General features: G+C 52.8%; 7 protein-coding genes and 2 long non-coding RNA genes across 22 annotated transcripts; 4 read left to right on the forward strand and 5 right to left on the reverse strand.

Moving 5' to 3' along the window:
• The first annotated feature begins 6,932 nt into the window (after window positions 1–6,932).
• LOC310744318 (lysozyme C-3-like) lies at window positions 6,933–13,611 on the forward strand. Its single transcript, XM_083575429.1, has 4 exons — window positions 6,933–7,120; window positions 7,433–7,594; window positions 11,910–11,988; window positions 13,275–13,611. The coding sequence occupies exons 1-4, from the start codon at window positions 6,985–6,987 to the stop codon at window positions 13,339–13,341; spliced, it is 444 nt and encodes a 147-aa protein (XP_083431555.1). The 5' UTR covers window positions 6,933–6,984; the 3' UTR covers window positions 13,342–13,611.
• Window positions 13,612–24,857: 11,246 nt separating this feature from the next.
• Window positions 24,858–25,825, reverse strand: LOC310745195 (FANCD2 opposite strand protein-like). Its single transcript, XM_083577304.1, has one exon. It carries the CDS (start codon window positions 25,746–25,748, stop codon window positions 25,227–25,229), a length of 522 nt encoding a protein of 173 aa, XP_083433430.1. The 5' UTR covers window positions 25,749–25,825; the 3' UTR covers window positions 24,858–25,226.
• A 1,658-nt stretch (window positions 25,826–27,483) lies between these two features.
• Window positions 27,484–29,530, forward strand: MRPL17 (mitochondrial ribosomal protein L17). Its single transcript, XM_083577470.1, has 3 exons — window positions 27,484–27,716; window positions 28,408–28,476; window positions 28,562–29,530. The coding sequence occupies exons 1-3, from the start codon at window positions 27,546–27,548 to the stop codon at window positions 28,844–28,846; spliced, it is 525 nt and encodes a 174-aa protein (XP_083433596.1). The 5' UTR covers window positions 27,484–27,545; the 3' UTR covers window positions 28,847–29,530.
• A 280-nt stretch (window positions 29,531–29,810) lies between these two features.
• Window positions 29,811–42,006, reverse strand: ARHGEF39 (Rho guanine nucleotide exchange factor 39). Of its 4 annotated transcripts, none has more exons than XM_083577466.1 (11): window positions 41,940–41,999; window positions 40,628–40,719; window positions 40,185–40,333; window positions 36,405–36,499; window positions 34,469–34,589; window positions 34,071–34,189; window positions 33,804–33,874; window positions 33,511–33,639; window positions 31,645–31,874; window positions 31,110–31,198; window positions 29,811–31,013 (listed from the first exon to the last, which is right to left on the reverse strand). In XM_083577466.1, exons 3-11 carry the CDS (start codon window positions 40,320–40,322, stop codon window positions 30,980–30,982), a joined length of 1,026 nt encoding a protein of 341 aa, XP_083433592.1. In that variant the 5' UTR covers window positions 40,323–40,333; window positions 40,628–40,719; window positions 41,940–41,999; the 3' UTR covers window positions 29,811–30,979. The 4 variants fall into 4 exon arrangements, with proteins under 4 accessions (XP_083433592.1, XP_083433593.1, XP_083433594.1 ...); XM_083577467.1 differs by lacking the exon at window positions 41,940–41,999 and adding an exon at window positions 41,114–41,649; XM_083577468.1 differs by lacking the exon at window positions 40,628–40,719 and having other exon boundaries at window positions 41,940–42,006.
• Window positions 42,007–49,536: 7,530 nt separating this feature from the next.
• Window positions 49,537–76,163, forward strand: CA9 (carbonic anhydrase 9). 2 transcript variants are annotated; one of them, XM_083575426.1, is made up of 14 exons: window positions 49,537–49,713; window positions 55,313–55,354; window positions 56,125–56,295; window positions 67,354–67,499; window positions 68,759–68,851; window positions 69,028–69,094; window positions 69,562–69,719; window positions 70,004–70,145; window positions 72,517–72,597; window positions 72,855–72,920; window positions 73,767–73,790; window positions 73,947–73,982; window positions 74,296–74,389; window positions 74,761–76,163. In XM_083575426.1, the coding sequence occupies exons 1-14, from the start codon at window positions 49,593–49,595 to the stop codon at window positions 74,828–74,830; spliced, it is 1,311 nt and encodes a 436-aa protein (XP_083431552.1). In that variant the 5' UTR covers window positions 49,537–49,592; the 3' UTR covers window positions 74,831–76,163. The 2 variants fall into 2 exon arrangements, with proteins under 2 accessions (XP_083431552.1, XP_083431553.1); XM_083575427.1 differs by lacking the exon at window positions 73,767–73,790 and having other exon boundaries at window positions 49,542–49,713.
• Window positions 53,071–57,636, reverse strand: LOC310744319. 3 transcript variants are annotated; one of them, XR_014539520.1, is made up of 3 exons: window positions 57,350–57,636; window positions 55,224–55,321; window positions 53,071–53,196 (listed from the first exon to the last, which is right to left on the reverse strand). It is a non-coding gene; the product is annotated as an uncharacterized lncRNA (long non-coding RNA). The 3 variants fall into 3 exon arrangements; XR_014539521.1 differs by having other exon boundaries at window positions 56,309–57,636; XR_014539522.1 differs by lacking the exon at window positions 57,350–57,636 and adding an exon at window positions 55,567–56,128.
• A 2,883-nt stretch (window positions 76,164–79,046) lies between the features above and the next one.
• On the reverse strand, window positions 79,047–85,917 carry LOC310744317 (gamma-secretase subunit Aph-1b-like). The gene is made up of 7 exons (XM_083575428.1): window positions 85,673–85,917; window positions 85,128–85,298; window positions 83,398–83,471; window positions 82,914–83,036; window positions 82,705–82,832; window positions 79,763–79,886; window positions 79,047–79,596 (listed from the first exon to the last, which is right to left on the reverse strand). Exons 1-7 carry the CDS (start codon window positions 85,783–85,785, stop codon window positions 79,559–79,561), a joined length of 771 nt encoding a protein of 256 aa, XP_083431554.1. The 5' UTR covers window positions 85,786–85,917; the 3' UTR covers window positions 79,047–79,558.
• A 344-nt stretch (window positions 85,918–86,261) lies between these two features.
• On the forward strand, window positions 86,262–88,276 carry LOC310744514. The gene is made up of 2 exons (XR_014539590.1): window positions 86,262–86,446; window positions 87,953–88,276. It is a non-coding gene; the product is annotated as an uncharacterized lncRNA (long non-coding RNA).
• A 1,450-nt stretch (window positions 88,277–89,726) lies between these two features.
• On the reverse strand, window positions 89,727–118,580 carry TPM2 (tropomyosin 2). Of its 8 annotated transcripts, none has more exons than XM_083575893.1 (9): window positions 117,765–118,557; window positions 117,248–117,373; window positions 97,733–97,866; window positions 96,603–96,720; window positions 96,437–96,507; window positions 95,622–95,697; window positions 93,479–93,541; window positions 92,168–92,237; window positions 89,727–89,989 (listed from the first exon to the last, which is right to left on the reverse strand). In XM_083575893.1, the coding sequence occupies exons 1-9, from the start codon at window positions 117,876–117,878 to the stop codon at window positions 89,907–89,909; spliced, it is 855 nt and encodes a 284-aa protein (XP_083432019.1). In that variant the 5' UTR covers window positions 117,879–118,557; the 3' UTR covers window positions 89,727–89,906. The 8 variants fall into 8 exon arrangements, with proteins under 8 accessions (XP_083432019.1, XP_083432017.1, XP_083432023.1 ...); XM_083575891.1 differs by lacking the exon at window positions 95,622–95,697 and adding an exon at window positions 93,673–93,748 and having other exon boundaries at window positions 117,765–118,039; XM_083575890.1 differs by lacking the exons at window positions 89,727–89,989; window positions 95,622–95,697 and adding exons at window positions 91,373–91,882; window positions 93,673–93,748 and having other exon boundaries at window positions 117,765–118,580.
• Between the last annotated feature and the right edge of the window lie 7,833 nt (window positions 118,581–126,413).

The following is a 126,413-nucleotide window of genomic DNA, read 5'->3' on the forward strand; positions in this document are numbered from 1 at the left end:
AGGCGTGTTTCGCCAGTTCCAATTGCCTTCGGAGTTGCTCGTGGACCTCCTGTAACTCTGCTGCTAAGTGCTCTGCTCCCCTTGGCTCCCCCTCCCCCTTCGTCTCCAAACCCAGGAAAGTTCTGGGATGCCGCCCATTATTGGCGAAGAACGGTGTCACTCCTGTAGACCCGTGCTTCGTGTTGTTGTAGGCAAACTCGGCCAGCAGTAGGTAGTCCACCCAGGTCGAGGGTTGTTGATTGGCGTAGCATCGCAGGTACTGCTGCATGATGGCGTTGACCCTCTCCGCTTTTCCGTTGGTCTGCGGGTGTCGTGCTGACGCTAAGTTGATCTTGACGTTCAGAATGCCCAGAAGCTTCTGCCAGAAGATGGAGACGAATTGGTGACCCCGGTCGGACAGGATGGACCGCGGCAAGCCGTGAGCTTTGAACACGTGGTCTATGAACAGCTTGGCGGTCTGTTCCGCTGTGGCCACCTTCGCGCAAGGAATAAAGTGCGCCATCTTGGTGAACATGTCTACGACCACGAATACCGCTGTTTTGCCTCGCGAACTGGGCAGATCTGTGACGAAGTCCAGGGCCACTCTCTCCCACGGTTCGAGCGGCGTCTGTAGGGGTTCTAGCAGACCCGCCGGCTTCCTGTGTAATGGCTTGGCCCTTTGGCAGGTGTCACACCTGGAGACGTAATCCGCGACTTCTCCCCTCACCTTGGGCCACCAAAAGTCTCTGGTTACTAATTCCGCTGTCTTGTCCTTGCCGAAGTGCCCAGCGCTGGGCGCGTCGTGTAACTGCTGCAGGACTTTCGCGCGGAGTTCGTCTCCGGGTATGTAGAGAGCCCCTTTGCGGATGAGCAGTCCGTCTCGTATCTGGAACTCTTCGTCCTTCGCTGTGCCTCTTCGCACCTCCTCCATCTTGGATTGTGCGAACGAATCTGTCTGCAGCGCTCGACGCACCGCGTCCAGGTCCACGGCAGCTGAAGCGCACGCCCACGCTTTCGGTGCGAAAATGTGCTTGGCCGCCACCGGTGCCGCTTCCTCGAGATACTGCGGCTTCCTGGATAGTGCGTCCGCCATGACGTTGTTGTCTCCCGGGATGTATTCTATCCGGAAATCGAAATCCGCAAAGAACTCCGCCCAGCGGATGTGTTTCTGGTTCAGGAACCACGCCGTGTGCCAGTACTCCAGGTTCTTATGGTCCGTGCGGACTTGCACTGTGTGTCTGGCTCCGACGAGGAAGTGCCGCCACGCCTTGAAAGCTGCATGAATGGCCAGCAACGCCCTGTCCCAGATGGTGTAGTTCTGTTCCGCCTTGCTGAGTTTCCTGGAGTAGAATGCGCACGGCCTCCATTCCCCTTGCGGATCTTGCTGCAACAGGACGGCCCCCACCGCTCTGTCCGAGGCGTCCGTCTCAACCCTCATTGGTCTGCTGGGGTTTACATGTAGCAGCTGTTCTTCGGACGCGAAGAGACGCTTGAGTCTCCGAAAGGACTGCTCCGCCTGGTCCGTCCAGGTGAACTTCTTCTTCTTGGAGCTGAGGGTGTCCGTGATGGCCGCCGTCTCCTTCGCGAACCCTTTGATGAACTTGCGATAAAAGTTGGCGAAGCCGACGAACTTCTGGACCTCCTTCCGATTGCGCGGGCTCTTCCAGTCCAACACCGCGCGGACCTTGGTGCTGTCCATGGCGAGTCCCTTGTCGGACAGCTTGTAGCCCAGGAAATCCACCTCCGTCATGTCGAACTGGCACTTCTCTAGTTTGGCGTAAAGTCTGTGCTCCCGTAGCCTCTGCAGGACCTCCTTGACGTCCCCCTCGTGAGCCTCCTGCGATTCCGAGAAGATAAGGATGTCGTCTAGGAAGCAGACGCACTTCTTGTAGAGGAGTCCCGCTAACACGTGATGCATGAAAGCTTGGAAGGTATGGGAGCCATTTTGCAGACCAAAAGGCATTACGCGATATTCATAGGTGCCTAAAGGTGTAAACATGGCTGTCTTCCACTCATCGCCCTCCCGCATGCGTATAAGGTTGTACGCCCCTCGTAGATCCAACTTGGTGAAGAGTCGTCCCTTCCTCACCGTCGCGAGCAGGTCATCGATCTTGGGCATGGGGAATGCTGTGGGCTTTGTCCTGGAATTTATGATCCTATAATCAACTACGAGTCTCCGTTGGGGCGTGTCCTTCTTCTTCACGAAAAACACGGGACTGCCCCCCACTGCTTTGGATTCTTGGATGAATCCCCGCTTCAAGTTGTGATCTATGAACTCCCTGAGTTCTTGCAGTTCGTCCTCAGACATGGAATACAGTTTTCCAGTCGGCAGCGTCGCCCCCGGCAGGAGGTCAATCTTGCAGTCGTAAGGCCTGTGGGGAGGCAGCTTATCCGCTTCCCTCTCGCAGAAGACCTCCAAAAACTCCTTGTACTTGTTGGGTACAGCTTGCACCATGCCTAGGTGTAACTGCGGTTCATCCTCTTGCCCCTCGTCCTCCTGGCTGGTCCGGATGCAGTGTTCTGCGCAGTAGGAGGAGCAGAATGTCAATTGCCGCTGGTACCATGCTAATGCCGGGCTGTGCCTATCCAGCCAACTCATGCCCAACACTATGGGCGTGTCCGACAGGTGGGTGACGTTGAAGCTGATGACTTCGCGGTGGTTTCCAATTTGCATCACCATAGGCGGTGTTTGCTGTACCACCTCCCCTCCCAGTATCTTCCTGCCGTCGACTGTGACAACGTTTAGGGGCATGGTGGCTGGCAGGAGTGCTATGCGATGTTGCTTGATGAAGTCCACTCCTACAAAGTCTGCGTTGCTCCCAGAGTCAATGGTAATTGGTACTTCCAGGGTGAGCCCATTGGGCAGCTGGAGCGATGCGGTGAGTTGCACCACTGGTTTGGGTGGGAGGGGGTCCGTGGGCTGTAAAATCTCTGGGGACTGCTTCACTGACTCGCCTGGTTGGGCCCCAGTGGTTCCCCTTCCAACCAGGCTTCTTCGTTTAACTGCAGCTGTTCTGGCTGCTGACCTGTTCCCTTTACTGTTGCTGAGGCTGCAGTGTGCTTCTGGAGCCTCTGGGGACACTCTTTGGCCATGTGCTGTGCACTGTCGCAGATGTAACACTTCCTGGTCCCTCTAGGAGCCTTCGCCTTGACTGCTCCTGATGTTTGGGCTCTGAAGGCAGTCTGAGCCCTAGCACCCCCTATCTCCATCGGCTCTTCTCCCCTCCCCAGTGGAGGCGTGGATAGCGCCCGCCCTGTCTCTCTGGGTAAGGAGGGGGTTGTCCTGGCTGGTGTGTTTGCCCTACGTCCTTCCTCCCTGCTCCAAGGGCGTTCTTCCAGGCGCACTCCAATCGCCAGCGCTCTCTGGGCAACTTCTTGGGTACTTTGTGGTCGTTCCCCTCTTGCCAGCTCATCTTTCACGGCCCCATTTAGCCCCTCCCAGAACAGGTCCCTGACGGCAATGGAGTCCTTCTCCCACCCGAGCACGTTCAATAAAGCAAAAAAGCGTGAGTGATATTGCCTCACCGTGGCTTTCCCTTGCTGCAGCCCATGCATTTCCCTCCGCGCCACATCCACATCTACCGTTGATTTAAAACAAGCGTCCATAGCTTTGATAAATGCATCGGAATCTCGGAGGGCGGGGTCATTTTCGCGCCACAAATTCCGCAGCCACGCTTTAGCTTCCCCATGCAGATGAGTAATTATGAATCCCACTTTCTCTTCCTCATCTCTAAAGTCTTTCCGAAGCAAATTGAGCGCGTAAACTATGTCGGCTCTGAAGTTAGGGTACTGCTGCAGGTTCCCGTCGAAGTGGGCTACTATGCTGCCCCCCCTCTTCCCGAGGCCAACTCCCTCCGGCTTGGATCCTGGCAGCCCCTCTTTGCCCAAACGTTCCCACCTGGCTTGTAGATCCCGGCAGAGCGCTGCTGCTTCATCTTCCCTTTTTCTGGATGCCTCTACTTCTGCATACAGCCTAGTGACTGCGCTTTGTAGTTCTTTCACCTGGTCCTCTGTAGTAGTCATCTTTGTCAATCTTCGTGAGCTCGCAAAACACCAAGTCTTGCCCCTCGCTGCACCAACTCACGCTGCAAGGTTTAATTCTGATTGAGACGGATCATACTGTCAGAGCTGCCCAAGGTCCCAGCTCACAAAGGACCAACGCTGCTTCGTTGTTAAGTACAAAAGTCTTTATTGAAGTTCAGTTTCACTTCCAGAGCCGCAGCGCGCAGCTCTACGTCTCAACTGTCAGACCGCTGATGATCCGTCTGAATCTCCTCCCCCTGTACACCAGTTTAAGACCCTCGCCTTGCTCCACCTTTTCCGCTGCTCTTTCCTCCTCTGGGTCCGCCTGCCCGCCGGGGTCTCGCCCTTTCTAGCCTCTTCTCCCGCTGATTCCCCTGAGCCTTCTCCCTCCCTCCGGCGGGCTTTAGGAGCTGGTTCCCCATCCGGGTCTCCTGCTGTCCCCCGCGCCTGCACATTTGAACTTGGCGTGTGCGCCCAGCCAGCAGCTTTCCTCCTGACCGTTTCACTGCTGCTGTCACTGCTTCCCCCTTCGGGGGGGCTAGCTACAACTGACCTCCCCTCCATTCCCCCACTCTCCGATGGAGGCGTGGTCAGCCCTGACTCACCTCCTCTCCCTGCTGGAGGAGACGCTGGCCCTGACACATGTGACTCTTCCCCCCCACTACGCTCTGGTGGGGAAACTGGTCCCGATCCCCCACTGCTGCTTTGGGGTTCCCCTCTGGCTCCTTGTTTCTGGTGCGTCCCCCCTGGGACCCCCCTTGCTCTGACCATCGGCGCCCCCTTCTGGGAATCTTCTGATTCGCTGGAGAAGCTCATGGAATCTCTCGGGCCACTGTCATACTCCCCTACGCTTCCCTCAGATTCTTCCCCTTCGCTCTCCAATTCCTCTCTCCCCAGTGCTCCTGCTCCTGATTCCCTGACAGCAAGATTAGGAATTATAACTGTATTTGGAGATTTGCCCTCAGCTGGACTCGAGGGACGATTCCAACAGATTCCACACGAAAAACGCTTATGTCCCTGCGGAGATGGCCGTACCGAATTGATGGCGCATGCCCTTCTGGCTTGCACTCTTTATAAAGACTTGAGGAATCAGATTATCACCCCTCTTTTATTGTCCATTCTGGGTCGCCCAGCCACTGCCACAGTGTCCTTTCTCTTGGCAGATCAAGATGAATAGGTGACAGCAAAGGTTGCAAGGTTTTTAGCTGGGGCAATCAGAATAAAATCCACTAATGGAGGATTGATTAAAAATCCTAAAATATATTTTATATAACTGACTTTTTATTTCTATTCTTTGTATATCGTATTGTTGTCTTATTGCTATGGCCAATGGCTCACTCAAATAAAGATTCACGCATTCATTCAGCACAATGCCTGTGCAATAGTGTCCAATAACCAGCATGGACGGGCTGATGAATTGCTGATTATTATCATAACCATGCTGTTCTCTGGGAGGTACAGCCTGTGTAGATACAGAACTTGTCCGTACTTTCGCCTGACTTGGGCCTACAAAGTACAGGTCCGGAAGTTATTCTACTTGTCCTCAGCGGCAGAGGAAGCCACTCGGGCACCTGGGGTGGGGTGCGGCAAGGGCGGGGTGAGCCCCCCATAGGGGCAGGGCACACCACGGGGCCTCTGGAGTCTGCCTGCCTCCCCCCACTCAGCCACCCTTAAGTTGGGGGGGAGGCAGCGCGGCGCCTCTGCGTGCTCAAGCCAGCGCGTCTCTCCCAGGAGAGATGCGTGGCTTGGGTGCACTGCAGGCCCAGCGGTGAGTGCCGCCCAGCATTTTGTCACCCCCCTCTGTGGTGACACCCGGGGCGGCCTGCACCCACTGCACCCTGTGATGGAAAAGATTGTTTTTGCTGGGGCTGGTTGTGTCCCCAAGTATTTTCTTTTTCTTTTCCCCATGCCAGAAAAGGGTTAATGTACGGCAGCCTCTGACTGTCTGAGGTTCCAGAGGGGAGTTGAAAAGGAAAGGATTTGGAGAGGCAGCTAGTGAGCTTTGGAGGGAGTGTTGGGAGGAGGTTTTGGAGTAGGTTGGGATTTAGGTTGGGAGGATAGGTAGGAAGACAGGGAGTAAGAGTTGGTTCTGGGTAGAAACATTGACTCTGAGGAAAAGATCACAAACTAGAGAAAGGAGTCTCTGAGCTTAGTGTGAAGGAGAGTGTGTGGTGTCCTATAAGAGTAATTAGGCCAGGAATTAACTGGGAGGCTGAAGCTGAGACAGGAGAAGTAGAAACTGTAAAGAGACAGTCTACTTAGGTCTCATTCCAGTCAGGAGGGGAGAGATTATTCTAGTAAGAGAAGATTCCCAAACCAGTGAAACCTTGGGTCTATTACTTGGAGTACCTCAGGACTAGGGTTGTCTAAGAGGTGTGTAACTGACAGAAAGTACCAAAGAACCAAAGTATTAAGTGTGAAACAACCGAGAAAACCTTGAAGTGAAATAACATTGTAAACTGAAATATCCTAAGTTTTATCCACTTGTGTCATAAACTTCCCTGTTAAATAAAATTGTTATTGTTTATTTGATCAAATCCTGCCTGAGGATGCTAGGTGGGCAGGAGCTGCTAGGTGGGCAGGAGCTGGGACCGAACAACGGTTGCGGGGATTCGAACCACCATACGATCGGCCAGTCCTAGGCACTGCGGCTTTACCCACAGCGCCACCCGCATCCCATTATTTAATATTACACAGATGCTAAATCTTTAAGCACATACATGCTGCCTGCTTTAATCTTTTCCGTTGAAAATGTTAAGTGAATGTTGAAATATTTCCTAAGTTGCACACTGTTATCATATATCAAACCAGAATTGCACCATGTGTCTGTTTTTTTGCAGGGGGCGGGGTTCCTATCAATACTTATTCCCCTCCCCCTGTCAGTGTTCTGCTCACCATCTGGACTCCGCCCAAAACATTGGTCTACAAAAGCCACTGGGGATCCCAGGGAATCCAAGCATCACTCTCCAGGGAGCCGCAGAGATGAAGGTTCTGGCCCTCACCCTCTTCTGCCTCCTCCTTGCAGGGAATGAAGCCAAAGTGTATAACAGATGTGAACTGGCTGCGCGACTGAAATGGGCTGGGATGGATGGATATCGTGGCGTCAGCCTGGCCAACTGTGAGTTTACTCTTCCTTTCCCTTCATCTTTGCTATTTCTGGTGTTTTGGGGCAAAGCTGAAATGGGGACTTCTTTTCAGGAAAAGGTTCACACACCCTGCTGCCCATCAAAATGTCCCAACTTTCATTCATAGTTTGTGCAAATTTCTATTTAAGACCATGGGGGGGGGGGGAGGAGACGTTACAGGCAGCTTCCATAGTGAACACTGAAAGAATGTTTTTAAATTATTCTATTTCTAAACTTTGACAAAAAAGATTGCACACAGAGCGTATACCCAAATTGTACTCCTTTTCTTGTTCACTTTGTTCCAGGGCTCTGTGCCGCTTATCATGAAAGCAGATTTAACACAAGAGCGGTGGGGCCACCAAACTCCGACAGCAGCCGTGACTATGGAATCTTTCAGATAAACAGCCGCTGGTGGTGCGACAATGGACATCGCCCAACAGCCAATGGGTGTAGAAGCTCCTGCAATGGTAAGCAACTTGATACTGCAGGGATTGCTAGCTTTGTTGTTGTTTAGTCGTTTAGTCGTGTCTGACTCTTCGAGACCCCATGGACCAGAGCACGCCAGGCACCCCTGTCTTCCACTGCCTCCCGCAGTTTGGTCAAACTCATGCTGGTAGCTTCGAGAACACTGTCCCACCATCTTGTCCTCCATCGTCCCCTTCTCCTTGTGCCCTCCATCTTTCCCAACATCAGGGTCTTTTCCAGGGAGACTTCTCTTCTCATGAGGTGGCCAAAGTATTGGAGCCTCAGCTTCACGATCTGTCCTTCCAGTGAGCACTCAGGGCTGATTTCCTTAAGAAAGGATCGGTTTGATCTTCTTGCAGTCCATGGGACTCTCAAGAGTCTCCTCCAGCACCATAATTCAAAGGCATCAATTCTTCGGCTATCAGCCTTCTTGATGGTCCAGCTTTCACTTCCATACAACACTACTGGAAAAGCCATAGCTTTTACTATACGGACCTTTGTTGGCAAGGTGATGTCTCTACTTTTTAAGATGCTGTCTAGGTTTGTCATTGCTTTCATCCCAAGAAGCAGGCGTCTTTTAATTTCGTGGCTGCTGTCACCATCTGCAGTGATCATGGACCCAAAAAAGTAAAATCTCTCACTGCCTCCATTTCTTCCCCTTCTATTTGCCAGGAGGTGATGGAACCAGTGGCCATGATCTTTGTTTTTTTGATGTTGAGCTTCAGACCATATTTTGCACTCTCCTCTTTCACCCTCAGTAAAAGGTTCTTTAATTCCTCCTCACTTTCTGCCATCAAGGTTGTGTCATCTGCATATTTGAGGTTGTTTATATTTCTTCCGGCAATCTTAATTCCGGCTAGGGATTCATCCAGCCCAGCCTTTCGCATGATGAATTCTGCATATAAGTTAAATAAGCAGGGAGACAATATACAGTCTTGTCGTACTCCTTTCCCAATTTTGAACCAATCCGTTGTTCCATATCCAGTTCTAACTGTAGCTTCTTGTCCCACATAGAGATTTCTCAGGAGACAGATGAGGTGATCAGGCACTCCCATTTCTTTAAGAACTTGCCATAGTTTGCTGTGGTCGAAACAGTCAAAGGCTTTTGCATAGTCAATGAAGCAGAAGTAGATGTCTTTCTGGAACTCTCTAGCTTTCTCCATAATCCAGCGCATGTTTGCAATTTGGTCTCTGGTTCCTCTGCCTCTTCTAAATCCAGCTAAATCCAGTTCTCGGTCCACATACTGCTTGAGCCTACCTTGTAGAATTTTAAGCATAACCTTGCTAGCGTGTGAAATGATTGCAATTGTGCGGTAGTTGGAGCATTCTTTGGCACTGCCCTTCTTTGGGATTGGGATGTAGACTGATCTTCTCCAATCCTCTGGCCACTGCTGAGTTTTCCAAACTTGCTGGCATATTGACTGTACCACCTTAACAGCATCATCTTTTAAAATTTTAAATAGTTCAGCTGGAATACCATCACTTCCACTGGTCTTGTTATTTGCAGTGCTTTCTAAGGCCCATTTGACTTCACTCTCCAGGATGTCTGGCTCAAGGTCAGCAACCACACTACCTGGGGTTTACGAGCCATCCATATCTTTCTGGTATAATTCCTCTGTGTATTCTTGCCACCTCTTCTTGATGTCTTCTGCTTCTGTTAGGTCCTTACCACTTTTGTCCTTTATTATGGTAATCTTTGTACGAAATGTTCCTTTCATATCTCCAATTTTCTTGAACAGATCTCTGGTTTTTCCCATTCTGTTGTTTTCCTCTATTTCTTTGCATTGCTCGTTTAAGAAGGCCTTCTTGTCTCTCCTTGCTATTTTTTGGAAATCTGCATTCAATTTCCTGTATCTTTCACTATCTCCCTCACATTTTGCTTGCCTTCTCTCCCCCGCTATTTGTAAGGCCTCGTTGGACAGCCACTTTGCTTTCTTGCATTTCCTTTTCATTGGGATGGTTTTCATTGCTGCCTCCTGTATAATGTTGCGAGCCTCCATCCATAGTTCTTCAGGCACTCTGTCCAGCAAATCTAAATCCTTAAACCTGTTCCTCACTTCCACTGTGTATTCATAAGGGATTTGGTTTAGATTGTATCTTACTGGCCCAGTGGTTTTTCCTACTTTCTTCAGTTTAAGCTTGAATTTTGCTATAAGAAGCTGATGATCGGAGCCACAGTCAGCTCCAGGTCTTGTTTTTGCTGACTGTATAGAGCTTCTCCACCTTTGGCTGCAGAGAATATAATCAATCTGATTTCGATGCTGCCCATCTGGTGATGTCCATGTGTAGAGTCGTCTCTTGTGTTGTTGGAAAAGCGTGTTTGTGATGACCAGCTTGTTCTCTTGACAGAACTCTATTAGCCTTTGCCCTGCTTCGTTTTGATCTCCAAGGCCAAACTTGCCCGTTGTTCCTTTTATTTCTTGATTCCCTACTAGCTTACACTTCTTTAATTCAGTTCACATTTGAAGGTGAATCTACCTAATTTGCACTTTCTGAAATAATACACGGACAAACACACTGCACATTCTCCGAAACTCACACTTCTAATCTTGCAGTGCACTTCTCAAGCCAACTGCATTGGGCACAGTATGCCTATAAATAGATATATTTACAAAAATTGCATACAAAAGTACATTAGATTACAAAAAATTGCATACAAAGCTGTCATTCAGGAGAATTTCACACTAAAAAACTGCTGAATTTACATGAAGACTTTTTAAAAAAAGAAATCCCCAACCTCCCTGCCTCCACCCCCAGGTGTATCTGTCCAGTTCTCAGGACTGTCCTTAGTCAGTGGTCCCCAATGTTTTTGGTATGGTGACCCACCAATCCAAATTTGCAAGACATGGTGACTACAGATTTATTGTCAAATGAATTTTGGACTTCCAGAAATGCTGGTACTAATATCTTAATAAACTTAAAAATGTGTCTCCCACACTTCTCTCTTCCTGTGCCCCCTTCTTTGTTGAATTTGTGATGAACTTTTAATGAAACAGTTAATAATAAAAATTGGAACTACATAATGAAATTCAAAATGTTTCACATAGTATAGGTTCCATTTATTTGTTAGAGTTAAAGCCATTGGGGTGAGCATAGGGAAAATTGCAGAGAGTACAGTACAGTCATTGCTGCTTCCCTCCCTGCAAACTTCATGTTTATCATGGAAAGCCAGCTGTGCCCTGTTTGTCCTGACTGTGTCACTTAATATTGTTTTTACACGCAAACATACACACTGGTACTGCTGTTGTCCAATAACACCAAGGGAGCACTCCTTGTACCAGGAAAATCTATACAAGGTAGCCGCACGACACTATTGCATACACACAGAGCACACACATGCCCTCACATATACAGACCACAGGCATACATGCAAGTTTTGTGTCTCTCGCACAGATACTGCACAGATATACAATCACTCAGATATGCCTCTCTCTCTCTGCTCAGGTGCTTGTCTTCCTCTCTCTCTCATGAACCACATGTGCATGTGTGCATCCCTCACCAGCAGCGTAGTGTGGGTTGCTGCCCCCCCTCCCTTGGTGGACTGGGCAGTTGGGGCGGGCACCAGGGGTGGCATGCAGAGCCCCCACAGAGGGTGGATGGAGCCCGCTTCCAACAGGCTCTTCGACTGCTGACTCCATCCACCTGCCCACCAGACCAACCTGCCTGCCGATGTGCCTCAGCTGCCAGGGATCAGTGCCTGTTATGGGGATACCTGATTGCACTTCCTCAAAAATGTGTGCCAGGGCGATGGGCCCCCTGGCTCCCCCTGGCTCCTACACCTCAGCCCCTCACACACACACAGACACACACTGTTCTCCCTCTTTACTCAAATACATATCTTCCCTTCTGAGCACACATACATGTAACCCCTTTTCGCACTTGCACGAAACAACACTTGCAGGCCGTGACCCACAGACTGGGAAACATGGCCCTAGGCCATGACATCTCACTAGGCCATGCTCTGCTCCACTGCCTCTGCTCTATATCCTCCTGCTTTTACTGGGTTGCAATGTGTCCTGGAATTGTGACCTTGCTTGTCTGGATGGAGGATGAGATGGCCATTTTTAAAGAACTGATTTCTTTCTCTGGCTAGAATGCAGCTGACTAGAAGGGATCCCCCGCTTGGTGCTATAATGATTGAATGCCAGCTTAAGGGGAAAATGCTTTAAGTGTTCCCCAAAAGTTGGATGGATCTCTAGGGAAAGGTTTTCCACAGTTCAGAGGCAGCCCCTGCAACCTTGGGGGTGTTTGTATTCTGGGGTTTGCATTTTAGGAATCCCCAGTAACCTCCTTTGCTTTCTGACAAATCTTTGCCAGCGTTCTTAAATGATGACATCACAAATGATATTAACTGTGTCAAGAGGATTGTCCGTGACCCTCAAGGGATGAACGCCTGGTAAGTGCTAATATCTCAGTGCTTGGAACATTCAATACCTGCCAAGTTTTCAGTTCACATAACTGTGAAGAGGAAGGTGGTTTCACTTGACTGTTGTATAGCTGGCAGCTGAAGATCCTTCCCCAATAGGCACTGACAAGGGCTAAAGATGCTTCCTTAAATGTACAGCCAGTAGTGCCCTTACTGCTCTGGGACCCTGCTGCCCTTCTCCACTTCCCCTGAGTAACTGGCAGCATCACACGGTGCTGGGAAGCCAGGAAAAGACCGCAGCCCCACCCGCATCACAAAGCCAGCCACCACTGTGTGCAGCAAACACTTGGTAGCTGTCTTGGTGGGGATTTAAGGAAATGATTTGGCAACTGAGCCAATGTGGAGTAGTGGTAAGAGAGGACCTGGGAGCCCAGAGATCAAATCCTGACTCGGCCAGGAAGTTCACAGGTTGACACTGAGTCAGTCACTGTCTCACAACCCAGCCTACAGTGTTTTTCTAAGGGGAAGAACCATGGATGCCACCTTGAGCTCCTTGGAGAAAAGGGGGGTATAAATGTAGTAATAAATAAATTGGAATGCAGGAAAGGAGGAGACAGTCTGAGTTCTGTCATGGGCTGGAGCCAAGTCCTGGGGCAGATGGTTCACTTCCCAAGTTTGCTTGGAGGTCTTTCGCAGAAGGCTATCAATGCTTAGCAGCCACAATGACTCTGTTCCACCTCCTTTGTTAGGCAGAATGTGCCTCTGAATGTGCTTTTCACTCACTGCATCATCACCTTGTTGTGGTGTGTGGGCTTGCACGTTCCTATGACCCTTGGGAGCGAGGCAATCGGGAGTCTCGTACTCCCAGCAGGGTCCCCCAAGGCGGTAAGGTCAAAGGGGAGGAGCTAGACAAAGAATGATCCAAGAAGTCCTCAGTGGCAGGACCGTGAAATCTGGAAGCCCCTAGTCATGAACCAGCACATGGGAGGTGGATACAGATTCAGTTGCTCAGACTCAAGGAATGAGGCAGTTGAGCAGCTCGACAGCTGTATCCATGACTGAGCAGTAAAGTTCCATGGGATGGGATGGGAAGCAAAATTTTGCTAGAAGGGCATCATGGGCTGTTAGTAGGTAGACTTCCTGTTGACCACCAAAACTGATCATCAGCAGAGAATGACCCTGCAGCTGACACAAATGCCTCACTTGGAAATGTTGTGGAGCTTTGAAAGAAGATCCACCTCACTTGTAGTTAGTTATACAAGCAACAGTCATGTGGCTTCCCTTGCTTCATTTATTGCTCTTATTCTGACTTTTAGGGTTGCTTGGAGGAATAATTGCAAAGGAAAAGATCTCTCTGGGTGGACAAAAGGTTGCAGACTCTGAGTTCCATGGTCCTGAATGAATTCCAGCATTTCTCTTGAGATCCCCTTTGATGAAACATCTACCTACTGCCATATAATCAAAATCCAGCTGCTTCTTTCTGGGCTAGCATTTGCATGTTGTGCCCCACCCCATGGTGGAGGGAAATGGCCCTCTCTCTATATGAGGGAAAGTGATTATTATTTTTAAGTGTGTCTGGGGTGGTGAGTCATCTTGCTTTGGATTGAGAGCTTCTCTGCTTGAAAATCTTCAATAAACTGAACATAAACAAAACTCTTTTCTTGCTTGATTGGTAAATAGAAATAACAGAATTAGGTTAAGCATCATCGTCTCATCATAATTTGCAGGGAGGTGCAGAGGCGTATCTAGGTCCCTTGCACCCCGGCAAGGAGCTGTATGGGCACACACACACCAGAAAAATCACTTCTCGCACATGTGATCTTGCTGCGACAGCAGCAATGCACTGCCACACACATACACATCATAATCTCCCGCAGGCTACCTTCATGCTTCCTTGCCATCTCTCCCACCACTCAGCTTCCAGCTCTTGTCTAAACTCATTACCTTATACAGATAACTAGTGACAGATTTCTGGGGTGACTTACAAATGCCAGATAGATTGGAAAATGGGCCCCAAGTTTGCAGTCAATTTAAAATAGGAACACACCCTATAATATTCCCATTACTTCCTAACTGACTTTCTCCTGCTTATAACTTCTGGTACATCCTATTATTATGAAGTTTTCCAGGCATTCTATAAACCCTCCAAAGGACCAGAATTGCCTTGATTTGGACTGGGTCTGCAGTGCTGAGGAAGAGCCCTTTCTCCCTACATCAGGTGCAACTGCCTTCCTGAAGCTGTCAGCTGAGGGGGAAACTCAAACGTCAAGATAGCTATATCAAGCAACACACGTCTCTCCTCTTAAGTTGAGGGGTACTGGTGGGTTTAAGCAGGGTTGGGCAATGGGGATCAGGGGCATGATGGATGAGAGAGAGGGAATGACACATCAGACATGAAACCTAAAACAGGATGTAAGTAGGAGCCCAGGGCCCTTCTGGTCCCATGTCTTTGTGCTTGAGCTTTAAAAATGGGGAAGTTCTAGCTTTGCAAACGGTTTTTGGAAATATTCCTTATTTCCCCAATTGCTCAACTGAATCAAATCTTGTTCTCGTGGTATGGATTTGTTTAGCAATGCTATCAGTTCCCCATTGCTGGTGGCCAGAAAATATACAGAACATTTCTTCTCTTTTTTTTTTGGCCAGAGCTTAAGGGAACTTCCAGTAAAACACTTTAAAAACAACAACACAGTATTGCCCCTTAGCTGGACAGAGAGCATGGAGAGAGAGAGAATCTCTATAGACCACAGCAAGTACCCTTCCCTGAACCCCAAGTCTGCCCTGATGCTGCACCAAGTACCCAGGTGGGCACAGTTGAGCAAGACCAACTCCACCCTGCTCATCCACCCAGGTCTCAGTGACACAGGCCAGATCAACATCCTCATCTATAATCAGATCATGGGTGAGGGAGATCTTATGTATTTCCTGTTTTAATATTATGATTTTATCCTGTGAAGCGCCCCGAGACCTGCTGGTATAGGGTGGTATACCTTGTATTATTATTATTTAAATCTTATTCTGAGCTGCCCTGGCATTCAACAATAGTCACAGACCTGAGGGCTGGCTGATAGGACCAGCACAATTCCCCAGGTTGGAGGAGGGGCTGGCACTTGTGCCCCTTACCTGGCCTGCCCCGCTCCATACCTCTCCCTACCCTAAACCACTGCGATTGAGGGGCCCTGCTCCTCTCCTCTTCAATTGCGTTCTATGTTGTATTTCTCCCAATATACATACATTTGTATGCAACTGTAACTTATGTAATGCATTTTTCTATATTGTTCTCATTAATATGTAGATTTCCCCCTAAAATACATACTCTTTGGCTGGAGAACTGCATTGCAAGATTAGGGATTATAACTGTATTTGGAGGTTTTGAAACTGTATTTTGAAAGATAACTGTCTTTGGGATTGCATAATATTTCAGGAAGTGCAAATAAGTGAAGTGCATAATATTTCAGGAAGTGCAAATAAGTGAATATTTCAGGAAGTGAAACAAACTGAAGTTCACCCCCTGTTCCTTGCCAACAACTGTGTGTTGCTGGAGAAACAAATAAAAACTGTTACCTGTGCCTCTCTGTTGAATAGTTCTGAAGAATTGCTTCCTCTTCGCCCCCAAATCAAGTTCTTGAACTTAGATGGGAAAGCATAATCAACACAATGGCTTCTTCTGCTCCTCTTTCTACAAGCTTCAGTCAAGGATGGAAGGGGAGGCAGTGGCATAGCGTGGGTTGTCAGCACCCGGGGCAAGGCAAGTAATTTGTGCCCCCTAACCCATGGATTTGCGCCCCCTAGCCCTAACCCCCAGATGTTGCGCCCGGTGCGGCCGGCCCCCCCTGCACCCCCCACGCTACGCCACTGAGGGAAGGCAGTGCATCTTGAACATTCTCCCCCCTCCAGCCCCCCCCACTCAACATTCCCAGACACACTCTTTAGCCCTCCATGATTCTAATAATAATAATAATAATAATATCTTTATTGTCATTGCCCCCTCTCGGGGACAACGAAATTACTTGGCTGCTCCATAAAAACACTAATTAAACAATACAGTATAGTACAGCAAGGAAGATTAGATGACTTTCAAAGTCCAGGCTTCCCATTCAGGGTCAAGATCGCTCTGGAGAAGAAGCTGTTCTTAAGACGGCTCGTTCTTGTCTTCATCGTCCTGTATCTCCGTCCCGACGGCAGGAGCTCGAAGAGACAGTGACCAGGATGCGATGGATCTTTTACTATGTCCAGTGCCTTCCTATGGCACCTTGTAGCATAGATCTGCTCTAAGGTGGAGAGTGGGCAGCCAACAATGCTCTCTGCTGCCTTAACAACTCTGCACAACCTCATCCTGTCCTGGGTAGTACAGCTTCCGTACCACACACATAAGCCATAAGTGAGCACGCTCTCAATGGCACAGTGATAGAAGGCAAGCAGCAGTTTCTGTGGAAGATGGTTTTTCCTTAAAATTCTCAAAAAGTACAGTCTCTGCTGCGCCTTCTTCACAAGCCCCCTTGTGTTGACACTCCAGGACAGATCCTCTTGTAATTCAATGCCCAAAAATCTGAACGTTGTTACCCTCTCCACACAGACCCCATCAATCAAAAGTGGCTGGACATTGCTCTTCTGTCTCCTGAAGTCCACCACAAGCTCCTTTGTCTTCCTTGTATTTATGAGCAAGTTGTTAGTTCTGCACCACTCTGTCAGCCGCTCCACCTCATCTCTATAATCCGTTTCGCCCTCCCTTTCAGAGATGAGCCCAATCACGGTTGTGTCATCTGCAAATTTGACAACCCTATTACTAGGGTGAGTAGCGACACAGTCGTACGTGTAGAGAATATAAAGGAGCGGACTGAGTACGCATCCCTGTGGTGTTCCTGTGTTAGTCTTAAGCATATTAGAGGTATAAGGGCCCAACCGAACCCTCTGGGGGCGGTCTGACAAAAAGTCCAATATCCACCCACAAAGTGATAACGGAAGCCCCAGATCTTCCAGTTTAGACATCAGACGCTGTGGTAGAATGGTATTAAATGCCGAGCTGAAATCTAAAAAAAGCAGTCTGGCATACCCCCCCCCTCCGCTGCTCCAAATGTGCAAGGACGGCATGGAGGGCAATCGCCACAGCGTCCTCTGTCGATCTTTTCGTTTTATAAGCAAATTGGAATGTGTCCAGTCCCTCTGGTAGGCAGGCAATGACATAATTTCGTACCAGCTTTTCAAAGCACTTCATGATTATAGGTGTGAGTGCTACTGGATGAAAGTCATTCAGATCTTCCGGGTTAGATTTTTTTACTATTGGAACGATAATAGAGGACTTTAGGCAGGATGGAACAATAGCCTGGGCTAGGGATCGATTTAAAATCCCAGTGAAAACTCCTGCTAGTTGATCTGCACAGTCTCTCAATACCCTTCCAGCTACCCCATCTGGCCCTGTGGCCTTCCTTGGGTTGATTCCCTTCAACAGCTTCCTCATCTCTTCTTTTTCCACAGAGACTACTACATTCCTTTGTACTGATGATGGTAATGGTGGTGATGATGGCAAAGCCTTCACAGGGAGTGGTGGTGGTGGTGGTAAAACCTCAGCAGGTGTTGCTGCAGATGTTACTTCAAAACGGGCAAAAAAGGCATTCAAATCCTCTGCGAGGGATGCCCCTCCCTCGTCTGCCAGGGAATTCTTGGATTTATACCCTGTTAATTCTTGTACACCTTGCCACACCTGCCTGGTGTTGTTACTTTGTAGATGATTCTCCAGCCACTGTCTATACGCCTCCTTTGCTACACGAATACCACTCTTTAGATCCGCTCTAGCTAAGCTGTACAGCGACTTATTTCCACTTCTGAAAGCAGCATTTCTTGCCTTTAGCAACCCCTGGACCTCCCTTGTCATCCATGGCTTCCTGTTTGGGTAGATCTTTATCCGGCGCCTCTGTGTTACATTGTCAGTGCAGAACCTAATATAGTCCAACACTTGCTCAGTATGAGTCTCTATATCCTGTTGGGCGAATACCTCCCAATCGGTGTCATGAAAACAGTCTTGTAGTTGTTGGGATGCTTCAGCTGGCCATATTGTAATATCCCTCTTTATAGCTGGAGTCCGTTTCCTCAATGGAATATATTCAGGAGTCAGGAGCAGGGACACATGATCAGATTGGCCTAGATGTGCCAATGGTTCGGCCTTATAGGCCTGTTTGACATTTGTATACAGCCTGTCCAGAGTCTTTTCTCCCCTGGTTGCACACTTTATGTGTTGATAGAATTTAGGTAGGACCACTTTCAAATCTGCCTGGTTAAAATCCCCGCATACAAGAAATGCAGCCTCGGGATACTTGCCTTGTTGCCTGCTAATGGCATCATACAGAAGACCCATTGCCTCATTGATGTTCGCATCAGGTGCAATGTATACTATAGTTATCAGTACTGCTGTAAATTCTCGGGGGATATATATAGGTCTACATTTAAGCGTCATAAATTCCACAGTTGGGGAGCAATGACTAGCTATCACAGCGTGGTTTGTGCACCAGCTGTTATTCACGTATGCACACAAACCTTCCCCCCTTCTTTTACCAGAGTCCTCTGTTCTATCATGGCGGAACACTGTATAGCCTGTTAGTTCTATAGCTGAGTCAGGAATAATTGGTGTCAGCCAAGTTTCTGTAAGCAGCAGAAGACAGCATTCACTCACAGTTTTCTCCGTTGCTATCCGCAATTTCCACTCCTCCAGCTTATTCACCAAAGATCTCACATTCGCATAGAAAATGCTGGGAAGCGGTAAGTTATAATGTTGTGTCTTCAACCTTAATTGCCTTAATCGCCTTCCTCCTCTGCAGCCTCTCTTCTGTTTACGGTCTCTCCTGTGTCTCTTTACTCCCCAGTTCTTTGAAGTTAAAAAATCTTCCTTGCAGACGTGGAGACGCTCACAATTTGTGCAGCACTCACTCCGTAGCCGAATAGATAACATGTCCTGCCGACTATAAACAAGTCTATTTTGGCAGGACAAAAAAGCCAAATTCTGAGTTGAGGAGCAACCAGCCACTGCATCTACACGCACCGCCATCTTCCCTGATCATGATCTTCCCTGATTCTAGTATAAGAAAATGCATTTTCAGGCTTTCACCCATCCATGAGGACAGCCAAAATGCTTTGAATAAGGTGAATTAATTGGGTGACTATGTAGCGCTGTTATGATTCCTACAGCTGTTACTGAGTAGCTAGTGCAGGATGGAATCCAACACATCCCTAAATTAATGTACCATAAGCCAAGGATTTCTGTTTCCGCATTGAAACATTATGCCCCTCTCCTCTCCCAGCACGACTTCTCAATCTGTTCTAAGGTAAGGTTACCAGAATTTTTCCAATGAATCCAGGGACACTTTTCAACTTCAATGGATTTTGTATGGGGACTGATTTGTAAATCCGGGGACTGTCCCTGGGAAACAAGGACACCTGGGAACCTTATTCTAAGAGTCCCCCCAACCCTCTGAAGCAGATTTGGTAAGGGCATGGGGCACACATGATGAGGGGAGAGGGGAAACTTTTCTCTGAACTTGTAGTCACTATAATTAACACACAAACACATAACACCCACACAGGGAGGGAGAACTTCAGGGCAAATGTGGCCTTCCAGACATATCTGTCCACCTTGCATGACTTTCCCTTGACCATGCCCTCTCTCATGGCCCTGTTCTGTGTGCAGCCCAAGTGCTTCACCTGAATGTGCCCTTGAACTGTGATGAGACCCCCTTGCTTGCCTGCCTGGAGGATAAAGAGACAAGATGGGGGTTGAAAACTCTGACTGTTCTGTGGCTACTGTAGCTGGCTGCATAAAGAGTCCTATCCTTTGACCCACCCACTTTTGCCTCTGTACTAGCATGTGGCCCCCATAAGACTTCCCAAGAGGAATTGTGGCCCTCAGGCTGAAACATACTGTCCAGCCCTGCCCTAATATCTGAAGGCCAGTTCAAAGGGGAAATGCTCTAAATGCTCCCCCAAAGTATTCCGGCTTTGAGTTTGAAGGGAAAAGCACTTCCACAATTCTGAGGCAACCCAATGTATCCTCCGTGAGCCAGTGTGGTTTAGTGGTTAAGAGCGGTAGTCTCGTAATCTGGGGAACCGGGTTCGCATCTCCGCTCCTCCACCTGCAGCTGCTGGGTGACCTTGGGCCAGTCACACTTCTCTGAAGTCTCTCAGCCCCACTCACCTCACAGAGTGTTTGTTGTGGGGGAGGAAGGGAAAGGAGAATGTTAGCTGCTTTGAGACTCCTGAAGGGGAGTGAAAGGCAGGATATCAAATCCAAACTCTTCTTCTTCTTCTTCTTCTTCTTCTTCTTCTTCTTCTTCTTCTTCTTCTTCTTCTTCTTCTTCTTCCTGAGTGCAAAGGCAGTATGTGCTTTATGGATTGGAAAGAAGCTCTTTAGAAAACCAAATACCCTCCTTTTCTTTCTGATAATTTTTTCAACAGCTTTCACAGATGACGACATCACAGATGACATTGAGTGTGCTAAGACAGTTGTTCATGACCCCCAAGGGATGGATGCCTGGTGAGTCTTGCTAACTTCTCACTGCTGGCAAGACTCAAAAGCAGCTGAGATTTCAATTGCTGTGACTGCTTAGAGACGTGTCTTTCACTAGGCTTTGTTGCAGCTAGCAGCTAAAGATTATTCCTCACTAGGCACTGGTGATGCCTCCAAGATGCTTCCTTAAATGTACAGCAATGGCTTTAGGTGTCTCTTGCCTCTTGGGAGCTGTAAGTATCCAGGTGTGAGTTTAAGGGAACAGTCTAACAACTGAGCCACTGTACAGCAGTGGTTAAACGTGATGGACCTGGGAGGCCTGAGTTCAAATCCCAGCTTACAGTGGTGTAGCATGGGTTGCCAGCACCCTGGCTGTGCAGAGGGGTCAGTGGGAGGGAGGGAAACAGATGAAGTACACATGCGCACTGCCTAACAGTGTTGGTGTCACATAGGAGATCGCAGCTGCAGAGATTAGAAAAGAAGAGTTGTTCCGTTGTCTGGAGAGGTCACTTCCTGGTTCAACATGGAAAAACCATTTTCAAGAGAGCCCAGCAACAGAAGGCACAGCTGTATTGAGGCAGCACTGGGTATTGAAATTTTGTGCCCCTAACAATTTTGCAACCACAGCAACCACCCCTGTGCCCTCCCATGCTATGCCACTGCCTGCTCACGGGCTGATACTTGGCCTCTCAGCCTAATCTACCTCACAGGGTTCTTGAGAAGATAAGATAGAGAGAGGGGAGAACCACATATGCAACCCCGAGTGCCTTGAAGGAAATGTGGGGTGAGTGGCGCGGTGCTTCGAATTGACTGCTTCTTTCACGGAGTGAAGCCGCATTGCTGTTGCCGGAGAGCGCTGACTTTTTCCTGTGGACAATTGGAACTACCCATGACTAGAACGGAAAATTGGATCTTTAAATACCTTAATTTGGCACCGAAACGGGGAAGGTCTTAAACAGGAAGTCCGCTGTCAGAGCTGCCCAAGGTCCCAGCTCACAAAGGATCAACGCTGCTTCGTTGTTAAGTACAAAAGTCTTTATTGAAGTTCAGTTTCACTCCAGAGCCGCAGCGCGCAGCTCTACGTCTCAACTGTCAGACCGCTGATGCTCCGTCTGAGTCTCCTCCCCCGACACCAATTTAAGATTCTAGCCTTACTCCACCTCTTCCTCAGTTCCTTCCGCCTCTGGTTCCGCCTGGCCGTTGGGGTCTCGCCCTTTCTAGACTCTTCTGACGCTGAGTCCCCTGAGCCTTCCCCCTCCCTCCAGCGGGCTTTAGGAGCTGGCTCCCCATCCGGGTCTCCTGCTGTTCCCCGCGCCTGTACATTTGAACTTGGCGTGCGCGCCCAGCCGGTAACTTTTCTCCTGACCGTTTCACTGCTGCTGCTGTCACTGCTTCCCCCTCTGGGGGGGCTAGCTGCAACTGACCTCCCCTCTGTTGGAGGCGTGGTCAGCCCTGACTCACTCTCTCTCCCCGCTGGAGGAGACGCTGGCCCTGACACGTGACTCTTCCCCCCCACTACGCTCTGGTGGGGAAACTGGTCCCAATCCCCCACTGCTGCTTTGGGGTTCCCCTCTGGCTCCTTGTTTCTGGTGCGTCCCCCCTGGGACCCCCCTTGCCCTGACCATCGACGCCCCCTTCTGGGAATCTTCTGATTCGCTGGAGAAGCTCATGGAATCTCTCGGGCCACTGCCATACTCCCCTACGCTGCCCTCGGATTCTTCCCCTTCGCTCTCCATTTCCTCTCTCCCCAGTGCTCCTGCTCCTGAGCCCCTGACATCCGCCTTCCCCTTTTGTAAATAGATTGAAGCAAAGACGTTATAAGCTAAAGTCTTTGAAAGCTTTTGGCAAAGGATTAAATTTTCTTCGGTTAAAACTACAAAACCCCCCTTGGAAGTCGGAGAAGAGGGGGGAAATTTTGGACTTAGCGAGCCTGCAGGAGAGAGTGAAAAACCAAATTACCACTGCTCCGAACCTGGTAAGGGCTGCCAGAAAGAGTGAAGTTTTGGGAGAGTTCATTGACTGCGAACAAAACATTTTTGACAGCTAGTTAAATAAGAGAAAGATACTGTTTCCATTGTCCTCTTCTGCGTTTAAAAAGGAGGAAAAGTAACTGGAAATTGAAACTATTTTTATGGCTTGAATTGTGTCTGAAAGGATTGATACAAGTGGAGACTGTTTCCCTCTAGAGGGAGTCTTTGAAACTGTCACAGGAGTGCAACTGGGGAATCACCAGCTGCAAGATAAGTAATTGTGAGAACCAGAGATTGACCTTGGACCACTCAAAATGTTGACAGGAGAAGCCATTGTGACGGTATTATGCAAGATAAGCTACTCGCTGGAACAGCTTCATAAGAAGACAGATGACATGTCTTTTGAAATTGACAACTTGGATCAAAAAGTGACTAATTGGTAAAAGGCGAAAGATTTATACGATCTGAAGAGAAACCAGGGAAAGGGGGTGGTGGGGTCTGGGAATCCAAAGGGTGTACAAATATAATCTGTTTTTTATTTTGTTTGGCTATTAGTATGAAAATTGGGGAATTCATGGAAGGGAATTTGAGTCGACTTTAGAAAAAGGTTTCAGCACTGAGGTATAAATATTGATGTCTATAAGTTAAAATTGGTTTTTCTAAAATGAATTAAATATAAAAAGGTTAAAAACTGGGGATAGGAACTTGTTGAACTAACAATTTGAATTGGAATACAAGAAGGGGAGGTGTGGGGAAGTCAGGGAAATATGGTATTGAAAATATGGAATTGTAAACTTTATGTGTTTTTAATTTTTTTTGTTTTTTCTTTTTTGACTTTTTGTATTAAATGTGGAAATTTTTAATAAATATTTTTTTTAAAAAAGTGACTAATTGGAGTCAAAAAGTGAGTACCAACACAGAAATAATTCAGGATTTGGTACAAGAATCTACTTTGGCAGGACAAATTGTGGAGGAGAAAGAGAAAGCTGTGGTTGTTGAGCCTAAAGTAATACAAGCGGGATCCCTAGTTTTACAGAAGCAAATTGAGGATTACAAGTTGAGGCCTTCTATGATTGAATCTAGGAAAAGCCAGATTTTGAGGATTGGATCCCGGCTTGAATGGAAGAAGGAAAGTTGGAAGGATCCCTCTATGCAGGGATCAACTGACTTTTGGGACATGGACTTGGGTCTGGAGGAGATTGGAGTTCTGGGGGCCTTTGGATTTGGAGGAATTTTGAAACATGTCATGAAACATCTTATAGACCTCAGCTTCAATTATGGAAATTTGGCTGACCTGCCTGGAAGGAATAAAAGCATTGTTAGGTTGGAGTCTTCCCGAGATCTGCTCTTTGGCATTAAAGAATATGAAGAAGACCTGCAGAAGGGACCTGGAAAAGAGTTAAGAGCCTCGGACATAAGATCTCCAGGTTGATGGAGTATATGGAATTGATGGAAAGGACTGGCAGAATCTGAAACGAGGGAGAGGAGATGGTGGAAGAAGATTAGAGAATTTAAAGTTTATATATAGAAATATTGTAAAATTAATGAATGATAGAAAAATGGTGGAAAGAAATTTTATGGCCTTAGCAGAAATGTTATAAGGAGTTGAGCATATATAAGTATTTTAGTTTTAATGATAAAAAATATGTTAAGATATTCATGACAGAAAATAAAGATGGAAAGGATTTGCTGAAACAATTAACAGAAGTGGAATACAAAAAGGGAGGTGAGAGGAAGTCGAGGAAACAAGGGAATGAAAGATAGAGTATGGAAAAGGTGTGATGTATGTTTTTAAATGGTTATTGTTTTGTTTTGTTTAGGGTTAAGGTGGGTTAGGGTTTAGTTTAGTTTAGTTTAATATGTTTAGGTTGTGTTTTGTATTGTTTATATATTGTATCGTATTGTTTTTTTTCTTTCTTTGTTCTTTCTCTTTTGTCTTTTTTCTTTTTCTTTTCCTTTTCTGTAATCTTTAAAAGTAATAAATATTATTTTTAAAAAAAAAATAGCTGAGGAAGGTTGGCAGATGAGTTTTCGTAGCCAAAGGTTATATATATCTATCTATATATGCTCTAAAAACTCCTCCACCTGGCAATCCACAAACATGTCTGTGTGGTCTTCAGTTCCACATATTATCCTTTGTTGGCTAATGAATATTTGAACTAATTTTACAATTGTTTTTCATTTTCATTCAGTAGAGCAGAATGTTTCTCCAGTGCTGAAAATTTAAAGTCTCTCTGCTTCACAAATAGGTTTCCGCTTCCATTTTAAAATCTTTTCCCTACAGGCTCCATTTAGCACGTTGAAAACAAGAGGTTGGCAGCTTTTGGGGAAATAATCTCCTTTATTCCTAAGGATGTACAAATTATATTTAACCTACATGTCTCTGAATATCATAAATCAATGAGGAAGAGGGAAAATTCAAGTTAGATCCAAATTCTACTGCTCTTGAACTATTTATTTTTATACTCTTTTGGTATCTGACCTGCTCCTTCCATTGAAGAGCCACTCATATTGCAAGGGTGATAGCTTCAGAGTTTCTATAGAACCCTTTGTCTGTTCTTCTTTGTAGGGGATCAAAGGCCATATGGTGGACTCTGCAAACTGAGAAGTGTGTCCCTCCTTGGACTGACACCTTATAGTCTGACACTGGTAACTAAGTTTTGTCTCTCAATGGGAGGAACATGACTGAGAAATAGAGGCTGCTGGTTCTTTGGGGAGCAAGGAAATAGGCCAGCCTGCTGGGGCACATGTACAGGGATCTGCTAAGGTGCCACATAGCCATGACCCTTCTTAGTCAGGAAAGTTTCTCAGCGGGAATGTTGCAGGGCAAAAGCACATTTCTTGTAGACAGCATAGAGAAGAAGGATGGCTCGCAGCATCTGTCGGCACATGGTCATAGCCACGCGCACTTGTGGCTCCTGGAGTCCACGGGGCCAGCGCTGGCGGGGACTTATGACTTGACTGAAGGCCGAGGGCTCAGAAACCCTGAGAGAGCCAGTCCAGCGTGGGGGCTGTGCTGTCACGAGGTGTCCAAAGACAGAGTCAAGCCCTGAGAGGCGCACGACCTGTGGCCTGTGCACACTGCTGGAGCGCCCCCTTGTCTCTCCTGCGGCTCCAGGAGGTTGCAGCTGCCCTGCCCCCGTCTTTGCACCAGGCTCTAACACCAGGCTAAGTCCCTGGAAGCAAAGCTGCACTTCCAGGTCAGCTGCTGCCGGGCTCTGCCCACTTCGGAAGGGGTGCTTGGTGCCAACAGACCGGGCACCCCTCAGCCATTGCAGGGACTCATCAAGAGGAGACCAGGGTGCCCAAAGCTGGTACCCACCAGCCATGGTCAGTGCCAGCAGGCGTCCATCCCTCTGTACTGCCCAGGTTCCAGGTGCATCTTTCCTCTACCCAGCGCCCTTGGTAACCTATTGTGAGCACAGCCAACCTAGAACTCTCCAACCAAGGCAACGTTCCAGAACCTCCTCATTCCCCAGGACGGTGTTTCCTGCAGGAGCTGTGTGTCCGTTATAAGAAATTATCTTCAGCCAAATGAAAATAGGTATAATAAATGATACTTATGTATAAAGTTACTTTATCCTTTCCCAGCAGCGAAAGAGCTCTGATGGCTACACAGCACCATCTACTGTATCTATAATGAATAACACCAATTCACAATGTCAATCCACTCCATTCGGTGAATGAGGGCTCATTCATAAAAGCTGTCAAATGGTGTTTCCCCCACACACATTGCATGATGCCCTTCCGTGATCTACATAGTACGTATATAAGTCAAAGAACCGGGTACAGGTAAAACAATAAAGTTTATTGTTTACACATGAAATAAGATGATAATTTAAGTCTATACATTCTATATAGCTTTGCTTCCATATACTCTGGTTGGCCTCTGCTTCTTCTCTCAAACCCATATAGACCTTCCCAAGGGGCTCTATACCGGACCCCAGAAATGAGATGATTTTTTTCTTACAACATGTCTATAGTCTTCTCTCACACATTCACAGAAACACTGAATCAATTGTAGAGTTGGAAGGGACCCCCAGGATCACCTAGTCCAACCCCCTGCAATGCAGTATCATAACTAAAGCATCCCTGACAGGGGGCCGACTGACCTCTGCTTAAAAACCTCAAAGGTATTAAGAGTCAAAATAGGATGGTAGGCAGCATAAGTGAACAGAGTCAAATCTCTCGAAAATGCTTTGATAATTGTCCAAAACCACAGCAGAAATGTGTGACGCTGGCATAGGCATTGTTGTTGAGTCGTTTAGTCGTGTCCGCCTCTTCGTGACCCCCTGGACCAGAGCACTCCTGTCTTCCACTGCCTCCCGCAGTTTGGTCAAACTCATGTTTGTGGCTTCAAGAACACTGTCCAACCATCTCGTCCTCTGCCTTCCCCTTCTCCTTGTGCCCTCCATCTTTCCCAACATCAGGGTCTTTTCCAGGGAGTCTTCTCTTCTCATGAGGTGGCCAAAGTATTGGAGCCTCAGCTTCAGGATCTGTCCTTCCAGTGAACACTCAGGGCTGATTTCCTTCAGAATGGAGAGGTTTGATCTTCTTGCAGTCCATGGGACTCTCAAGAGTCTCCTCCAGCACCAGAATTCAAAAGCATCCATTCTTTGGTGATCAGCCTTCTTTAGGGTCCAGCTCTCACTTCCATACATCACTACTGGGAAAACCAGAGCTTTCACTATACGGACCTTTGTTGGCAAGGTGATGTCTCTGCTTTTTGGCTTGGGCATAGCCAGGATTTATTCTGGAGTGGAACAGGCATTGCACGGGGGGCTTCAGAATCGAGTTCCTGCATCGCAACTGGTCGGGTATTCTCGTGCATTTGCCCGCCTGCTTGACCAGCAGAATCCTCAACGCAGCCCGGGAAGCCGGCGGCGCCCTTTCCCCGTCGGGGCGAAGGAGGCGGGCGGCGGCCCGGGCGAGGCAGAGCAGGAGGCCGCCCCGCCTCTTCCTCTCGCCGCGCCGCCTCGCGGAACCTGCCGGACCTCACGGGGCGGGACTTCCGCCGCCGAGAACCCCGGCCAATGACCGCCAGGCCGGGCGGGGTCCGCCTCCCTCTCGCCCCGCGGGCCACGTGAGCGAGGGCGCTTCCGGCGTGGGCGCTCGGTGCCTCCGCGATGCGTCTCTCGGCGTCGGCGTGGATCAAGCACGGGCGCGTCTACCGGCGCCTCGGCCTCGGGCCCCGCTCGCGCCTCGACCTGCTGCGGAACCTCGTCACGGCCCTGGTGCGCCACGAGCGGATCGAGGCCCCTCGCGGGCGCGCCGAGATGCGCTTCTACGCCGAACACGTGAGACGGCGGGCGGGAGCGGTGCACGTCGGAACGCGGGAGCCTCGTAGACACGCCTCCGGTCGGGCGGGCAGGCGCGCAGCAGAGAAATGCCCGTGAAATGCCCTCCGCGTGCGCGCGGCCATGAAAAAGCAAAGCCCTTCCTGGGGACCGTTAGCAAAATGAAACTGCCATGAGGCAAACCTCTGGCGCGGCCGCATCCTCAAAAGGGTTATTGCCGAGTTAGGAAAGGGCTAAAGGATCCAGGGGGTGGAGGGACTTGCCTATGAGGAAAGGGGGCAGCGCCCTCCCTTTCTCATAACAGTCCAACTTGTGGGCGTCCAGTGAAGCTGCATGTTGGGAGATTCAGGGCATGGGTACATCGTTCAACCTTGGAACTCCCTGCCACAGGAGGCAGTGATGGCCTGAATGGCTTTAAAAGGAGGACTGGACAAAGTCCCCGATAGCTCCTAGCCGGGATGGCTCTGCTGTTCCTCCACAGCTGGAGGCAGCAATGCTTGTGAATACCGGCTGCAGGAAACCACGTGAGGGGAGCGTTGCTGTTGTGGTCGAATCCTGCTTGCAGGTTTCCCATTGGGGGCACCTGGTTTGCCACTGTGAGAACAGGAGGCTGGACTACATGAACCCCCTTTGGCCGGATCTAGTAGGCTGTTCTTACCTTGACATCCTCTCCTCTCTCTCCTCCCTTCAGCTGATCAACTATGCCAAGCGTGGGGACACGGACCCCCAAGCAATGCGCATGGCCGACTTCTGGTTGACGGTGAGGCTGCATCCCTTCTGGGGGGGAGGGTCTCCTGCCAACTCTGTCCCCACTGAGCCCCCCTCTTTTGCCTCCCCCATCCCAGGAGAAGGATCTCCTGCACAAGCTCTTCAAGGTGCTGGCTCCTCGCTTCCAGGCACACTCCAGCAACTACACACGCCTGCTGCGGATCCCCAACCGGGAGAACCTGGACCGTGCTGAGATGGCCGTCATTGAGTACAAGGGGAACCCGTTCCCGCCCCTCCTGCGCCCAAAGCGCGACAGCGAGAAGACGCTGGTGAATCAGCTGCTGAAGGGCTTCCGGGAGGATGCACTGAGGGCGGCGGAAGCTCCACTCCAGGGGAGCCCATCTGAGGGCACAGCAGTGTAGACAGAAGGACAGACACCACTTCCTCCCCTTCTCCTGTCACTTGGAAGCCTGCCTACGACCTCACCTTGATGTTGGGGAGAGGAGCTGCATTTCTTTGGGTTTTTTGAGACCACCTCCCTGCTTTCATCTACTTTGCTATGCAGGTTACTAGTTTTCTCTTGGGACTGGAAACTTGAAAAAAGAGAAGCTCTCTTACCTTCGTGCACACCGAAATAAACGACAGCAGCGTGGGGCAAATGCCTTGGTTTCTCTGAATTCTCTTTGTGCTGCTTGCAGCCAAGTGATAGTGCTTGGTGACATATCTGGCCTGCAGTGGCACCAGCGGAGCCAGGAGCAGGTGACTTACTAGGACTAGGTGGTTAAGTTGGGGAGGGAGAAAACCTTATGCTGGAGTGCTCTTGCAATTTAAGACAGCCATTCTCAAACTTGTGTCCCCAGATGTTGTTGAACCACAACTGCCATAATCACTATTTAGCAGAACCAGTGGTCAGGGATGATGGGAGTTATAGTGCAACATCTGGGGACACAAGCTTGAGAAAGGCTGCTTTAGGAACACAAAAGCGCCGCGTAGCAACTGAAGCCACTGTTTGAAAACCAACCTTTACATGTAACTAGTAACTTCCACTGGATCATTTCTGTAAATCCCAGATCTCCCCTCTCATTAAAAGTCTTTTATTAAAAGAAGTACATCGCTTTGCTTTTTCATTTATTTTGCCCCAACATCAGAAAGAGCTTGCTGACAGTAAGAGCTGTTCGACAGTGGCACAGATTCCCTCGTGAGGGTAGGGTCTGTCCTTCCTTGGAGGTTTTAAAGCAGAGATTGGGTGACCATCTGCCAGGGACTCGGTAACTCTGATTCCTACATTGCAGGGGGTTGGACTAGATGACTTTTGGGGTCCCTTCCAACTCTACAGTTATATGATTCTATGACATTTTAAACAACTCACATTGCTACATTTCCAGCTGAGGTTAAAAGATAGGTTTTAATACACCAAAATCTCAAAGAAAGTATATTAAAGCTACACAAAACTTGAACACTGGTAACACAAAAACCGTAATCTCAAAATATATTTTGTGATGGCAATGTAAAAATGGTTATAATTGCAATTATAAGTGTCAGGAGTGAGTAGAACATACTTCAGTTAAACTTGACAAGCCAATTCTTTGCGGAAGCTGTTGCCTTATGGAGATGCATTTTACTTGGGTGGTCACACAGAGGGCAAGTAGAGAGAGGAGGGGCAGCTTCCCATCTCCTGAGAAACCTTGGGCTGCATTGTGTCCAATCCCAGGTCCACACAGCTATCCCTTGGCAGAGGAGCGGAGGGCATCCTTAAGAACAGGAACTTACTAAAGTTGCTTAAGGCCAGCGTGAAGAACCTTTTTCTCTTGGGGTCTCCCCTTTTCTGCCTTGCTGAGGGACGCAGGTTCCTCACCCCTGGCTTAAGACATCACTGTGCTTGCTGACATCACAGACTTTAATCACTTTGCGGAGACCACAGTGCACATCAGATTCTTCAAGGGATTTTGTTTCTTAGTAGTAGAGAATAAACAGGGAGCAGCAGCTGCACAGGATACATCACTCAGAGGGATCATGCCTTCACCACCTTCATCATGCCAAACGGACCCACGGGGGTTTTTGGCCGCAGAAGCAGTCTAGTGTTAAGAATTCTAAAAGGATTGTCATTTTTTATACAGTCATGAAAGTAAAATGCAGATTTTAAAAGGCCACAGCTTGTTCAAGCCAAGGGAAACTTGCACCTTTTGTTCCCAGCCATCTTGGAGTGAGACTGCTGATGCAGCTCAAGCCAGGTGGACATTTTGCTCCTTCACCTGACTATGCTTAAGGCTCAGGTGCCTCTGCAGCCTGAATAGGCAGAGTGGCCTTGCAGGTAGCAGCTCCAATGAACAGGCCAATTCTGGACATCTTGCGGGTCTCCAGGTAGAGTCAAGGGGAAGCAAAAGCAAGGATGGGCCAGTGCTAGGTCAGGTTGGGCCTTGGGCTGCAGCTTCCAAAGAAGGGAAATGGTGGCTTTGGTAACCAGTGGTTTCTATGTAGCCCGCACAGCCGTTGGCACCCACTGGCCTGGTCCTGGCTTGTCTGGCCCCAGCAGGAGGGGGCCCTGTGCAGGTCCTCTATTCAGCAGGAGGGGAGTCCATCTGCAGCTGCCTGTAGGTGGAAAGGGAAGGAGGTGAATTCTGGATCTCAAAAAACACAAGCCTAGCAATGTCTCCACAGCCAGCAGAGGGGCGGGGTGTAGCCTACCTGACAGCAGTCAACAGGGTCTGGTGCCATTCATGAAAGTCCTCCTGATTACACGACATCAGCAGCAACGTCCTGTGGGGGAAGGAGACCTGGAAGAAGGGAAGCATTGCTGGGAGATGGCAAGCTCTTGGGCTAAGGCAGGAGGTTGGGCCACAGAAATGGCCCAGGTAAAGGTGGTCCAGGACTTCCTTCTCAAGGCAGCCCATGACGGGGGGTGCTTGGAGGCCTGCCAGAAGCCCAGAAAAGCACTGCCTGGCCCTTTGTGGCAGAGCAGCAGCCCCCCATCCCCACCCATTTCTTGGACCTTTGGGTGTTTGTTCCTGTGTGCGCACGCAAACACACCCCAGCAGCTCCCCTTTGTTGTTACAGCAGACTTGCTTCAGCCAGCTTGTTGCCTCTCTGCCCCTTGCACCTGCCCTGATGCTGCTGCCACAGGATTTACCCAGCAGGCCAGGTGTGGACCCCCCAAGTGAGGTGGTCGGGACAAGGGCTTCCTACACCAAGGCAGAATTTGCTGGGTTTGGGAAGAACTTACACTGAGCAGCCCCCCTTGGCTCTGCGTGTGACCGAAGACTTTCTGCACCGTGCCTTGCCTGAGAGGGAGGACGGCCTGGCAGGCAAACTTGTGTGCGTTCCAGGGGTGGAGCGGGTGGCAGGGCTTGGTCACCAGCAAGATGTCGGAGAAGAGGAAGAACATCCGGCGCTGCAGCTCCTCCCCCTTGGGGGGCACCACCGATAGCCAGCCTTCCCGGAGAAACCAGCGCCCTGTGACAAAATGTGGGGCCACAGAGGCCAATTGGGGTGTTGGGACTGCTGGAGTCAGGCAACCTCTCCAGACCCACTGAGGGCGGCAGCTCCCTGACAGGCCGGGACCCTGTTGGGCCTGTAAGCTGCTCTCATGGCCTTTTCAGCCATCAATGCATGGCTCTGTCTTGATGAGACTCTGCCCTCTTTCTCCCCAGCATGGAGGAGGTTTGCTACTGTCACACCGGAGGAATCTGCTGAGATTACCAGGCTCCCCTACTTCACAGGCTGGTTGTGAGGATAAAAGGGGGACAGGGAGAACCACGTATGTCGCCTTGTATTCCTTGGAGAAAAGGTGGAACACAAAGGCAAAACCAATAATAGCCAGAGCACAGGTTGACTTGCACACCAGCCCTTCCAGGGCGGCATAAGGGCTTCTCACTCCCGACTGGCCCTTGCAGGGACCTGGTGACCCTTCGCCTGAGTATCTGTCTCTTGGGTTTCCCTCCAGCTTTTCATCTGTGACAAAACTGGCTAGGAGGTCCTTAGCCACAGAGAACAGGGAGAGGAAGGACAAGGGAAAGGGGCGAGCCCCCCCACCCCTATGCACTGGGGTGGATAAAGCCTGGAGGTGGGAGCAACAAGGGTGCAGAGCAGCCCTGTGCACGCAGGATGTGGCTGCGGATGCCTCACCCTTTCATGGTAAGAGAACCAAAGCGAAGGTTTGTAAGTCACAACAAATAAAAGCCCGAAATAATCTTGCATTCTGAGGCTGGCATGTGAGTCACCCATAGAGTAGGAGTTGCCAGCATCCCTAACATGGAATCCTAGGACTGTAGAGTTGGAAGGCGCCCAGTCATCTAGTCCAGCCCCTGAAATGCAGGAGTCACAGCTGCCTGAAGCTTCCCAAGCAATGCTGGATTGAGGAGCATCCCAAACCTGCAAATCCACGGGGAGCTCCTCTGTCCTCAGCGGCGTAGCAACTGGACATTGGCTGTGCTGCCTTGCAGCGCCAGTACCAGGAACCAACTCCTGTGCCACCCTGCAGCTCCAATGCTGCCCTTCAGAGCCCCCCCATGACGCCCTGTGGTCCACCCAATGCAACTTGCGCTCTATGCCCAATGCAATGCCCCTCTCCTTGTGCTGATGGCGGGACTCTGTCGCTAAGGGTGCTCCATGGCTGCTTGTCTTGTGAGGAGCTGAGCAGCATCCTTGGCGCTGTTGCTCTTGCCTAGCTCAAAGGCCATTCCATTTCAGGTGAGGCCACTGCTCTCCCCACTGAATTATCCTTTAAAACTAAGCAGCAGAGCGTTGGGAGAATTGCCTTAATCAGTGCAGGAGGAGGAGGTGGAATGATGGGGTCCAGGCAGAGGAAATGGGGGCTGAGCAAGGACGAGAAATGGGAGGTGGGAGTCTTTGGGGTGGAATCGCCAGAGACCACTCTGGCTCTAGCAAATGATCTCTGCTCCAGTTGCCAGAAATGCCCAGCCCCAGGAGCTGCCCGCCAGCGGCATCCCAGAGCAACACAAGCATGAACCCAAAGCGTCCTGTAGGCCACGTTTGAGGAGCAAAGATGGGCGGTTTACCCAGCTGAAGGGTGGCTTCTTTGCTGCCTGCCCTGCCTCTTTGTCTCCTGTTACCAAAGCAGAGGACCCACCTGGAGCCAGAATCTGGGTCTTTTGTCCCTTAAGCAGCTTCTGAACCCGGCGCATCTGGTTGGCATTGTCACGGCAACGAGATATTTCCTGGACTCGGTGATATGCCTCAGAGACAGACTTCAGAACTCCTGCAAGGACCACAACATCACCTGAGACAAGGCACACACCCACACCCAGGGGAAGTAGTTTGGAGCCTCTGTGGCTCAAGAGAGTTAATATTATTTACTTGATTCCCCTCCCCCCGTCCTCCAGCAAGTCCCCCAGGCTGCTCACAGAAAAGTTAATATCCTACCTGTCAGCTGCTTAAAGTCAGAGCTTTCTGGGTGGGTATTTCCTACCAAATCCTTCAGCAAGTGCCTGTACCTGCCGAAGAGAGGGGGCACTGTCAGATGGGGTGGGGAAGGAGGGGCAGGTGCACGCCTTCCGGCTCAGCCCTCCAGCAGCCTCCTCCCTGGGGCTGAGGGGGTGCAGCCAGGCTGTGGAGCCCCAGTGGGGCCAGCTGAGCAGCCCCTCCCAGATGTGATGAGCACAGCATCCTCCTGCAGAGGCGGCCACCTACCGAGAGAGCCTCTGGAGGGGCAGCGGGAGCAGCTGTTCCAGGCAAAGGCCCCCAAACTCTGGCCGGGACTCCTGGAGCTTCTTGAAGCGGGAAAAGGGTTTGTTCTTCCGCACCTGCCTCTGGAAGGGCAAGAGAGGAGAAGCAGGAGTCACTAGCTGACCTGCCACCCACTCCCCACCCCAGGTCATCACAGAATTGTAGAGATGGAGGGGCTCCAAGAGGCATCTAGCCCCGCCCCCTGCAAGGCAGGAATCACAGCTAAAACATCACTGACACGGCTTGATCAGCAAAGGGCAGGAAAAGGCTCCAGGCCAGTGGGGGGGCTGTGTGCCCAGAGCAGCAACCTGCAAGATTCCTGCTCAAAGGGTGTGACAGGGACAGAAAAAGGAAACAGGTACCTCCAAGGTGCTCTGGGCCTTTCCCAGGTTTTCAGCATAGCAGACGTAGAGAACCAGCTGGTGGCAGAAACCCTCCAGGCCAAGCCCCAAGCGGCCTCCCTCCAGATGGAAAAGCAGAGTCCTGGGTGCAAAGCGGGAGAGGGCTCCTTGAATCAAGAAGTTTGTGGGGGGCAATGCCACTTTACCCGTATTGCCTCACACTGGCGCTCCCCCTTGCTCCCCCCTCCCCAGCCTCCATAAGGGGCTATATGAGAGGTGGGTGCGGGACTATCCACGACACTTGTGGTTAGTGGCATATCCTGCCTTGAAGGAGATATCCTGCCTTGGAGGGGAGCTCACAGGGATTCGGAGGTAGGCTCTGTTCTGCACCAAGGGGGGGTCGGGTTTGATATCTCAACACAGGACAAAGCTTCCTCCTGCCCAAAGGAATACTATTCAGCTGTAGATGTCAGGACGATTCACAACATAAAAACACAAATACATAATAAAAATATGACCAAAACCAAACCAACAATCCATGTTTCCACATTTAAAAGAGCATCAGGTGTCAAAGGCCTGGTTGAAGAGGGGCGTTTTCACCTGGCGCCTAAAGGTGTATAATGAAGGTGCCAGCCGAACCTCCCTGGGGAGAGCATTCCACAAATGGGGAGCCACTGCAGAAAAGACCCGTTTTTGTGTTGCCACCCTCTGGACCTCTCATGGAGGAGGCACACAAGGAGGTACACTCAGTGGATGATCTCAGGATCTGGGTAGGTTCATATGGAATATTTTCAGCACATTGTTCACATGTGAGTTTTGCACAGTGCTAAAATTAGGGCTGGGCGATCTCTGGTTTTCAACATCAGGCTATATCAGCAGCTAACCATCGTGATATACTACTGGTATCTCATGATGTCCGAAATAAGGAGGGGTGGCTGGGCTGTGGCGGGAGGGAAGCTTTTTGCTGCATGATCTCCATACTCTTTCTTAGAGCATCAGGTTGTCCTTCCCAACAATGTGCACAATCAAGGCGCCTGGGCTGGGTAGGATGGGAGGGAGCAGAAGAAGTGACCAGGAGAAGGAAGGAAGGAAGGAAGGAAGGAAGGAAGGAAGGAAGGAAGGATCACACCCCCTGGGCTGGCAGAGCTCTTTGCCATCCTTCCCAGCCACATGCAGGATCACATCACCTAGGCTGAGGATGCTGGGCTGGCAGCACTCAGCTGTCCTTCCCAGCACAATTGTAGTGCCTCGGCAGGAAGGAAGGAAGGAAGGAAGGAAGGAAGGAAGGAAGGAAGGAAGGAAGGAAAGCAGGCAGTGCTGTTTCTTAAAGCACCAACACTGCAGTTAAGGGGAGGTGCTGAGGCTGACTTCTCAAATTTTTCACAATTATATTGCCCTCTGGAATTTTGAAGGCTGTTTACAGTGAATTGCTGGGTCAAATATTGCAATGTGGGCTTCAAGCCGGATTTGAACTATGTATTGGTACATCGCACAGGCCTAGCTAAGATGTTGTCCCAAAGGCCAAAATCCAGCCAGGGGCAGCGGTTGTCCCAAATATCTGAGAAGACAACTGACTCCCCCAATTTCCTTTACAGATCCATGTCTGTCATTTGAGAGCCTACTCTAGTCCACACATATCAGGTTGAGAGGCAGCACTGTGGCTCCTGCAGAGAGGACTTCCAAGTGCCTGTTTAGTCTGATTGAAATAAAATCTGAAAATTTAAGAGGGTGCAATCGCCTCCACCCTAAACCCAGCTCCCATTTACCCCCACCCATATTAAACAGTCAGGAGGTGTCTCTGTGTACTGAGGTCCTGTAAGTTTGGAAAATGTGGGCTACAGAGCCAGCAGGATACAGAGCAGGAAGTTAGAGGGAAACTCTCAGAGCCCACTGCCACCACCCAACAGACCCATGCTGCCCCACCCATCAACAAAGGCTCCCGCGGTGGGTCCCTTACCGGCTGGCAGAGCAGATGGACTCCAGGCACCCGAAGATAGCCTCCTGATCCGCTGGCTTCAAGGTCCCTTTGGCCTTCAGGATGGCCACAAAGTACTAACAAGAGACATGCAAAGCAGTTACTCCTCCCCAGATACAGAGACTTTTCTAACTAACCTAACCCTTGACTGGATATATGCATGTTCAGGTCACAATCAAGGGGGAACATTGCTACATACTGTAAATGACGGCATCCTACAGCAGTTGGTGATGTGACTGACCAGAGGGGTGACCATGCTGGACTTCATCTTGAAGTGGGGCCCACAGCTTGGTGTGAGATGTGCTGTTGAACCAACCAGTGACATCAGCCAGAGTGCTGCCTAACGTTAAGTGGGCAATTGTCAAGAAAGTATGGCACCTTTACATTGGACTTCAAAAGAGATAACTACCCCAAAGCAAGGAGTCTGGTAAGAAGGAAGTTGAACAAGAAAATGATGGTGGCCAGATTTACCCAGAATGCTTGTGGGTCGTTCAAAGCCACAGCAATAGCAGTTCAGTTAGAACGCAGTAGAGGGCAGAAAGGCCTCCTTTAGAAAATGGAAGGCCTGTCCAAACAAGGACCACAAAAAGGAAAGTCAACTTGGGCCAAAGAAATGCAAGCAGACAATCAGGGATGCAAGGGGGGAGGGGAATACGAAAGAAAGAGAATTTGAAGAGCCAACTGCTAGAAACAAAGGCCCACAAAACCATTTCAATACGTTATTGTACGGCCAACCAATGAAGCGGAGTGTTGGAAGACTCAAAGCTAGAAAAAAGGAAACCCTTCTTCTTTTTTCTTTTTTTAAATGATATTTATTCAGAGTTTCAAAAGTACAAGAAAAAGGACAAAAAATAAGAAAAAAAGGAACAAATACATCACAACAACAACAAAAAATAAAAAGAAAAAGAAAAAAAGACAAATCCCATATTACATCTTTTCATTTGCTTAATTCTTTGACCTCCTCACACCTCCCTTTTTGTATTCTAATTTAATTCGTTGTTTCAGCAAATTCTTTCCGTCTTTCTCAGTTCTTATTTAGATAGTCTAACCTATTAGTTAACTCAACAAATCCTTTCCATCTTTTGACATATTCTGTTATTCAATTTACCTTGATTTATTTAACCTTGTCTTACCATAAAAAGAAAACCTTAATGTTCAAAATTTAAAACATATTTATACATAACTCCTTATATCCTTTCTACTAAAGCCAGATAATTCCATTCCAACATTTTCCCTAATATTTCATTAGTTTTACACTAATTCCAAAAATAAAAAGAAAATTTTCCTTTTATAGGCTTTTTAAAAAATTTTTATCCAACGTCCCTTCTTCCTGGTCTCGGGTTATGTCAGTCCTTACTGTCCATTCCATCCAGTCCATCAACCTGGTGATCTTATGTCCGAGGCCCTTAAGTCTCTTCTATGCCTCTTCTGCAGATTTTCTTCTTGTTGTCTATGCTTACACTTTCCCTTATCTTTTGTTGGTTTCTTTCTTAATTTCTTCCCTTTCTCCTTGAGGAGTAGGTCTCTGGGGGATTCCAACCGATAGTTATATCCATCTTCCTTCATCAGACTAGCCCATTCCCCACAGTCCCACTCCCCGCCATCATCATTGTAATCCAAAAAGTAACTATCCAAAAAATAGTTGTCAGCATATTTCCAAGTCCCCCCAAAGTTAAGAGCCTCCTTAACTCCAGGCTCTCCCAGGCCCACTCCAAATTCAATCTTCCAAAACAGAGGCTTATGCTCCTGCAGGGCTTCGGATCTCTCCATTTGTGTTGCTTGGGGTGCGATCGCAGCCTCCTCCATCTTCATCTGCCCTTGCACTTGCCCAGTCGAACCAATTTCCTGAGTTGGTCGCTGCATAATTTCTATGTTTCCTGTTAATCCATATTCACTGGCTACAGCAGTCATCAAGTCCAACTTCTCCTTCATCAAACCCGTCTTCTCATGCAACTGCTCCAGCAAAGCATTTGTCTTGCAAAAAGCAGACACCAAAACTTCCTCCCCACACATTTCTATTCAAGGTCAAACGGCTGGTCCCACGATCCCAATCTCGCAGCTGTGAGGTCTCCAAGTAAACTGCAGCAACAAATTGACAAGCTCCCTCTAGGGGACACAATTTCTATTTGTATTGATCTTTTTGAAACATGTCCAACAAAAGAAAGTTACTTTCAATTTTCAATTTTCAATTACTTTGTTTCTTTAAAATGCAGAAGGCAGCATTGAAGTCAGTTTGGTTCTCTTTTTTAACTGTCAAAATGCTCCACGTACAATCAATGGACGTCTCCGGCAATTTCTGTCCTGACACCCCGTTCCCAGATTTGAGACGATGGAAACTTATTTTCCTTTACTCCCTCTCCTGCAGGCTTAAACAGTCAGATTCCCCCCCCCCTTTTCACCTGCTTCCAAGGGGGTTTTATTAGTTGTAAATGCAGGAAATTCCAACCTTTAAGACAACTTTCCAGGCTATTAGATTGTAAGGTTTTTGCTTCAGTCTATTTACAAAAAGCGGGAGGCGGACTTCCTGTTTTGAACCTTCCCACTTCGGAGCCTAATTCAAGTATTTCTTGATCCAATTTTCCGTTTTTACTCACGGGTACTTGTTTAGAGTCCAATTGTCAACAGGAAAAAGTCAGCGCTCTCCGGCGATGGCTGTGCGGCTTCCCTCCGTGAAAATAGCAATCAGTTCGCAGCACCGCGCTGCTCACCCCGCTTCACTCCGGAGCCCCAAATTGGGGTTCCCCGTGAGTAGGGGAGGCGCTCCTGGTGCTCTGCCGAACCCCATGTTCCCAGGCTCCCTCCGCCTGGGATTTCTAGTGGGTCCCCACCTTTGCCGCGGTGGGCAGACCCAATTTCCACGGAGCCCGTTCCCCCGATCGGAGGAACTCCGCCATTCGCCGATGGCGCTAACCCGGAAGTCCAAAAAGGAAACCCTTATTCATACTGATATATCACAATGTCTGAAATAAGGATGGAACTATGTAGAGGTGAACAGTAGGGTTGGGACATATCTGGTTTTCAGCACTGTGATATATCACCAGCTAAACAAAGCAATATACTGACATATCCCCATGTCTGAAATAAGGATGGAGCTTTGTAGAGGCATTGGCTGCCTTCACAGTTTTCCCCACATTGTGATTTTTGCATTATGGTTCACAATATATTGCCAAGTCAAAAATTATGAAACCGTTATCATGATATGGACATTAAACTGGTTTTGGATAATATATATCACCCAGCCCCATTGATGGTGACTAACTGCAGTGGCTACGTTCCACCTCCACTGTCGTGGGCAGTTTGTTTCTGAACGATATCAGTTGCTGGGACTCCTAAGTTGGGAGAGCATGGCTGTTGCACTCTGAGCCTGCTAACGGATTTCCCATTTGGGACATCTGGTTGGTCACTATGAGAAGGGGCTGGACTAGGTGGGCCCACTTGGGCCTGATCCAGCTGCAGCTGCAGTGCTCTGCTTATGTTCTTAGGAGCCCTGCCAGCACCAAGAGAAGGCTGCAGTGCTCAGGGCTTGAGGGTGGTGAGAATCTGCCTTCTCCTTTCTGCTCCTCCTTCCTCTGGTCTCTCTCCCTGCACCATTTGGCTGCTAACAGCAACAAAGAAAAAGCAGCACATCACTGAAAAAAGTGAGCCAGGAAGCCGGGTCAGCTTGCTCCTTCAAGAAAGAGCTGGGAGCAGAATGGCACCCTTAGTCCTGCACAGTATCTGAGCTCAGAGAAAGGTCCAGGGCCCTGCAGCCCAGCTTCTCACCGTGGCTACCAAGCCCAGCTGCTCCAGGTACTGCTGCTCAGTTTCCACCAGTTCCTTAGCCGTCCGACAGCGCTTCCTCTCCCACCGGGCTCTCTGCTCTTCCACCGTGTGGCAGCTGCTCCCAAGGGTGCTGGTCATTGTGTGTTTTTCTTGGGGAGAAAAAGGGAAGCCTTGAAAAGAAAGTTGCTCCAGCCAGCCCATACTAAGGATCATTAGGAAAGGGACTGGGAATAAAACTTCAGATATGATAACGATGTCTGTATATGAACTCTCTCCTAAGAGGAAATGCTGCAACATTAGGGACTTTCTAGTTTAGAGAAAAGGTAAGTAAAAGTGGGCAGGGCATGATAGAAGTTAAAAGATAATGCAAGGGATGGAGAACATAAGAAGAACCTGCAAAACCCACAAGCAGGACATGAGCACAACAGCAGTACTCTCCTCACCTGCAATTCTCAGCACCTGGTATTGTCAGAGCCCTACCACCTGCAGCCTTCCAGCTTGCTCCCCAGCTCTTCCTCCTTCCCTGACCTTAAGCCTGCACAAGGTCGAGAGTAGGAGTCAGGGACAAAGCTCCCGTATTATAATTTGGGGCCATCCATTGAAGCAGACTGCTGGAAGCCTCAGGACACACAAAAAGAACTTCGTCACATGGCACATAGTTACACTATGGAACTGGCTCTCACAGGAGGCAGTGATGGCCAGCAACTTTAATAGAGGATCAAAAGAGGATTAGACAAATTCCTGGAGGAGAGCTGGACTTTCTGTGGATACTATCCTTGATGACTGTGTTGCCCCTCCATGGTCAGAGGCACAGTTGCTGCCTTGCTTGCAGGCTTCTCATGAGGCACCTGGCAGCCCCTGTGAGAACAAGAGGGGTCTTTAGCTTAGTTCAGCAGAACTCTTAGGTGACCCCTGAGCAGTGCAAGTACCTGATCTTTGGTTCTTCACCAGGCACTATGCAGAATCAACACAAGCCAGTGTGCAGCCCTTTGGCACACAGGTCAGACGCAAGCACACAGCAAATGGAACCACAGTCCATTATTATTCAAAGCGCTACCAATGAACATGGCATAATACAGAATAACAGGGGGAAGAACATGGGCTTGGGAGAAATGCCGGGGTGTGAGAGTCCCTGCCTTGAGCTCAGAAGAAGCGCACCAGCCTTGCACGAGGCCCTGGCAGCAGCTTCCCCCACCAGGTCAGAAGGCACAAACCAGCCCAGAAAGCCTTTCTCTGGAGGTTTGCGGCAACGTGGAACCGGGAGGGCTTTGTTCCAAATCCAGTCAGCCACGAACCTCGCTGATAAAATGGGGAGGTGGGGGGGCAGGGCGAGGCCAGGACCTTGAGCTCCTTGGGGGAAAGGTGGGGGGCAAAGGCGAGCGAACCCCGCTCTTGCCCGGGCTGGGCAGGCTTCCCCGGGGTCCCCCGCAGCCCTTGCTCGGCAGCCCTTCGGAAATGGGGCCGCTTCGCTCCTGCTCCTGCCTGAGCCCCCTTCCGAGGACCCCGAGAGCAGAGGCTCCCCGAGAGTCCAGCCGACTCAGGTCTACTCGGAAGCAAGTCCGACTATAAGCGGAGTTCGCATGGCGGCTCCGTGTAAGGCAGAAGAGTCACCGCGCGTGGCGGGTGGCTTGGGGGTGGGAAGCCCCCGAGGGAGCGGGAGAGCCAGGCGGGGCTGGGGGTCCCCCCAGCCCGGCCACGCTCAGCGGAACCAAGGGGGTCCGAGGAAGCCCCCTGCCGGCGTCGCCGCTCCCCTACCTTGCTCCGTCCAGCGGCGCCCGCCAAGCGTTCAAACGGCCAGCTGGTCCGGCCCCTTCCGGGCGCCGCCTCCGGCGGGCGGGGCTGAACTCGGGGGGCGGACTCGGGGGTCGCCCGAAGGGGAGAGCGGCTCTTGGTACACAGTAGATGCCTCCCCTTCTCCGGCCCCATAGGATTGCCCGGCAATTGTTCTTCTTTCTTTTTTAATCATAACTGTATTCATAGAATCATAGAACTGTAGAGTTTGATGGGACCCGAGTGTCGCCTAGTCTAACAGCCTGCAATGCAGGAATCTCAGCTGAAGAATTTCTTTCAGATGGCCATCTCTGCTTAAAAACCTCCCGTGAAGGAGAGTCCATCACCTCCTGAGGGAGACTGCTCCACTGTCTAATAGGTAAAAGGTAAAGGTAAAGAACCCCTGGAGAGTTAAGTCCAGGCAAAGGCGACTGGAGTTGCTACGATGGCGTTCGTCCACAGGCAGCTTTCCGGGTCATGTGGCCAGCAGGACTAAAAAGCTTCTGGCCAACGGGACACCGTGACTGCCGCAGCAGCGCCTGGTATGCTTTCGAACTGCTAGGTTGACTGAGATAGCTCCTTCTGTCAGAAAGTTCTTCCTGATGTTTCATCAGGCTCTAGCTGATCAAGTCCTACACTGCAGAGCAGAAGAAAGAAAGCTTGCTCCATCTTCCATGTGACTGCCCTTGAGATATTTGGAGATGTCTATCATATCTCCTCAGTCTCCTCTCCTCCAGGCTAAACATACCCAGCTCCCTCAACCACTCCTCATAAGGCTTGGTTTTCAGACCTTTGATCATCTTGGTTGCCCTCCTCTGTACATGTTCCAGCTTGTCAATATCCTCCTTAAATTGTGGCTCCCAAAACAGGACACAGGACTCAGAATGTGGTCTGAGCAAAGCAGAATGGAGTGGGACTATGACTTCTCTTGAACAGAATACTGTACTTCTGTTGATGCAGCCTAGAACAGCATTAACTTTATTTGCTGCTGCATCACATTGCTGTGTGGTCCTAGATCCTCCTCACTACTAGTAAGCCTGGTGTCCCCCGTCCTATATTTGTGCATCTCATAGGAGCCAACTCCTACGGGCTTTGGCCCCCACAATAAAATGTTTGAGGGGGCTGGGCCCCCACAAATTTGATGGACATTCCTATTCAAATGGAGTGTGTGCACTGCATCATGTGACTGATTATGTGGGGCAGGCCTTACCTGGGCCCCTACAATATTTTATTCAGGTTGGCACCCCTGGTGCATCTGGTTATTCCTGCCTTAGTGCAGGAACATTTGTCTCTGTTGAAACTCACTGTTAGTTTGCACCCAGTTCTCCAATCTGTAAAGGTCATTTTGAATCCTGATTCTGTCTTCTGCGGCATTGGCTACCCCTCCCAGTTTAGTGCCATCTGCAAATTTGATGAGCATCCCCTCAATTCCTTCATCCAAGTCATGTATAAAGATAAAACAAAAAAAAAATTTTTTCCTTCCAGTAGCACCTTGAAGACCAACTAAGTTAGTTCTTGGTATGAGCTTTCGTGTGCATGCACACTTCTTCAGATACCTGCACACAAAAGCTCATACCAAGAACTAACTTAGTTGGTCTTTAAGGTGCTACTGGAAGGAAAAAATGTTTTTTTGTTTTGTCTATGGCAGACCAACACGGCTACCTATCTGTAACTGGAACTATGTATAAAGATGTTAAACAACAACGGGCCTAGGAAACTCACAAGCAGAACCTGAGCAGTGAAGCCCCCCCCCCCCACCAGTGGGATTCTGGCATTCAGTAGCTTGAGAGCCTCCAGGCATTTCTGAGGTCCTCTGGAAAGGCCTGGAGTCAAGCAAGCTGCTGCCAAGTCAGCTTCCTCTCCTTCCTGACCTTCCCAAGGAGCAGAAGCAGGTCTTTCCTGCCCTCCTTCCTGGTTTCCAGCCCATCTCGCCTTTGCTTTGTATTGATCTTCGTCCTGCCTTATTGGCCAGCCCTTCCCTCTTCATAGGATCAAGGTTGCATCCAAATAAGATTCGTTTTTTGAAGGAAAAAAAACATGATTAAAAATAAATATATATTTATTTAGCATTCCAATTTCTCTCTGCCCAGGGATGGTTGCAGCTGGCAGAGCCATGTGTCACTGATGCCACCCAGGCCTCCAATGATAAATGTGGGTCAAAGAGAAGCCCCAGGCTCCCCACCTGCTCTTTCAAAGGGAGCGCAGCCCTTTCCAGGACACGCTTTGCACCCAGTTCCAGGGCCTGAGAGCCGCCAGTCCACAACACCTCTGCCTTGTCAGGATTCAGTCACCGTTTATTGGCCCTCACCCAGATATACCTATGGCAGGTACAGGTACTGAACAGATAATGAAATGTCATTAAGGGGGGGATAAGTGGCAAACAAGCATTGCATAATACAGACACATGGATCCAATAAAATATAGAGTAACCTTTGATTTATTTTTATCTATTATACAAAATGTATATGCTGTTTAATTGCAACAAAACCTCTAAGTGGTGTACAAGAAATCATTAAAGTCACTTCAGGCATTCAGGATCATTTTGCTGTTTGTCCCTGTGGGGTCAGAGGCAGCAGCAACTGTTGGGTCTCCTCCTCCTCTGCTTTCTTCCTTTGATCAGTAGCGTTTCTTAACCATCAACTGACCTCAGAGGCTTTTAACTGCATGGCAATTCTGAGGATGAACAAAATTAAATAATTTTTGCAAGATAGCCTATTAGCCTAATGCAAATATTTTCAATGTGACAGGCTTTGACATTTTGTGTCATTTTATTTGATCCATTTCAGAAAATACTAAATTCCCTTGCTCAAAAGCATCTTTTACCACTGGGATCAGTGGAATGGCAGTTTTCTAAAATGTGCGACCCTTCTGGGCGTTGCATCCTTATTTGGCACCCAGGGAGCGCCAGGCCAACAGAAGCCACCAGGCCAGCTCTCGCTGCCAATGCTGCTAGGCATGTGCAAACAGGTGTGGAAGGTTCACGGAGCCGATGCACCAGCTCAGCCCTGGGCACTGGAGCCAAGCAGGGGTCCTAGCCACCCATGCACAGTGGCGTAGCGTGGGTTGTCAGCACCCGGGGCAAGGCAAGTAATTTGCGCCCCCTAACCCGTGGATTTGTGCCCCCTAACCCATGGATTTGCCCTAACCCCAGATGTTGCGCCCGGTGCGGCCCGCCCCCCTGCACCCCCCACGCTACGCCACTGCCCATGCAGGGTGGCTGGGGATGTCATGGCAAGGCCAAGCCGGGCTCCAGGGCTCAGAGACCCCTGGCAACAGGCACGGCAGGACAGTGATCCTTGGGGGGGGGTGTCTGGCTTCCATCCTGTAAAAATCATGCGCCCAGGGCTCTGCTCCCACCCACCCCGCTACACCCATGCTTCTGCAGTTTGTGTGAAAATGGCAAGCATGTGGATGGATGGGTTATGCCAATCACATGTGCTCCTGGGTATCTCACCGAAGACTCCTGAGTAAGCCATGGAATATGAGGAGGGGGCTCTGTTCCCCTTCCCAGCCAGGACTAGACCTTTGCTTTCTGATGTGGTTCCTTCTGACCAAGAACCACTCTGGTCACTCTTCTGTCTTCAGCATGTCCTGGAACTGCAGGCAACCACCTCTTGCATTGCCACACAAGCTCAATGTCCCAGTAACTGCATCATTGCTTGCTTAGCTCCCTATTTTCTGTGCTTATAATCTATTTTCTTTGCTAAAGTGGTTACCTTTGTCCCCAGGGCTTTCTGAGCCTCTCTTCTAGGCCTTGAAATGCTGCTGAAAGGAGTGAGGTGGTGATGGACTTTAGGGGTGATCCTGGAAACTACAGGCTGCTCAGCTTAATGTATAACTTGAGAAAATTGGTGTAAAGTATTGCTAAGGATAAAATAACTAAGCACATAGAAGAACAAGCCCTACTGAAGCAAAGCCAGCATGGCTTCTGCAAGGGAAAGTCCTGTTCCATTAATCTATTTGGGTTATTTGGGAGTGTCAACAAGCATAAAGATAAAAGTGACCTGGCTGACATGGTGCACTTGGACTTTAAAAAACCTTAAAAACTTTAAAAAACTTTCAACAAGCCAAAGACTTGTGAGTAAGCTTAGCAGCCACCGACTAAGAGCCAATGAGGTCCCCTTGTAGATCAGGAATTCGTTAAGTTGCAGAAAGAAGAGCGTAGGAGCAGTGGCGAAGCTGCATGCCTCGGCACTGGGGGCAGAGTGTGCGTCCTGGGGACGAAGTGCTGCCTGTGGGGCCGTGACACCAGGCGCGGTGTGTGTGGGGGGGTGCGCAGCACGTGTCCGGGGGGCTGCTGCGATGATACCTCCCTCCCTGATGGTGCTGGTGTCGGTGCACTCCCCCTGCCCCCCTGTTCCTCTGCCAGTGAGTAGGAATAAATGGACAGTACTCCAAATGGAGAGAAGCAAACAGTGGAGTCCCCACAGGTAAAAGGTAAAGATAATAGACCACTGGACAGTTAAGTCCAGTCAAAGGCAACTATGGGGTGCAGTGCTCATCTCGCTTTTCAGACTGAGGGAGCTGGTGTTTGTCCATAGACAGCTTTCCAGGTCATGTGACCAGCATGAGTAAATTGCTACTGGCACACAGAGGACTGTGACAAGTGACAGAGCGCATGGAAACTGGGCGTGTGCTTTTTTACTTGTTCATAAATGAGTAACAGTACTGGAGTCCTGTGTCCAGTTCTGAGCAGCACATTTTAAGAAGGATATTGACAAACTGGAACGTGTGCAGAGGAGGGCAACCAAGATGATCAAGGGTCTAGACACTAAGCATTATAAGGAGCAGTTTAAAGAGTTGGGTATGTTTAGCCTTGAAAAGAGGAGACACAACAGCCATCTTCAAATATCTGAAGGGCTGTCACATGGAAGTTGGAATGAGTTTGTTTTCTGCTGTTCTGGAGGGTATAATTCACCAATGGATTCAAGGTACAATAAAGGAGGTTCCAACTAAACATCAGGAAAAACTTTCTGATAGTAATAGCTGTTCAACAGTGGAACAGACTCCCTCAGGAGATTGTGGACTCTCCTTTCTTGGAGGTTTTTAAGCACATGTTGGATGATCAACTGCCAGGTGGGGCAGAAGTAAGTGGCCAGGTTGCTCACTGAGGCAGGTTAGTCTACCTCTCATTTAAATCAGAACCAGTGAAAGTCTGTGTGAGTGTCTGGAGGCGGTTGGAGGATGGATGGCGCCTAACGGAATGAAGTTGAATCCCAGCAAGACAGAAGACTGTTTCTGAGGGGCAGGGGACTCCCTGGTCCTGAATGGTATAACTGTGTCCTTGAAGTACCAGGTGTGCAGCCTGGGGGTCATTTTGGACTCACAGCTGTCCATGGAGGCGCAGGTCAATTCTGTGTCTAGGGCAGCTGTCTACCAGCTCCATCTGGTACGCTGGCTGAGACCCCACCTGCCTGCAGACTATCTCTCCAGAGTGGTGCATGCTCTGGTTATCTCCCGCTTGGACTACTGCAATGCGCTCTACGTGGGGGTCCCTTTGAAGGTGACCTGGAAACTACAATTAATCCAGGATGTGGCAGCTAGACTGGTGACTGGAAGTGGCTGCCAGGACCATATAACACTGGTCCTAAAGGATCTTCACTGCCTCACAGGACTTTTCTGAGCACAGTTCAACGTGTTGATGCTGACCTTTAAATCCCTAAATGGCCTCGGCCCTATATACTTGAACGAGTGTCTCCACCCCCATCTTCCAGCCCAGACACTGAGGTTGCAGCTCTGACGATCTTCTGGCAATTCCCTCACTGAGAGAAGTGAAGTTACAGGGAACCAGGCAGAAGACCTTCTCAGCAATGACACCTTTCCTGTGGAATGGCCTCCCATCAGATGTCAAGGAGATAAAAGAGCTACACAACTTTTAGAAGACATCTGAAGGCATCCTTGTATCAGGAAGTTCTTAATGTTTGACATTTTATCATTGTTTTTATGTGTTGAAAGCCAGCCAGAGTGGTTAGGGCAATCCAGCCAGATGGGCAGGCTATAAATTATTATTAGTAGTATGAAGAAGAAGAAGAAGAAGAAGAAGAAGAAGAAGAAGAAGAGGAAGAAGACAAATTGTGGCCTGATTACACTGGTTGCCAATTAGTTTCTGGGACCAATGCAAAGTGCTGGTTTTGACCTGTAAAGCCGTAAGCAGCTCAGGAGCACAATACATCAAGGACGGCCCTTCCCCCATGTGAACCCACCCAGACCCTGCAATCATCATCAGAGCCCTTCTTTGTGTGCCTCCTCTATGCAAAGTCTGGAGGGTGGCAACACATGAATGAACCTTTTGCAGTGGCTCCCATTTGTGGAATACTCCTCCTAGGGAGGTTTGCCTGGCACCTTTGTTACATGTTGTTAGATACCAGGTGAAAACTTTCCTCTATGATCAGGCCTTTAGCTTTTAAGTATCTGTGGTCTTTTAGAAGTGGGTGGGACATTTTTAATGGTTTTCTCTTTCCTCTTGGTTTCCTCTTGGTTTCTAAAAGTTTGGTGTTTTGTTTTTTTGGTTGGTTGGTTGGTAAGTTGCTTGGAACAAGATAAAGTTACTAACAAGTTTAATAAATAATAATAATACTAATGTGTAGTATGTGAAAACCAAAAGTTTATCTTAGGATTGATATGACGACAAATTCCAGGGAGTGGGGTGGGCAGTATTAATCTATGCAAGAGAACACAACAAAGGGTCTTATGCCACAACAAACCTTAGTCTTCAAGCTGCAACAAGACTCTCTGTTTGGTTAGTGAGAGGTAGAGATTCTGCATGATTTGCACTCCAAAATATGGAGGTGTGGCAGCATTCACAGGTGAACATTCTCACCTGCCCTCTTGCATTGGGATGTGGCCACCTTCCCTCTTACACCATTTCCAAGGCTTGAAAGGAGACCTGCTGTTGCAGCTCCTCCTGAGATCAGTCTGGGAGCTGAGTCTCTACCCCACAGGATCAGTGCACCTGAGCATCCTCAGCAGCTGCTGGGGCCTCACCACTGAATGACCCCACTGGTTCTGGCAGGCAGGCAGCTCCAAACCACCCATTAAAGTAGGAGCATTGGAGGCTGCTGCCTAGCTCACTACTGTCTACTCTGACTGGCAGCTGCAGTTCCCCAGAGTTTCAGGTAGGAACCCTTTCCTTTGCCCTACCTGGAGATAGTGCCAGCCAGGGATTGAACCTGCAACCTTCTGCATGCAAAGCAGGCAAATGCTCTGCAACTGAGCTAAGGTTCTTTGGTGCCCCACAATGCAGCAGAGCAATGCTCTGTTGGAGACTCTGGGTCATTGTGGGTAATTTAGACTGGTGGCTACCAAGCTCCGAAGGGGCCTTTAAGACAAAGAGAGGCTCTGTAGGAGCAGCTGAGAGGAGTAAGCCGGCTGGTGCGTCTCAGGGGCGACCATGGCCGAGGGAGTCCTGGCGAGCGCTGGGAAGAACGGCACCAGGGCAGGGCAGAGCTCCCAGGCTCAGCCGGGAGATAGTCCCCCAGAGCCAGGAGCCAGGAGGGGGCGCTTTCAGCCCGCAGGGCTCCCCGGAGGAGGCAGCGACAGATCCTGGCTATAAAAGGGCGCGCCCGCCCCGTCGGCCGTCCTGAGCGCCTGCCGGTCCCACTCGGCCAGGCGTGGAGGGAGCCGCGTGCAGCGAGGACGATGCGCGCCCGGGACTGGCGAGGGCTGCCCCGCAGCCGCCTCCTCCTGCTGGCCGCCCTGCTCGCCTGGGCCGCCGCCGATGCCCACGAAGAGGACGCGGAGGGGCCCCACTCGGAGGCAGGTGGGTCAACAGTGCGGCTGAAGCCCCCAGATCCGCCCCCATCCCCGTGTAGACATGGTAGAGCCGCCGATCTTCCAAGGGACCCACAAGGGAGGCCCCGCCCCCGGGGGCAAGTGCATCTCCCCCCGGGATGGAGGGCGCGTGGAGAAGGGAGAGCCGCTCCGCCGGGGACCGCCACGCGTGCCGCTGCTGCTCTGGTGCCGTCCTCCGGCTCCAACCTCGCCTTTACTCCCGGGGCCGGAGCCGGAGGTCGCCCCAGGAGGGGCCGAGAATCCCGACGCGACCTGCAGGCGCCGGCGGAAGAGGATGCCTCTGAACATGCTCAGAGTGCCCTTCGCTCTCTGCTCCCTCCCAGCCGATTCGACTTATCAGCGGGAAAGGAAAGTGCCTTCCAGGACTCCATCCTTCTCTCGCTTTATCACCTAGGTGCCAGCGGCCCCCACGCCGCACCCAGAGCAGCGCAGCAACGCGGCGGGCCAGGAGTGAACAAAAGGGGGCGAGGGGAGGCGCGGGTGCTGGTCTGTTTCGCTGGCTTGGCTTGCGGGGTCCGGAGGATCCTGATCGGGAGAGAATCTCGGTGGGAGTCCCCCCCTTGGGGTCCTGGTAGTCCCGCTCCAGCTGTGGAGGCGCCCCGACGCGCCTCTCCGCCGGGAAGCTTCCTCGCCTCCCCCCCTCCCGAGGCATCTCCCCCCATTCCCGCCTTCTCCGACGGGCCCCCGGCCTGAGGCCTCTGCGAACAATGGCTGGGGGAGAGAGGGGGGAGGTGGTCTAGTTTGGGGAGCCGGATAGGCAAAGACTGGCCCACGTCCCCCCGGCAGCCCCTCCCTTTCCCGCGGGGCTTTCTGGGCTTTCTGCTTGTGCCATCCTCAAGTCAAGGAACAAAGTTAGTGGGGCCACGGGGGAGGGGCCCTTTGGCGGCGCGGCGCCCCCTCCCCGCCCGGCGCTGCTGCCCCCGAGGCTTCTTTCTCTCGAGCCCCGGACAAGAGGCAGCCGGGCTGTGCCGAGGCTCCCGAGGAGCTCGACTGAAAAGTTCTCGACTTCTTTTTCCTTGGAGGCTAGAGCTGTTTTATGTATGGATTAGCTGCTACATTTTGATGGCCGTTTTGGGGCAATCCTGTATGAGGAAATTGACCTTGAAGGAAGATCTGAACGCAGAACCTGAATACTCTGCCCAGGTCTGGTTGTTCCACCTCCAGCCGCGTACAGGGAGCCGGGGAGGGGAGCAGGCGGGCTCAGTCAGGGGCCCGATCCCACAGCCATTTCCCAGCCTTCCCGCAGCAGTTTGTGCCCAAGATCCTCCTGGCCTGAATGTCCTGGGGGCTGGGGCGAGGGGGGCGCAGCTTATGGCAGGCATGCGCTTGCAGTACTCTCCTCCCGCTGCTTTTAAATAAAAACTGGGTCGATGTGAGCTCCCTGGAAAGGGGGGGGCATGCAGAGCCTTCAGGTAATGCAAAATACAAGAGAGCTTCAGGTTCAGTCAATTTATTGTTGGTTAATCAACTAAAGGTTTAATTGCCGACTGAAATCTTCTCCCCATCCCACTTCATTGGCGCGGCAGCGACTGACGGGTCCACCGACATACAGTGAGTCAACCTCGAGGGGAGGGGGAGGCCTTTCCCATCTCCACCCCAGGGATCAGGAAGCCTGATCCTGTGGCTTTCAGGGGAAAACCGCAGTGGCATTTTCTTCCAGCAACTGGAGCTGGTGGGGCTTGGGTAAGTAAGTGTTGCTACAGTAAGTGTTGAGGAGAAAGCTCTCAAGAAGGCTGGATGGGCTCCTACCCGAGGTCCACAAATGGGAGGAAATCCTTAGGCTTCCTCTCAGGCAGAGCTCTGGGAGGTGAAACACTGGAGCTCCTGGGGGTGCTGCTTCTGCCCCTCCCCAGCTCCTGCTGCTTCAGTCACTTGGTCTGATTATGATACTCCCAACCCCCTTTTCTAAGCCTCAACACTGGGAGTTCCTCTGTCCTCCCCTGCAGCCTGCTCCTTATGGTGGGACCCTGGTGCTAAGGGGGCGGACCGCAGCTGCTTGTCTTGTGAGGAGCTGAGCAGCATCCTTGACGCTGTTGCTCTTGCCTAGCTCAAAGGCCATTCCATTTCAGGTGAGGCCACTGCTCTCCCCACTGAATCATCTTTTTAAACGAAGCAGCAAAGCGTTGGGAGAATTGCCTTAATCAGTGCAGAAGGAGGAGGTGGAATGATGGAGTCCAGGCAGAGGAAATGGGGGCTGAGCAAGGACGAGAAATGGGAGGTGGGAGTCTTTGGGGTGGAATCGCCAGAGACCACTCTGGCTCTTGCAAATGGTCTCTGCCCCCTACTGGGCAAGCCACCTCTATCTCTTCCACCTCTCCTTGGTCACCTGGTGGGAAAGGCTGAGCCCATGTTCTGGGCAGAGCATAAGGAAGGGGATTTAGTGCCTCTCTTGCTCTGAGCTTTTGGGGAGTGCCCAAAACAGCAAAGTCTCCCCAGAAAGTGAAACTGAACAAAACTACATTATGCTACCGTTTCTGCACAAACCTTTTGCTTTTGTTTCCTGCATTTAGCCCAAGATATCCCAGACCTCCCACAATCCACCTTGTACCTAACTTACTCATGTTAGCAGTAAATGGCCTCTCTGGTTGGTATGGGAGGAAGCAGACTGCATCTTTCGCATTACTTGGGGCAGTTCCAGGAGGCCTTGGGGTGCACTGGCAGCTTCACCCTAGAACCTGTGGTGGGCCTCGTGGTGGCTTAAGGCCTGCTGAGCAAGGCTTAAAGAGGCACCTGCAGTCCACTCTTGGAACCACTGAAAGACACCAGCCCCCGTCTCCTTAGCAGGCTCAGCCACATCCATGTGGGGCTTGTGGGAAGAGAGACACTGGCCACCTGAGGGGCCTGGCATGTGTGTACACCCTTGGGGTGGGTGGGCAGGGAGGAAGCACATTACAGTCTGTGCCACCAGCACGGGGGCGGGGGAGAGGGGGGAACTTGCAGGAATCTGGCCCACTCCCAGCCCTCAGGCACATGAACTCCTGGCCCAGGTTGCCAGGAGGGGATTATTATGTGTGGCATAAGTTGTTCTGAGCGGAAAAACGTTTTTCAGGAAATTTCATTAATTACATCTCAGGGTGTTCCATTTTCTTCCGCATTAGCTGTGCTTAATTTATATATGGAAGAAACTGAACAGTTAAAAAGCAAAGAGCTTGTAACATGTCTTTTACCAGCAGCACATACAGCCATAGCCAGAAACTGGAAAACTTAAATTCTCCAGATATGAACCAGTGAGATAACATAGTTTGGCAAACAGCCTTACTGGGGAATCACTATCACACAAATTAAGTGTCATGTGGACAAAACAAAAAGCACCTGACAATTTCCATGAAATCTGGCATTATTTTATTGTATATACAAATAATGAAGCAAGGGTCTGGGAAGAACCTCCAGTTCAGGGTGCAGTTGGCTTGCATAGACCAGAGGTGTTTGTTTGTTGCCCACCAGCCATATCCTGTAACACAGGAAGTAAAGAAGTTAATGATATAGTGTATTATAATTTGTTTGGTATTATGGCAGCCCTGTATCTGGATGTCTTTAATGTTTGTTGTTTATTATATTTTTATATGTGTTGGAAGCTGCCCAGAGTGGCTGGGGAAATTATTACTACTACTGCTACACCATAAGAGAGAGAGAGAGGACGAGCTCTTAGATCCTAATGACTTTTATTTATTTAGCTTTTGTATGCCTGAGAAACTTGCTTTTTCTCTTTTTGTATTGGTTACTGTTTTGAAATTCATTAAGACCGATTTGGTGGGGGAAGTTGTTCTGAGCAGGAGGTTGCAGAGGAAGCACTCCAGCAAAGTCGCTGCCAAGGAGGGGGGCTGAAGGCCCACCTGGCCCACCCGTCCTTTTTAGGTGTCGATTTTATTAGAGCTTTCATCTTTTGACAGTAAAATGGTTCAGTCCCTTCTGCCACTGGAGCCTCCGCTCATCCCCCAACCCCATCATCTTTTTGCAATAATATTTTCATTTCTGCTTTGGAGTCTTTGGCACATTCTAGTGCTCAGCTTTGCTTAATCCTCCCTCCTTCTAGAGGAAATGCCTCAGGTGGTTTCAGTGCCACCTCCCAGATGATGTTATTGTTCCTTCTTACATCCCCAAGTCTGAATGCAGGTGGGGGAAAGGTCAGAGTAGGGTGGTTAGGAGTCCAATGAATAGGGCTTGGAGGGACTCTCTACTTGAGACCCCAGAGACCCAGTGCTGCCAGTCAATGTGGACAACACTGGCCTAGATGGACCCAAGGATGTGACGCAGTATAAGGCAGCCTCCTGTGCTGTGTGCAGGAGGTTTCAATAGGGACAGTCCAGGGTGTTTTGCTTCCAGGGGCAGCTGCTTCCATCTGCCTAAGGTTAGGGCTACCCTCTGTCCCAGGTCCAGTCCCCCATGTCATCTCCAGGTAGGAATGGGAAAGAGCCACCTGCTAGTCAGTGGAGGCAATGCTGAGCTGGGGGGTGCAGGGAATAGAAGGCAGTTTTCTCTGCAACAGAGGGCACACCTGTTGATCAGAACAGACTCTCAAAACTGGGCAACTGTGTTCAAGTCTTGTACCTGGCCTTCCTCTTGGTTTCTAAGGGTTTGATATGTGGGGAACATGTGGGTCAAGGGCGAGTAGGGTGTATGTGGAGCTCCAGGAGCAGCAGATTTCCAAAGGGCAAAAGATGGAGTTGCAGATAGTGCAGAGCCAAGAGCGGGGTCTTCCCTGCTTGATCTGGGAGTGGGCACAGCCCAGAGTTTTCTTTGCAGTCATGCAGGAGATTAGGAAGGAACCGCCATCTAAACAGAGGGCCCTGAGCTAAGAACTGAAAGTGCTTATTGGGACAAGTGCCCCAAACAGCCTCATGGGAGGGGGCCCCAGTGCCTGAGTGCTTGCCCAGAAGCCCTCCAGGGGAAATCTCAGCTCAGTCATGGACCCGAGGGGAATTTTCGCAAGAATCTCTCCCTCCCATTGTTCCTTCAGCAGGACAAGAATAATCCTGTTGGACTACTTTACAGGGTTGTAAGAGTTACTGAGAGGATGTCTCTGAAAAACTTTCAGCATGAGAAAAGAGCCATAAAAGGCTCCCATATATTCTTCCACTTGCCTCTCCTGCCATACATTGACTCCAAGTTCTTCCACCATCGTGAGGCTGCCTGGCTGGCTATGGGGACTTGGCCTCCCCATCACCATAGAAACCGAGCCAGGTGTGGAGTGCACCTGAGCAGGGGAGGGGGAAGGGCAGGCAGGGAGGGAGGAGCAGCCACTCCCCTCTCTTCTCTGGACCACCTGGCCTCCCTTTGGAGGCAAGCAGGATTATACCTGGTCTAGGTAGGTAGGTAGCTTGTTTGATAGCCAAGCGGCCTTACCAGGTAGGGACTGGTAGGCTCCTGGCACTCTCCCACCTCTGCCATGCAGTGGGGTTGCATGGGATGGGAGTAGAGAACCCTTTCCCAGGATAATGCCTGACCCAGTAATATCCCCTTCCTCCACCAGAGGCTCACCAGGAGGATGGGAGCCGATAAAGCAGCTGTTGAGCCTTGCTGGAGAACCTTCAGACTTCCTGATCCCTGGCTTTCCTTTCTCTTTCCAGGTCTTCCTCCTGGCCATGGAAACAGTCACTGGAGCTATGCAGGTAAAGGCTGGTGGTGAAGCCTGCCCCCTCCCTCTCTCCTCTAGGCTTCTGGCCAGAAAACAGACGCTGTGGGGCTTAATGATTAGCCAGCTCCCTGCTCCCTCCCTCTCACGCAGAGCCAGCTGCCCTGCTCTCCCTGGGCCTGATCAGCACCACCCCAAGGCCTGCATGGGTGGGTCTGGGTCTGGCTAAATGAGAGTGGGGGCAAAGACCTCTTGCCAGTCAGGCCTGTTGGTCCCCCAGCTCAGTCGGGCACAGCGGTGGACGTGGAGTCCTCTGCAGCCGCAGAACAGGTGCCACCATCTCCCATGAGGCTGGGCCCCCAGGGCCTCCCTCCGTGGCTCTGGCGCTCCTTGGCCCCCTCCTCCCCCAGCAGGAAGCTCAGGTGCCTCTGCTGGCACTTTGCCCTGTGGGAACCGGCTGCTTCTGAGATTCAGCCGGTTTGCCTTGGGGAGGAGAGCAACCTTGGCACGTGCCCTTGAAGGCCTGGCTCAGCGCGGAGGTGTGTGGGGCCCCGCTGGGGGGGGGGGAGTGATAGCAGGGAAGCAGGCGCCAGGAAGCCACTTTGCAACAAGGGCAAGACAAGAGAAGTTGAGCCTCTTGCCTCTCATCTCTGGGGTCCTTGATGGCCTCTTAGTTTATCCCCCAACAACATCAGGATGAGAGTGAAGGGCTTGTTCAAGGTCAACCTCATCAACCCCCAAGATGGGCCACAAGCAGCTAGAAGGAAAAACCCCTCCCCTCCCCTGATGCCTGCCCTCCTCTTTCAGACAAGGCAGAGTGGGCCTCTGATTTCCCCCACTGCGGGGGCCACATGCAGTCCCCCATCAACATTGAGACAGGGGCCGCCCTCTTCAGTCCCCAGCTGGAGCCCATCCTGCTGCCTGACTACAACCTGCCTCCCAGGGAGATGCTCCGCCTCCAGAACAATGGACACACAGGTGAGACCCCTACCTGCCCATGCCCAGCCACACCCAGGAAGCACCAGTGGGCAGGGAGGCGTTGGCACATCAACCGTTTGGGATTTTCATGAGGCTGGCAGGGGGTACCCCCACAGGTTGGCACAGCTTCCAATTATGGCGAAGTCCAGGCAGCCTTTGGCAGGTGGAGCTGCTTCTCTGTTGATGTTCCAGTTCTGCATTGTTATGGCTCCCCTCCCCCGGCCAGGGGGAAGCCCCCCAGGGGACTTCATATCTGAACCTAGATTCAAACCTGTGGCTGTCATGCTGCACTCCAACCCTTCTTGTTATTCAATGGTTTATTCACTTAAAATGTTTCTCAACATTTACAAAAGGATCAACAACACACACAAAAAGAAGAAACTTCCATTTTCTCCCCATCCCCCACTTTCCCAAGATAAAAAAACCAATAAAGATATTCAGCCAAGCAATTAAAACATTTTCCACAGCTCAGCAACCCACAGTCTGAGCCAGAGAGCATTTCTCAAGGACAGGCTGGTCATAAGAGAAACTTCAACGCCTCCCCAAAGGTGAACGGGCGGCTGAGTCTGCTTCAGATCCACCAGCAGGGAGTTCCAAAGGCATGGGAGCCACCACAGGGAAGGTCCTCTCTCTCATGGACATCAACAGCACTGAGCTAGGAGTTGGGCGCATGCAGAGGGCTTCAGCCCATGGGCAGGCTGATAGTGTGTGCTGCAGGCAGTCCATTAGATAACTTGGGCCCAAACGGTTTACAGCTTTAAAGGCTAAAGCCATCACTTTAAATTGGGCCCAGAAATGCACCAGAAGGCAGGACAGAGCCAGGACAGCAGAAGGGGTTACAGTAGCTGACCACTTCTCTTCCTTGTCAAAGATCTAGTCAGAGGTGGACTTTGGTCTTTCAAATTTCAGCAGCCCCCAAAGCAAGGCCAAAATTTGGGGAGCCCCCATCTTTCACCAGCCATTCTGCTTAATTCACTATGTCATAGCTGTGTGTTAACAGAGAAATCTGAGGGCTCCCTTGGACAAAAAAAACAAGGACACCAGCCAGGAATACCAGAGCAAAACAGCAGCCAGTAGGCTTGGTCTTGATTGAAGACTGTCGCAACAGGACTCCCACCTGCCACAAGGTGGAACAAGATGGAAGCCCCAAACAAAAGAAGACCCCAACTTTTATTAGCTGCTAATCCCCCATGCTACACCCCTAAGACTACATCATAACTACATCATGACTACATCATTGACGCATCACAAAGAGGAGGGGTTGAGGTAGGAGTTGTGGTGGTAACCTGAGTGTCTTGTCACCTGTCCAGTTCCTCCTTTCCCCCTCCCCATGATTACATTCCTGAGGACAAAGAGGAGTTCACTGTTTCCTGCCCTAAGGGAATAATAATAATAATAATAATAATAATAATAATAACAACAACAATTTATACCCCACCCATCTGGCTGGGTTTCCCCAGCCACTCTGGGTGGCTTCCAAAAAAACACTAAAATACAATAACCTATTAAACATTAAAAGTTTCCCTAAACAGGGCTGCCTTCAGATGTCTTCTAAAAGTTTGGTAGTTATTTTTCTCTTTGACATCTGGCGGGAGGGCGTTCCACAGGGCGGGCGGCACTACCGAGAAGACCCTCTTCCTGGTTCCCTGTAACTTGGCTACTCGTAGCGAGAAAACCGCCCGAAGGCCCTCGGTGCTGGACCTCAGTGTCCGGGCAGAACGATTGAAGTGGAGAGGCTCCTTCAGGTATACTGGACCGAGGCCGTTGGTCACTGTCCTTTGTTTCAGTCCGTACTGAATCTACTTCCATATGCAGGTCCTTTGTGAGTGTAATGATCTTCTGTCTAGGACCATCAAGGTTGGCATGCCAACTGGGTAGGGCTCGCTGCGGGCTTGGAGAATTATGGCTGCCTTGTGTCAAGTCTCCCCTCTTTGATAGTCCTTCCTTCATGGTGTAAAATAAAAGTGGAACGGTACAGATCTGATGTATGGCTGATTTGTGTGAGTGTGTGTGTGTCGTGTTTGTACAAACTGAATGTTTGGGGGGGTTTCCTGCAACATGTGACACCCCCTTAGTTCGGCACCCAGTGCGGGAAAATTGGTGGCACTGCCCTAAAACCACCTCTGCTCTAGTGGCTACATTTGGGACCAGCTGAAGTTTCCAAACTGCCTTTCAGAGCAACCCCATGCAGAGCACATTGCAGTAGTTAAGCCTGGATGTGACTCCGGTGTAGGTCACAGTTTCTAGGTCAGACCTTTCCAGGTGGGCTGAAGCTGATGCACAGTGCTTCTTCACCTGTCAGTCAAGCTGCATGTGGGATATAGAAAAGGCAGGATCTAGCCCAGAGCTGTTCCCCTGCACCAGCTAAGGATACCAACAGCCTTCCTGGGATAAGGAGGTGGGGGAAAGAGGCAGAACCAAATGTCATACTGAGGATGCTGCACCACAAACCTTGGGATGACAGCCTCCCAGCAGTTCATGTAGAGGTTGAAAAGCATAGATGTGGACCCCTCAGCTAGGGGGCATGGGGCAGAGCAAATGCCTCCTCCCAGGCTCCATCATTCTGAAAAGGCTCGTCCTGAAAGGCTGGGACCTATGAAGCCAAATCCCAGTCCAGACAGCTGACCAGAAAGTTGCTGTGATTGAGGGTATCGAACCCACTAAGAGGTGAAGGAGAGACAACAGGAGTGCCCCTTGTCCCCCCCTTCATCCTTTGCCATAAGTCGTCCATCAGGACCAGCAAAGTGTTTTCATAGCATAACGAGGCCTGAGCTGGAATGGATCCAAATAATCAGCATCATGCGAGGCCACCTGGAACTGAGAGACCTTCAGCCCTTGCGCCAAAATGACACATTTGAGAGCAGATGGTGGCTTTTGATACTTCTGGTGTGTCTCAGGGAGGTGGGATACTGTGCTTCAGTGATTCCACTCTTTCTCCTGGGTCCGTTTCCATGGTAGTCATGGGAGGCTACAGTTCAGTGCCATGTGAGTTGCCCTGTGGTGTCCCAAAGGGTTCCATCTTGTTCCCTGTGGACTTTAACATCTATATAAAGCTTCTGGGAGAGTCAGAGTGGAGATGACACCCAGCTCTATCTCTCTGCTCCATCTGAATCAGGAGAGGCAGCTGAGGTTTTAGAGCAGGGCCTGGAGGCAGAGAAGGGCTAATAAACTAAAGCTGAATCCGGAAATGACCCGTGTTATGTGTCCTGGGTTCTCACATCTGAGAGGTGGGGAGGCAGCCTGCCCTAGACAGGGAAGGAGCAGGCTTGCAGCTTGGTGGGACTCCTGAATTCAACAGCATCCCAGAGGCTAAAGCCTTGATGTCTCCTGCCATCTTGCCCCTTCTTGTGCTGCTAGTTTCAAGGGTGTCTGGCTGACTGGTCGGCAGGCAGAAGAAGGAGCAGGTGGTATGAGCAGGACGGTGCTCCCAATGTAAGGAAATCCCTCTGGCTGTCTTGTGCTTTCGCCCTTCTACCCACCTTCCTCCAGCCCTCTTCTCCACCTCCTCTTTTTTGCTGGGGCAAGCAGAATTATTCTTGTAACCTCCGCACAGAAGAAAGGACTTTTGGAGCTCTCCAAGGATCAGCTCCCCCCATTTGCAAAGTCTTCCTCTGTTCAAAGTGAGTCATATGGGGGAGGGAGAATGAGGCCTCCCCCCCTCATTGCTCTCCCATAGGCAGCAGGGAACCTCTTGAACTCTGGGGGCTGCCTGTGCACTCTGGAGTCCTGGATTTCATCCCCCCCCCCCCCCCGAGCTCTAAAATGCGTGAAGAGCCAACAGGATCCACGGAGTCTCTCTGCTCAAAGTGGCTTGACCCTCTGCCTCTTGGAGGACAACCAGGAAGGCGAGGGAGGGTGTTGGGCAAGCAGGTTCATCCCCACCTTCCTCCTCTGCATGATTAATATCTCAAGGGCAAACCCAGCTTTGAATGGGGCTCTCGTGTTTTACTGCAGATACTCAGATGACTGATAATACCTTTTTGCAAAAGCAGCAGTGGGGGGAGGGAGGTTGAGGCTCCTTAGAAACTAGTGAATGCATAGAAGCAGAAATACATTTTTGTGGAATCAAGCCTCTAGCTGCACCTGATAGACTCCAACCTTCAAAAGCTTCTTCTGTTGTGTATCTGTTTGCCTGAGGAGCCTAAAGACTCAGTGCCAGCAAAGCGTCTTTAATGCTCGTCCAGTAGGCAATAGAGAAAGTGAGCCCAAGGAGGGGGCAGGCAGGTCTCACTGGGGCTGAATTGCCCCAAAGGCCTCCCCCCAGTACTCTGGCCGTCCTGGCGATGCCCTGAACACAGACTATCCTGCCTCACCAGGCTGTTGTGAAGACAAGGAAGAGAGGGCTGGCTGGGCACTTTCTGCAAGGCGCTTCTCGGATGTAGGATGACTGTAGGGCTGGAATAGCTGCCATTTGAGGAGAAACATAAACAGCCCATGCTCCAGGAAGTGGAGAGGGCAGGATACCTGAGCTCATGAATCATTTCTCTTCTTTTATAATACGAAAGTGTAAAGGAAGCTCAGTGAGAGGAATCGGCTGCAGGTGTAAAGCCAGTCAGGGGGCGGTGGCCGCTTTTCCACACCCAAAAAGGTCACGGAAAATAAAAGAGAGGCAAAATGATTACAGTGGATGCAGCAACCGCACAAAGGGCCTTTTGACGACTCAAGGGGCATTGTGGGAGAAAGCAGGACTGAGCATGTGCAGAAAGCGGGGGGTGGGGGTGGGGAGAGGAACAAATGCCTCAGGAAGAGCAAAAGTGTTTTTGCAAGTTGGTGGAGGGAGCCTGGAGTAAGTCTCTTTTGTCAGATCACGAGGGGACGTCTGCTGGAACCCAGGCAGAAACCCTGTCTGTGGGTCCTGGTGGAGTGCCAGGAAGGGCAACAGTGGGGGGTGGAGCTGAAGGTCCCAGTGGGCAGAGCTGACTCCTAGTCTGGTCGTCTCATCCTCCCCCTCGCAAAGACCACTGAGCTGCAGTCCTTTACGTGGCAGGAGGAAGCGCCATTGAGCTCAATGGGATTGATGTCTAATTCATGTACAGTGGTACCTCGGGTTAAGAACTTAATTCATTCTGGAGGTCCATTCTTAACCTGAAACTGTTCTTAACCTGAAGCACCACTTTAGCTAATGGGGCCTCCTGCTGCCGCCACGCGATTTCTGTTCTCATCCTGAAGTAAAGTTCTTAACCGAGGTACTATTTCTGGGTTAGCGGAGTCTGTAACCTGAAGCGTCTGAAACCCGAAGTACCACTGTATTTAGGCAGCCTCTAGACCCCCTTGCACAGACCACCGTGCCATTTACAATAAAGCAACTAAATAAGGCCACACAAAACATTTTCTATGAATTTATAACAGAAGCGTTGTTTGTGAGTGAGTGAGTGTGTGTGTGTGTGTGTGTGTGTGTGTGTCGTGTTTCTACAAACTGAATGATTGGGCGGGGGGGGGGGTGTTCCTGCAACAGAGACACGCTTGGAATGGAGTCTGGGCACGGCAGTGCAGACCCCAAGAAAGACATGAGAGAGAGCAGAAAGTCAGTTGTTATGGTTGGGGAGGATTGGTGAGGAAGACTAGGCTCAAGGTGTGGGCTGGGGGGAGGCAGTGCCCCAGTTCCCCATAGCAAAAAACATCTTCTGGCATTGCTTGGAGGTCATCCTCTGAGCGTGCACACGACATTGTCATCAGTATACTGGAGCTCTATGGCGGAAGTTACAGTAACCTTACAGTAGCCTTACTCAGCCTGCTCAGATTAAAGAGCTTTCCATCTGTTCGATATATGATTTCTACACCAGAGGGGAGTTTCCCTTCAACGATGTGTAGGATCATGGCAATGGGAATAATAGAGTTGGGGTGATAACACATCCTTGTTTAACGCCTGATCCCACTGTGAATGGTTGACTTTGAGAGGCATTCTTATCCGTGATTGTGCCATCATATTATCTTGGAGGAGCCAAAGGATGTTCACAATTTATATGGTTAGCTGATTTTCAGAAGGAAAGTCCACAGGGCAGTATGATTTACAATGCCGAAGGCCTTAGTCAGGTCAATAAACGCCATATACAGGGGTTGGTTTTGCTCTCTGCATTTTTCTTGAAGCTGTCGAGCAGTGAAAATCATATCCACTGTCCCCCTAGAAGGTTGAAAACCTTTTTGGGATTCAGGAAGGGTAGCCTCAGATATAGTTAGGAGACGGTTTGCTAAGATCCTTGCAAGAATTTTGCCGACCGCAGCTAATAGAGAGATGCCACAATAATTTGAAGACTTTGACAAGTATCTTCTGTCTTTGTTGTTTTTCATTTGGTTAATACCTGTACACAACTCTCCCAGATTTGGAGATACTGCATATTGGAGATATTATGTACAGCATCACTGTGTTGTAACCTCAGCAAAGCTTTTGTCCTAGATCGGGCACCCCCAACCTGTGGCCCTCCAGATGTTTTGGCCTACAACTCCCATGATCCCTAGCTAACAGGACTAGTGGGCAGGGATGGTGGGAATTGTAGTCCAAAACATCTGGAGGGCCGGAGGTTGGGGATGCCTGTCCTAGATCCATTTGTTCTCTCAAAGCGGGAGTTTTTCCAGTGAGGGTGTTGGAAGGATTGTTTAGCCTGGCTCAGAAAAAGAGGCCTTGTGCAGACCAGAGTTTACTGTGTCAATTAATACATTCACACAATTTGCCTGCGCAGTTTCCTGGTGATTCTACGGGCAAATCTGAGGGGTCTAAATGGTGGGGGGAGGAATGCACCAGATAAGGCACTGCTCTCTACCTCCCTGCCCTGTGTCTGCTGGCTTGGGTGCAGAAGATCAAAGTTGCTCCTCATAGGCAGATTCAAATCTGGGGGGGGGTGGCCAGAGAGAGCGGATGAGCAGCTCAGTAATGCTCAAATGTGGACAAGCCCTTAGCAACAAGGTGCTTCCTCTGTGAATGGGCAAATGCCTCTCGCGTGCCTACTGGGGATAGAGGGTGCCAGGCTCTGCCTGCTCCCCTAGCCGGGCTGTGTTCTGGTTAGGCAAGAGTCAAAGTCCCTTCAAGCCTATTGTGCTGGTTGTTGGGCGAGGGCAGGGTAAGAGCAGCCTCTTTTCTTTGCCAGACCTTTTCACTCTGGCTCACTGAAGCCAGCGGTGGCGCGGGAAGTGGATCCCTGCCCTTCTGGGTGTGATCTGCTAAGGACAAGCACCTGCTGCCAGCTGAGCTCCCTGCTTCTTGGCTACTCTTGCGTTTGGGAAGATGTGGGCACCTCCTTTCTTGGCAGGGGGTGGGGTGGGGGGAACAAACTGATAAGGAGCTGGGACTCTCTCCAGCAGATGTGGCAGCCAAGGCAATTTGATCCCTGGACAAATTGGGCAAGTTTTCCATTGCCAGGTTGCTCTGGCCTTAGAAAGACCACTTGCTGATCTTGGCCCGTCTTGCTCAGAAAGCCCTGCCCACTCTCCCTGGCATATGCTCTCGGCCATCTCTAGGGATGGGACCAGGGTCACTGCCACTGCCACATGAAGTCACTGGAGGGGAGACGCTCTGAATTATAACGGGGGGGGGGGGGAGATCCATAGTACAGTGGTACCTCTAGTTATGAAATTAATTCGTTCTGGAGGTCTGTTCTTAACCTGAAACTGTTCTTAACTAGAGGAGTGCTTTCACTAATGGGGCCTCTTGCTGACGCTGTGCAGCTGGCACATGATTTCCGTTCTCATCCTGGGGCAAAGTTCTAAACTCGAGGTAACTCTTCCAGGTTAGTGGAGTTTGTAACCTGAAGCATTTGTAACTCGAGGTACCACTGTACTGTACTGTAGATGGCTCTACTGCTGAGTTATGCCATCTTTCTGCTCATGATCTCCTTTCACAATGTGCTGTGCAGCAAAGCAGGTTTCCTCTCTGCCTATTTTTTGAGTGGATTAGAGCCCAGCAAAGTCTGAAAAGAGTCTACTCTGGGTCAGTTTGGTTTGGATGGAGGAATGCAAAGTTTTTGCCTTCAGCACATTTGACTGATGCAAATATGAGGCAGATTGCAAAGTTGAGCAAAGCTGAGCAAATGCACAGGTGCCCTTGCAAAGCGATTGCATAGGCAGGGAGTAGAGGCGAATCTGGAAACTCCTGTGGGCTGCAGACTGAGCAGGGCTCCATAGTGACAAGAGCCTGTTGTAAAAGAAAGAAAAAGGAAGGAAGGAAGGAAGGAAGGAAGGAAGGAAGGAAGGAAGGAAGGAAGGAAGGAAGGAAGGAAGGAACAACCATGATTGTTCAGGCAAGTGAAAAGGGCACACATCTTCTTGCACTTGGCCTGGACAGATCTTGCTCCGTCTTGCTCTTGGCCAGTAGTCGAGTTTCCTTCCTTCCTTGCTGAAGCTGTGCCTTTGCCCTCAGGCCCTCCTTCACTTATTTCTATTCTGAGAAGTCTCTTGATCTTCTCCTCCCTTCAGTTGGGCTTCCATGGACTGAGAGGGGCAGGGATGGATGCCTAGGGACCAGGAGGGCTGGGAGGGGATGTTCCTCCTCCTTGTGGCTGCCCAATTCCATGGGAGCTCTTTGAGGCTACAGAATTTTCTCCTGGAGATGTAAAACCCCAAAATCAGAGGGACAGAGTGAGAGAAATATCTTAAGTTTGAAGACAGCTGGAGAGTCCATTTCTGCATACTCTCTGAATCATAGTTGCTACTTGCAAGTACATACCCTCATTCTGATAAAAAGCACTACAGTGGTACCTCGGGTTACAGACGCTTCAGGTTACAGACACGTCAGGTTACAGACTCTGTTAACCCAGAAATAGTACCTTGAGCTAAGAACTTTACTTCAGGATGAGAACAGAAATTGCGCGGCGGCAGTGGGAGGCCCCTTTAGCTAAAGTGGTACCTCAGATTAAGTTTCAGGTTAAGAACGGAACTCCAGAACGAATTAAGTTCTTAACCCAAGGTACCACTGTAGAAGGAAGTTTAAATTGCCACAGATTTACACACGTCAATGAAAAAATCAGAACCAACAGCCCCCCCCCCTTCTTACTATGCTGGAGTGTGGAATGCCTGATTCTTCTTCCTCTTCTTCCTCTTCTTCCTCTTCTTCCTCTTCTTCCTCTTCTTCCTCTTCTTCCTCTTCTTCTTCTTCTTTTATTTTGTTTTATTTTCTACCTTATCTTAATTAACCACAATAGGCCACAAACATGTATCACAGAACTGGGTTTTTTCCATCCCCAGGTCATGGATTTTATTTTTATTTTATTTTTTATGGGGAGGGATATTTTAGTATATGCAGTGATTTTAAATAAGTTGTATTGTTTACTTAGGGTTCTTACATTGCCTGAATTGGATGATTACTTTTTTGGGGGGGTTGATCACTCATATGAAAGTCTGCTATCTTTTCCCACCAGTTTAAGGTGGGATAATCTTGCATTGTACAAAAATCTGCATGACATGTGAGTTGGTATTTGTATGCTTTTATTTGAAAATTAAGAGACCCGCCATTTAGGCTAAGGTCCTCAGGGGCCCCTCTGAGTCCCAGAGGCACCTGCCACAGACCCAGCCGCCAGCTCCTCTTACTGGAGAGAGAGGCAGCCCGCTGAGAAGGAGACAGTGCAAGGAGCTCTGCTACGCAGCCCAGAGAGTCTTTGCCGGAAGGTCTTGCCTCTACCACAAATGCAGCAGCTGTAGCTCTCAAGAAGAGGCAGGAGAAGGGGTCTCCCGCCAAGTTTCCCACCCCAGAAACCGGTGCCTCTTTCTATCAATTTGGCAAAGAAGTCAAAGTATCCAAATGAGATGGGGAATGTTTAATCTCACCCCATCCCTTGGATGCAAAGGTCTGTGTGGGGTCAGGGGTGTGGAATTAGGCTGGCTGCAGACCCTCACCCAGTGGCGGGCGGGGGGCACCTGGGAATACATTTGCCATTGCAATGCCACCTGCAGACTCCTGTCCCCGGATGCCTCAGATTTGTTCCAGCGTGCGAGTGCCAGCACTTCTGCCCAAACTGTGCCGGCTGTCGGAAGGGGGTCTCCTCCTCTGACTGACTTCCCTGTGCAGTGCAAGCAGCGGCCTGCAGAGAAGACAGAAAAGCTGATGGAACTCACTGTGTGCCCCCCACCCATTTTCCTTACAACTTTTGCCCAGAGTAATGGCCGCCCACCCAAGGGGGGGTGGGATTCATGGAAGAGAAACCTACTGATGTCTACTAGACATGAGGACTGTGCTCTGCCTGCGCTGCCAGAGGAGTCAGTGCCTCTGAATGCCAATGGCTGGGGGGAGAGTGGCTGAACTTGCACTCAGGTCCTGCTTGTTTCTAGGCTTCCCTTTGGTGAGAAGACAATGTGGACGAGGTGCCCAGCAGGCACTTAAGAGCATAAGAAGAGCCCTGCTTGTTGTTGTTTAGTCGTTTAGTCGTGTCCGACTCTTCGTGACCCCATGGACCAGAGCACGCCAGACGCTCCTGTCTTCCACTGCCTCCCGCAGTTTGGTCAAACTCATGCTGGTAGCTTCAAGAACACTGTCCAACCATCTCGTCCTCTGTCGTCCCGTTCTCCTTGTGCCCTCCATCTTTCCCAACATCAGGGTCTTTTCCAGGGAGTCTTCTCTTCTCCTGAGGTGGCCAAAGTCTTGGAGCCTCAGCTTCAGGATCTGTCCTTCCAGTGAGCACTCAGGGCTGATTTCCTTAAGAATGGAGAGGTTTGATCTTCTTGCAGTCCATGGGACTCTCAAGAGTCTCCTCCAGCACCAGAATTCAAAAGAATCAATTCTTTGGCGATCAGCCTTCTTTATGGTCCAGCTCTCACTTCCATACATCACTACTGGGAAAACCAGAGCTTTTACTATACGGACTTTTGTTGGCAAGGTGATGTCAGAGCCCTGCTAGATCAGGCCCAATAGGACCCATCCATTCCAGCATCCTGCTCTCCCCTTCACCAGCCAGAAGCAGGAGCTGAGCACCAGAGCCCTCTGCCCTCAGGCGCCTTGTGAGTTTTGCCTGAGAGGTGCCCTTGGTGCAAAGGATGCCAAGGAGGGAAGCTCTGTCTCCAGTGTGCAAAGAAGGAGAGGGAAGCAGCAGCCTCTCATCTTGAGTGTCTCTCCCTTTACCCCCCCCCCCCCCGCAGTGGTCCTCGACCTGCCCAGGAATTTGACCCTCACCGGCGGGGGATTCCCACAGCCATACCAGGCTGCCCAGCTGCACTTGCACTGGGGGTCTGCCCTGAAGCCCGGCTCTGAGCACACAGTGGATGGGCACCGCTATGCTGGGGAGGTAAGTCCCACTGGCCCTTGCCCGGCTCCCGCCTGCTTCTGGCCTCTTGCTTGGCTGCTTTGAGAGGGTCTCATGCAGAAAGGTGGCTTATGAGTAGTTGGAATAAATAAAAACTCTGACAGCCCCCAAAAAGAATCCCCAGTCCTCCTGATCCACAGACCTGACAGGAGGGGGTGCTGGTGATTGCATCAGCAGTGTCAGGGAAGGGCTTGGCAGTGGAGGGGGCAGCACAGCTGGATTTATGACATTTACAGCCCCCCCCCCAAAAAAAATACCTCAGAGGGAAGCTCACCAGTCCAGTTTAATCCATAACAATGAGGGCAGTATCGCAATCGAATAGTATAAAAATATTTTATGATGTCATATAATAATGACCATGATGACAGTACAAATAATAATATCAGGTAAGCACAGGTATTTATTTTTTAAAAATAGCAGCCATTAATTTCACTTTTGAATTTATAGGTAATATAATAATAATAATAATAATAATAATAATAATAATAATAATATTTTTTAAATTTATACCCCGCCCTTCCTGGTTCAGAAACTGGGCTCAGGGCAGCTAACAACAAATTTAAAACACTGAATTTTATTGTTATTCGTGTTTTTATACTGTTATTTTATGCTGCTGTATTACAATTCAAAGTTCAGAAATCAATTTGGGGGAAATCCATCCAATAAGCATTAGATAATCCCCAGGGCTAGCTGGCTGAATTGGTCCTACTTGGGCCAGCGAGGAGGCCAGGGGAGAATTAGCTGTGTGGTCTCAGAGTAGGTAATCTTCATAAAAGGGGAGGGGGAGGGAAGAGAAGGGAAATAAAAGATCAGGCTGAATTCAAATTAAAGGCCAGGTGGAATAGTTCTGTCTTACAGGCCCAACGGAAGAAGGTTAAATCCTGCAGGGCCCTAGTCTCCTGGGACAGAGCATTCCACCAGGTCAGAGCCATAGATGATTTTGTGTAGACTTTCCAGCTGAAAACTTGCTGAATTCAGCTAATGATCCATTGAATCTGGCATTCTTTGCCCCAAAGCTGCCAGCTAGATGCCTCTGCATCTTAGGAAGAAATCCTGAAAGTAGGATGGCCATCCCTGGAGGAATATAGGAAAATAAAGCTACCAATATCATAATGCCATTCTATAAACATACTGTATGAAGTGAAACACTTGGAGTATACTGCCTGACTTCTTGAGCTGCTGGAGAAGGTCCAGATGGGACTTTTGAGGGACTCATGGCTCTTCTCTCTTTCTGCTTCCAGATTCATGTGGTTTATTACAGCTCCCACTTTGACACCATCCAGGAGGCGCTGGTCGAGCCCGGAGGCTTGGCTGTGCTGGCTGCATTTCTGCAGGTGACGGTGGCAGGAAGAGGGGGCAAATGAAGCCGTGCAAGGGGTCTGAGCAGCTCCTCCTGTGCTCTGGGGCAGTGGGAGGGGGCTGCGTTGGAGGCGTCCACCAGCACCAGCTCATGAGAGGTGCAAACGCCCCCACTCAGAGCTCTCAAGAGCCCTTTCCACTGCCATTCCAGGTTGGGTCGGAGGAAAACGAGCCATATCAGCACATCCTTGAACATCTGAATGATGTCCATGAGGAAGGTAAGAGCAAGGGGTGCTGCAAGGAGCCCATGGGCAGAAGATGCTCATCCAGCCTGTCAGCTCTTGCTGGGCTCCTTTTGCTTTGCCTCGTCTAGGGAAATCAAGATTCCTGCAAGACTCTGTGGGTGCAGAGTGGGTGCTGGGCCATGGGGAGTCAGGGCTGCCTCTCCCTGGGCTCCAGCCCCTTTGAGCAGGGGTTCTGCTTTGCATTTGCACTTTTTTGAGGGGCGCACCTCGTGATGTTTTGGGACCTGAGATATTTTGGGGCTGGAGCAACTCCCCTAGGAGGAGAGGCCACAATGTTTAGGGTCTGTCCATTTAGGAAAAAGGCCCATGAGGTGTGTTAGATTGTGCATTGTGTTTTGTCACACACACACTTGTTACTGGAACTCTCTGGGGCCGTCTAACAAAGCGGATGTTCTGGGTCCCTTCGCTATGGACCACCCTGCCCTCCTTTCCTTTCCCAGGAGAAGAAACCTGGATTCCTGCCTTTGATGTAGCCAAGCTCCTTCCTGACGACCTCAGTCGCTACTTCCGCTATAATGGCTCACTGACCACTCCACCTTGTTACCAGACGGTGAACTGGACGATCTTTAACCAGACAATTCGGCTGTCCCCAGATCAGGTCTGTCTGGGTGGAGGAACATGCAGAGGGGTTGTCTTGTAGGAAGACGGTTCCCTGCATGTTGCCTTGCTCCTCCATCACAGTGTGTGGTCTGGTGATCCAGCTGGGATTCCTGCATTGCAGGAAGTTGGACTAGATGACCCTGGGGAGTGCTTCCAACCCTACAATTCTATGCTTCTGTGATATGCGGGACTCCCCTCTACAGTAGGTCTGCCTTTGGATCCTTGGGAGTGTTGTTTTCTGTCGGATGTTTCATCTCAACGACCTGTGCCTTCTCATTTCAGATCTCTGTGCTGGAGGACACCCTTCATGGAGATGAGGACGAGCTGATCCAGGACAACTTCCGCTTGCCTCAGAGTCTGCAGGGCCGGAGTGTCCTGGCCAGCTTCCTGATGCTCCACAGCCCAGAAGGGGCTCAACCGCCTGGTAAGGGAGCCTGTTGTTGGGCTTAGCTGAGAGTTCTGCCTCAGGACAGTCACACCTCCAACCCTGTAGAACAGCAACAAGGCAGCCTGTGGCTCCCTAGAGGGTCTTGGGGCGCAACTCTCATGATTTATGGGCTGGATGGCCGCTGGTTCTCCATCCCCTCTGAAGGAGGGCCAGGGACCAGGGCAGGTGGAGAGCCTCCCCAGAAACACCTCTGCCACCACAGAGTCCGGCCACTTCTCTCTTTGGATGTTTCATCCCCTGATGCTCACCAGTATTTATATCTCTCCTTTAGTCTTTGTTTCTAGTAGCTCCCTGCCCTGACCTCTTTCCTTCTCCTCCTTGTTCTGCTACTTTGTCTTCCCTGTACCGGGAGCAGCTGTATTGCAGGGGATTGGACTAATTGACCCTTGGGGTTCCTTCCAACTCTACCGTTCTGTGATTCTCAGAGTTTTGAGCAGCCTCTCTCGCCCACTGATTTCTGCCTTGGTCTCGTTCTGGATCAGAGGATCAGTCCCTCCATTCAAGGTGATCTTGAGCAGCCTTGTCTCTTGTGTACTGAGGTCCATGACTCTGGGACAGACACAGCCCTTTCTTCTCTCTTCTCCCTCCCTTGGTCCTTGGCTACTTCCTAGCCTCCTCTGTCCCACCCATAAAAACACACACAGTCTGACCCTGATTCCTCGGGCCGTGGGACAATCTTGTTATCAGGCAAGGCTGTTGATCTGGCCTCCCTCCCAGGGCCGCCACTTCCCCTCCTTCCTGGTCTCCCTGAATGGGCTGTTGCGTCACAGGAAGGTTCCCCCTCCCAAGCCAAGGTGTGCCTCACCTGGCGGCTGGGCCTGGCTGGGGGGGGGCAGGTGGAGTCCTTTGGAGGAAGAGATAGGATTGTTTGCCAGGCAGTTGCTCAGCAGCCACAGGAGAGTTTTGGGCTCCGCCGTCTCCACCTGGCATGGACGTCACTTGAGGGCATCTGTGGCTTTGCTGGGGAGATACCAGACGGAGCCTGAATCTTCGGTGCCAGGGAGGACCTTACTGCCACTGAACAGGTGAAAGGGCTCTTAACACCGGTCTTAAAAGACCTACATTGGCTCCCAGTACGTTTCCGAGCACAATTCAAAGTGTTGGTGCTGACCTTTAAAGCCCTAAATGGCCTCGGCCCAGTATACCTAAAGGAGTGTCTCCACCCCCATCGTTCTGCCCGGACACGGAGATCCAGCGCCGAGGGCCTTCTGGCGGTTCCCTCACTGCGAGAAGCCAAGTTACAGGGAACCAGGCAGAGGGCCTTCTCGGTAGTGGCGCCCTCCCTGTGGAACGCCCTCCCACCAGATGTCAAAGAGAACAACAACTATCAGACTTTTAGAAGACATCTGAAGGCAGCCCTATTTAGGGAAGCTTTTAATGTTTGATGTATTAGAGGATTTTAATATTTTTTTGGAAGCCGCCCAGAGTGGCTGGGGAAGCCCAGCCAGATGGGCGGGGTACAAATAATAAATAATTATTATTATTATTATTATTATTATTATTATTATTATTATTATTATATTAGACAGCAGCACCAAGCTTGGGTAGGAAACCTTTGATGGAGCTGAGCAAAGCCCAGGACCATTCCTTTGCCTGCCTGCCCTTCCAGAGCCACCAATCCCAGGAAAGCTGTGCAGAACAATGGCCCCCTCCCAAAGACAACCATTGATATGCATGGCACTTGGTACCTATGGGGGCAGTTTCAGGCAACCTGAATGGTTGGATGATGGTTAGCTCAGTTGGTGAGAGCCTGGCGCTAGTAAAAGCAAGGTTGCAAGTTCTTTGAGTCCTGCCTTGCAGAGGGTTAGACTAGATGACCCTTGTGGTCCCGTCCAACTCTGCAATTCTATGCATCTATGATTCAGACCGTTATGGGGAAACCAAAGTGTCTGTCATGGGTTGTGCGTTGCTGTTGCAAGTTCTGCTCAGGGAGAGCAGTACCCTCCCCTACTTTCCCCACCAAATGACAAATCCAGCCACGCTCCCTGGAGGTGCAGCTGTGGCAACTCCCTCGCACTCCTCTTGGAGGCTGTGAAGTTGGGCCACAGGGCTGTAGATTCCCTGGGATGAGGTGGTTGCCCCAGGGACATAGGAAGCAGAGGGTCACAGGCTCAGACCCCTGGACCATCATGCTCCGAGAGCAGCAGTGGCTCTCCAGATTTCAGGAATGACTCTCTGCCAGCCCTTTCTGTAAATGCCACCAATCAAGACTGAACCTGGGCCATGGCCCTCCCCTGGCCCAAGGGGTCTCGTTATGGGGCTCCGTCTATGCCTGCTGCCTTGAGTGAACACAAGGACCAAAAGCGCAAAACAAACACTGACCAGCTCCTTGTGCTCGATCCTGCAGGTGAGGGGGGATCTCCAAGGGCCCCGGATCCTTATGGTCCTGCAGAGGAAGGCGGGGGCGACAGTGCAGGATCTGCAGCAGGTAAGGCCTTGGGCTGCCCCCAAAATGAGGGGGGGCCTGGCGGGGAGGTCTGCCTGGCAGCTCTGCTTCTGGGCTTCCTCTGGGGCGGAGGCCAGAGGAGGAGACATACCTCTGCCTTGATACTCCAGTTGGCAGGCTCAGCAGGCATTTCCCCTTGGGCTGCCTCTTCTGAGGGCAGAAGCAGCTGTGGGTGAGAAAGGGCAGCCCTGGGGGCTTCCCCTGGAGGGGCAGGTCTGACGCTCTTGGCCTCCTTGCAGGCGGAGGGCAGCCCCACACCCCAGATGGTGCCTCAGGGAGAGACCCTGAACCAGCCTCTGGAGAAGGTATGGCTCTCTGGCTGGTGGCTGTGCTGCCCCTTCCTCTCTCACCAGGCTCCTTTCCTTCTCTGCTCCCTCCCCAAATCCCTGCTCTTCATGCCGGGTTGGCCACTGCCGCCGCCTCCCTGATGCTTGTCTGGGCTCTCCTTTGGCTGTGGCGCCCAGGGAGCTAAAATCTGGGCTGAGCTGCAACCTATAGGCTGTGGGCCTGATGTGGGGCCGGGTGTTGTGTTACATAACCCCCTCCCCTGCTGCCTCCCTTTTTCTCTTGCTCCTATTCTTTGGGGAACAGTCAAACCATTCCTCTTCCTGCCAAAGAAGATGTGTATGAACCCCTCTAAAGTTCTGCCACTGCCTCAGCACCACCCAGAGTTTTTTTTGGGGGGGGGAGTGGGGTCCTTGTGAAGCTCCCTCTGTGGCTACACAGTTGCTGTGGCTTTTGTGTGGTTGCTGCTGGGAAATCTTCCATGGTGGGCACATGTGAAAATTGGGAGGGGAGGAATTCACGTCTTCTCTCTTCCCCCCACCAATAAATATCAATCAATCAATCAATCAATCAATCAAAGCTCTACCTATTTTTTTGCACCAGGCTCCTCCCTCCCTTTTTACCTGGGCATTTGGCTCTGAAACTTAAGGGTTTTAAAAGTGCTGTTATGCCATTTCGTGTGGCAGGTGACGCCTTTCACTGGCGCTTTTGGGGTTTTTACTGTTCTGCAGGCTTGTTCTTGTTGGTTTTGGTGTCTAGACTCTGCCGTAAGCTTTTTTGAGACACTTTTGTGAGCAAAGCGCCTAATAAATATAAAAGAAAACAACCACAGCTCCTCCTACAATTCACTGTCTTGTGTGTTTTAGGTCAGAGTCCAGCCACAAGTTCAGGTAAGAGCAGAACTAGGGGCTTGTGTCTCCCCTCCTCCATCTTCACACACACACACCCCAACCTGAGACATTGATCACTGGTTAGTAGCTCGGGAGAGGAGCCCCCCAGCTGCCCCTCCCTGGCGCCTGACTCCCATTTTTCTGCTTTGCTTCCAGGTGCTGACCAGCAGGTGGGCTCCTCCCTTCAGACAGGTATGTGCCCCATCCCTTGCTCCACCTGGGCACTATAGCTTGTGACCTCACTGCCTTCTTGCTGGGGGGTCTGGGGCAAGAGCTCTTCTCCACCAGTTTCCCTGCAGGCTTTGTGGTTCACACTGCCATCCTTTATGTGCGGGTCACGGCTCCCCTCATGCAAGCCTGGAAGGTGCCTCAGAAGGGCTCCCCCCCACCAGCCCAGTTTCTCCAGCCAGACAGGGCAAGACCTCCCTCACGCCCCTCACACCGCTCAAGGCCTCCCTTGGCTACCTTCCCCAGGACAAACCAACAGGTTGCTCTCTTTCCACAGGGGACGTGTTGGCCGCCATATTTGCAGCTCTCTTTGGCATCACTGCTCTGGCCTTCTTCCTCTATGTCCGGAAGCACCAGGCCCAGAACAGCAGGTAAGAGGGGAGGGGCATTGCAAGCCCCTGGAGCTGAAGGCACAAAGCCCAGCAGAGGCTCCTTCAGGGCAGCTCCTGGATCTGGGGCTTCTGCCTAGGACCCCCTTCTGGGAGGGGTGCCACGAGAGCCCACGTGGCTGGGGGGGAGCCCCTGTGCCTTTCCGGTGCTCTTTCTCAGCCTCTCTCCCCTCTCCTGCTTCTCAGGGAGGGTCCCAAGAGCTGCTCCCTTTCCTGCCTCTGTCTCTGACCTGCCCCAATGGAAGCACAGTCTGAGGCACAAAGGGGTCCAGTGGAGACCTGGCTGCTGGGGAGAGGGGGAAGAACTCTGTCCTAAATGTGCCTCTACTTGCCTCCCACTCCCCCCCCTGCAGACGGGATTCTCAGCCCATCAAGTCCAGCATCATCTACACAGCAGCCACCACGGAGGAGAATGCAGCCTAGAAGGAAGCCCTGGCAGCTTCTCTCCCCCTGCCTCTCACGACTCCCTCTGCCACGTCTGAACACCTCCCTGCCCCCCCCCACAAGGAGGAGACACCCAGGCACCCAGCCCCACGGTGTCCCCACAGCCTTGGCCCTGGCACTTGCCCCCCTGACCGAGCATAAGCATGCAGGAAGGAGCCTCGGAGACCAGCACAGGGACCTTGGCAAGGGCCAAGGGCTCCTGGGGGAAGCAGTGGCAAGCCCCCTCTCCCTTTGCCCACAGTCCTGGGCAGCAGCGGCTGGATCTGGCCCACCAGAGGGGGCTCTGCTCTGCTGGGTCAGGCCCAAGGCTTCTTGAGCCCAGCCTCCTGTTGCCCCCTGTGGCTACCCAAGGGCCTTGTGCAGGACGTCCCTGGGGTGGGAGACCCTCCCTGCGGCTGCTCTCAGGAGTCCAGGTGCCTCTCCTTCCACGAGGAGCCCACAGCCAGCATGTCTTGTGGCCACAGAGGGCCCCCCACAGGTGGCTTGCTGACACTGCGTCTAGTGGGAGCGATGTCTAGCCTTGGAGAAGGAGCCCTTCCTGCTGTCCATCCTGAATATGTCAACAACTGTCTTCGTTCTGGTTGGTTCTGAATGGGAGGAAGACTGGGACCGAGTGCCGGACGAAACCCATCTCTCCATTCCCACCTTGCTAGGGAGGCAACTTGGGCCTGCTGCTCTGAGCCATTGCAGGGCAGGGCCAGGTGGGCATCCCAGCCTGGGAGACGTTCTCCGGCCGACACACAGTAGAAGTGAGCGGGGCAGAGACAGCGCGTCAGGAGGAGGCAAGCGCTAAAGATTCTGCTGTGCACAAGAAGTGCCCCTGGAGTATTTCAGCTGCAAGAGCAACAGGAGCAGCTCCCTCTCTTGCTCTCACACTCACAATCTGATTCACGGCTTCATTTCTGTTGCTTGAGGCACCTTTCTTTTTTCATCCCGAAAACGTTTTCACTGGGTTTTACTGGCAATGTTACAACCAGGAGAAATATGTACGGGGATGAGATGGAAGAGAAACGTAGCATTTCCGCATTTTCTTTTGGTCTCCTCTTCCTCTTCCCCTTTGTATGTGACGCGGTATATTTTGTTTCCCGTTTCTGTTCCTTTCCTTGCCCACCAGCACTCTGGTCTGCCTGGATGGGATGGAAGCCTGGCTGGGCGTGGACTTCGCTGCAGCAGCTGCTGGGTCGCAAAGACAGAGCATTTGTTGTGAACCGAGACCCTCTTGCACCCCACCCCCTTTTGACAAGAACCCACAATGGAACCAGGCCTTTATTGTGCCAGTTCTTTTTTGCATTACAAAAAGGTTTGAAGCACATGCTCCCATCTCTGCCCACTTTTTAAAAGAGAGTCACAGATGGGCTGGGTTGGAAGGGACCCCTGGGGTCATCCAGTCCAACCCCCTGCAGTGCAGGAATCAAAGCTCAAGCATCCCTGATGTGAAGGACAACCCACCCTCTTCCCGGGGAGCCCCCTCCCTTGTTCAGTTCTGGGGGAAGCCTCCCCACCCCACCTGAAAGAGCAGGTCTTCAGGGAGACCCCAAAGGGCCTGGCTTTGGGGAGAGGGGGAGGCCTCAGAGCTAGCCCGGCCTGCTTCTGCCCCCAGAGGCTCAAGCTCTGCTGCTTCTGATGCCCACTTGGCTGTGGGGTGTCCTTTGGCTGGGAAATGAAGTGTGGCCCTGGATCCAGGCGTGAAGACGATGCCCCACGACACAAGGCAGGGATGGGCAAAAGGGCCTTGGGCAGCACAGCACACCTCAACCATGCTGTGCACATACAAGAAAGGAGGCCTCCCTGGAAACTGCGGGTTGCAGAGGGTTGGACTAGATGACTCTTGGGGTCCTTCCAACTCCTCAATTCTAGGACTATACAGGAGAGAGAAATGTCAGGATGCAATGGGTGAATGGATCAAGACCACTTTGCCAGACTGGCGCTGCCATGTCAGTTGTTCAAGAGAAATCAGAAGCCCAAGAGCACATAGACAAGTTTGGTGACTGAATTGCCATGGCCAATAAACCAGCTGGGGTGGGAGAAGGGAAGGGCTGTAGCTCAGTGGTAGAGCTTTGCAGGTAGTAGTTCTCCAGGTGAACCCCCAGCATTTCAAGACAGTTGGGAAAGAGTCCCGGCCTGAGCCCCGGAGAGCCACTGTCTGTGGAGAAAGTGTGGAGCTCAAAGACCCAGTGGCTTCTGGACTCGGCTGCAGTGCCAGGCCCAATGGCAGTGGGTGGTGGGCACCTTTTTAGCAGGGGGGAGGGCGGGCCTGTGACAAGAGCCGTCCCTGTAGCCTAGGGGGCAGCTGCCGGCTGGCGTAGCCCTGAGGCTGAGCCACAGGAAGGGGGAAGGGGCCCAACAGGCCATTTCTGTAAAGCAGGGACATTTTGGGCTCCACAGACCAGATTCTTGTCAAGACCAGCCTTTGCTAAAGCTGGCAGGTGGGGGAAGCTGGCCGACTGTGAATCACATGACCTCATGCTGTCACCTGATTGGCAGGTGAGATGTCCTTGCCACCTGTCAAGATCCCTCGGCTGAGGTTCCTGGTGGGGTGGCTGAAAGGCAGCTGCAAGCAGGACTTTTCGGCTTTGCCCGCAAAAGGGTGCTTTCTGCCTGTTCTTCTTGCAGGTTTCCCATAATGGGCATCTGGTTGGGCACTGTGAGAACAGGATACAGAACACTCTGGCCCTTGGCCTGATCCAGCAGCCAGGCTCTACTTAGGTTACTGTTTTGTCCTTCTCACCACTTGACATGGGAAGGAGAAACAAGGAGTCAGCCAAGCAGGATTAGACTCCCTTCACACCAGCTGGCAAGGGCCCTCCTGGCACTGGACTCAGCCTGGCACCACCAGGATTGCTCTCTTCACACTGGCTTGTGAAGGCACCATGTTCTGGGCATGGATGCAAAGGCCAGACTTCCCGATTCCCAACTTGAAGCAAGAATGGATAACAATCAGCAGGACAGAGATGGACCAGGTGAAGACCCCTTCACTAGCAGTGCCCCTCTTTTCTTCTATTTATTCCTGTTTTCTTTAATGGCCCACATTGTTGGAGTGTCAGGCTGATGGGGAGCTAGTTGCAGAGGCTGACTGGCCACGGGGGTTTCTGTGGATATGGTTGAGGTTGAATGCAGTGAAGGGTGGTATAACCACGATGTCAAAAGCAGGATAAGCTCCAGGTCCCATCAAAGGGAGAGGCAGTGAAAGAGCTCAGGCTTAATGCTCTCAGGATGCATCTTCATGGCAGTTATTTGGAGCTATATTAACTTTTTCCATAAAGGAAAGGTTTGGGGACGGGTGGAGGAGGCGGCTCATGTGGCCTTACCTGTGTAGTTTATCAAAGAAACTTGTGTTTCTTTCTATATTTGGGTGCTCTCCACATTGAAAAATTGTCCCAGAGTATACAGCGAAACAGGAGGCATTTTGGGGCCCAATTAGTACTAGCGTTGAAAACCCTGGATTAGTTGAGGTCCAATTACCCGAAAGTATTTATTCATTTAATAGAACTGTAGAGTTGAAAGGGACCCTGAGAAGCATCTAGCCCAACCCTCTGCAATGAAGGAATTTCAACTAAAGCATCCATGGCAGGTAGCCATCCAAGCTGTGCTTAAAAACCTCCAAGGAAGGGGAATCCACATCCTCCAGAGCAGCGTTTCCCAACTTTGGGTCTCGAGCTGCTTTTGGACTACAACTCCCATCATCCCTAGCTAGCAAGACCAGTGGCCATGGATGATGGGAGTTGTATTCCAAAACAGCTGGAGGCCAAAGGTTGGGAAACACTGCTGCAGAGGGAGACTGTCTCTTGACACCAGAAAGTTCATCCTGAGGTTTAGCTGGACTCTCCTTTCTTGTAACTTGAAGCCATTGGTTTGAAGCTTACCCTCCAGAGCAGGAGAAAACAAGCTTGTTCCCTCTTCCATGTGGCAGCCCTTGGGATATTTGAGGATGGCTCTCCTATCTCCTCTCAGCCTCCTCTCTTCCAGGCTAAACAAAACCAGCCCCCTCAACTGTTTCTCATCAGACTGGAAGGACACCAAAGGACATCTTGCCACCCCCAGAAATATAATCCGAACAGGAGGGGCCCCTGAAGCAACCAGCAGCCAACCCAGTCCTATTTCTCAGAGGAAGCAGCCCCCTCTCTGAAGCCCCCCTCCCTCAGTGTAGCACCATCAACCCCGCCACTGCCCACAGACAGGTGCGCACACACTGTGGGCCTCATCCAGCCTTTTTATTAGTACAAATGTGCAGAGATGTGCCCCCCCCCATGAAAGAAAGAGGCCATGTGGGGCACTCTCCCTTCCCCAGTAACCCCCACCCCGATCCCCTCTCTCCTCTAAGCAGGACCACACAGCTGGCTCTCCCTCTGCACCCCCACCCAACAGAGACAGATGCTCACCCCCCCCAACACCCTATGCCGGCACCTGTCATTCGCCCCAGCACCCCCAAAGCCCACCCCCTATTTAAACAACGCCAGCTGGCCAGAGCCAGAAACCCCTCTCTGGAGGGAGGGGGCTTTTGCTGCAGATTCACAGGGTCCAGGAGCTCTGCTGCAGCGCCCCTTGTGCCCAGACCCTCTACGGCAACTCGCCCCAAGAGGGGCTTCGGGGGGCAAGTCCAGCGGCCCCCTCCTCGGGCCCAGAAGCACTCCCAAAGGCACAGCAGCTGCGTCCTCCTTGCCCCAGCAAATGGCTCCAAAGGACAGGGCGGGGGAGCCCAGCGGGGCCTCAGGATCCGGGTGGTGCCGCTGTCCCACTCCGCAGGCCTGTGGAAACAGACGGAGGGGGTCAGAGGCAAAGAGCCTGAGACCTCAAGCCCCAGGAGATGGAGGGGCCAACTCCAGGGAGAGCCAAAGGCCTCTGGGTGGGTTGCTGCTTGGAGCCAGGGTGATGGGTGTTGCTGGCCCTGGGGCAACCTCTGGCCATACTTACACAGGAGGAAGTGGCGCAGGTTCTCTTTGGAGCCGCCAGAGACGAGGAAGGCCCAGACGGCAGCACCTGCCATGAGCAGGTAGGCAGGGAGGAGGCTCCCCAGGTAGATCGGGTTCCAGAACGTCTGCAGGAAGGGAGACAACATCACATTGCAGTAGACAAACAGGGAGGGGAAGCGAATGCTTCTGGAGGAAGAACTAACAAAAGGCAGTTCCATAGGGACAAATGTCAGGTTTTGCAATTAGACGGGAAGAACCAAGTGCACAAATATAAGATGAGGGACACCTGGCTTGCCAGCAAAGCATGTGAAAAGGATCCAGGGGTCTTAACTTGAGTCCACCGTGTGATGCAGCAGCAAAAAAAGATTAATGCTATTCTAGGCTGCATCAACAGATGTACAGTGGTATCTCTGGTTGCGAATGGGATCCGTTCCGGAGGCCCATTCGCAACATGAATAGAACGCAACCCACAGCAGTGCGTCTGCGCACGGGCGGGTTGCAATTCGCTGCGTCTGCGCATGCGTGAGCGGCGAAACCTGGAAGTAACCCTTGCCAGTACTTCTGGGTCGCTACGGGATGCAACCTGAAAAAATGTATCATGAAGCAAACAGCATGAGCTATGACTGTAGTCAAAAGGCTCCCTTGGGCGGTGGTGGAATCTCCTGCCTTGGAAGGTTTTCAGCAGAGATTGGGTGGTCATCTGTGAGGGATTCTTTAGCTGTGGTTCCTGCACCGCAGGGGGTTGGGCTAGATGACCTTTGGGGTCGCCTTTCAGCAACAAATCTGATTCTAACCTAGGGTTTTGAATCACTATATGCTAAATGTAAGGTGAAGAAGGGCAGGGATTGAGTTTCATTCTGAATGAAACTTTTCCATTCTCTCCTTTGCAGGATAGTTCTCAAATGTGCTGCTGCTTTTCTTGTCTTTTTAGGATTTTTAGCATGTCCTTGAGAACTTGCTCCTACCCGTCATCTAAGAATTGGCCTGTTCAGATTTCTGCTGGTCTGACAACTGAATGGAAGAAGTATCTCAGACCTGCCTCACCCTTTGGCTGCCAGCAGTGGGGGGGGGGAGGCCCCTCAGAGGACCATCACGGCCCCCTTTCATGGTGACCCAGACACTCCATTCACCTTGTTTCAGGTGTGCTGGCCCAGGTCAAAGAGGGTGTGTCAACACCCCCCCTCCAATACGGCACCTGAGCTCCCCATGACCAAAGTCCTGGGTTCAGGAAGCCGCTTCAGAGCTCTCTCGGCACAGGTGAGGGCAGAAGGTGCCCAGGAACGCCTATGCTGGGTCTTGGGAAGATGGGACAGGAGAGGCAGGGAAGGGGGGAAGAGCAGAATGGGAGGGGGTCCCCAAGTCTGGGGGCAGCCCTTTCTCTCTCTCCCCCCCTACCCAGTGCACCTGGGAGCTGGCTGCTGCTTCCTGAACCAGTTTCTCCATGAATGCACCATCGCAGAGGCCGGGGTGTGGCAAGGGGCACCTCTCTGACTCAGCGTGGGAAGGAAGTTGCGCCTGCGGCAGCCCAGATCCTGGAGGAGCATCATGGGGGGGGGAGGTGTCTCACCATCCACCCCGATCCCTAAGCATGCACTGGCTGCCAGTGGGCAACTGGGCCTCGCTGGTTGCACCCACAGACTGAAGCGACTTGGGAGCCCAGCGCTTGGGACAAGAGCTCCTTCTGTGGGGCTCCTGCAGGGCTGGCCTGACTTGAGGCAGCAGCCCAGGGGCAAGAAGCAGGGCCTTCTCGGTGGTAGTGCCCCCTTGACGCAACTCCCTCCCAGGGGATTTTCAACTGGCTCCCACATGAGAAGCATTTGGGTACAAGGTAAAAATGGCTCTGTTTGTCTTGTTTTCAGGGACTTTCAAGGATCTATTCCTCAGGGAGCTTTTGGAGAGCTGCTTCTCCTCAGCTGGCTTTCCCATTCTCCGACTGTCTGTTCCTTGGACCTTGCTGGGCTGCTTCCTCTGAACATGAAGAGACTAGCATGGTCTTCCCCATCCTTTCATGCCATTCCCATTTCCCCCCGAAGCATTTCCATTTCTGTGGACATGGACGGATTCCCTCCATGGAGCAGCTTCACAGATTCCATTCAAAGCTCCAATTAGACTTCTCCATCACACGTCTCCCTCCCCTGTAAAACTTGCTTCTGTGGTAATACTAATTTTATACCAGAAGTTCTTCTAACTTTTGCATAAAGACTGCAAACACTTCAGGGACTCCTCTTCTTTTTACCTGGGACATGACTTGGCAGTGCTGAATTTTCTATTTGAGAGGCAGATACAGACTGTTTTATGCTGGCAATTAAATGTAGCTAAATAACAGCAAATTCAACGCAATTTCTCTGGAGATTCATTTTAAAACAAAACAATTAAAATACTAAATACTAGCAAGTTAAGAACATTTGGGAATTTGGAAGACCCAAGTCAGTATTATTTCACTTATTCCTTTATGATTTAGATTAATGCATTTTCCTACTCCTTAAGGGAGCTGGAATGGAGAGTGTGGAAGAGACACCCCATAGCAGCCGGAGAGGATGGCAGTGCTTTCCCTCTCCCCTTCCCAGCCCCACATCACTGCCAGTCACCGGCAGCAGAAGGGGGTGGGCGGCAGGGAGCTCAGCACAGAGCAGGCGGAGTGTCAAGGTTGCACCACTCAACCCCAAGCCCCTGCCCCCCCCCATGACAGCTGTTCCCTTCTCTGCCCTATCATCCAGGATATGCCATTGATGCCATTATTTGTATATTCCATTTATTCTTTTATCCTTCCCTTTTATCCTTCCTTTATAATAAAAGAATAAATGTTGCACCTGATTTGTTTATTATGCAATATACTGTTTGTTTTATGCTGCACCTTTATAGCAAATAAATAAATAAACGAACCCTGTTTTTGGCAAGCAGCAGCATGAGAAGTGAGCCGCTCTCTGCCCTCCAGCTACTCACCAGGCCAGAGACGATCAGGTGGGTGAGCACCACAGCCCCCACTTCCCACCACTGCTTGGTCTCACAACCGTGGAAGAAGATGATGCCCCAGAAGGTGTGCAGAAGGACCAGCACCAGCGTCATGAAGGCTGTGGCGGGAGAGAGCATCCGTTAGGCAGGGAGGAGGCAGGCCAGAGGGGTCAAGGGGGGGAGCCTCTGGAGACCCTTACCTGACGTCAGGAAGTAGAGCTGGGAGTCCCCGTGGATGCCCACCGTGCCTGGCCCCAGAGCGTCCGCCAGAAGGTTGATCATGGAGAAGGCCCCACTCATGAGCCCAAAGCCCAGGCCGGCCACTGTGGGGAAGAAGCCGTTGTGTGCAGAGTCAGACCGTGGGACCCTCCCACCCCCGCCTCAGACCCAGACATTTCACCAGGACTGCTCCCAGAGCCTCCCCCATGTTCTCCACCCCTTCCTGCACTGCTCTTTTCCCTCCCAGAAGGGAGATGGCTCAGCCCCAGATTGTCTGGACCGGGGGGGCGCGCGCTCAAGCAGCCCCTCCCATGGATATAGAAGTCGGACCCCTCTGAATAAAGTGGGACCCCACCCCCCGCTTTCGGGCCTCCTTTCTCCCTCCCTCCCAATCCCCAAGGGAGCCTGGGCTGAGAAGGAAGACCCTCTTTGCCCATTTCTCTTCCCTGCCCTCTAGAAACGCACCGTACGCCATCTGCTGGATGGAGATGGGAGAGCAGCCATCTTCACTCAGGGCCAACAGCCCCTCAATCGCCTTCCTGGTCAGGGGAGAGAAGGAATCCTGAGTTTTGTACTGGAAATCTTCAGCATCTCTCACCTTAAGCACTTTGGCCTGTCTTAGAACCCGAGAACTGCAGAGTTGGAAGGGACCCCCAAGGGACCCCCCCCCTCAGCAAGGCAGGAATCACAACAGAGCCTGCAGTCTTGGTGCAACGTGAGGGGCACCCTTCCTTTCTGCCTCTATTTTCAACTTGATTTCAGGAGAATAAAGTCTGCGCAGAAGAAACCCCCAGCCAAGCTGATGGTTGGAGTCCACGCAAGGCAAGCCCCCCTGCTGGCCTTCACAGTCATGGGGCAGCCCACCATCTCTCCCAATGGGGCTTCGAGGGGAATCTCTGAGCTCCAGAGGCGGACGGGGGGTGTCCTGCAGACAAGACAGGCACATTGGCCTCAATGGGACCAAAGGCCCAGGAAAGACCCCTCGCTCCTCTGCCCCCGCAGCAGCCATTGCTGTGTCTGCCAAGCCCCTGCGGTGGACTGTGGGGCAACCCACACTGTCTCTGCCCCAGGGATCTCATTTTGCCCTGGAGTCTCCTCCACCCCACAGTCCTCATGGGGGTCGGGGGAGGGTGCAACAAGTTAGTGCTGGAAACAGGAAGGATCATTGCGCTGACGGCAACCTTGGAAGGCAAGATTACGGGGGAAAGGCGGGCCTTCCGCATGATGAGCTGTGTCGGAGCCCAAAGAGATCCGAGTGAAGGAAGAGGCAGCAAGGGTCCAAGGTGCAGACTTCCACGGCAGCTCCTCCTCAGTGTAAGAGGAGTGCAAAGAACAGACTTGCTTCCTCTGCTTGCTGCCTCCCTGTTAGGCTTCCCATGCTCTTGCCCAGCTGGAGGCTGTGGGATCGTGACCCTCAGGCCTGGGTGGGAATCCCTCAGCATCAGTCCAAAATGCCCGGGGAAGGGAAGACGTTCTGATGCACAAGCAGAGAGGCTCAGGGAGGCTCCAGGGAGGCCCAAGATTCAATCAGCCTAAGAATCTGCTCTGATAAGCCTCTTCATATACCAGTTTAATCTGTATTTTCTCATGGCGCTACATTGCTTTATGCAGCTTTGTTTCCTTCAGGTTACTGACATCTATAACATTGCCACAGGTCCCAGGAATTATGAAGAGGCAGGGGAGAGCCCTGCCCCCCCAGCCTCCCTCCAGGATGAACCCCTAACCAGCCCCCCTTGTCTGTGGCTGCTCAACCCGCCACGGACAGGAAGAGGGGGAGCTACCTGGTGCCCCCACATCCCTCCACCCACCTGGCCCTGCACTGCCTGCCCTGACCGGCAGCAGCCACAGCAGTCCAGGCATTCAGGCAGAGGCTTCTCCCGGTGCTGCCAGGCCTTCTTTTCCGGGGGTCAAAAATGGGCACCTGGGCAATCTGTGGTATCAACTGGCATAATGGGTCGTGGGCAGCATCATTTTGCCCAGGGCTGGTATCAGGCTGGTTGGGCGGTTACTCCCGGGGGGGGGGGGCCTCGCTTAACACCTGCAGCTTCCACCACTGCTTCTCCACCCCCCGGGGGGGGTTTGTCGCTGGGTTGCTGGGAGGGAGGGTCCCCTTGGCAGTGCAGGGCTTGGCTTTAAAGGGACCTTTCCTGGCCCAAGGCTGTAGCCCCCCCCGTGTGCCCCCCCAGCGCCCCTACCTGAGCAGCTTGTAGTAGAGGAAGCGGAAGGCCTCCTGCAGCAGCACCGAGAAGATGACGCCAAAGATGAGGAGGCCCCTCTGGAGCGCCTCGTTGGACGGGTCGCTGGCCTTGGCCGCGATGAACCAGACCAGCGAGGAGAAGAGCAGCGAGGCCAGCCAGAAGAAGGCCCTGCAGCCGGAGGAGAGGAGGGCCAAGGTCACCGGCGCCCCCCAGCCAGGCACCCCCCAGGCTGGCCCAGGAGCCCCAGGGCCCAGGCATCGCCCCCCAAGCCCACCGGCAGAGGCGCAGCTAGATGCTCCAGCACATACTGGGCACCGGGGGCGGGGCTAGCCGGTCTCGGGGGGGGGGGGAGTCCGGGGGGCGGCGCGCCGATGTGTCCCCCCCCCCGGGATGACACCTGGGCCGGGCCGCACCCAGGGCACCCTCTTCCTCCGCCGGTGCCGGCAGCTCCCCAGAGAGAGGCCGGGCCCTGCGGGGAGGGGGCGCGGTCTGCGGGGGGGTCTTCCCGGTCCGCCTCCCCCTCCCCCCCCCCCGGCACTGACCCTGCGATGAGGATGATGATGCGCAGCGGCTCGGCCACCACCGTCAGCAGGAAGAGCGCCAGCGCCGGCCCGAAGGCGATGAAGGCGCAGCCGAAGAAGACGGCCAGAGTCATGGCCGCGCTCAGGCCGCGCACCGAGCCCCGACGGGGCGTCGCCGCCGCCGCGATGCGAGCCCAGCCGGTCCCGGCGCCCAGGAAGACGCGCTGCTTCCGCCCCTCCGCTCCCTCGGCCCCCGCCGGGCCTCCGCCCCGCCGCTTCCGCCCTCCTGACATCACATCCCGGCCGGCGCCGAGGGCGGCGGCGTTGGCGGAGGCTCCTCCTCCTCGGGCCCGGGGCGGCTCAGGGGCTCCCGGGCGCCTTCCGATCCGGGACGAGGGGGACCCCCGATGCCGTTCCCGGGCGCGGCTGGCGGGCGCCCCGTCCGTTGCGAGCGCGCGGCGGGGCGGGGCAACCGGAGTCGAATGGGGGCGGCCGGGGAGCCGCGCGGCGGCAGAGCCCCGGGGAACGGCAGTGCTGCCCGTCGGCTGCGGGGCGGGGAGGGCGAAGGGCCCTCGGCGTGGGGGGCTGGGAGTTGCAGCGGCCGAACTCTTGCCGTGGGGAGAGCGCACGCCCCCTCCCGCCCCCTTTGCAAACTGGGGGCGCCGTCTAGGAACACGGGGGACGGAGTGGATCTTGACTTGCTTGGGGGGTGGATGGAGGGAAGCTGAAGGGTACACAGTACCGGCACCTTTTTTCAAATGTTAAAAGCGTGACACTTACTGTAACAACTTCATGGTGAGTACGGGCATCTTTTTCTATATTAAACGGGCCCAGGACAGAACCCTGTGACACCCCCCTTGTCACTTTTAAGGCTTTTGACAAAGTCCCCCATGATATTCTTGCAAGGAATCTGGTAAAATGTGGGCTGAAGGAGGTAACCGTTAGGTGGATTTGTAGCTGGCTGGAGCCCAAAGAGGACTCTTTAATGGATCTTCCTCATGCTGGAAAAAAGTGACAAGGGGGGTGTCACAGGGTTCTGTCCTGGGCCCGTTGTCCTTCAACATCTATAAATGACTTAGATGAAGGGGTTGAGGGGATGCTCATCCAATTTGCAGATGACACCTGTCAGGGGCTCGGGAGCAGGAGCACAGGGGAGAGAGGAAATGGAGAGCGAAGGGGAAGAATCCGAGGGCAGCGTAGGGGAGTATGACAGTGACCCGAGAGATTCCATGAGCTTCTCCAGCGAATCAGAAGATTCCCAGAAGGGGGCGCCGATGGTCAGGGCAAGGGGGGTCCCAGGGGGGATGCACCAGAAACAAGGAGCCAGCGGGGACCCCCAAAGCAGCAGCGGGGGATCAGGACCAGTTTCCCCACCAGAGCATAGTGGGGGGGAAGAGTCACATGTGTCAGGACCAGCGTCTCCTCCAGCGGGGAGAGAAGATGAGTCAGGGCTGACCACGCCTCCATCGGAGAGTGGGGGAACGGAGGGGAGGTCAGTTGCAGCTAGCCCCCCCCCCGAAGGGGGAAGCAGTGACAGCAGCAGTGAAACGGTCAGGAGGAAAGTTGCCGGCTGGGCGCGCGCGCCAAGTTCAAATGTACAGGCGCGAGGGACAGCAGGAGACCCGGATTGGGAACCAGCTCCTAAAGCCCGCCGGAGGGAGGGGGAAGACTCAGGGGAATCAGCGTCAGAAGAGTCTAGAAAGGGCGAGACCCCGACGGACAGGCGGAACCAGAGGAGGAAAGAGCAGAGGAAGAGGTGGAGTAAGGCTAGAGTCTTAAACTGGTGTCTGGGGGGAGGATTCAGACGGAGCTTCAGCGGTCTAGAGTTTGAGACGTAGAGCTGCACGCTGCGGCTGTGGAAGTGAAACTGAACTTCAATAAAGACTTTCGTACTTAACAACGAAGCGGCGTTGGTCCTTTGTGAGCTGGGATCTCGGGCAGCTCTGACAGCACCAAACGGAGGGATGGCCAATGCCACAGACAGACAGAAGCAAGATTCAAAATGAGCACAACAGCTTGGAGAATTTGGCACAGGCTAACAAAATGAATTTCAATAGGGACAAATGTAAGGTTCTGCACTTAAGCAGGAAGAACCAGATGCACACATATAAGATGAGGAACATCTGGCTTACTAGTAGGACATGTGAAAAAGATCTAGGGGTCTTAGGACCACAAGCTTAACATGAGTCAACAGTGTGATGCAGCAGCAGACAAAGCAAATGCTACTCTAGGCTGCCTCAACAGAAGTCTAGTGTCCAGATCAAGGGAAGTCATAGTCCCGCTCTCCTCTGTCTTAGTCAGGCCACACCTGGAATACAGTGTCCAGTTCTGGCCACCAGAATTTAAGGAGGATGTTGACAAGCTGGAACGTGTGCAGAGGGTCTGGGATCAAGCCTTATGAGGAACAGTTGAAGGAGCTGGGTATGTTTAGCTTGGAAAAGAGGAGACTGAGAGGAGATATGAGAGCCATCTTCAAATCTCTAAAGGTTGTCAAAAGGAAGATGAAGCAAGCTTGTTTTCCTGCTCTGCAGGGCAGAACTCAACCGGCTATAGACTGACAGCACACCAGAAGGAACCATCTGAGAGCAAGAGCTGTTAACACAATGAAACGGACTCTCTGATGAATTCTTTAGCTGTTTTATTCTGCACTGCAAGGGGTTGGGCTAGATGACCCTTGAGGTCCCTTCCAATTCTACAATGCTATGAAATTTAAGGTGTATTTATTTTGCAGCAGTGTGCATCACTGTACATTTATTTTCACAGAGCTGCAATTGCCCTTTTACTGCTTATTCAGCCGCCTGAGGAATCCTCACAATGCCTTTTGGGGTGACACCTCATTGGGCGTCAACATAAAACCTTTCCCCCGCTCTTCTCGCCTCCAACTTCCAGGATCCTCGTGCATCCCTTTTTGATTGACCACTTTCACATCCTCAGGTTGGGAAGCTGAATGATCTCAAGCTTACATTAGTTCTCCCCTCCTATCCAAAGCACCTGGTGGGCTCTGCTAGGCAATTCCCCAGGGCAGAAATGAACCCCTGCCACCCCCACACCTGGGGCCACGAGACAGAGCATGGGTGTCAGAGCTCTGCAGAAGGGCAAGGCAGCCTCATCCAGCACATGAGGAACCCCACCCCACCCCACGGGGCGCAGGATGGCTGCCCCAGGGTCTACGGCACCCAGCAGGCATTGCAGCCAGACCTGGAAGCCTCCATCCTTCCTACAATTAGGTGGGCTAAGAAGTGTCTCTGTGTCCCACCCACACACTGAGGGCCAGGTCTGCATCTTCCTCCTCTTCAAAACATGGAAGGTAGGTGCTGGTTCCATTTCCCCCACAGTGACTGTGTCCAGTCCTGTAGGGCTCTTGGCCCCCCAACAGGGATCTCCTCTGGCTGCCGGCTTGCCCAGCCAGCTCCTCCTCCTCCTCCCTGCCTGGCCAGCCAGCCTGCCTCCCCTCAGGCCCCATTGTGGGCTGCAGCTGTTTGTGGAGCACCTGGCTTGGTGTGCAGAAGAGTCCAGGGTCCATCCCACCTAGAGAGCAGCTGCCAGCCAGTGCAGACAACACTGAGCTACATGGCTACATTCTTCCAAGGACTGGCTCCTCCAAACGCCCTCTCAGAGACCCCTTGCCTTCTCCTTGGAGTCAGCCACCAGGGCTGGCCCACCCATGAGGCAAGGGTGGCAGAGCCACAGGGCAGCAGATCAAAGAAAAGCATTGCCTCCAGGGGCCCCACAAATCGAAGGCGCTGCTGCTCTCCTCCCCTAGGGAGCAAATGGCAGGTGCTGCCCTCTGGGGTCTCCTGAGCGCTGCACTCACCCCTTAATCCCAGGGGGTTTGTGGTTCACCTCAGGTGTCAGCCCAGACCACCCCAAAAATAAGAGGGGCCACAGCTCTTCCCTAGCACTCCCCCACCCCTCAAGGGAGTATCCACAAATACCTTAGTCTCCCCCCTGAGGACAACAATGAGGCCTATGTCCAGAGACCCCCACCCCCTGCAGTGGGCCAGTCACCTCCCACCCCCTCTCCCTCCCTCCCTGCTGCCCCCACCCAAAAGAGACCTCAGGAGACACAGCCCTCCTTTGTTCAACTTGCTTTAATAACTGGACAGGCAGGTGAGGGGCAGTGCAGAGGCAGAGCCCCACAGGGGCCAGCACAGGCCTGGGGGGCAAGGGGGCTTCCCTTCAGCAGGAGGTGCTGGCCGGGCAAGAGTGTGGGGCGGGGGGAGGGGGCCGCTGCTGCTGCTCCTCCAGACCCTCCTCAGAGGTTGTTCAGTTCCAGCAGTGTCTGGTCCAGGACCTGGTGGATGCCGACGTTCTCCTCCTTGGCGCTGGCCAAGCTCTCTGCAAACACAAGGCAGGCAGGCACCCAGGCACACCCCACCACCGCCAGAAGGAAGCCCACCCCCCCAGCCCAGGAGAGAAAGAGGCAGGAGATAAAGAGAGACACACACACACACAGAGCGAGGGCCCAGTCAGTTCAGCGGCTCCATCCAAGAGCAAGATCCCACCCCCCACCCCAGTCCCTGGAGGGCAGCTGAGGTGGCCCCTCCATCCTGGATGCCCAGAGGCCTGCCCTCTTCACCACCACCTGCTCCTAAGGAGAACAGTCAGCTCCGGTCCCCAAACACCTTGGAAGAGGGTGTCGATCCGTGAAGAGGAGCAAGGCAGCAGCAGCAGCAAGAGGAGCAGTTCAGGAGAGATGGAGAAGCAGAGAGGAGAGACGCTGCTTGCCAGGATCCTGTCCCATTCACCCCACCCCTTGTCAAAAGGGGCTCCCACCCTGCCCAGCATCTGCTGAGCTCTTCTCCAGCTCAGACTGGGAACCACGCCTCTCTTCTGGGAGGCCCATCCTCCAGGAAGGCGTGCAAGAGAGGAGACCCCCTTCCCAAATCCTCTTGCTCCAAGAAAAGGGCTTCTCAGGGGGGAGAAGGGAGGGGCAGGGGAGGGGCTGCCCCCCCCACGAAGCAGGCAAGGGTGGGGGCAGCTGGGGGGCTCAGTTGTGGAGGCCGTGGAGGACCAGCCGTAGCTCAGTAGCCAGGAGGCTGTTTTTCTCCTCCTCCTGCCGGGAGCGCTCTGGAGGGGAAAGATCCATGTCCAGCAGCAAGAAAGGAGAAAGAGAGAGACAGAGAGAGAGAGAGAGAAGAGGAAGGGCAGGAGGCCCGTCAGCACCAGAGGAAAAAGGGAAGCCCTGGACATCAGGGCTGCTGCTCCAGGGAGGCCTCCATGCCATGTCCCCACAGCCTCTTGGAGGGAGCAGCTAGTTGAGACCCCCAAGCCCCCCTCCAGGAGCCAGAAGCGTTTCCATGGGACAGCTGCCAGGCAACCCAACCAAGGACACCCCAGTTATCTCCTGCCACCTGCCATCTTCCCCAATCTGGAGCCAGGGGAGGCGGCCAGCTGCAGGATGGAGGGCAGCAGACAGGCAGGGGGCAAGAGGCTCCCAAGGAGTCACACCCCTCAGTGCCCCCAGAAGGCTGGCCAAGGGCAAAGAGGCAGGACCCTCCAAGCCCCCTGCCTCCATGGGGCTCACAGGGAGGGGGGAAGCCCTTTGACCCCCCCCCCTGCAGGGGCAGCCCTTGCCCACTCAGATGCCAGGGTTCAAGGAGGGAGGGAGAGGTTGAGACAGCAGATGAACTAACCAGGCATGTTGGGCAACCAGTGAGTCCAGAGCCCCACAGAGGAGGAGACAGAAATGTAGGCGAGAGAATGAGAGAAAAAGAGGCGTTTGCTGAAACTGTTTATTGAACCAGAGACTGGAGAGGAGAACAGAGTCATGAAATGCAGCATGGAGGACAGACAGTGGGACGGACAGACAGGCAGAGCAAGAGGGCACAGCAGGGCCTCAGAGGGACCTGCCAGGGGGGTGCAAGGCTGCTTTCCACAGTGGTGTCTCGCTCCCACCCACCAGGGAAGAGGCCCAGATCCCCTTACCCCCCAGCCCCAGCTGCATGGCTGGCAGAGCCCCCAAACGCCGCCTCCTCTGCCAGGAAAGGCACTTCTGGCACTGGCACAGAGCTCCCCACCCCCTATCCCCACCTGAGGTAACTTGGCCTCCCCTCCTAACCCCCCCCCCAGCACACACACAGGGGAGCACTTGGGGGGTGTATCCTGGGCAAGCAAGGGGGAGGGCGGGAGCAGACAGAGACGGAGCTCAGAGGGAGGTGATGTCGTTCAGGGCATTGTCCAGCTCCTCACTGATGGCTTTGAACTTCATCTTCTGGGCATAGACCTCGTCTGCAGGTGTGCATGGAAGGTGGAGAAGGTGGAGGCAGTGAGGCAGAGCAGAGCAGTGCAGGGGGGTGGAAAGAAAAGAGTGAACGTGAGAGGGAGGGAAGAGAGAGGAAGAGGAAGGCGGGTGGCTGGGAGAGAGACGAGGAGGTGGAGGAGGAAAAGAGGAGGCGGACACCCTCACCACCTTCACAAGGACCCAACCCTCTCGGAGCCCATCCCCTGCTCTGGGTCCCAGCCCCGCCACTTCCAGCCCAACGGAGGGGGCAGGCGGGGGAAGCACCTTCTTACCTTCCAAGTCGTCAATGGTTTTCTCCAACTTTGCAACAGACCTCTCAGCAAACTCTGCTCGGGTCTCAGCCTGCGGGGCGGGGGCGAGAGAGAGGGAGGATAGAGATGAAGAGCCCATTGGGTGGGAGACTCAAGGGGGGCATCCTCCCAGGTTGCTGTTGGGTCCAGAGTTGCGACCTCCACCCCCTAGAAGGCAGGAGCAGCTCTGCAGCCACTCCCCATTCTCTAAGCCATGCAACACCCTCCAGTGCAGAACACAAAGGCTCCCTTTTCTGCCGCCCCCCCCCCCCATCATGAGGAGATGGTGAGAATATTCCTCAGTCCTTCAGTTTGGGGAACATATTTTATTCTCACCCCGATCTTGTTGTCTTACATCCCCTTTGCTCATGACTGATCTATTGTTCATTTATGGTCATTTTATTCTGTCTTCTTTAATTTTTTTACAGTATGTTAAGAGGCAGTTCCCTCCTTTGGGGGTTCTTTGTACAAAGCCTTGCACAAATAAAGACACTTCATGGTCCCCTCAGTTAAGTGGCAGCTCTGGCTTCCAAAGATGCGTGCACAGAATTGTAGAGCTGAAAGGGACCCCAAGGGTCATCCAGTCCAACCCTCTGCTGTGCAGGGATAAGAGTTCATTGGGATTGGGCTCTGCATAGGGATCACAGCTCCAGGCATTAAGTCGGCCGTAGCGTCTCTTTTCCGTTCCTTCCACACATCCAGGGCTGCTCCCCAGCCAGACCTGCCTCTTGGTTCTAAGCAGCAGGAGCAGCCAAGGCTGCCAATCCAGCTCTGGAGTCAGGATGGTGGTGTGAGGGGTGCCTGAACCCCAAAGGAGGTTACACATATACACACACACAGCGCTATTTGGCATGGGGTGGGGGGAGGCTCCCAGTGCAGAGAGCCGCCTGGGCAGCTGGGTGGGGTGCAGGAGAGATTTCTGCTCAGGCTGCTGCAGGCTGAAAGGGTTCCTCACTCCCCCTGCCCGCCAGGGAGGGTCTGGCCCTGACCACCCCCACCCCGGACTCTGCGCTTGTTTTGCTTCTGAATGCCTCTCCAAATGCAGCAGAGCCTGGGTCCATCTTGCTTGCATGAAGAAAGTGGAAAGAGAAATGTTTCCTTCTCTCTCCTAACTCAAGAGCTCATGGGCATCCCATGATGCTGAACGTTGAAGATTCAGGGTTTCTGACTCAGGATCTTTTCCCCAGCCCAATCTGCTACTGGGACTGAACTTTCTGCCCCTCAGCTTCAGCTTTGGATGGAGAGGGGAGAGGGGAGAGGGGAGAGGGGAGACCCGTCCCACGCGCTGCTCACCTCCTTGAGTTTGTCTGTCAGCAGCTTGATCTCTTCCTCGTATTTGTCCTCCTTGGTGGAATACTGGAGATGGGGAGAGCAAGTGTGAGGGGGGAGGGCAGCCCCTGCCCCACTCCAAACAGGCCCCTCCCTGAAGGAAGCCCACCCACCCTCATCCCACCAGGGAACTCCGTACCCCGCCCCGCCCCTCCTACCTTGTCTGCCTGGGCCTCCAGGGACTTGAGGTTGTTGGTGACAATTTTCAGCTCTTCCTCAAGATCCCCACATTTACTGTGTCATGTCCAGAAAGACAGAGGCAGGCGCAGGACAGGAGGAGGAAAAGGGAGAGAAGGAGAGAGGGAGAACCAGTTGAGACAGCAGAGAAGAATCTGAAGAGGAAGAAGCAGCAGCAGCAGAAGAGAGAAAGCAGCAGCAGCAGGAGGTTCTTCTGGTGCCACAAGAGGCATCGCCAAGGCCCTGAGCATCCCCCTTCTCCGTGTGGGGTGGGACTCCAGCAGCAAAGCAAGGCCCATGTGTCCTGCAGGCATCCCGAGGCCTCTGTCTTGGCACAGCACACTTCCCTGGGCTGAGCTGAGACAAAAAGCCGCCTTAGGGGCAGGCGCAGGCCACAACCCGCATTACAGCACTGACGGACAGATGTGTGGGTCTGCGTCAGGCTGAGGGCCAGCTCTGTCTCTGCAAGGCCAGGAACCTCCCTCGGACCCCTTGCGACTCAAGCTCTTTGCCCTGGTTAAGGTGGCTGGGAGATCCCCGTCTCCTTCTGGGCTGCCAGCAAACCACGTCACCATTCCACTGTCGCCAGGGCCAGGCTGGCAGCCTGATTCCTGCCCCATCACTGCCCATTCCCCGCTTGTGGGGTGCTCTCCCCAGGGAGGCTTGCCTGGTTCCTTCGTTCTATATCTTTAGATGCCGGGCGGACATTTTCCTGTATAACCAGGCCTTTGGCTTCTAACTATCTGTGTCCTTTCAGAAGTTGGGGCGTGGTTTTTCTGTACAGTCATACCTCGGGTTGAATGCGCTTCAGGTTGAGCATGTTCGAGTTGCGCTCTGCGGCAACCTGGAAGTAACAGAGCACGTTACTTCCGGGTTTCGCCACTTGCGCATGCGCAGACCCTCAAAATGATGTCATGCGCAGAAGCGGCAAAAAGCAATGCACGCATGCGCAGACATGCCGTCACTAGTTACGTTTGCTTCTAGATGCGAACGGGGCTCTGGAACGGATCCCGTTCATATCTAGAGGTACCACTGTATTCCTTCCATCCTGGTTTTAATTGTTTATTATTATTATTATTATTATTATTATTATTATTATTATTATTATTATTAATTGAATTTATACGCCACCCTATACCCGGAGGTCTCAGGGTGGTTCACAGAAAAGATCAACATAAAAAAGTCAGCCTCGGGTTACAGACGCTTCAGGTTGCGTTTTTTCAGGTTACAGAGCGCCAAAACCGAAAGTACCAGAACGAGTTACTTCCGGGTTTCGGCGGTTGTGCATGCGCAGAAGCACCGAATCGCAACCTGCGCGTGTGCAGATGCGCCGCTGCGGGTTGCGAACGCTGTGGATTGCGAATGTGCATCCCAAACGGATCACATTCGCAACCCACAGTGTCCACTGAATATATAATCAAAATAAAAACATCAAGCCAATAACACACCCCCCCAAAAAAGCCACATTTTAAAAGGGCATAGGATGTGTGCATCTATGTGGGGTTTAGTTTGCTTGGTACTAAGTCACTTTAGGTTGCCTTGAGCAAGATAATCCGACCAAAAAAAAAAATACATAAATATAACACATATAAATGAAATCTCTTGCTTGGTGGCTTTTGCTGCGCTCGAGAGGCCCCAGCGTGCCTCTGGAAGGCGCCAGCTGCCCTCCATTCCTAGCCAGACAGCCGTGCCACCCTTGCCCAGGGTGAGCCTCTGCAAGATGGCCAGACGCAGAGTGGGGCCAAAGCCGCCTCTCTCCCCTTGAGGGTCCTGCAGGGGGGTGGCATCTGAGCACAGAGCGGAGAGCTGGATGGGAGAGGAGAGGAAGAAGCCCTCCGAAGGACAATGACCAGAGGAAGCAGGAGCAGGAAGTGCACACAGCTCAGAGAATGAGAGAGAGAGACGGAGGAGGGGGTTCCCTGCTCAGTACCTCTTCCTCTGCAGCCATCAGGGATTTGAGGGCCTGATCCATGGTGCGGAGCTCCTCTTCGAGCTGCCTCATGCGGCTGGGGGGGCAAGGGGGCAAGCAAGGTTTAGCAGCGGGGAGGATGCAGCCCCCCTGCAACGCCCTGGGCCTGGCTGCCCCCAGAGAGCAGGACAGGTGCCCTGCAAGGGGGGCCCCACTCAAGGCAGTCAACGTATGTTAACCTTGGAAGGCGAAAGGGAGCTGGCTCTGCCTGGGGTTCAATCCTGCCTGCACTGTTTTCCTTACGTCACCATGAGAGGCTCTTGCGGTGGGGAGGGAGTAAAAAATGATAGGAAGGAGCCAAGGGGGTCAGCTCCACAACAAAGAGAGGGGTGGATGAAATACCCCCCCCTTTACAAAGGAACACCAACCACACGGGGGGGGGGGGCTGTGCAGCATCAGCAGACCCCTCCTCACAAGGAGCCAAGGGAGAGGAGGGATGGCTGGCCTTTCTAGTCCTATTTGGGCCTTGGAAGCCCCTCTGCCGCAGGTGCTCTGCCTCACGTCACGTGGCTCAAAGACGGAGATGCAGAGGATGAAGCTCCCCCCCCCCCCGAAGGCCAGGGACCACCTCTACAGCGCTGGGCCTGCAAAAAAGCCAAGGTTCCCTTCCTCCCCCACTCCCACCCTCATGGGGGTGGGGGGAGAGAAGGACCATGCTGGGAGCTCCAGTCCCAATGCAGCACAGCCTCCGGCACTCTGATGTCCAGCCCTGGTGCCCCCTCCCTCAAGGGAGGCCAGCAAGGGAGCCCCTCCCCTCTGCCTGTGGCCACACTCACCTCTCGGCCACCTCGGCCCTCTCCTCTGAGCGCTCCAGATCCCCCTCCAGGATCACCAGCTTACGGGCCACCTAGGAGCCAAGCAGAGAGATGTCAGGAGTGCAGTCCGGGGGTGGGGCAGCTGCTTCCCTCCCCAGGCCCCCTCCCCTCCCTGGGGCCCCCTCACCTCCTCGTATTTGCGGTCGGCATCCTCTGCAATGTGCTTGGCCTCCTTCAGCTGCATCTCCTGGAGCTCCATCTTCTCCTCGTCCTTCATGGCTCTGTTCTCAATGACCTTCATGCCTCTGGTGGGGAGGAGAAGCCACAAGCCCCGTCAGCCACAGGGCCCAGGACTGCCCCACCCACACCAGCCCCCCCCCTCCAGAGTCCCAGAGAGCCTCAGGAGCCCCAAAGAGAAGCCCTAGAGTCAGATAGGACCCCAAGGGTCATCTAGAGCAGCCCCAGGAAGGCCACATCCTGGCTCCTCTTGGCCTTGCTGGCTTTACTTGCACACCCAAGGCAGAAACTACCCCAGCAGCTCATCCAAGACAGGCTCTCGCCTCACCCTCCCTGCCCAACACCCCACACACAGAGGTAAGCAAAGGGGCAGCCTGCATGGGAATGGTCCTCTGAGTACCCCACTGAAGTCTCCTCTTAAAGGCTCTGAGGGGGCAGCCCTCCCTGCCCAGAGCAGTGGCCAACCTCGCAGGGAGGGCCAGGCCACACAAGGGCACCTCAAGGGTCTCCATCATGGCACAAGCCAGCATCTCCCTTGGAAAGGGAGCTGGGAATGGGCTTCTCTCCCGGCTGCCCTCCCTGCCTTGGAAAACCCGAAGCCACAGCCAAGAGGCCAAAAAGACTGCAGCCCCTCAGCAGCCGGGCTCCCCTCTCCCTCTGGCCAGAGCTGGCAGAACCGCTCTCCTGTGGACTCTGACACAGAGACCCCCCTGCCAGTGGGGGAGGGTCTCCCAGTGGATCTCCTCCTGACTGGACTCTGGGCAGATCCAGAATGGCAGCAGGAGAGTTGAGAGGAGGAGCATGAAGCACTTGAGCCATAGCCTTCCTGCCTTTGAAACCTCTCCTAATCATATCCAGATAAGGGATGAGTCGAGAACAGCACTTCCTGCATCAGAAGGAGGTAGGTCTGGATGACCTCTGAGGTGCCTCCCGACTCGACACTTTGGCTGTTCTCTGCCTCATTTCACATTCCCATATTCCGATCTTCATCAGAGGACCTTCTTTGCCCCGGGGCCTTTCAAGCCCACCCAAAGTGGCCCCAAGGCAGCTGTGGAGAGCTCAAGCAGGCCCCTCGCCCACCTCTCGCTCTCGTCAGCCATCTTCTCCGTCTCCTCCAGCTTTTGCAGGGCGGTGGCCAGGCGCTCTTGGGCTCGGTCCAGCTCCTCCTCCACCAGCTGGATGCGGCGGTTGAGAGAGGCCACATCGGACTCAGCCTGGAAGGAAGGAAGGAAGGAAGGAAGGAAGGAAGGAAGGAAGAGGGTGCAGAGGTCAGGCACAGGCACAGCCCTGCTCCACAGCCCAGCCCCCCCCCCTTCCAGGCAAGCGCTGCCCTCACCATGCCGCCCAACCACAGCCCCATAGGGCAGCCCACTCCCACCTCACAGCCCTTCCCACCATAGCTGTCAACTTTCAGATTTGAAAATAAGGGAACAGCAGCCTCGAAAGTAAGGGATCAGTAGCCTCCCCTGTCCCGGGGACAGTCTACAGGGTATCTAACAATCCGGGATAGCAGCGGGAAATGGCGCTGGAATAAGGGAATGTCCCGCAAAAAAAGGGAAGGTTGACAGCTATGCTTCCTACCCCACAGATGCCAAAACACGACCCGAGGAAAGCAAAGGCCATTCCAGGCACAGGAGAAGCTGTGCCCACTTGGTGGATCCAGCCAGTCACTGGTGGGCAGCCAGGCAGGGTGGGTGCCAGGCAGGAGTCTGTCCCTGGGGCTGACAGTCTGCCCCTGAGCTCCAGCCCCTTCCCTCTCCCTGCTTGACCCCAGTCAAGGCCCAGCCAACTCAGAAGCCAAAAGGGGCCTTGAGCCACCACCAGCCCCCCACCTGACTCCACAGATCACACACAAAGCCTTAGACCCCTTTCCCATCCCAGTCTTGGGCATGCCAGAGCCTCACACTCTTCCCCATTGCTGGCCCTTTGGGGAGCCCCAGCATCTTTCCCCAAATCTCAGCTCCTCTGCTCTCCCCCCCCGGCTCACCAAGCCCAACGCCCCTCAACTCAGCCCCCATGACCTTGCCTCACTTCTCCTCGCCTTGCTCTTGCACATGTGTGTCCCCCCCCCCCGAGGCATGGGGGGCAGTTTCCCTTTTGAAACTCCCACTGGTCTCCTCTTGGCCTCACTTCCAGGAATCAGGAAAGGTTTCCACTTTCTTAAATTTAGCTGATTGCAGGTTCTGGGAGCTTGCAAGTGGGGTGTTTGCAAGGATTGCAGGAGGTGGCGGAAGAGAGTGATCTTCTGTGAGAGTGATCTTGTGTCTTTGGCATGAAGGCTGCTTGCTTGTCTGAGCTGCTTGCCGGCTTGAGGGTGCGGCAGAGTGCTCTGCTGAGCACATGATCCTGAGTGGGAGGCACTACTGCTGAGAGGAAGCCGGGCTGAAGGAGGAAGTGAGTTGGGAAGGAGATAGCAGCCGGCAGCAATCACAGTTTCACTGGTTGCCACTTCTGGGAGTTTGTGCACAGAATCCCTGGCCAGGACACTGAGTGGGGGAGGCCCCAAGTCCTGTCTCACGGTGTGCATAGGACCAAGGGGCATGGAAGGTGAGGGAGCTCCTGCCATGACCTGCCACGCCTGCGCCATGTCGGTCTTCCTACCGGCGAATGTGCAAAAGTGCAAACTGGTTGCCTTACTGGATGAGAAGGTCCAGCAACTTGAGGCCTGCCTAAGCACACTTCGAGGTACAGGAACACATGCAGGTTTCTCGACAGAGCTGAGCGGATGTGATAGAACAAGACTGGTGGGATGCCCCTACAGAGGAGGCAGATCGCCCATTGCAAGAGATGAACCCCTGGAGGAATGTAGCACGCAGAAGTGGGACTGTCAGGAGCCGTGCTGGGTCATTGGGGCTGCAAAATCGCTTTCAGCCCAGACACCAATTCTGGGCCACAGGAGCTGGGACAGCAACTGCTGACCTCAGAATACACCAAGATGACTGTGAAAGGTACAGAACAAAGAATGATTCCCGCTACCCCCCAAAGGGGGAAGAGATAGGAGGAGATGGGTTTGGAGAAAACATTTTCCGTTCTTGACCTGGGACTCAGCTAGATTGGTAAAGAAATGTGTTTTATATGCGATATAGCAATGGGACACCAGATGGCGCTGTGGAGTCAAGTCTTTCCCAAACGGATTTCCTTGGATGAGTTTACAACACATTTAACTGAAACGTCTGGATCCAGCCCTAGCCCCTCCGGATCCAAGGCTGCTGATTGTGGATGAGTATGCTGATAACCCACTTGCTACCTTGCAAGGAAATGATCTCAGACAAAGGGAACTGCTGTCTGGAGAAGGCAAGTTGAGAGGAAGGAGTAGGAAGTACTCAAACCATAAGGTTCCTGCCTTTGTAATCTATCCCAATAATATCCAGATAAGCTCCAATAGACAAGAGGGTGAGACTCAAGAGCAGCAGTGGGAGACCTTAGAACACTTCAAGGAGGCTTTGGAAGGCAGAGTGCATAGAGCAATTGCTGCCCCTCCCAAGAAGAGAAAGAGATGAGTGGTGGTAACAGGGGACTCCCTACTGAGGGGGACAGAGGCAGAATTATGCAGTGGAAACAGGATGGCCCAGGAGGTGTGCCCTCTTCCAGATGAAAAGATTCATGATGTGACAGAGAAGTTGCCAAGTCTTATGAAGCCCACTGACCGCTACCCCTTCCTTCCGATTCATGTGGGTACAAATAATACTGCCACACACAGCCTGCAACATATAGCATGGGACTATGAGACTCTGGGCAGGAAGCTGAATAACATTGGAGCACAGGTGGTCTTTTCATCACTCCTTCAACAGGAGTTGAAGGCCACTGCCCAGGAAGAGAGGAAAATACTGGAGATAAACCACTGGCTGCACAGGTGGTGTCATCAGGAAGGGTTTGGCTTCTTGGATCATGATCTTCACTTCATTGAGGAATGACTTCTGGCAAGAGATGGGCTGCACCTCACAGCGGTTGGCAAGAATGCCTTTGCTATGAGTCTCGTGAACCTGATCAGGAGAGCTTTAAACTAGATCTTGAGCAGGAGGGAGACAACATGACAGAGAACAGAAGAACACATGGTACTGGAGATAATAGCTTCAGTGATGCACAGAAAACTGAGGTGGTACTCCAGAAACCCACTAAATAATAATAATAATAATAATTTTTATTTATATCCCGCCCTCCCCAGCCGAAGCCGGGCTCAGAGTGGCTAACGGGCAAGAAATCACAAGAAAGAAGCAGCTGGAGGAATGACTCGTGGTTTCAGTTGTCTCTACACAAATGCACAGAGTATGGGAAACAAGCAAGACGAATTGGACCTTTTATACAGGATGGCAAATATGACCTGGTAGGCATTACTGAGACTGGGTGGGATAAGACTCATGACTAGAATGTAGGAATTGAGGGGTATAACCTGTTCAAAAGGAATAGACTAAACAGGAAGGGAGGAGGAGGACCATCATATGTAAAGAATGTGTATACCTGTGAAGAAAACCATGACCTGGAGCATGGAAAGCAGATTGAGAGTATATGGATAAAAATTGTAGGAGAGAAACACAACAGGGACCTTACTGTGGGGGTCTGCTATAGACCGCCAAGCCAGACTGAAGACTTGGGTGATGCCTTACTAGAGCAGATTACCAAACATTAAAAAATGAGAGATATAAACATGGGGGACTTCAACTTCCCCATATCTGTTGGAACTCAGACTCTGCCAAAAATGTAAGGTCCAACGAATTCCTCCATTGTCTCAATGACAATTTCATTTCTCAGAAGGTGGAAGAAGCAAAAAGGGGATCATCTATCTTGGACCTGGTCCTCACCACTAGGGAGGAACTGATCAATGAAGTGGAAGTGCTTGGAAACTTGGGAGGAAGTGATCATGTCCACCTGGGTTTCGTGATACAAGGGAAAGCTGCCTGTAGTCAGACATGCACTCTGGACTTTAAGAAGGCCACTTTCAAAAAGCTTAAAGAGCTACTGGGTGAGATCCCAAAGAGTCCAAGATGGATGGGAGTTTCTTAAAAGTGAAACGCTGAAGACAAAAATGCAGACAATTCCAGCAAGAAAGAAAACTGGGAGGCATTTAAGGAAACCGGTGTGGCTGCATAAGGAGCTCACAGATGAGCTGAGATTTAAGGGCATGTATAAGAAATGGAAGAAAGGGGAAATCACAAAGGAAGAGTATACACAAGTAGCCAACAGTTGCAGGGTGAAGGTCAGGCAGGCTAAAGCTCAGAATGAGCTCATGCTTACAAGAAGGTTAAAAATAATAAAAAGATTTATTCAGCTATGTTTGAAGCAAGAGGAAGAACAAGCAAGTGGTATGTCCTCTGTGTGGAGAAGACGGAGAAACTCTCTTTTTTTTAAAAAAAATAATTTTTATTAACTGGCCAATCACATCAAATTAAATCACATCACATAGATTCCAAATTACAAAGCCAAATTTTTAAATTTTGTTGGGGGAACCCATACTTCAAGATCCAAAGGGGGATTCAGATCATCTTCTTATTACTGCGTTAATGTCCAAATCAGTCCCAATCAGTCCAAACAAAATTCATAATTCTATTCAGTCTTATCTTGGTGTTTCCACATCATATCTTGTTCATATAATTTCTATTTTTCCTTTACGATCTCTTCTGTTAGTCTCCTTAAGCTGATAAGCAAAATAATAATCCTGTGTGGATTTCCCGTTCCTCCACTAAGTCCAGATGGTTTCCATATATCTCCTTCGTAGATAACATCGGAAGACGGAGAAACTCTCCTGGGTGACAAAGAAAAGGCAGAGCTTGTTGTTGTTGTTTAGTCGTTTAGTCGTGTCCGACTCTTCGTGACCCCATGGACCAGAGAACGCCAGGCACCTCTGTCCTCCACTGCCTCCCGCAGTTTGGTCAAACTCATGCTGGTAACCTCGAAAACACTATCCAACCATCTCGTCCTCTGTCATCCCCTTCTCCTTGTGCCCTCCATCTTTCCCAACATCAGGGTCTTCTCCAGGGAGTCTTCTCTTCTCATGAGGTGGCCAAAGTACTGGAGCCTCAGCTTCACAATCTGTCCTTCCAGTGAGCACTCAGGGCTGATTTCCTTCAGAATGGAGAGGTTTGATCTTCTTGCAGTCCATGGGACTCTCAAGAGTCTCCTCCAGCGCCATAATTCAAAAGCATCAATTCTTCGGCGATCAGCCTTCTTTATGGTCCAGCTCTCACTTCCATACATCACTACTGGGAAAACCATAGCTTTAACTATACGAACCTTTGTTGGCAAGGTGATGTCTCTACTTCTCAAGATGCTGTCTAGGCCTGTCATTGCCCTTCTCCCAAGAAGCAGGCGTCGTTTAATTTCGTGACTGCTGTCACCATCTGCAGTGATCATGGAGCCCAAGAAAGTAAAATCTCTCACTGCCTCCATTTCTTCCCCTTCTATTTGCCAGGAGGTGATGGGACCAGTGGCCATGATCTTCGTTTTTTTGATGTTGAGCTTCAGACCATATTTTGCGCTCTCCTCTTTCACCCTCATTAAAAGGTTCTTTAATTCCTCCTCACTTTCTGCCATCAAGGTTGTGTCATCTGCATATCTGAGGTTGTTGATATTTCTTCCGGCAATCTTAATTCCGGCTAGGGATTCATCCAGCCCAGCCTTTCGCATGATGAATTCTGCATATAAGTTAAATAAGCAGGGAGACAAAATACAGCCTTGTCGTACTCCTTTTCCAATTTTGAACCAATCAGTTGTTCCATATCCAGTTCTAACTGTAGCTTCTTGTCCCACATAGAGATTTCTCAGGAGACAGATGAGGTGATCAGGCACTCCCATTTCTTTAATAACTTGCCATAGTTTGCCGTGGTCGACACAGTCAAAGGCTTTTGCATAGTCAATGAAGCAGAAGTAGATGTCTTTCTGGAACTCTCTAGCTTTCTCCATAATCCAGCGCATGTTTGCAATTTGGTCTCTGGTTCCTCTGCCTCTTCTAAATCCAGCTTGCACTTCTGGGAGTTCTCGGTCCACATACTGCTTGAGCCTTCCTTGTAGAATTTTAAGCATAACCTTGCTAGCGTGTGAAATGAGTGCAATTGTGCGGTAGTTGGAGCATTCTTTGGCACTGCCCTTCTTTGGGATTGGGATGTAGACTGATCTTCTCCAATCTTTTGGCCACTGCTGAGTTTTCCAAACTTGCTGGCATATTGAGTGTAGCACCTTAACAACATCATCTTTTAAATTTTTAAATAGTTCAGCTGGAATACCATCACTTCCACTGGCCTTGTTATTTGCAGTGCTTTCTAAGGCCCATTTGACTTCACTCTCCAGGATGTCTGGCTCAAGGTCAGCAACTACACTACCTGGGGTATACGAGACATCCATTTCTTTCTGGTATAATTCCTCTGTGTATTCTTGCCACCTCTTCTTGATGTCTTCTGCTTCTGTTAGGTCCTTACCACTTTTGTCCTTTATTATGGAAATCTTTGTACGAAATGTTCCTTTCATATCTCTAATTTTCTTGAACAGATCTCTGGTTCTTCCCATTCTATTGCTTTCCTCTATTTCTTTGCATTGCTCGTTTAAGGTCTTCTTGTCTCTCCTTGCTATTCTTTGGAAATCTGCATTCAATTTCCTGTATCTTTCACTATCTCCCTCGCATTTTGCTTGCCTTCTCTCCCCCGCTATTTGTAAGGCCTCATTGGACAGCCACTTTGCTTTCTTGCATTTCCTTTTCATTGGGATGGTTTTCGTTGCTGCCTCCTGTATAATGTTACGAGCCTCCATCCATAGTTCTTCAGGCACTCTGTCCACCAAATCTAAATCCTTAAACCTGTTCCTCACTTCCAGTGTGTATTCATAAGGGATTTGACTTAGATTGTATCTTACCGGCCCAGCTCAACACCAATTTTGCCTCTGTCTTCACCCAAAAGAAAACTGATGCCCAACCTGGCGATAACAGAATAAATGATGTAAGAAGGGAGCTGCAGCCCAAGATAGGAAATGAGGTAGTAAGGGAACACCTAGCTACTTTAAATGAATTCAAATCTCCAGGGCCTGATAAGCTGAATCCAAGAGTACTAAAGGAGCTTGCGGGCGTAATCTCAGAGACTATGTCTATGATCTTTGAGAATTCTTAGAGGACAGGTGAGGTCCCTGCAGACTTGATCTGGGCCAATGTTGTCCCCATCTTCAAAAATGGTGAAAGATAAGAACCAGGTAACTACCGACTGGTGAATTTGACATCAAGACCAGGAAAATTCCGAGAACAGATAATTCAATAGTCCGTCTGTGAGCACTTAGTAATTACAGCATTCTTTTCTAAGACCCAGCATGGGTTTCTCAAAAGTAAGTAATGCTTGATGAATCCCATTTCTTTTCTTTTTTTAATGGAGTTGCAAGCTTGGTGAATCAGGGGAAGGCTGTAGACTTAGTGTATCTTGATTTCAGTAAGGCTTTCAACAAAGTCTCGGATGATATTTTTGAAAGGAAGCTTGTAAAATATGGGTTGAACAAGGTAACTGTTAGGTGGATTTGTAGCTGGTTGACTGACTGAGCCCAAAGAGGACTCCTTAATGGATCTTCGTCATCCTGGAAAAAAGTGACAAGGGGGGTGTCACAGGGTTCTGTCCTGGGCCCGCTGGCGTCCAACATCTATAAATGACTTAGATGAAGGGGTTGAGGGGATGCTCATCCAATTTGCAGATGACACCAAACGGAGGGGTGGCCAATGCCACAGAAGACAGAAGCAAGATTCAAAATGAGCACAACAGCTTGGAGAATTTGGCACAAGCTAACAAAGTGAATTTCAACAGGGACAAGTGTAAGGTTCTGCACTTAAGCAGGAAGAACCAGATGCACACATATAAGATGAGGAACATCTGGCTTACTAGTAGGACATGTGAAAAAGATCCAGGGGTCTTAGGACCACAAGCTTAACATGAGTCAACAGTGTGATGCAGCAGCAAAATGACTAATACTGTTCCAGGCTGCATCAACAGAAGTATAGCATCCCAGTCAAGGGTGGGAGAAGTCCCATTCCATTATGCCTTGGTCAGACCACACCTGGAATACTGTGTCCAGTTCTGGGCATCATAATGTAAGAAGGATATTGACGAGCTGGAACATGTGCAGAGGAGGGTGACTAAGATGATCAGGGGTCTGGAAACCTTGTGGGGAACCGTTGAAGGAACTGGTTGTGCTTAGCCTGCAAAGAGGAGACAGAGAGCCATCTTCCAATATCTGAAGAGCTGACACATGAAAGATGAAGAAGAAGAGTTTTGGATTTGATATCCCGCCTTTCACTCCCTTTAAGGAGTCTCAAAGCGGCTCACATTCTCCTTCCCCTTCCTCCCCCACAACAAACACTCTGTGAGGTGAGCGGGGCTGAGAGACTTCAGAGAAGTGTGACTGGCCCAAGGTCACCCAGAAGCTGCAGGTGGAGGAGCGGAGACGCGAACCCGGTTCACCAGATTACGAGACTACCGCTCTTAACCACTACACCGCACTGGCTCTCAGATGGAGCAGGTTTGTTTTCTTCTGCTCCAAGGGCTAGGACTCAAACCAATGGCTTCAAGTTACAAGAAAGGAGATTCCAACTAAACACCAGGAATAACATTCTGACAGTAAGACTGTAGAACGGTCTCCCTTGGGAAGTTAGACGGCCATCTGTCATGGATTCTTTAGCTGAGATTCCTGCATGGCAGGGGCTGGACTAGATGACCCTTGGGGTCCCTTCTATCTCTCTGATTCCATGATTCTCCCTGGTGATCCTGTTTGTGCTCTTTAGTCCCTTCCTGCTTGGGCTGTTCAAGGGGCATGAGGGAAGAGACAGGGGCTCTGCCCGCAGAAGGTCTCCCGTCACTTCCCAGGAAGGTTCCTTCCCAGCTCTGGCTTGCAGCAGCTCCCCCAGGCTCCCCCCTGCCCAGGCGCTTTCCCTTCTGCTTCCTCTCCCTAGCGCTGGCCCAGCTTGTGCAATATCGCCCCCTCCCTTCCCCAACTCCCCCCTCCTTCCATCTCCTGCACTTAAGACTGAACATCGGCAGGCCGAGACTTGTAGGCTTATAACTTCATCATGCATTAGGCACTTTAAAGCACGACTGGGGGTGGGCAGGGCAGGGGGGGCGCTCTCCCTCTCAGCAGCACAGAAAAGAGAAAAGAACGTCCTCCTTCTGCAAACTGTGGAACTCCCCACCCCAACTTGGATGGTTTGAAGAGAGAATTAGACCAATCCATGGAGGAGGAGGAAGCCGCTCTCAGTGTCTCCTAGCCAGGATGGCTCTGCTCTGCCTCTACGGTCAGAGGCAGCAATGTCCCCGAATCCCCGTTGCTGGACCCCACAGGAGGGGAGAGGGCTCTTGCCCCCAAATCCTGCTGGAGAGCTTCCATAATGGGCAGCTATTTACCCTCTGTGAGAAGAGGGTGCTGCATGGGGCCTTGGCCTGATTCAGCAGGCTCTTCCCAGGTGACGCTCCTGAGACACACACCCCGCCCAGGTCCCCAGCCTACACAAGAGGAGTGCCAGGCCACCTGCAAGGTGACATCACATCCCAACTTTTGTGTGGTGAAAGCTGGTGCCACCTCTGTGCAGCCCAGGACAGGGCAAAGAGCAGCACAGGCAGCTCCTGGGAAGCTGCCCCACCCAGACAGGATAGCTGTTGGGCCGCAGCAGCCCATCTGGGGGTCCAGGGCAGCAGCAGCAGGAGGAGCATGTGGGGTGGGAAAGGGAGGCAGCCCAGCAGGGAGGGGGGAGGAGCAGGAGCAGGATGGGTGCTTTGCCTGCCTGCGCTGGAGTGACTAAAGCGGCAGGAATGCCTCCAGAGCAGATTCGCTCCCAAAAAGGAGATGGACGGGAGCTGCTCAGGGGGTGGGGGGTGGATTTCCTGTTTATTGCAGCTGCAAAGCATGGGGGTGGGATTCCCCCTCACTCCCCATCCATGCTCTGGCTGAAGGGAAGGGAGGAGCCAGCGGAGGCAGGGCTCCTCCCCCACCTCCTCCCTCCCCCCACTCCCTCAGCCCCTCCCTCCCCCCACATTCCAGCCAAGGGAGGTGCTTTCTGCTGCTGGTTCAGGCCCAGGGCTGAGCCGGGATCAGCAAAGGGGGCACAGCAGCCACAGAGCAGAGAGGGTCAGGAAGCAGCCTTCCCCCAAGACCCTTGGAGAGCTGGGCCCAGGGAAGGAAGAGGCAAAGAGGCAGCCGGCAGCAGAGGAGGCCGGAAGGGCTTTCGGGGGCACAGGACCAAGGAGGAGGGGGAAGCCCAGCTTCTGGGATGCTCACCTGGAGGAGGACTCCTGAGATCAGAAAAGGAAGCCTCCACGCCCGCCCCCCCCCCGCTTCCCCATGGCAATATAAAAATGCCTAGCTAATGTAGCTCTGCATCAGGTGGTTGGACTAGATGACCCTTGTGGTCATCTCTCCAGTTCTCTGATTGCATTCTTGTACTGGTAGGGCAAGGTATACTGCCTCTGGATAGGGAGGCTCTAGTCTGAGCTAGCAGGGTCAGCCATCCTGAATCCTGCAACAACTGTCTTTATGGGCCAGGCTAAAGGTTCCAGCAGAGGCAGGCTTGCCCCTCCACCTGCCACCCAGAGTCCACACAGCAGTGCACAGTTAGCTGCGGAACTCACTGCCACAAGACACACCACCAGCCACAAAGGAATTAGGCAACGAATGGAGCCAGGAACGGCCAGACTGAAAGGAGCATAGGAAGCTGCCTTCTATGGCCACTGGTCCATCTGCCTCTGTATTGTCTACACTGACTGGCAGCAGCTCTCCAGGGTTTCAGGCAGGGGACATTCTCAGCCCTACCTGGAGATGCTACCAGGAATTCAAGCCAGGACCTTCTGCAGTAACCAGGGCCAGCTCAAAACATTGTGGTGCCTCAGGCAAGCGGGGAAGGAGGGGGCATGAAGATCTAAATTAGCAACAAGGAGAGGGGGAGAATGATCTGCTGCCCGAGATGGTCACCTCACCTTGCCTCAAGGGAGGGCCGGCCCTGGCACTAACCACAGGGCTCTTAAGACAGGAGGCTGCACACAAGAAGCAGCGGGAGGCTTCTGAGTACCAGAACAGCCGTAAGGCAAGACCTGCACTTTCCTGAACAACTTGTTGGCTGCCTCGACCTGCAGAACTGGCCCTTTTACAGGTGCCCCATAAAGTGCCCCAGCACTCTGGAACTCCCTGCCTATTGACATCCGGCATGCACCTTCCCCGTATTATTTTTGGTGCCTTCTTAAAATATTTTTGCTAGCCTAGTCCTATTCGTTCACTGCTGATTCTAACCATTTTTCAGTGTTTAATTGCCGGTTTTTATTGATAGTGTTAATATGTCTTATGGTTGGACAGTGTTCTCAAAGCTACCAACACGAGTTTGACCAAACTGCGGGAGGCAGTGGAAGACAGGAGTGCCTGGCATACTCTGGTCCAGGGGGAGATGAAGAGGCGGACACGACTAAAGGACTAAACAACAACAATACGTCTTACAAACCACTTAGATGTTTTGTTAGAATCAAGTCGTATATAAATTTCATAAACTAAACAGAATTTAAATTAGAACAAATTGTTTGGCTGTTGGTAGAGCTAAGGGATCCGTCTCTGATGGCTGACCAGGGCTCCAGCCTGAAACTCTGGGCAGCTGCTGTTGCTCAGTGCAGACACCCCCAAACCAGGCAAGCCAGGTGAGCTTCCTATGGGGACACAAAGCTGTTTGGGGGGTCAAGGCTGTTGGGCCTTTGCAGCCCAACTAAGCCAGGCAGCCTTCCCGCTCCATGCCTCACCCCACGGAGACACGGGGGGGGGAGCCTGGCCCTGGGGCTAAGTCCCCCACCCCAACTACCACCCCACTTCTCTTTCCACCACACAACCAGCTTTGCCTTGGGAACAGCCCACCGGTGGGATTACTCAAGATCCTTGGGGGAGGGGTGCACAAGGAAGGCCCTCTCACCCACCCAGAGGGCCAGAAACTGGAGGGAAGGAAGCCCTCCAGAAGGACCTCTCTGGCTTGGGAGCGCCTGCTCCTTCCCTGCACTGCAGAAAATGCTCTCACAGCTCTGCAAAAAACCAGACGGTCCCCTCCTCATATTTGCACCCTTCCCCTAGGTGTACGGTGCAGTAGATAATCTGATTCCACCTGGTCTCAGGGAACAGCCAAGGGACTGGAGGGGGGCACCAGCTGGGGCTGGCCAGGAAGGCACCCGCAGGACTCCTGCCAGCCTCCAGTCAATTATTTACTGGGCTGCTTCAGTTCCAAGAGCCTGCAAAGAGGAGGGGTCAGGAATACAGGGACAGACACACACCGCCTCAGTACTGCACCCTCATTATTGTCTTCCTCTTGGAGGCAAGACCACTTTCAAGCCCCCCCCCCCGCCAGGCATGTCCCACACCCCAACCGTCCGAGCCCCCCACAGAATGATGTCACAGGCAGTAGCAGGCCCTGGCCAAAGGGGGGTGTCAAGCTGACCCAAATCCTGTCCCCCAACCCATCCTGGCTGCCTAGCAGCTCCCCACCCCCAACTCTTGCCCAGCCAGCGCTCTCCCTGCAATGCGCAGCGCACCCTCTTCTCTCAGGTAGGTCCGCACCTGGCTCAGCAGGAACCTCCATCTCAGGCACAGCTGAAATGGCACCAGGATCCCACCTTGCCCTCTTTGACTACTAGAGAGATGCTCCTGGGAAGGGGCGCGAGTACCAGAGTGAGGATTCAGGGGCAGGAACCCCAGGAGGAGGAGGCGCTGCAAAGAGGTCCCTGGGCAGCGTGCCAACCTCGCACCCTCCGCTCCCCCATCTGGGAAACGGGCACAAGGGCGTCCCCTGCCAGGAGTGGCTGGAAGGGGAGCTCGAAGAGCTTCGCGCGCCTCGCACATGCTGTTCGCTAGAGAGCAGAGCCCCTGGCGGACACCCCGTCCTCTGGGACCCCCCCAGCACCCTCCAGAAGGACCCCTCTCCCGAGGGTACCCATGTGGCCCGCGGGCGACGAGGCCACGCCCCTGCCGCCTTCGGCCGGGAAAGGAGCGCGGAGGAAGCGGCGCCTCCCCGGATCCAGGTGGGCCGGGCGGCTCTGCGCTGGGCGGAGCGCGAGAGAACGAGGCAGGCAGGATGCAGGCGGATGCCTGGCGAGTCCCCCGACGGGAAGCCCCGCCCGGGTGGAACCGGCCCTCTGCACATGCTCGGGAACCCCGCCCTTCCCAGGCGCCGCTTCCTTGGGTCGCCCCGGGGAGAGCCCAGCGCCGGGTGCCCCGCCAGCCCCCCACAAGCCTTCAGAGAAAAGGTCGCCCCGGGGCTGGCGAGGCCGTCGGCGCTCCGGCCGAGCCCTTCCGGGGGGCGAAGCGGACCCTCTCTCACCCGCTCGCGGGCCTGGCGCTCGGCGTCCACTTCCCGCTGGAGGTGCTCGGCGCGCTCCTCGGCCTCGTCGGCCACTTGCTGCAGCGTCTGGATCTTCTTCTTGACCGCCTCGATGGAGCTGCTCCCGGCCATCTTCCCGGGCGGAGGCGCGGAGGGGCGGGCGGAGGCTGGAGCCCGTCGGGGGGCTGGATCGGGGGCGGCGGCGGCGGGCTGGCGGGGCTCCTGGCCCGGGCTCTGGCTGGCGCTCGGTCGCTCCGTCTGCTCGCCTACCCGCCCAGCAGGAAGAAGCGCTCAGGATGCGGGGCGAGGCGGCCTTCCGCGCCCCGCCTCCTCCTCCTCCTCCTGCTGCCGGCTCTGCCCATCGCGCGCCTCCTCCAACGCGCTGGCCCGGCCTCGCTCTTAAAGAGCCCGCGGCGGAGGCAGGGCGGGGGCTGGCGCTGTCCGTCGGGGGTCGCGGCGCCGTCGAAAGCGAGGCAGCGCGCGCTAGGCGGGCCGGACTCAGGCCCGGCCATTGCAGCCTCCTGGCAAGCGGGGGCCCCGGACTCCCCGACGCTTCCTCCCGGGGCAGCGTGCCAAGTGTCGGTGCCCCGGGAAGAGCCTCGCTCGCCCGCCCGGCGGCTTCATGCGGTGGCCTTGGGGAAGACTCCGCTGCGCCCCCTTCTGGGCTCGCTTTGTCCCACAGGGCTGATCCGGTGGCCACTTGGCTGGAGGACTGAGAAGAGCACCAAGCCAAGCGGGGACTTTCGGATCTCCCTGCTGCTGTGACTCCGCCGAATGACAACTCGATCCACTGCCACTTGACTGAACCGAGTCTCGCCATCAGACGGGGTCAGCTGCTGGTTGCTGCAAAGGCACAAGAATGAAGGCCACATCTGCTGCTCCAAGGCTGCTCTCCTGTAAAGCTGAGCCATCAGTAGGGATCTATGTTGAAAGAGATTCTTCGAGGGACACTCTGCATGTGCTTTGGGGCATTTTGTCCTTGGAGCTGCAGGATATTCGGTTGTGATCTTACTTTCTTGCAACATGGCACTCAAAGCAGCAGCAGCAGCAGCCCCCACGTGGCTGCTCCAGGGACTCACCAGTCCAGGCGCTGGCCAGGCCTCCTTGGCTTCAGTAAGGTGGTTGCCTCCTGGGCATACCTGGCACCCTGTGTATGCTCAGAAGCCCGTGGGCCAGACCTGTGAATCACAAATGGGCAGAGGGCTGGTGGAAGAAGAGTGTCCCCAATCAGGGCCCCTGGGATTTCTCTGCACCTTTTTAAGCTGCCTTTATCCCATTCATCACAGAGTGTTTAGACGACACCACTGCACAGCAAGGGGGAATAAAATTCTGCTTAAGAACCTGAGAAGAGCCTACTGGATCAGGCCAGTGGCCTGTCTAGTCCAGCATCCTCTTCTCACAGTGGCCAACCAGATGCCCTAATGGGAAACCCAATAGCACTTTCCCCTCTTCTGGTTTCCAGCGATTCACATTCAAAAACATTACTGCCTCACACTGTACAAGCAGAGCAGAGCCATCTTGGCCTGGAGCCTTTATAGCCTTACCCTCCATGAATTTGTCCAATCCCCATCTAAAACCATCCAAGTTGGTGACCATCACTACTACTTGCAGTGGCCGACTTTGGGGTCTCAAATTTCAACAGCATCCTGTGCAACCCCGAAATTTGGTTTCCTTGCCTCTTTCCATCCCGAGGCTCCACGCCCAACTGGTTGCACTTCCCTAAATCCACCTCTGACTTCTTGTGGGAGTGAGTTCCATAGGTTAACTGTGCACTGTGTGAAAAAGTCCTTTCTTTGATCTATCCTGAATCTGCCAACATTCAGCTTCATTGGATGTCCAGGAGGTCTAGTGTTGAGAGGGAGAAAAGCTTTTCTCTTGCCACTTTCTCCATGACTTCTATCATGTCGCCTCTTCCTTGCCTTTTTTCTAAACTAAAAAGTCCCAAACGCTGCCACTTTCCTCCATCCCCACGACCATTTCAGTTGTCCTTTTCTGAACCAGATCTGAAGTCCTTTGCCCAGTTCTGGGCTCCTCCACTTTGCCGTAGATAAACTGGAATGGTTTCAGAGGAAGGTGAGAAAGATGCTCAAGGAGTGTGGGAAACTAGTCCAGGTTGGAGGAACTGAGCCTGCTTTCCCTGGAGAAGAGGAGAGCTGAGAGCCTTCTTCCGCTTCCTCATCGTCTTTGCTGAAGGGCTGTCATTAGACAGAAAAAGGCAGGGAGTTCTTTTTTGCTGCTGTCCCAGGTGGCAGGATGAGATCCACCTGGCTTACATTACAGGAAGGCCTCTTTATTGATGGTAGGGGCAGTTTGAGCACTTCCTGCTCCCTGGAGGGTGAGCCTCTCCGTCCCAAGTGGTCGTCTTCAAGCAGGATCCAGACATCCATCTGTTTTCTTTTTGAGGTAGGGGCTCTAGCACTGAGTTTCCTCCACTGAGCAGGGGGCTGGACTAGATGGCCACCGAGACCCCTTCCAGCAGGGAGAGCACAGCCAATGTGGCTGGTAGCTAAGCACCTGCCACCTTTCGGCATGATAGGGCCCCTCCGAAACAAGTCCCAGCATGTGAGTGCGTGCGTGCTGGGGAGGGGGTGTCACAACACTCTATGGCAAGCTGGATGTGCTCATACATTTCCCATGGGTTTCTGCTTCCTGGTCTCTTGAAATACTAGGTTGCTGCTTGCTGCATTGGGGCACAATTCCTTCTCTCTGCCTTCTGCTGAGTCAGACCACTTGGGCCATCTAGGTCAGTAGTGTCTGCACAGGCAGGCAGCGGCTGTTCCAGATTTCAGAAACAGAGTGTCTCCCAGCCTTGCCTGGAGTTGCTGCCATTGGAGTTGAACATGGGACCTCCTCATGCAAGGCAGACGCTCCTCCACTCAGCTGTGTCCTGTCTGTTTCTATTTTATATCATTAAAGCTGCTTGAATAGTGTTGGGTTTTCAGGTTTTATCTTCTTTTACTATTTCCTTGCACAGCTCCCGGAGTCTGATAGTTCTTGAATGTCTAATGTTTTAATTGAATTAATTATGTTGAGATTCCTTCATTGCAGGGGGATAGGCTGGATGACCCTTGGGACCCCCTCCAACAGTTCTGTGACTCTAATTAGAAAATGAGATGCTCATAAATTCAAAAAATGGCTCTGGGTGCCAGTAGCCATCTGTGGCCACTGACTTACTTTCTGTTCCAGAGGACCAAGGAGGCTTGCACGACTCCCTAGTCCAGGGCTGGTGCTTGGCAGAACTGCAGGAGCACTTGCCCCCCTCCCTCCCCAGGCCAGCCTCTAGGGAGCCCCACTCCTGCCTTCAGCTGTGAGGGTGCCAGAAGCAACTCCCTTCAGGCCGTGCCTGTGCTATAGCCATTGTGTGACATGGCAGCCTCCTGCTGCGCAAAGAGAAACACCAGCTCCCTAAGGCAGAAATGCATGTTGGGAAGAGTCTTGGGGTCCAAGGGTGGGCTGAGCCAATCCTGCTCTCAGGAGAGCAAACCTGAAGCCCAACCTTTGCTGACACTTAGAAACACCCTCAGGTCCACATCCTCTCCCAGGGACACCGCGTGGCTCTTCTTTGGCCACCCGCTTTGAGGCCGGAACTCAGAGGTCAGGGTTTCTTCCTGTCCCTCTAGGTCTAGGATGTCCCTCCCCACGCAACCACCCTTGCCAAGTTTCCTCCTGGGGAGGCTGTGAGGCCAAAAGTATCTGTCTCACACGGCCAGGGAAAGATGCAACTGGCCTGTGACATTTATGATCATAGTCCCTTCTGAATGGGGCAAGTTGAGCCCCCTGGACCAGTGAATTTGGGGCCACCTCCCCTTTTGCCTCCTCTGAGCACATCTGCACTGTGCTTTCACCCTGGTACATTCTCAGGCTTCAGTTCCTCTCTTTCCATTCAGGAGGAAAGAACACCCCATGGTTTGTCCCCATTCCCATCATTTCCTGCTCTGATGCTACACAGGCGCACCTACATGCTTCCATTCAAGGACCTCCACCTCTCGGGCACTTGCCTTGTCTCCTCCAGCCCACTCAGGCCCCTGAGCAGCCACCTGTGCTGCCCCCCCCCCCACTGCTTTCTCCTTCCCCGGGGCCTGACCTACCTCCCCTCTTGCTCAGCCTGCCCTCCTCCTGCATCCAGTGGCAGCTTCCCCAGAGGCTGGCCTGGGGGAGGCCAGATGACCACCTGGGCTCTGCCCCCCCCCATGACCAGCCCTTTGAAGTGGCATCAGTCAGCATGTGTGTGCTGGACTCGTGGAAATGGGGGGACCTGAAAGGCGAGGCTGAGGAATGGTGCCAGGCCAGCTAGCCTGTTTCCAAGCCAGAATTTCTGCCTTGGTCTTGGTGCCCCCAAACGGACCTGGAGCCATTGCAAAGCAGTCCGGTGTTCCCTTCCAAGTGCAAGCGCAGGAAATGGCGGGGGGGGGGGGGGAGACGACGACTTCTCAAGGCAAAGTCACCTTTACATAAGGACTCAAATGCACACACGCTTCCGGGATGGGGAGGCATTTATTTCCCACATAGGGTTGCGAAAAATGTCCTCCATTGGCAGGACATACAAACATGGGGCAGCCCCGGCCTGCCTGCCAGAGCCCAGCTGCACTGGGGAGAAAACCTGCATCTGCCTTGTTCTGGACGGGCCGCGAGAGGAAAAGGGGGACCTGCCTCCGAGTGGGGCAGAGCCAGGGCGGCTGCGCTCCTACATCCCCGCAGTTGCCCTGCGCCAGTCAGCCCCCCCCCCGCCCTCTAGCCAGTCTCCTCCTCTGGGCTCGGGGAATGGCCAAATATGAGCAAAGGCGGCGGAGGCTGGGACGGGCGGGATGCTGAGCCAGCTGCGCAAGACCGAGCGCAGAGGCTGGGCAGCCCAGCAGCCATGAGGAATCGTAGATTCAAAGGATTGAGAAGTTGGAAGGCACCCAAAGGGCCATCTAGTCCATCCCCCTGCAATGCAGGAATCGCGGCCCTGGTGGAGGCGGGGGTGCCCCTTGGAGGAGTCGCCCGCAGCCTCCCGGTCCTGCGCCCAAGCGACTGGCTTCGAGGCTCATCTGCGCCCTGCAGCAAGCTAGGAGAGCGGCCCTCGTGCCAACCTGCGGGAACTAAGGGGCATCATCCAGCCATGGGCCCCTGTGCACTGTGGCCTGGGGGGGGCAGCAGGTAGACCGTGTCCCCCCCCCCCAGGCCTCCCGGGGCTAAGAGTGGCAAGCCTCTGGACCAGGCTGCGTCGCCAGCCTCCCGCCTCTGGGTTAAGCCTCTGGAGGAAGGAGCAGGCGGGAGCCTATTAGCACCCCGATTAGCACCGCCTCGCCTGGCATCTGTCTGGCTCGAGCCCTCCGCGAGGAGGAGTCTGCAGACGGGCTCTGCCTGGAGGGGTCATATCTGCTGGCAGTGCCCACTGGCACTCGAGGAGCAGCCAGGGCGGCCTCTGCTCCTGGACTGGCCCGGCATGATGGGCGCAAAGACAACCGCAAGGCAGGCTGCGCGTGTGGGCACCGATCTTCCCCGGCCAAGAAGGGGCTTTTCCGCGGGCCGGAAACACCGGGCAGGTGTTGGCAGAGTGCCCGAGCTGTGCGCGGACCAAGCCGAGCAAGCAGCCAGGAGGCCGCCCGGAGAAGCCCGGTCCGAGCACGAGGGGACCCGCCCCGCGCTCCCGCTTCGCTCCAGCCGCGCAGGTTGCGCCCCCTCCTCGCCCGCCCGTTCGCCCTCCCGCTGTTGGCGGCGGGTCCGGGCTGGCGGCGCTCCAGGCGGCGAGTCCCTTTTAGGCGCTCCTTAAGACCCCCTGATCGCCTTTCACCCGGGCCTCGAGCCTGGCTCGGGCAAGGAGCATTTATTTATAGGGTGTCAAATGCCCTCGAAGGAGGCCGAGCCAGTGGCGGGTCCCCCGAGCGGGCTCCTCTTTAAAGCCCTCGCAGCTGTCGCTCCCTGGAGCTCGGCCTGGCCGGAGGAGCACGCCGTGTCACCACCTCCCGCGCCAAGAGCCCCTTCCTGGCCCCGGGGAGACCCTCGGCTAACGAGCGCCCAGGAATGCCTTGACAACTTGATGGGCGGCGCGGGTGCCAAGGCCCGCGCCCGGAGCCTCCCCTGCCCGCCCGCCCCGTCTTAATGGCCCAGTGACGGCTCAATTCATGCTCGGGGAGGGAGGGAGGGGGGAGGCCCCACTGGCGGGCAGCTGCTCGGGGCTTAACCAGCCCGGAATACCTGGAGGGGCCCCGTCCCCTATGCCCTTGCTCCTCGGCGCCACCCACCCTGGCCCGGGCAGGATTGGCCCTCCGAGGGCATGCCTGCGCCTTCCCTGGCCGCCCCTCCGCCCCGCGAGCCGGACTTACGTCGCCGGCCTTCTTCTCGGCCAGCTCCAGCTTCTCCTGGGCCTCCTTGACGGCCTCCGAGTACTTGTCCACTTCATCCTCCGTCCCCTTCAGCTTCTTCTGCAGCCCCTGCTGCTCCTCCTCCAGCTGCGGGGGGTCGGGGAGAGAGAGAGGGGAGCGTCAGCGGGAGGCCGATGCGCTGCTGCTCGCTCCTACCCGGCGGGAAAGGGGGTGCCCGGGGTAAGGAAGGAGCGTGGGGGGGGGGCAGGAGGGCATCCCTGCACTCAGAATTATCTGGGGTGGGGAGTCTCCAGAGATGGGAGCCCAGCGGTGGGAGTTGGGAGGGCATCTGCCTGACTTAGTCTGGGCAGCTGGAAGCGGATTCACAGCTAGTGGGTGGGGGTCTTCTTGCCTGGCAAAGTGTCCACCCAGATCAACTGTCGGGGATGGAGGGGGCTAGTGAGGTGTGGTTCCTCCTGGGGTCTGCCCTTCTGGGGAGTGGGCGCCAAGAGGCCTGTGGGGCTGGGCGGGCGGGCACCTGCTTGCAGCGGTCCTCGGCCTGCTTCTTGTCGGCCTCCGCTTGCTCCGCTCGGTCGATGGCGTTCTCCTTGTCGAGTTTGAGCATCTGCATCTTCTTCTTGATGGCTTCCATGGCTGCGGCTGGAGAGGCGTCGGGACCCGACGGGAAGGACGGTCGGAGGCGCTCAAGCGGGCGAGAGCGAGAAGGAAAGGCGAGCGGAGCCGCGAGCGGTGGATACTGGCTGCGCGCCCCGAGCGGCTCGCGCTGCCTAAAAGCCGGGGAGGGGCCGGGCCCTCCCCCACAGGCCGAGCAGCACCTTTTAGGGACAAGCTGGCAGGGACGGGACCGGCCGACGAGCCTCGACGGGCGGGAGCGGGGAGCGGAAGGCGGGGACGCGGGCAGCCGGCCAAGCAGGCAGGCAGGCAGGCAGGCGCGGAGACGGGACGCCCCCAGCCCATCGCCGCTGGCCAGCCAGCCTGACGGCACGCGGCCCGGCACCTCTCCCCCTCCCTCGAGCAGGAGCCTCCCCGCTACCCCTTTCAGCTCGCTCCGTCCAGCTATCCATCCCTCTAGCCTTGGATCTGTTGCTATAGTAACCGCCCCATCCCGGAGGCTGCCCGCCTAGCCCGCCCGCGCCCCGCCAGGGCCACTGAGGCACCGGTCCGGGCCTTCGACCCTTCTGCAGGGTCGCCCCATGGCCAGGAGGCCCCCCAGGCGAAGGCAGGCCCCGAGTGGCCCCCCTTCCGCTTGGGCAGGCGAGGCGGGGGTCGCCAGGCCAAAGACAGCTGCCGCCCGGCCAGCCGCTTCCCCCACCCCGGAGTCTCCCAGCAGGCCGCGGGACAAGGGGAGCTGGAGGACGCTCCCAATTTGGGAAGCGGCGCCACATATTTCCTCCCTTTCAGGGACTATTTTGGGCTTTCTCTCTCACGGACTTGCTCTGGGAACAGAGGGTGTTCCCTTCGCGCAGCGCTCCCCATAGTCAGGCAGATGCTGGAGGGCTATGGGGCGGGCGAGGGTCCGAAGCTGTGGGGCTTTTGCTTGGGCTGCGCTGGAGTCCCAAGTCAGCCGCAAGCCTCCCTGTGGCCGGAGCCTTGCAGTCTCCAAGGCAGGAGGCTCTGCAAGCGCCCAGCGGGCCTGGAATGGCCGCTGCCTCTTGAAATCTCCCCATTCCTGCCCCACTCCGTGTCTTCCCTTCTGAGCAGCGGTGACCTCCAGCAGCAGACACTGGCCGGCCCCTAGCAGACAGGAGCAGGTGGGCCTCTTGGCGGGGCTTCAGCCGGGCCTTCCTGGGCTTGCGCTGTGCAGGAGTCGAGATGCAAAGGCGCTCCTCGCACCAGGTGAGGCAAGTCCTCCTGCTCCCGGTTGGATCTGCAGCACACTTGGCCCACCCCCGCCCGGACAGGAAGCCTCTTGCCTTGCTCCTCATCCCCCAACTTGTGGGCAGGGATGTGCATCGCTCGGGATCTTTCTCTAAGCTAGAGATTTCCAGTCTGTGTCACCACCCCCTCTCCAAATCATCTTGCTTCTGAGGTCCTGCTGCTCCAAAATAGCCCTCATTTTCATTAGGATTTGTGTGCATCCCAAACATCAGTGTTGCTTCCTCCCAGGTCTCCTAGTCCTATCTTCCCAATTGCCAGGTACCAAGAGGGTTGGGAATTTGGGGGGAAAGAACCTGCTAGACCAGGCCCATCCAGTCCAGCCTCACAGCGGCCAGCCAGTTGCCTGCGGGAGTCCACAAGCAGGGCCTGAGCTCAAGAGTAGCCCTCTCCCCGCCCTGAGTGACTGGCATTCAGAAGCATTACTGCCTCTGACCACGGTGGCAGAACATAGCCATTGTGGCTAGTAGCCCCTCCTAGCCTTCTCCTGTATTTGTGGGTTTTCTACAGATGAATCATGCTTTGCCATTACTTCTGTGTCACAACAGCGCAGTCCTAGCTTTGGCACCAGAAGCCACGCAGTGGGACAGGACTGGCACCAAGCAGTAGAGCCAGAAGCACCATGAGGCTGGAAGGCGGCTCATCCTTAGGATCATCAGAAATCCTGAGGGACCTCTTGCAGGTGGCCCAATGGGGTGGCCAGGACAGGAGCCGGATGATGCAAGACGGGATCCTGGAAGCAGCAGTAGTTGCTGCCCCCTACACTTAAAACCCTGCCTGCGCCAACACATCCTGTGAGCTGCAAAGGCTGCTGGGCCTTGGTGCTCAGCTCTTCCTCGCCAGGTGCTGAGGTTGTGTGTAATGCCAGCCTCCTGCCACCCAACCCATTCCCTGTAAGAGGAGGGGAGCAAGCAGGTGCCAGGACTGACAAATGCCCCACAGAAAGGGGGGGCACAGTGCTGAAGGGTCAGGAAGACAGTGCCTGAGCAGCTTACAGAGGGAAGCTGACAATGTGGGAAGCCAGAAAGGGGGTCTTGTCAGGGGGCTGAGCCTGGCGTTATGGAAACTCCTCTAAGGGGGTATAAAGCCCAGGCACTGTGGGGTGAATTAGCTGCCAGCCCAAGAGGAAGCGGCTTTGGAGGCTGTACTGGGACCCCCCATCCCAGCAGGCAATGGGGTTTCCTTCTGTGGGAGACAAACACATATTCTCGACAGTAAGTTGAGGGGCAAAGGATCACAGAGCCACCTTGCTAGACAGACTCGTTGCTGGGCAGAGAGCTCTGTGCAATGCCATCTCCCTTGTTTGCAGCCGCGAGAAGAAACAAGAGAGCCCTTCTGCTTCCAGTCACTCTCACACTTCTCTGCTTCCCCGTGTCTTCGAGGCAGACAGATGTCTGTTGGTGGCCTCCCTGAGCACAGACTCCAGGTTTGTAATCAACGATGTATTTTGTAGCCTAGAAGTGTTTTACCTGCATAGTTTTACTGTGATCCAACGCAAGACTGTTAAGTAAGTAAACACCATTTTTAAGCTGACTTTATAAATTGTTGCCTAGTTCTTTGTTAAGAGGGGCAGCCAGCTAACCTTCATTAGCTGGGATTGCTCAGAAAAGATAAGGCTTGGCAGCCTAGTTTCAAGCATCTGTTTTGCTGCCACACGTGGGAGACTGGAGGGATAAATTGTAATTAATATATCCCCTCCTAACCATCAATAACCCATCCCACACCTTCCACTGATGGGCCCTCAGTGTGACGGTGCTCAGCCCCAGCTCTGCTGCCTGAATGAGGCCCCGGGGGGCCCTTGGCTCTAGGCAGTGTGGCTGTGGGGCATCTTGGCTGGTGGATCACAAGAGCCCTCCATAGAGCAAAGACCCCTTCCCACCCGGCCTTGCCGGTTTGCTGGTTTGCTGCACAAGAGGCTTGAGGGGTACCTGGAGAGGGAACCCCTCGGGAGGGAGTCCCGATTCTTTTCTGCACCTGATTTTGTGCTGGGTGTCCTTGGCTCCTCCATGCCCTCTGCCTGAAGGGCAAGGGGCTGTGGGGTGGGGGCACAGCCAGAGACAAAGAGCCAGACACCCACTCCCAAGTGTCAAGGCATGCAGAGAGCTAGTTCCTGTACTGAGTTTGGCCTTCTGAGTAATCATCACTACCTGGATGAGACCCCGTGTCAGATGGTCAGAGGACAGCTGAAGAGGAGGGGGAGGGCTGGGCTCCTGGGCCTCTGCCAGGGTGGCTGACTGCCCCCTTGGGGGCTGACCCAGCACTGTGGCCAAGGGGAGGGTGGGGGGAGATGAGGAGAGTCCTTGCTTCCCTGATGAAAGGCCCTGCCAGTCTGGCATTTGGCTTGGTGGCAGAGGGGCTGTGGGATTATCACGGCCTGGCCTGAAAGAACATCGCAACACGGACGGATCCAGCTGGACGTCTTCAGCAGCCCTTGTCCCTTGCATAGGTAGCCTAGGAGATTGGGGTGGGGAGGAGTTGGTGGCCTGCTGGCACCAAAAACATGAGGTCCTGGAAGCCCAACGTAGGATGCTGAAAGCCAAGACCTCAAGGTAGCTTTCTCTGAAATGCTACCTGCTCCATGTGCAGGCCAGACGGACAGGCACAGCTTGGGGGTCTCAATGCATGGATGAGATTATGGTGTCAGGAAGAGGGGTTTGGACTAGGCAGGCTGGGCCTGTACAAAAGGGTTAGGGTTGGACTGGGATGGAACCAGACTGTTGTGAAAAGCTCCAAGGGGACTTCTCCAAACCAATGGATGCTGAGACAAAGAATCTCTGGGTTCAGTCAACCAGCTACAAATCCACAAAGGATGTAGCCCACATTTTACCAACTTAACCACAGGAATATCATACGGGACTTTGTTGAAAGCCTTATTGAAATCAAGATAAACTTCGTCCAAAGCTTTCCCCTGATCCACCAAGCTTGTAGCTATTAATAAGAAATAAGAAATAAGGAGGTTGTTTTTCCTTTCTCCTATTGTTTTGGAAAGTGCAAATTTGATTGATCCTCCTTTAAATGTGAACTGAATTTAATTTCTCCTCACTCCCTAGTACTGCTTTTTCCTATGCTGTGATTTGTCCCTTTGGCTGCCTTGCTGCAGGAGGCAGGAGACAAGTGGCCCCCAGTGCGCTCTCTCTCTCTCTCTCTCTCTCTCTCTCTCTCTCTCTCTGTGTGTGTGTGTGTGTGTGATGGTTTTGTGGCCTGAGGAGTTTCTCTGGTAACAGATGGAGGAGCTGCTCTCTGGCTGGCCCTCATCAGCACCATCTTCTGCAGGCAATAGCAGAGCTTTTTAGAAGCAGAGTCATGCGTCAGGAAGCCAGTGAATCATCCCGTTTGACAGCCACAACCAGGCTTCTGTGGACGGGAGAAGAAGGGGCCTTATGGCTCCTTGCGGCTCATCCCAAATCCTCCTTAGCCTAGAAAACACACACACACACACACACACACACACACACACACACTTACACTTCTTCAAGATCCTCAATCTGGACCCCTCCTGCTGATGATCTACTTGTTATGACTGAAAACCCTAAAAAAAGTTTGAAAAGTGTGCTGGAATTGATTAAAGATTTTGGAGAAGTGACAGGCTTTAAGCTGAATATAACAAAAACAAAATTGCTTGTTAAAAATGTAACAACAAAGGAAAAGGATGGTTTAGAAAAAACATAGGGCCTGAAAATTTATCAAAAAGCGAAGTATCTGGGTATTTGGATCACCCCCCAAAATATAAATTTATTTTTAAATTTATTTCAGGATAACTACACAAAAATTTGGTTAGAGATTAGAAAAAACCTTGAAACCTGGAGTAAACTAAAGTTAACATTTCTGGGCAGGATTTCCCTTATAAAGATGAACATGCTTCCAAAATTAATCTTTTTATTTCAAATGATTCCAATATTGGGTGAAGTGGGCTGCCTCAAGATATGGCAAAGAGAGATTTCCAAATTCTTGTGGGAAGGGAAGAAACCCACATTCCATGCCAGAGTGAGAGCCAGGTATCCAGACAAACTGTGAGTGAAGGCTGTCCCCCCCCCCCCGTTTCCTGGGGGGAACTTGCAAGGATAATTACCCTCAATCATCCTTGTTTTTTCTTTGCTAACAATCTCCCGCTATTGTAGGAGCTGCCTCCATTAAGGCAGGCAGGAACCAGAAGCCAAAGGATGCTGTAGTTGTGATTCCTGCATCACGAGGGATTGGATTAGATGACCCTCGGGTGTCCCTTCCAACTCTACACTTCTAAGATTATATGACACTAGGCAGCAAGGAAAGCAAAAGGCAGCCGATTCACACACACAGTCTGCCACCTCTGTCAAAATCTCTATGGAGCAGAACACACTGGCTCCCTTCCACAATGCATGGAGGGAGGGTGCTGCGTGGACCTTCCAGGGAGGCAGCTCTATGGCCTGCTGGGCCCCCACCCTCTCCATCTGAGCTCAGACAAGGAGGAAGGCACAGCTGGGCCCAGGAGTGGCAGCATCTCCTTACTAAGCATGGAAAATCCACCCCCCCCACTCTGAGACATGTTCTCCCTTCACTGTCAGAGGCAGGAGCCTTCAGAGCACCAGTTGCTGGAAGCCACCAGGGGCGGGGGGAGTCCAGATAGTCCTCTTGTGCTTGGGTCTTGCTTGTGGGCTTCCATAACGGGCACCTGGTTGACCACTGTGAGGACAGGATGCTGTCCTAGGTGGGCTCCCTTTGGCCTAATCCAGCAGACCCTTCTCATGTCCTCAACAGTCCCACTGCTGGTGTGTGCCTGCTGGCAATATGGACCCCCAGGGAACACCCTGCTGCAGCTCCTGCCCCTCCACCCCTTATGGGGCCTTCTGGCCCACAAGGGCTAAGACAAGCCCAGCCCCTTCCTACATGGTCCTGCATGCAGTGCCTTTTGCTGCCTGCCGGGTGGGGCTGCGGGGCCCTTTCCTGCCCAGCTCCCTCTGCTGAGAGCTGCTTACGAATATTTATTCTGCCCTCTATGAAACCTCTCTTTCTGTAGGCTGTGCAAACTTGTTAATTGCTCTGCCCAGCCCCAGGCCAGGCCAGGGTCAGTGCTAGACCCAGAAAGGACTCCTTCCAAACTCTACTGGAAACCACTTTCCTACCATGGGAGCATCTCCATTTGCAGCTCCCTGTTTAAATGGCATAAACTCTGTCATCACCTCCAAACTGTTCCATCTTCTCTGCTAATGAATGTCTAATTACAGCAGGTGCTGCATGTGTGTTCAGCGACCGAGGGCAGAGTGTGCCCCACGCTGCTGGCAGCTCCAGGACGACGTGGGCAGCAAAGGTGCTCCTCTGCCTCCTGCTCTCCCTAATTCCCCTCGGAGTGATGAGCCAGGAACAGGTGTGGGGCTGAGGAAGGGGTGCCTTCCTCCTGGGGCACCCGGTTGCTTGCCTGTCCACCGGCCCACCTGTCTCTCAGATCAGCCCCGGGGGGCTATTTCTGGCTCTGGGCTCAGCGCAGGCAGCTGAGGATTAGGACCACCTCCCCATGCCAATAACGTCACCTCTGGCACAGCTCCGGCTGCCTTGGGAGCAGGGCCTGCTCTGGGGGCTTCTCCCCATCTCCTGGGAACAGCTCTCTAGGGAGCTGATGGCAGGAGCAGCAAAAGCCCCCCCAAGAGATGGGGGTTTCAGAGGAAGGGAGAAGAACAGGCCCTGCTCAGATGTGGGGGGGGGGGCTCCCTTGCGTCCTCTGCCCCAGGATGCTATTGCTGCTGGGATTACAGAGAGGACCACCCAGAAGTGGACTGGGGGGGCAAGGTAACCACTCTGGGTACTGGTCCCATTAAGTTAGAGCACTTAGCAGATATCAGCCTGTTAGCCTCGCAGGCCTTGGGGCAGGCATAGCACTCAGGGTTGTCTCTGCTGCACAGGAGCAGCTCCTCGGGCTTTAAGGCAAAGCCTGGAGATGCCGTGGGGGCTTCCTCGTGGGAAGGTGGGGCTCTGCCCCTGAGCCCCTATGGCCCTTTCCCTCCACAGTCTCTGCTGCTGTTTCTGCACACCTGTGGGGAGCTCAAAAGAAGCTGCCGGCAGCTCAGTGGCCGCCTGCAAGTGTACTGGCTGTTTCTGGGGCACAGGCAGGCTGGTCTGTCCTTGATCCTGGAGGGGGGATGCTAGGATGTCAGGGAGGGTGCGATAGAGCGACAGCCTTGGCAGAGGAGGGAGGCAGGGTTCAACTGCCCAAGCAGCCTGAGGTTCACACCCTGGCCCCAAACCTGGGAGGGCTGGATGGCAGCATCTACTGAGGTCAGAGAGAAGCATGAGAAAGGACACCTTCTCCCTTCTTGCTTGCTCAAAGCCCATATGGCAAAGGGAGGGCCAGGCTGGGGCTCAGTCTGACGGAGACAAGGGGCTTCCTCGCAGGGGGGATTGAGTGCAGCAGCCAAGGAGACCCAGGAAGGGCTCTGCGAAAGACACAAGAACCCCTCAGCCTCAGTGGGCCTCAGGAACTGCAATGAAGACGACTTTATTTGAGATGACTCACAATATGAAAGTACTGTAAAATATATAGTGTTATGGCTGGGGGACCAGAGTCTGTTAGTGAATATTGGAAAGTAATAAACGGTAGTATTTAGATAATATTTGGGATATGAAGGGAAAAGACAAGCTGCAGAGCTGCGCCAGAATCCATGGGTTCTTCTTGTAGAGCCACTGAGCAACAGTGGGGGACCAGCATGGAGTCATGCAAAAGAACTGTGCCCCCCAGGAGTGGACAGACAGGAGAATTGGCAGGTTGCCAAGGGGATGGGGAGATGATGTCACAGGAAAATCTGTCCTTTTTGAAATCTGCAAGTGTGCTGGGCAGGAGTGGGCAGGACTCTGTGGGCTGCTGTGGAGGCAAGAAGCAGGAAGAGACACAGACCCTGGTTGGGGGCCCAGACCCCAGGAATCTTGTGCATGGCTCAGCAGAAGCTGGAGCGGCTTCCCTGGCTTGTAAGAAGCTGCACTTCCCAGTGGAAGAGGCATGAACTGCCGCCATCCATGGTGATCTCTGTTACTTCTGCATCCAAAGTGGTGATGGGAGTGGGTGGCCAAGAGCCCCTCAGAAGCCTAGAAAATACCCCATGTCTTTCCTTCCTTTCAGCCTCCCAAACTGGGCAGCCCCGTCAGGTGAGAGGAGCCTTTGCCAGCTGGGGTTGGCCAGGCTGTTTCACCGCCAAGACAAGCCTGGTGGCACCCCCACAGAAGAGCCAGGACTGAGGTGCCCAACAAACAGAGGGGCTCCCCTCCCCCTCTGGGAGGCGGCCAGATTTGGCCCTGGCTGCTCCTGCGACTGTGTTTGCAGCGCCAT

The sequence above is a fragment of the Podarcis filfolensis genome, assembly GCF_964270895.1.
Source record: "Podarcis filfolensis genome assembly, chromosome: 11".
Classification (NCBI taxonomy): domain Eukaryota; kingdom Metazoa; phylum Chordata; class Lepidosauria; order Squamata; family Lacertidae; genus Podarcis; species Podarcis filfolensis.

Excerpts from the sequence above, each read along its gene's own strand:
- LOC310744318 (XM_083575429.1), top strand. The coding sequence starts at position 6,985 with ATGAAGGTTCTGGCCCTCACCCTCTTCTGCCTCCTCCTTGCAGGGAAT. Across the intron at positions 7,595-11,909 it reads GTGTAGAAGCTCCTGCAATG|CGTTCTTAAATGATGACATC; the intron begins GTAAGCAACTTG and ends AATCTTTGCCAG. Across the intron at positions 11,989-13,274 it reads CCTCAAGGGATGAACGCCTG|GGTTGCTTGGAGGAATAATT; the intron begins GTAAGTGCTAAT and ends TCTGACTTTTAG.
- LOC310745195 (XM_083577304.1), bottom strand. The coding sequence starts at position 25,748 with ATGGCTGGTGGGTACCAGCTTTGGGCACCCTGGTCTCCTCTTGATGAG.
- MRPL17 (XM_083577470.1), top strand. The coding sequence starts at position 27,546 with ATGCGTCTCTCGGCGTCGGCGTGGATCAAGCACGGGCGCGTCTACCGG. Across the intron at positions 27,717-28,407 it reads TGCGCTTCTACGCCGAACAC|CTGATCAACTATGCCAAGCG; the intron begins GTGAGACGGCGG and ends TCCTCCCTTCAG. Across the intron at positions 28,477-28,561 it reads TGGCCGACTTCTGGTTGACG|GAGAAGGATCTCCTGCACAA; the intron begins GTGAGGCTGCAT and ends CCCCCATCCCAG.
- ARHGEF39 (XM_083577468.1), bottom strand. The coding sequence starts at position 40,322 with ATGACCAGCACCCTTGGGAGCAGCTGCCACACGGTGGAAGAGCAGAGA. Across the intron at positions 34,590-36,404 it reads TCCATCTGCTCTGCCAGCCG|GACTCTGCTTTTCCATCTGG; the intron begins GTAAGGGACCCA and ends CTTTGCACCCAG. Across the intron at positions 33,640-33,803 it reads TGACTTTAAGCAGCTGACAG|GAGTTCTGAAGTCTGTCTCT; the intron begins GTAGGATATTAA and ends TGGTCCTTGCAG.
- CA9 (XM_083575426.1), top strand. The coding sequence starts at position 49,593 with ATGCGCGCCCGGGACTGGCGAGGGCTGCCCCGCAGCCGCCTCCTCCTG. Across the intron at positions 56,296-67,353 it reads CCAGAACAATGGACACACAG|TGGTCCTCGACCTGCCCAGG; the intron begins GTGAGACCCCTA and ends CCCCCCCCGCAG. Across the intron at positions 73,983-74,295 it reads GGGCTCCTCCCTTCAGACAG|GGGACGTGTTGGCCGCCATA; the intron begins GTATGTGCCCCA and ends CTCTTTCCACAG.
- LOC310744317 (XM_083575428.1), bottom strand. The coding sequence starts at position 85,785 with ATGACTCTGGCCGTCTTCTTCGGCTGCGCCTTCATCGCCTTCGGGCCG. Across the intron at positions 85,299-85,672 it reads ATCATCATCCTCATCGCAGG|GGCCTTCTTCTGGCTGGCCT; the intron begins GTCAGTGCCGGG and ends CTCCGGCTGCAG. Across the intron at positions 83,037-83,397 it reads CATCCAGCAGATGGCGTACG|TGGCCGGCCTGGGCTTTGGG; the intron begins GTGCGTTTCTAG and ends TCTTCCCCACAG.
- TPM2 (XM_083575893.1), bottom strand. The coding sequence starts at position 117,878 with ATGGAAGCCATCAAGAAGAAGATGCAGATGCTCAAACTCGACAAGGAG. Across the intron at positions 95,698-96,436 it reads AGGGCCGAGGTGGCCGAGAG|CCGCATGAGGCAGCTCGAAG; the intron begins GTGAGTGTGGCC and ends TTGCCCCCCCAG. Across the intron at positions 93,542-95,621 it reads TGATGGCTGCAGAGGAAGAG|TATTCCACCAAGGAGGACAA; the intron begins GTACTGAGCAGG and ends CCCCATCTCCAG.